Source organism: Serinus canaria, chromosome 11 (assembly GCF_022539315.1).
Source record: "Serinus canaria isolate serCan28SL12 chromosome 11, serCan2020, whole genome shotgun sequence".
NCBI classification, from domain to species: Eukaryota; Metazoa; Chordata; class Aves; order Passeriformes; family Fringillidae; genus Serinus; species Serinus canaria.
Window position 1 is genome coordinate 649,024 of NC_066325.1, and position 144,179 is coordinate 793,202.

General features: G+C 42.9%; 1 protein-coding gene across 3 annotated transcripts; it reads right to left on the reverse strand.

Annotated features, from left to right (window-relative positions):
* Positions 1 to 31,971: 31,971 nt before the first annotated feature.
* CDH11 (cadherin 11) lies at positions 31,972 to 114,105 on the reverse strand. Of its 3 annotated transcripts, XM_050978847.1 has the most exons (16): positions 113,984 to 114,105; positions 112,747 to 112,889; positions 73,396 to 73,517; positions 71,574 to 71,855; positions 53,008 to 53,148; positions 51,174 to 51,569; positions 48,939 to 49,233; positions 48,060 to 48,179; positions 47,492 to 47,659; positions 45,082 to 45,269; positions 43,355 to 43,608; positions 42,030 to 42,166; positions 41,708 to 41,829; positions 40,643 to 40,760; positions 34,600 to 34,851; positions 31,972 to 33,281 (listed from the first exon to the last, which is right to left on the reverse strand). In XM_050978847.1, the coding sequence occupies exons 6-16, from the start codon at positions 51,399 to 51,401 to the stop codon at positions 32,785 to 32,787; spliced, it is 2,379 nt and encodes a 792-aa protein (XP_050834804.1). In that variant the 5' UTR covers positions 51,402 to 51,569; positions 53,008 to 53,148; positions 71,574 to 71,855; positions 73,396 to 73,517; positions 112,747 to 112,889; positions 113,984 to 114,105; the 3' UTR covers positions 31,972 to 32,784. The 3 variants fall into 3 exon arrangements, with proteins under 3 accessions (XP_050834804.1, XP_050834803.1, XP_050834802.1); XM_050978846.1 differs by lacking the exon at positions 53,008 to 53,148; XM_050978845.1 differs by lacking the exons at positions 53,008 to 53,148; positions 71,574 to 71,855.
* Positions 114,106 to 144,179: the final 30,074 nt, after the last annotated feature.

Here is a 144,179-nt window from a genome sequence, read left to right on the forward strand (position 1 = left end):
TTGTAGGAAAATGTTCATCTTTGTCCTTGTAGATAACATATTCTGAACAATAAAAATCTAAAGTAAACTTTGTTCCTCTTTCCATCTCTGCCTTGTATTTGATTTTTTTCCTGTGGCTAATGAATTGTTGGCAACTTCAGATAAAACTCAGGGATTTTATCTCCTGGTTTTAACAATTGTGAGGATCATCTTGGAATCCTCTCACATGCTTATCATCACTTCTTAGAATACACTGACTTTTAAAAAAGCTGCTTTCAGCAGTTTTTCATGGCCTGAGCTGCTGTTCACCTTGAGCATTCAGATGCATAATATCTCTGATGAAAGAGAAGGTATTTTATTAAAACAATTCATTATGATCCAGTTTTCTGATCCAGCATTTTTGCGCACCTTTGGAGCCTTACATTTGACCAGAACAATTTATGCATTTAGAAAACTGAGGTGTAATTGAAAATTATAATGTGCAAAAGCAGTCATGATTAACATAATGTGGAGACAGGTAATAGGAATGGCAGACTCAGAAAAGAAAATAAAGTACTTCAAGGTTCTGAAGTTTTAAGTATCTCTATCCAAATATAAGCCATCCATAACACAGGGATTTGTGAGAATGCTGAGAACACTTACAAAATCATCTCCTCATTATCTTTCACTGAGAACACTGATAATTTCATTTGGATGTAGTCTTGCTCTGTTCTAGTGTCTTTCTTTTCTTATGCAGATGCATAGTTTTTAAACCATGTATTTTTGATATTTTATTTTAAAATTGCTTGTTCACTGCAAAGTAAAAACAATTGGTACTAGATTCAGAAGGGACCTTTTGAGACAAATTCTTTAAAAAGAGAACACATGCTCAGTTTTGAGTTTGAGTGTCTTAGGTACATTGCAGTTCCTCCTTTTCTGTAGCAAATTTAAGATTTCACTCTGGTTCAAGCAAAAGAAAAATTGATTATGGAGTAATTTATCAGGACTTAATTTCTTTTTTCTGTCAATAGCTGATGGAACAATAGGTATTGTATACTTCCCTTAAATGGAAAACTGTGATAGGAAAACAAATCTGTGGTTTGGATTGGGATTGGCTTTAGGAGAGACTAAAAAAAAATATGACTGGAATGAATCTCTGATGTTCGCCCATGAAAAAAGCTTTGTATAACAGTCTCAACCAATTTAAATATCAGTATAATGAATATTCATTTCCTGCTGCTTAAAAAAAAAGCATTAAAAAAAACCTGAAGAAGGTAAAGCCTACTAAGTGTTAACACCTCTCTCCTGAAATCCGTTATGCTGATTTACACTTAAGGCCTGAACAACAGAAATAATACATTTTTGTAAAGAAAAACAGTTTATACTTTAATTATCAAATCCCTTTGCAATTCCACAGTGACAGATTTTTCTGGGAATGAAACAGCATCAGGCTGGAAGAACATTGGTGCCATGAGGAAGGAATAGCTGTTTCATAAAGGTTTTCCAGCCCTAAGCATGAGATTCAAAATTGAAAAGTTAATATTTTGTTAGGAAAAAATCCCAAACTGATGGAAAAACATCTGCTCCATTTACAAACTAATGGAAAATATCAGTTCAATCAAAAGAAATAGTGAAATTAAAAGACAGGGAATTGCTGAGGAAATATAGTTGGTGGAAAATGATTATCAACTTTGAACATCTACGAGGATTGTGTAGGCATTCCTCTTCAATCACCAGAAACACAAGTAATGCTCCAGTACATGCAAACAGTGATTTTTAAAACACATCTCACCAAATTTAACAATAATTCATAGAAACCATCACAGCCTCAGTGTTACAGGACTTTTCCTCCTGGATTTTTCAGTAAATGGAAGACACAAACTCTATTTACAGGGGGAAAGAGCATGTTGTTCTTACTCAAGAAAATATCCTCATGTTCTCTAAACCTAAACAAAAAAGTAATAAAAATTTGTCTTCATATCTGCGACAACCACAAAGCCATGATATTTTTCTGACTATATTGGCCAAAATCACAGGGTTCTCTTCCAAACTTTGCAGAATTTGGGAAGTTTTGTGTGCATGCACAGTCTGGTTTTCATTACAGCAGAATACAGGATGGAAGAGAATTGCATTACCCTGAATTCAGCCACAACTCCCTAGACTTCATGGAACAGAGGCTGCAGAGCTGGAATACAAATATGAGCTGAGGAAAACCCAGTTAGAAATGGATCTGAGCATTAACCCCATGGTAGCTGTAATTAGATTGGAAGGCAGAGCTTGCAGCAGAGTTCAGGCTGCATTTAACCCCCCTGTCTTGTTTCAGACTGAAAGTGCCCAGGACTGTGCTCATCCACTGCTCTGAGCCCAACATTGCTCTAAGCTCCACCATGGGACCTCTCTGGAGAGAAGAACCCAGTTCCTGATTTAGGATGTAGGGTGAATATCAAAACTCTCAGCTAAAAGCCTTTATAGCTCGATGTTCTCAGTAAACATGTGGCCCTAAACCCACATCATCTTAATTCTCATTGGTTTAAGACTTGACTTGATTCAAGTCACTCATCAGTGACAAAACTGATGTTTGTGACTTAAAACCTGACCCTGGCTGCTTCAAAGCAGGACTTGAAAATCAGCTGCAGAGGTTATTGAACTCCCCTTAGTCTCACCTCTGATTAGGTTCTATAGGAAATAGAAACTACACAGAACCCCACAATTTCCTAATAGATGTAATTCAAGGCACATATCTGAATTTATGAATCCTGTAGTAAATAGCTAAATATTTTGAGAATGATAATATTATGTGTGAATATTTGAACCTGATGGGAAATTTTAGCTGGAATTTTCTCCTAAAATAATGTGACATCAGACATCCTATTCAGCCTTTGAATGTACTAGATAAGCATATTCATTACCATTTCTGATTCAAGAATTTGCTAAGTTAGCCATCTATTCTTTTATTTGTAAGACTTAATTAGATTTCAGTATTGATGTATGATTGACCACAAATCAGGAAGTCTCTGATTTGTGTTCATAGTCCCTTTTGGTCTTGGTTTTGAAAAATTGGTTGTAGTAGGAAATAGCAAAAAAAACCCCCAAAACACCAAAAAATGTAGGCACATGCTGACCACCTTGAAACACTGGAAAATGCTGAGATCTGTAGACCACAACATGACTTGATGGGCAGGAGCACTGTCAATATATGCAACCTGAATTAATATTTTAATAGAACTTATTTGCAGAGCTAGAAGAGGAGGATATAGGAGTTCTGTCCTTGTCACCTGCTGATGTGTGATCCTGTGGAAGTCCCTTCGTACCTTAGATTTCCCAACACCAGCCCAAGTCCTGCATTTCCTCTTGTTTCCATTTCCCTCTGTTCTGCCAGCTCTGGAGATCAGCTCCATTGTGGATCTCAACCAGACACAAAGAGGGGGATCTGACTCCTGATATTGGGCTCCCAGGGAGATGGGTCACAATTCTCTAGTCCCAGGCCCAGGCCCATAAAATGTGATGCTCATATTCCAGTTTTTAATGCCCTGCTGACTGTCTAACCATGGAACCTGACTGTGTTCTTGTTGTGGTGTGTGTCCAGTTCCCAATTGAGTTATCTTCCCTGTTTTGTATTGTTTTATGATGATTCCCCCCAGTTACACCCCTCTACCCAGTTCGATGGTTCAGTCCTGGTTCCCCCTTTCCCTTGAATGGTGTCATCCCTGTCTGGGCTCGCTGCCAAGCCCTTGTCTCCACCCCCGTTCCCCTGGCAACTGCCCCTTTCCCCTCCTCCAGAGCCCCGTTCATCTCCTGAAACCCCCCCATCCTTCCAGAAACTTCTCCCTTCCACAGGGGGTGATTGGGCAGGTGCCCTGAGCCCCTCCTTCGTTCGTGTACCACTTGTTGCCACTGGTGTCAGTCATGTTGAATTCCCCTCCTCAGTTTCCCCCTATTGGTTCTTGTACACCCCTTTATACACTGCTTCTCCCCCTTTTGTCTTGTCTTTTCCCGCTCGGTTGCAGTGGCATCTTTTCCCGCCTGGACGCGGTGGAGAAATGATACATTAAAACCACTGGGCTACACCGGGCGTGTCAAGACCCTCTTTTCTCTCGGCTTCTCCGCCTTGCCGCTTCTTTTCGATACTGTTGCTGCTGTCCTGCCGAGGAAGGCGCAGCCCGGACGTCCCTGACGGATCTGGGTAGTGCCCCCTTAGCTGCTAGCTGCTGCTGTGCTCCGAGCTAGCCCCGGCCGCCTCCCCCCCCCCGCTCGGACGGGAGGGAAGTGCTTTCGACACAGCAGCCGCGGCAGTTTGGCGCCCAGCGTGAGGCGAGAGAACCCCCTCGCCCAGCGGCAGGAGTCAGCAGCCTCGGGAAGAGTTTTGCCTCCTCTTCGTCATCTGCCGCTTGCTCCGTGGTCGTTAAACTCCCCTGCCTCGGGAGCAGACCCCGTTTTAGGGGTAGGGCTCCGGACAGGGATCCGATCGACACCTCCCCGCCCAGGAGCCGATCCGGGATTGAAGCCGCGGACTTCGGAGTTTTTTCCCCACTTTTCCGCTAGTAAGGGGTGAGTAACTCCAGCTTCCCAACTTCGAGAGTTGCCCCCCGCCTTATCTCCCGGTTTCACCCGGTCGAGTCGAGGTTTCGCCCTGGGCTCGGTGAGGTTGGGGCTAGCGGTTGGGGTTTTTTGTTAGCGTTTTTTTTTTTCGTTTCACTCCGAAGGTTCGTTTTTGCGGGGCAGAGATGGGTTGCAAACTCTCTGTCCCCCAGAAAAGAGTTTATTACCAAGTTGTGGGTACCCTTGAAGGTAGAAATGTTAAAATTGTTAAGCGGGAGTTAAAAGATTTAATCATATGGTTGTTCATTCAATTTCCAGAGATCTCCCCGGATTTAGTTAATGAAATAAAATTCTGGAATTCAGTTGGAGACAAATTAGCACAATTCGAATCTAAAGGGAGATCAAAAAACAAAAATTTAGTTTATTGGACCTTCCAAATCATTACAGCTCTTAGAGAAAAACAGAAATTGAAGGAACAACCACCCCCCCATTCATGTTCTCCCTACCCCCGTGTTCCAGACCCTTGTCCCACCCCTTCTCTCCCTGAGAATAGCAGAACCCTTAGGAGAGCAGCCCGCGAGAGCACCGCGCCGGCTTCCTACCACCCGCCGGGCTCTCCTCAGGGTTCCCTGACCCCCCGCCTCCAAAGTCCTGGCCAGACTTCGGAGAGCTCTCTCCAATCCCCCGATTCCTTTTCCCCCGAGTCCCCAGTTGTGCATCCCAAAGTTAGATTTGCAGTTTCAGAGGGCAGCACCCCCCAGACCTCTTCACAAAATGGCTCCCATGCAGCCCAAAATGGCGGCGACTGCATGGCTCTTCCCACCATCAGTTTTTCTTCTCCCCATAATCCTTTCCTTTTTCCTGCCAACCCTTTCTCCTCCCCTTCCCATTCCTATAACCCCGCCCCTAATTATGTTAATTCTTCTCCCAATCCCCCGCCTTCCTACACACCCCTTTCCCCTCCTCTTTCCCAAGCCCCGCCTTTTGAACACGCCCCTCAGGCGGAGCCAACTCCATCAGCTCCACCTCCTAGCTCCACCCTGGTTCCCACACCTGACCCCTCCCCTTGGCTTCCGGGTTCCCACGCTCCGCCTCCCAGTGCCAAAATCCATCAGGGGCCAGGGGAACCTTTCATTGTTTTTGCTGAGCATCTCCGCAGGGCAATCGACCATCAAGTCCAAGCGGAGAGCGCTCGACTCAGGATTCTAACAGAATTGGCTAATGCCAATACTAACGCTGTCTGCAAAGCAGTCATCCTCAGCCTTCCCGTTGATCCTCCTCCAACCATCCAATCAATTATCGAAGCTTGCCAGAAAAAGGCACCATCCCTCGCCAAGGAGGATCCAAAAACTCCACCTCCAAGCCGTCACGTGTCATTTGCAGAATCAACAAATTTCAACAGCGATGTGATGGCCGCCCAGCAGCAGCCGACGTCACCCAAAAGCAAGAGGCCCAGCCAAGGACACTGCCACCTGTGTGGCGACCCAGAACACTGGATGCCTGACTGCCCCTTGCGGAAACAGTTTTTCCAGTTCTGCAAGGAGCAGGCAGCATCCAAAGACAACCAACAAAAAAACTGAATTCCGAGCGCAGTTCCCTCCTGCACAAGGATAAAAATGAGACGGGAAGTTTTAACATCAGCCCCAAAAATCCAGGGAGGGGACCCCATTCCCACACCCTTACCCATTCCAACCCACCCAATAAGTTGTCATCACCGGACACCTTCACCAAATGAGACTTTGTCAATGATAACATCTGCTTTGTGTGCCTTCCCTTTCAAGTTGCACCTCACAGACACCCTCACCATCTCCGACCCTGAAACCTGGAAGCTTGAGGGGCCATTTGACCTGGTAACATGGGGTCGTGGATACGCACGCATGTCCACCCCCGCCGGGCTCAAATGGGTCCCCTCAAAGTGGGTAAAACCCTTTCTCCCAGGGAAGGCACGCAAACCAAGTGTCACCCCTCAGGTGACCCAGTCCGCCCTGAGGAGAAAACGCAAAGTTCATGTCGTGTCCTGTGTCCCCCAGGCTGAACCATCCACCCCAGAGCCCTCGGTTTTAACTTATTTTCTTCATTTGTTTCAGTTAGAACCCGATTTGACAGTTTAAGTTTTATTGCTAGGTTATTCTTATCATTTTTAACCTTTTGTGTGTCATTTTGAGTTTCTCAATGATTTATGAACTGCTCCTCTGTCTTCTGTCCACCGCCGCACCACAAGTGAACCACGTCTCCCTCCTTCCTGCTACGAGCTCTAACCAAAAGACTTTCTATTATGATGAGATGCAACCTCTTTCAATCTCACCCATTCCTCAATGGTTTGCAGTCTCCAGACCTACCAACGATGCCGGCGAACAAGCATCGACGAGCTCCGAAATCAGCTTTTAAAGACTCAATTTTAATTTTGTTTTTTCTAAAACAAAAAGAGTGAGATGTTGTGGTGTGTGTCCAGTTCCCAATTGAGTTATCTTCCCTGTTTTGTATTGTTTTGTGATGATTCCCCCGGTTACAACCCTCTACCCAGTTCGATGGTTCAGTCCTGGTTCCCCCTTTCCCTCGAATGGTGTCCTCCCTGTCTGGGCTCGCTGCCAAGCCCTTGTCTCCACCCCCGTTCCCCTGGCAACTGCCCCTTTCCCCTCCTCCAGAGCCCCGTTCATCTCCTGAAACCCCCCCATCCTTCCAGAAACTTCTCCCTTCCACAGGGGGTGATTGGGCAGGTGCCCCGAGCCCCTCCTTCGTTCGAGTATCACTTGTTGCCACTGGTGTCAGTCATGTTGAATTCCCCTCCTCAGTTTCCCCCTATTGGTTCTTGTACACCCCTTTATATACTGCTTCTCCCCCTTTTGTCTTGTCTTTTCCCGCCTAGTCGCAGTGGCGTCTTTTCCCGCCTGGACGCGGTGGAGAAATGATACATTAAAACCACTGGGCTACACCGGGCGTGTCAAGACCCTCTTTTCTCTCGGCTTCTCCGCCTTGCCGCTTCTTTTCGATACTGTTGCTGCTGTCCTGCCGAGGAAGGCGCAGCCCGGACGTCCCTGATGGATCTGGGTAGTGCCCCGCTCGGACGGGAGGGAAGTGCTTTCGACGCAGCAGCCGCGGCATGTTCTCGTGATGATAAATCTGGGGCTGCTCTCCTCGTTGTTATGTTTATCACGTTGTCTATCTGCCTATATTAAAACCAGACTTCCCTGGAGGAATGTTGATGTTAAAAAAAGAGCTCATCCAAACCAGGAATAGCTCAGATAATGCTCTCTTTACTTGTCCTGGTTAAAATGGTCCTACTATTTCACCTTCCTGGAAAGATGGGGATCTCTCAAGGAGCTGCTGCTGGTGCCTGATGGGCAGATCATTCTGTAGATAAGCAAGTGCTGGAAGGCTTCTTCCAAAACAATGTCCAAAAATGTCTAAAATGCTGGAAAAGGAGAGCTCCACTGACCAGGAATTAGACCCAGTAGGCCCTGCAGGGACATTGGGGATGGAGAACTCAGAACTGCAAAATGATTTCTTGGTTTTGCAGAAAGCCTGTTCAGATTTCTTTTATGGGAAGATCAAAGGCTGTAGAGGGAAATGCAATTTGATCCCCAGCACAAGGGAATGTGCTGCATTCAAAGCAGCCATGTTCTGGAGTGTGGGGGGGGGGGCTTAATTTATAATTAATAATTAATAATTAATAGCTCAGTTGTACATTGTCTTTTCAGAGGTCCCAGGTGCCACCAGACCTCAGTTCAGACACTGTTGTTTTGTTTCCTGAGTTTACTTTTTGAAGTTTAATCTCAGACCAAGAAAGGGGTGGACAAGAATACTGATGGTACCAATGGAAGCAATCAATTCATATGCTTGGTATTTTGGCTCTAAATTGATAATTGTAGGTGAAATCAGTCTTTTTGAAGAGCTGCCAGGAGCACTCATGTAGGGCACAGGCTTTATGCTGGCCTGCACAGAAGAAAATTTGTATTTTCAACAGTGTTTTCTTGTTTGATTTATGTAGATTGTTCAGCCAAATACTTTTTATTTTTAGCTGACATGAAAAGACTTTCTCAATACAGTGTGGTTTAGAAAAATCCATTCAGTCAGGAAAAAAGGTTGTTATGACCCATTAAGGAAACATTCCTTAACCCAGCAGTTTAATTTAAAAACATCTTGTTTCTTTAGTCTGTTAATCCTAAACAAGCCCTGAACATTTTTGAACTATGCAACTAATCCTGAGAATGCTCACCAATGCAAATTGTTGCTTAGAATGGGAATAAAAAATTATGCTGTCAGGTTTCATATCTGGGATAAAGAGGACTTCACATTTTAGATTATAGAAATGTCACTTATCTTCTGAGGGAATGAAACACACTTTAACCTTGCCCAAGTACTTCTTTGCTGTTATTAAGGTAAACAGGATGAATATTAGTAGGATAGTTTGGCCTGTTAAGGGTGGAAGGCAATATCTGTACCAAAATGCAGTTAAGGGCACTGAAACTGGCCTACTTGGCTGAAAATCCTAAAATGCATTAACCCCCAAATGACATAAGGAGCTGATGGGAGTTTTTAAAGGTATGAGGCTAAAACTTCCCCCAGCATGTTCGACACTTGCAGAGTTGAGGATGCCTGCTGATGGAATGGGGCAGGATTGATTTGCTAATGGATGTTCATCCATTTACATCTATGGATCTTCCAGCCACAGGGTAGCAGACATGGTGGGAACTTCCATTTGTTGTGGGAAGAGGAGGAGAGCATGAGATCACAGCCCTGGATAATATGGCCATAGTAAATCATTCATTATTGTGATGTATGTATAGTCCCTGCCTTGGGTTACCTCCAGCAATGTGAAACATGACAGTTTTTTTCTTCATTTCTAATGATTAAATAGACAAAAAGCTTAAGATAGCTACTGTTTTCTATTTCTCCTTTTTGGGATTTTATCTACCATTATTTTCAGCTTCCTGAGGGTGTTCTTTATTTAAAATGATGGAAGAATGGGGAAGGAATGAAGAAGGAAGGAAACAGCAGAGAATGGAGACAGAACTCTTTCTCCAGCCACTGTGTGAAGCTTCTGACATGCCTTGACATTGCTCCTCTCATACAGATTTAAAATATGTATTTCAAAACTTCCCCATGCCCCTAAGCCATAAATATTTAATTCTCAGTATTACCATCAATCAGCTTAGAGGATCTATGAAAGATCTTTGGTGGTAAAAGCTTCTTGTGCTGTTTGCTGCAGATCTCCAAAAGCACTCCAGTTACTCAGAGAGTTTCTGAGGAGCTGCTGGCACAGGGAGGGGTGTTGATTATTGGCTCCCTGGGACTCTCTGACACCTCTGCCTGGATCAGACAGATGAGAGACAGCCCAAGAGCAGAGCTTTGTGCCAGGCAGGCAAAGGTTGGCAGCGCACAGGAATTCCTGCAAGGAGCAGCAGAAAGGCAGCAGCTCCCTCTGGGGCAGGATAATGGGCTGCAAAGGGGAGCCAGAGAGTGAAGGAGCATTTTGTAGTACTCAGGCAAAAACAAGAAACAAGACAGATGATGTGAGAGGGTTAGAAAAAAAACAATAACAAGAATCCATAGAGAAATGAAGCTTAAAGTGTGTCAAGGTTTGGGGTTTTTTTATAAAGTATAGTTTATCATCCATAACAGAGGGCTCGTATCAGGAGGGTTTTGTTTATTTATTATTTTTGCTACCAAAATACACTATACTTTGGACAGTAGGTGAGGGTGGGGATTCTCCCCCTTTACTCTGCTATCCTGAGACTCCACCTGGGCTGGGGTGGTGCCACCTGGGAACAGTTCTGGTGAACATAGGAAGGACATGGAACTGTTGTAGAGAGTCCAGAGGAGGCCACAGAGGTGCTGAGGGGACTGGAGCACCTCCCCTGGGGAGCCAGGCTGGGAGAGTTGGGGCTGCTCAGCCTGGACAGGAGAAGGTTGTGTGGAGAGCTCACAGCTCCTTCCAGGGTCTGAAGGGCTGCAGGGAACCCAGAGAGGGACAATTCCTCAGGAACTGCAGTGCCAGAACATAGGGAATGGCTTCCAACTGAAAGAGGGGAAATTTAGGTCAGATGTTTGGAAGGAATTGTTCCCTGGCAGGGTGGGCAGGCCCTGGCACAGGATGCCCAGAGCAGCTGTGGCTGCTCCTGGATCTCTGGCAGTGCCCCAGGCCAGGTTGGACATTGGGGCTTGGAGCAGCCTGGGACAGTGGGAGGTGTCCCTGCCCCTGGCAGGGAGTGGAATGTGGTGAGCTTTAAGTCCCTTCCAACCCAACCCATGCTATGATTCTATAATTTGCCATTCTGATCAAAGCTCATTTCTCTACCGCAGCAGTGCCACCAATGCATCCAGTACATCTAACAGTCCAGTATTTAGTTAAAATAATGCTCACACTGCAGGGGTACAGGAGAATTCAGATAGGCTGGTTAGAGTAGCTTGTTCTGCAAATGTGAGCTATTTGTGATAATTGGCACAAAATATCTACTCTAACCAGGCAGTTTCCGTGTCCCAGGAACATTTCTTCCATGTAAAGCAGAACAGAGTGCAGGAATTTGCATTGCTCAGTCATCCATTTAGCCAAGTGCCATGCCATGTGAATAGTCCAGAAACACATGCTCCACAAAACTGAAAAATTGCATTTTAGAGTAACTTTATCTTTTTCTCAGCCTGTGCTTAGAATTCCTGGTACAGAGCAAGCAGGGGTTTTTTCAGTCAGTTTCCACTTGAAGTCATTGGAATACTTTTCTGGAGTAAAATGCCATCCCACAGGTTGCCTTCCTGACCAGGCAGGGAGCTTTGTTATTTACACATCTAACTATCTGTAAATGCCCTGTGTAGAAATAAATGTGGCTTTACTTTGCAAATGTCGTTTGCAAGGCAAGGCATGAGGCAGCCTTGGGAGAATTCTGTAAACAGGGGTTGATTCATAGAACCTGGGAGTCATTGGAGGGGAAAAAGAAATTTGCTTTAATGAGCTTTGACTTAGTATTCAAAGTAGGAAATTTTGACACATTTGAGAGTACTTTGCATTAGTGTGAATGAGCCAGGAGCACAAATCCTTGGAATGGGAATAATTTCAGATTGATCATAGGCTGACATCACTGCATGGGTTTTACTGCATCATTGTTAGTGGGAAAAGTTAGAGGTCCTTCAGGGCATGACAGTATAAAGTTGTGCTTGGCATGGAGTCTGGAGAGGGGAATACCTACAACATCTCCCAGATGTGGATGGGCAACACATGAAACTCAGGGTGCTTTCTTCCATAGGAGACTCTATTAACTGGTGGCCATGGAGGGAGAACTGCAGGAAAATGGCAAAAATTTCAGGGATATCTTGCTTGACATGGAGGTCACAAGTGAAAATCTCCTCCAAGAACTCAAGGAAAAATTATTTCTTTGGGTCAGGAAGAAGGGTTTAGAAAGGTCCTCAAGGAGTATTTATCGGAAGAGTTATTTGGAGTGACGTTTTGAGGCTACAAGGACACACCATCCACTTCTTACAAGTGTGTTATTCCTGAGAGGTCCCACACCACCCATGTGTGCAGTACTCATTTCCTAAATGACAGCAGTAAAACAAAAACTTGGGCAGCAACACAGTTTCATATGGAGTTGGTCTTTCTGGTGAGGATTAGTTACTTCTAATTGGAGACGAGGCAAACAAAAAAAAAAAAGTCTTTGCTGCCTGAAGAAGCAAAAATAAAACTATTGCATTTTTTTCACTGTTAGAAAATAATTTTTAACATTTTGGTGTCAAACTATGTCCAGAGGGTACAATGATCTTATTTGCTGCTGGGCATAAGTGGACACTAAAATTTGTGCCATGTTCACTTCTAAGAAGCAGCATTCTAATCCGAAAACACAAGATTTTGAAAAAGGCATTAAAGAGATATTTTTATTGGGCAAGTGGGAATTTTGGTGCCTAGAGATATTTTAAGAAATCCCACTAAATACTCTACAACAGTGAAGTAGCTTAAGAATGAAGGTTTGTAATTCCTCAAGGAAGAGAAGGCACCTCCTTCACCCCCAGGACTGTGAGATCTGAGCATGCCTTTCTCATGGACTTGGGCCTTTAATGTCAAGGTTGTTAGACCATGACATTAAAGAAAAAGAAAAGCAACTCTGTGAGGGGAATTTTGCTAGTCTAAAATTCTTAAAAGTACTGTCTCACTAGGGAAAAGGTTTGGAAATAAAAGGATAAGCTAATTATTTATAATTAGGTCAGACTGAGTAGGCTGATTGCCATAATTAACACAGCCTAATGACTGGCCAAGGGGATTGTACTTGGCTGTGCTGGGTGAAATCTGGTCAAATGGATCTCAATTGTGCTGTGCTGGTGTGAGAGCATCCCCAGCCCAGGCAGGCTGCGAGCAGGGAGTGTGTGGGTCAGGGAAATAGGTGTGGGTGACTGTGCTTGAGGGCCCAGCTGGGATGGTGGGTGCTCCCAGGAGGGCTGTGTGGGCTGGGACAGCACTTGGAGAGAGCGGCGAGGGGCTGGGTGAAGGTTTAGAGAGCTGTGCACCAAAGCAAACAGCAGCACCCGGGCTGGGTGAAGGCTTAGAGTGCTGTGCATCAAAGCAAACAGCAGCACCTGACTGAAGAGAGATCGCTGGAAACCAGAGGAGCGTTCTGTGGCTCAGGGAACCGCGGGCATGTCCCAGACTGAGCTAACCCAGGGTCAATACTGCGCAGAGAGGATGAGCCAGGAACATTCCCAGTCCCACAGCCACTTGCAGGGGAGGCCCAGAGAGCTCCGTGGGAGCCGTGCTGGTGGCTGTGTGTGACATCCTCCAGCACAGCCTTCCCTGCTGCAGGAGTGCTCCATTCCCTCAGCCCAGCTGTTTCAATCCTCTCCACAACAAGGAAAATGAATCTGAACAACAGCCAAGTGCATTCCAGAAATAATGGTTAATAAAGCAAAGAGAAAAGAAAACAACCAGAGTCTGAACAGCCTCCAGACCACTTTAGGAGAGTATCATACTCACCTTGGAAGACAGAGAGTGTGAGCAAAAACCCTGGTGTGGCCCCATGTATCTTTCCAAATCCAAAACTGACTCAGAACTCCAGGCTTCATCCAGGCCTTCACAAAGAGTGTCAATCATTGCTGGAAATGATACAAAATTTAAAAGCTTCTTAAGTAACTTCAGTCAGTTTTGCTCACCTTTGTGCAGTGGGAAGGGAATTGAGGTTTCTTTTCAGAGGACTGTTCCACCAGGCGAAGTCTGATGACTCGAACATCTCATGCAGCAAAAGATAACAACCATCAATGACCATCAGCTCAAACATTGCTGGCAAGGTTGAAAAAGAGAGAGAAGAATGGTCTGGGAAACAGAGAGAAGAAAAAAGACCTAATTGTCATCAGAAGATCCCTATGCAATAGGAAACCAAATGCTGAGAACTGCGCTACTTGGGACCAATGAACATTGAACCAATGAATTTCTATGGATTTTGACCGTATAAAATATTTGAAAAATCTGGTAAAAATCATGTGTCATGGAATGATTTTCTCTGCATAATGTGGGCTGTGTGTGGATGAAATTATTTCTGTTGCATGTCCTGGCCAGAACAACATCCTGGCCAGAATAAAGTAATGCCTAACACTAAAAATGTTTTGATTTACTAACTCTAAAAATGTTGGAGAATTTTTGTTTTTCCTGCAGTTTTGGTGACACCATCAGGCCTCATTGTAGCACAGGAAAACACTTACTCTGGTGCTTTGCTGACCAAGTAGAAGTTGCTTGAGAAGACATAAAAATGACTGGTATAAATAATTTCATACATAATAGTTGACAAGACAGAGACCTTCATGATGCCTTGAGTAGCTCAATAAAAAGATTATTTTCCATCTTTACTGACCTCAGGCCCAAGATCTCCAGGTCTTTCATAGGTATTTGGTAGGATGATGAAGGAAAATAAATAGTCCCAACTCCATTGCTCTGATCTGAGTAATGTTGGTGCCTCTCTGGTGCCCCTTTGGAAATGTGGTTGGATGTGGGGGTCTGTACTCAAAGTGGCTGTCTGAGGAAACAAAATGCTTAGAGGATCTGCAAGACCCACAGCTGTCAGCTGCACAACCAAAACACAGATTACTGGAGCTGTGTGACAAATACAGACTCTTGACATTGATGGCCATTTTCCCATCACATATTGCTTTCATCAAAGTATTCATGGCTCCCCAAAAAGACAAACACAATGCTTTACAAAAATCAAAGCATTTATTTTTGACAGATTTTAAATGTATCTCCCTGCTCCTATTTGCATAAGATTTCATTTGGAAGTTTATTTCAAATTCAGGTAAACTTTCCCTTTGAACTGTACAAAAGTACAGTTTCTGAAATACTGAAATACAAAATGAAGTGTTCAGTGCAGATCAAAATAAAGGCTTCAAATACATGCTTGTCCACCCCTCAAACTTTAAAATATTGTTCTTACAAACCTACCTTTTTTTTTTTTTAATTAATGAAAAGCAAGGCAAAAACTTAATCTGGAGGTGACATGGACAACCTCCTGATCAACTCAGCCAGAAACTCCCAGTGCCACAGCACTGTATGAGCATCTCTCACTAGAGTGACTGTTAAAAAGGACCTTGGAAATGCAAATTTTGGTAGCTTAGCACAGTTAGGTGCTCAGAGGGCAGTTTTCTCTCTTGCTTCTCTGATGGTCACTCTCCCCAGGCTACTCCCAGCGCCTCATTTGTCAAAATCCCAATTATCCAGTGTGTTAAACATTCCCATTTCTGCAGGACTGTGGGGTGCAGAGCTTTGTCATGACCCAGGACCCCAGGAACAATAATGCTGCACTGTCTTACAGCCACAGAGTGCTTTAGAGAGGGGTGTTGTACCCTGCAACCCCCAGATGATGACAGCCTGGAATTGGCCCTTGGAGGAGCCACGGTGGAACTGGGAACGCAGTGAATGAGAGCCATTGGAACTGGTGCTGGAAGGAAAGTGCTTGTAACCAAGAATGGTCATTATATATATATATAAAGCACGTCCACATTTTAAATTAATTATGACTTTTAGGCATGGTGTAATTACAGCACCAGTGGGAACCCATATGTCAGTATGCTTTCAAATGGAAAGGTTGTACCTACAAAATGAAGCCATATATTCCCATTAATTGAAGCAGTTGATTTCCAGTTACACAATATTAGTTTTAATGGTAGGATTCATAGAAACTCCACGATTTTTTTTTCTTTTTTCTATTACTCTGTGATATTAAGGTGGCATAATTTAAACTGAGCTGAGTGACACTGGTGCCAGCAGGGTTGTGAATAAAAGTGACTTTCAGGGTGCTTGTCTGTGAGGTGGCATCAGAATAACCTTGGAGGAATGGTCTGTCAGCACTGCCTGCACAGCCAGAGCAGAGAGGATTAGCAAGAGAAATTTTGATGAGGGTATTTACTACTAATGACTGCCTTCAAAATTGCCTTTTATCTACAGCTTTTCAAAGCATTTTCCATTCATTAAGCCTTATAAAACCTTTGTAAAATTGGTAGAAGATATAGAAATGCAGATATCTCTGTGCCAAAGCACACAGAAATACTTTGACAGAAAAGGGCAGTGGTACACACTGAACATTATTTAAAATAGGAATTGCACAGTGTTACAGTGATGGTATCGCTCTGTTAATTAGAGTTGGACCAGAACAGGGGAACAGTCCTGCTCTTATGAAAAATGATGCAGAGTGATCGTTAAATAGTCCTCAGGGCTTGTGTTTTGTGTAGTAGCAGTGAGACAGATGTATGTTATGCAGTGTTATAAAAAAAAAAAGTTAAGAATAAGAATGGCACCTGTTCTTTTATTGTGATGAAATCTGCTTCCCAAACTGCCATCCCCAAGAGATAAATGCAGTGAGTCAGACCTACTAAACTGCTGAGTTGAAAACACTAAGATTTAAAAAATGATAAATGTAGGGCTTTTTTTTTAAGAGCCCTTAGACTCAGTTTTCTTTTTCTCTGTAGCCCCGAAAGAAAGAAAGAAAGAAAGAAAGAAAGAAAGAAAGAAAGAAAGAAAGAAAGAAAGAAAGAAAGAAAGAAAGAAAGAAGAAGAAAGAAGAAAGAAAGAAAGAAAGAAAGAAAGAAAAAGCTGACGACAGATCCACAAAGATGTTCAGTCTGGTGGTGTTCAAGAGAGGCCAAGACCAATCATACAGCTGCTTCAGAATGTGAGGGCTGGGAAGAGAAACTGGCATTTGGAGACTCTGTTATGGCAGTCACGATCAACAAAGATTTAGATAGGTTTTTTGGTAAGCTCTGTTTTTTCCTTCCTTCCTTCCTTCCTTCCTTCCTTCCGTCCGTCCTTCCTTCCTTCCTGCTTCTTCCTCCTTCCTTCCTTCCTTCCTTCCTTCCTTCCTTCCTTCCTTCCTTCCTTCCTTCCTTCTTCCTGTCCTTCCTGTCCCTTCTCTCCGGCGCTTCCTTCTTCCTTCCGTCCTTGCTTCTTCCTTCCTTCCTTCCTTCCTTCCTTCCTTCTCTTCCGTCCTGCCTTCCTTCCTTCCTTCCTGTCTTCCGTCCTTGCTTCCTTCCTTCTTCCTTCCTTCCTTCCTTCCTTCCTTCCTTCCTTCCTTCCTTCCTTCCTTCGCTTCCGTCCTTCCTTCCTTCCTTCTTCTTCCTTCCTTCCTTCCTTCCTTCCTTCCTTCCTTCCTTCTTCTTCCTTCCTTCCTTCTTTCCTTCCTTCCTTCCTTCTTCCTTCGCTTCCTTCCTTCCGCCTTCCTTCCTGTCCTTCCTTCCGTCCTCCTTCCTTCCTTCCTTCCTCCTTCCTTCCTTCCTTCCTTCCTTCCTTCCTTCCTTCCTTCCTTCCTTCCTTCCTTCCGCCATTCCTTCTTCGCCACTTCCTTCGCCACTTCCTTCCGCCACTTTCCTTCCTTCCGCCACTTCCTCCGTCCCCACTTCCTTCCCTTCCGCCACTTCCTTCCTTCCTTCCGCCAGCTTCCTTCTTCCTTCCGCCCTTCCTTCCTTCCTCCACTTCCTTCCTTCCTTCCTTACTCCACTTCCATTCCGTCCTTCACTTCCTCTCCCCACTTTCCTTCTTCCTTCTTCTTCACTTCCGTTCCCCTCCTTCCTTCCTTCCTCCTTCCTTTCCTTCCTTCCTTCCCTTCCTTCCTTCCTTCCTTCCTTCCTTCCTTCTTCCCTGCCTTCCGTCCTCCTCTTCCTTCCTTCCTTCCGCCACTTCCTCCGTCCTTCCTTCCTCCGCCACTTCCTTCCTCCTTCCTTCTTCCCCTTCCTCCTTCCTTCCTCGCTGTCCTTCCTTCCTTCCTTCCTTCCGTCTTCCTTCCTTCTTCCTTCACTTCCCTTCCTTCCTTCCTTCCTTCCTTCCTTCCTTCCTTCCTTCCTTCCTTCCTCTTCTTCCTCTCCGCCACTTCCCTTCCTTCGCCGCACTGAGTGTTCTCCCGTCCCTTCTCGCCCTCTCCCCTCCGTGGGAAATGGGGGGGTTTCCGGCGCGGGCGGTCTCGTCGTGGTTTGTGTTGCCCGCTTTTTGTCCTTGAGGGTTCTCAAGTCCTGTGGGCTGTTATGTACGCGTCCTGTCCAGACGCCATTTACTTCCTGGGTCCTTCCTTCCTTCCTCCTTCGTTCCTTCCTTCCACTTCCGCTTCGGGCTCTCCGATTCTTGGCGCTTCCTCCTTCGGGAGGGGATGATCGCTTCCTAGTTCCTTCCTTCCTACCTGTCGCTTCCCTGTCCTTGCCGTTGCCTTCCGTTGCCTTCCTTCGCCTTCCTTCCTCCATCTTCCTTGCGGCTCCCCGTTTTTCGCTGAGCGGCGTTGCCGGTTCCTTCCGCCCTTCCTTCCGGCCTTCCGTCCTTCCGTCCTTCGTCCTTCCTTCCTTCCTTCCCTTCCTTCCGGCCTTCCTTCTTCTTCCTTCCTTCCTGTCCTTCCTTCCTTCACTTCCTTCCTGCCTCCTTCCTTCCTTTCCTTCCTTCCTTCCTTCCTTCCCTTCCTTCCTTCCTTCCTTCCTTCCGTCCTTCCCTAGTCCCTCCTGCCCTCCCTCCCCCCCTTCCTTCCTTTCCCTCCCTCCCTTTACTTCCTTCCCGCCCTCCCACCAATTCCACACTTTTCCCAGGGTTCAGTCTCCCTGTTGATGTTTCAATTCCTCCTTCCTTGGCGTACGCCCAAACCTCAGCAGGGGCTCGCGGAGCCACTGTTTAAGGGCTATCAATACCATTAGTCTATCCTATAAAAACACAAGCAGTTTAATAGTTGCACGTGCCAAAAGATACAGTAATCTGTTGGAAACCTGAAGTTCTGTGCACATGTGTCAGTGAGTCAATGTACAGTAAATAAAAAAAAAAAAGAAGAGCAAATTTTTTACTTGGAAATGACTTGTGGAAGGAGCCTCAGAGAATATCTGTATATTTTTAGAGGGAAAGACATACAGATAATGCACAGGATGACTTGCAGATTCAGCTCTGCCTGCTCCGAGGCCGCAGGAATTCTCTGCATCTCTGAGTGCCTGCTCCTCCCTGCAGGGCTTGGAAGACAGGGTAATAATGAAGGGCCATAATCACAGTGAGTAAAATGTTGCATCCAGCTTCGGTGGCTTCCAGGAAATTCTCTTATTTAGTTCATTTGCTTATTGCTTTACCATTTCTGCTCATTTAACCAGCCAGTGTGAAACTCAATTTACAAATCAATAAATAAATAAATTGATAAATATTCAGTGATGCAGAAGAAGGCTGGATAAGAGCTGGCACACTGAGACCTGAGGAGAAGGGTGCAAGAAGGCTCTTTGCAGCCCTACCCCATAGCTTTTCTAATGGTTGGTAGAGGGAACCTATAGAAATTTGCTTTTTGATTTTTGGACAGTGTGAAAATCCCCTGTAAACTTGTGTAAAGGCCTGACTGTGTCTATAATGGTTGTAATAAGATTGCTATTAAAAACCATGGAAGGGTTTTCTAGGTAAGTCAGTCTGTGAGCTTAGGAAGAAGTCAGACTTTTTTGTTTCTCAGGCCTGTAAAGCTGCATAATTATTAAGGAATCACATGGTGGGTGAGAAGTACCCTCATTCCTGAGTGCAGTTCAGTTTGGTCATCCTGATTAAAAAAATCCCATGCTGCAGTGTTAAACTACTATTAAATAGTATTTTTTTCTTTAAATATATATATATATATATATTACTATTAATAGTTATAACTATTATAGTTAAATAATAGCCTGGCCTTTGGCCACTGGAATTCACTGTAGGATTTTTTTCATCCATTTATTTCACAGCATTTTGGATTATTTTGATAAAAACCAAGCAACCAAGCAAATACAAAATTGCTTCGTTTCACAAGAAGATGGAAACTTTCAGAAAGGTTCATCGAGCACAGATCCTTGTACAGGGAGGATCTCGGGAAATGCTTTGGGAAAAAAGGACACCATATTTAGGGTCTTTTGAAGCCTCCACTAGGCATCAAAGAGCCTTGAAGTCTTTTAAATGCTTCTTTTATAAGCCATTAGCACCAAGCTCAGTTAAAGCACTCAGCTAATTTTTAATCAAATATATGAAAAAGCATAGAATAAGAATGTAGATTTCTTTTCTGAGGCTTGTTGGTTATCAGAGTAGTGCTGGAAAAAAGGCAGCTCCATTTTAGCGCTTAATGTGCCTTAATACTGCATGACCACAAACCATTAGGTTCTTCATCTCATAGGTGATTAATTTCCAGTGAACATATGTTAAGTGAATGAAGTCTATCCCCAGATTTCCTCCCCAAACAGTTCTCACCAGGCAATGTCAGTGTTTTGTATTTACTTACACAAAAATGAAAAAAAATCTCAAACCCCAGAGAGATGAAAAATCAGAATAATTTTTTTTAAAACAAAACTAGTTTTAGTCATTAGAGGGAAAACAAATATTTCCCAAAGCTCTGTGAAGAAATATGGTGATGATGAAGAAAAAAATATTGCAGCTAACTTAATGTGAACATGAAATGCATCATCACTGTTCCCTAACTTCTGAAACTGGGTAATGCAGGTTCATAAAATGACTATAACTTCTTAGGTAAAAACCCTATTTAATCTCCTTTCAAATAAGCAGAAATGCCATTATGTTCTCCTTTCCTACTTTAAACAGACAGCTCAGTGCTCAGGCTCCTCTGTGGGGGCTGATGCTGAGCCCAGGGAGGACAGGGGCAGGATTGGAAAATTGTTTGCCCAGACTCCTAAGAGAATTTGTCTGCCAAGTGCTAACAGGTCTTCACTGACCACATGTAAACTGAATTTTATTCCCTCCTCCCCACCCAGGCTTAGGCATCTTCTACAATTGGGATTGGTTTTCTTAGGGCAAGATCAGTGATGAATGGACGTGGTTATCCAGGATCCTGCCAACCCCCTGAGCAATGCTGATATTCCATCACAAAACTATTGCCAGGATTCTCTTCATCTTAGCTCTACCTTTTCCCTGAAACTTTTCACCTGCTTTAATTCTCCAAAACTTGGTGTTCTTTGAACAAAACCAGGGAAAAAATAGTCTAAGTTTATATTTGACAAATTGTAGATGTTTGTTTGTATGTGTGTCTGTTAAAGGCAGACCTTATTGTGAGGCTTTAGTGCTATCTCCAATATTGTGTAAGGACAGCCCAACAGGGTTTTCAAATTATGTCAGTGCAATTGTTTGAAAAATTATGTACAGCTGAATCTGTCTTTAAAATTCCCTATGTATTGTGTAAATTTTTAACAGATGGACCTAAATATCAGTGCTGAAGTCATCTATTTCACCTGTCTCATTAGAGAATTATATGTAAGAGCCATAAGAATGTAAGGGTTATATAAAATTGTATTCACTATTTATGTATTATTGTCTCCAACACATATGTCCTTTCCATATGGGATGTTCTCACTGTACAGAACATGGTTGCTTCCAAGTATAACTCAACAGAAGCACTCAACCTTTGATTTTAAAACTGTGATCATCCCCACTTCAACAGCCCACGTAGGAAGGAGATTCCAGATTGTGGGGGGGGGGGGGGGGGAAATGGCTGCCAATCTGAATGAGGAGGAACGTCGTCAGATGGCAGGGAAGTATTTGTACGAGTTGTATTAACAGAAGCACTGACCTTTACCCACTCCAAAACAAGCCAGATGGGCCTTGGATCACAACACCCATTTGTCGAGCAGAACTCCTGAATCATCTCAGGCAGTGTTCAAATACAGCCAGGAGAAGCCTGAACACAAAGATCTCCCCTAAAATACAGCCCTGATGCAGCGAAGGCACACCAGGTTTTGAGGTGAATGCTATTCAAACCTTCAAATCCTAGGCACTATTTTGTTGCATAAATTTTGGCCTATCCATTGTCTGGGATGGAAAACAGATGGGCTGCAGTTTAGCTTTACAGAAAGAATCCAAATTCAATTCTCTGGCTTGTTGTTAAGAGAGTTAATGCAAGTTGAGTAATATGCACTGGCAGCCCCTAAAACCCTCTGTGGTTTTCTTTCTCTTTTCCTTGGCAGGGTGAGGCCATTCTGCATTAAATTTGCATAAGGCCACCCTTCTCCCTCGAGTAACTCCAGTGGTTCATCTGACCATATTTCTGGTGGATAAGTGTCCTAAACTTCAGGAACTTTGCCCTTACAGACAATCCCCATGCTCTTTGCAGCTCCCGCAAGTGAACCAGAGGGACCTGCAGAAGTGAGCAATGGTTTAGCATTTACCCTGTTTATTCATTAAACTGATGAGGGTGATATTCTGCTCCTCTATGACAACGCTGATCTTTAACTGAAACAAATTAAACTTTCTTAAGGGAGAGAATACATCGAGTTGTGGATGTTTGTGGCAGGGATATTAATAGAGTCCTCAGGGTGGCAAACAGAACACATTTTAAATGGAATCTAAAAGAGACCACGGAAGAAAACACCATCTTTCAGGGCAAACAACAACAAAACACCCCAGACAAATTGAGCATGTAACCTTTGTTGTGAGTAGCGTTAGTAGAGCAAAAAAAGTACATTGGGTTTTGCTTGGAGAGTCCAGAGGAGAGGAAGAGCTCACGTGTCAGAAGTCAGAGCTAAGAAAACACCACAAACGTTGCAGTTTTCTGAGTTTAAGTGATTATGGGATTCAATCTGATAGACTAATTTTGAAGTTTCTGAGAGAGATGGAAACTCTTTGCCAGAAATATAACTCTGAATTTAGCCAATTAGAAACAAGAGCCTTCTTCCAGCTGGATACTGCTTCCTTGCCATTCCATTGTGGGCACAGAAGCTTTCCTGAAGGAAGGACTGGAAAGATTTATCCTGCTTTTGGTTTTCTGACCTGCCTGACTCTCTGCTCAGACAACAGTTATGTGCTGAGCCCATGGGGAGCCCTGGAGCACAAGAAGGTTGGGAAGGAACCCAGCAGAGAGAGGATGAAAGTTTTCAGGGGTCTGTCACTCTTAAAGATCAATGGGCTTGTGAGAGAAAGAGATTTTAAGAGCTGCAAGGTAACATTTGAAGTCAGCAGGGATCTGGATTCTTTCAAATGTTGCACTCTCAGCAGACATGCAGGGCCTGTCTATGGAGCTGGTCCCACTCACCAGGGTGTAGAGCAGCCCTTCCCTGTGGCACAGAAGCCAGCCTAGAACCCATGGCTGTGTGTCCCCTGGGCTGTGCTCTGGAGCTGAGTCTCCATCGTGGCCATGCAATCAAAGCTGTGGCTGAGGTGAGCATCAAGGCCTGAGTCCCTCTCACTCCCTCACACATACTCAGATTATCTTGTGTGCCTTGTTGTCTTTGATTTCTTGCCCCATAGGACATTGAGCCAATCAGACCAAAAGCACTTTGCCTGAATCTTTTCTTCTCCCGCTCTTCTCTGAAAGAGTTTTCACGACAAAGAGTAAAGCTCAGAGAGACCAGAATGGTTGAAGGTGAGCTGAGCTCCTCCTACTTCTCCTGCTGTCTGGTGTTTCCAGGCAGGCTCCCTTCCTTAGAAATGCTGCTATCCCTCTGTTTCCTGACTCTCCAAATGAAAAGATGTTTTTTTCTGGCTGCAAGGTGGTGGTTTTGGTGGTGTGGTCACAGCACATCATTCTCTTGGAAGATGCAGCTCTGCATTGGCTCACCTCCACTGCTGCCAGGGCAGCCCAGGGGTCCCATCCACTGGGAAGGGAGCCCTGCATCTCTCATCCATCAGTGGCTATTCCAGCTTGTGACTCCCAGGAATATTTCATTAATGCTGTCCTCAGAGTGTGCAGCCAGCACAAACTGGGAGCAGAGGATGATGACACCTACGGGTGTGAGGAAGGTCACAGGAAAGGAAATTGCCTGGGCTGGTGGAGACAGAGGATTCCAGCAACTGCCACAGCACCAACAAACAGAGCAGCCGGCTGCTCCTGGGTCTGGCTCACCTCAGAACGTGTGGTGGGAAGGGGCCATGTCTGCAGTGAATCGCTGGCATCTGGCTGCCTACATTGCATGGGATGGGTTGGTTTAGGCTCTGAGTTTTATAGGTGCACTGGGAGTCTAATGCTCTTTTACTAGCATGACTCCACGCTGACCTCCATGCTAAAAAAAGCAGGAACTTTCATTTCATCTCATAATCCACCAAGGGCAAATAAACAGACAGAAATTCTACTCTTTTTTTTCCCCAAACTCTCATTAAAACTGTGGTCTCTGTTATTACCATGCAGACATTTTGCACTATTTTTTTATTACAGTCAAGTACAGATGCCCTTTTTATTTTGAGGGAGAGTTAATAGCAAAGGGTTTCTTTGCTAAAGTTTCTGATTATCTGCTATGGCTGAGAGCAATAATCTCCTTGGAATATTCAGGATTATGCACAGTTTATAATTCTTTAAAGAGTTGTCAGTAAATAGCTTGTGAACACTGTGATCTCACTTGAAAAGCAGTCAGCAGACTTCTGAACTTCTGAAGTGCTTGTCCTCTTCTCCCTCACCCAGCCACTGGTCCAGGATCAGGAACCTGAGGGTGCTGATGCAAAAGGCACATAGTGGATTTAATTTATGAGATTTTACAATGAACCATTGGACCCAGAACAAGCCATGTCCCATGCCCATTATTTTTATGCTGCTGCAGCTGTTTGCCCTCTAGGATGGCTCTGTGCTCTGTAGGATGGCCCTGTTCTCTCTAGGATGGCTCTGTGCTCTGTAGGATATCTCTGTGGTCTGTAAGATGGCTCTGTGCTGTGTATAATGGCTCTGTGTCATCTAGGATGGCTCTGTAGGATATCCCTGTGTCATGTAGGATGGCCCTGTTCTCTGTAGGATGGCTCTGTGCTCTGTAGGATATCTCTGTACTCTGTAGGATATCCCTGTGCTCTGTAGGATATCTCTGTACTCTGTAGGATGGCTCTGTGCTCTGTAGGATCTCCCTGTGCTCTGTAGGATGGCTCTGTGCTCTGTAGGATATCTCTGTGCTCTGTAGGATGGCTCTGTGCTCTGTAGGATATCCCTGTGCTCTGTAGGATGGCTCTGTGCTCTGTAGGATGGCTCTGTGCTCTGTAGGATCTCCCTGTGCTCTGTAGGATGGCTCTGTGCTCTGTAGGATATCTCTGTACTCTGTAGGATGGCTCTGTGCTCTGTAGGATATGTCTGTGCTCTGTAGGATATCCCTGTGCTCTGTAGGATGGCTCTGTGCTCTGTAGGATATCCCTGTGCTCTGTAGGATAGCTCTGTGCTCTGTAGGATGGCTCTGTGCTCTGTAGGATATCCCTGTGCTCTGTAGGATATCCCTGTGCTCTGTAGGATGGCTCTGTGCTCTGTAGGATATCCCTGTGCTCTGTAGGATATCCCTGTGCTCTGTAGGATGGCTCTGTGCTCTGTAGGATGGCTCTGTGCTCTGTAGGATATCCCTGTGCTCTGTAGGATAGCTCTGTGTCTTGTGGGAGGGCGCTGGCCTTGCTGGTCTCACTTGGAGGCGGCATAGGAAAGGGGAGGCCAGGACAGCCAGAAAGCAAAAGAGACCCTGTTTTGATCTGTGTGCTGGAAGTGTGCAAGGCCAGGCTGGGCAAGGGCTCTGAGCCCTGGTCTAGCAAAATGTGTCCCTGGCCACAGCACGGGGTGGGAATGGGATCATTTGATACAGAGACTGGCCAGTCAAGGCTGACCTTGCTGGAGATCTATAGTGTCTCTCAATACAACAAATTTCTCCTGATTTTTTTCTTACTTTTTCAAAATATAGAAAAGTAGCTCCTATGTCTTTATAGTTTTTGTTTTTACTCTTACTACAGTTGTGTATTTTTACTTATGTGAGTGAAATAGTCAGCTCCCTTTGGGTGGGCATGGGAAAAAATTTGCCTTTCTGCCTATTCATAGTGGGGGACTTCGAAGTTATTGGAGGAATTTTCCTCATGAAAGGAATGGTTTGTGACACCAGGCACTCCAGAGTAGTCTGCAGCGCAGTGGCAGCCTGGGTGGACACACAGAGTGTCCATATTGCTTCATTTTATGATGTTTAAACACAATGTGACACAGCAACCTCCAGGAGTGTGGAAGCACTTGGATTCCAGCAGTGCTAGCTCATTACACTGACTGTCCTGAGTGCTACCATTTACTCACAGTAGTAAACAGTGTGCTGGAGCATGTACACAGGATCCAGGCTCTACAAAATTATATAATTATGAGAACTGAACCATCCTGAGAGACTGTGCTTTGCTGGAGCATTGTATTCAGCCACAGAAATGGTCAGTTCTTGGATGCCAGGAGACTTTCCAAGGTTTTTTACCCAGATAAAACCCTGATAGAAATTAAATACCTGAGATTAACTACGATTCATTGGTGAACAAAACTGCAGAACTTGGGGGCCATTCAGTACCTGAGCTCCTCTAAGACTCCTAGCAAGGGTAAAGGATGGCTGGCTGAAGACAGCTTTTGAAGAGTAGAATTCTGCTAAATCGGTGGACAAGATTTATCAAATTTCCAGACATTTCCCAGGGCTTCTGCTAGCCCCCACAAACAGCTAGTCTTTCATTCATTCTGTGCTAGAGACATATTACAGGAGAGCAAATCATGCTCTCTGGGGTTTTACACTTAAAGGCATCCAACTTTCCATTTCAGAAAGCAAAGAATGTAAACAACCGTTTTGTTTCTTTGTCTGGCCAATGTACAGCAGGTCTAGAATCAATAACAGAAAATGTTCCTGAAAGGCCCACCAGACCTCAAAGAGATAATGTGAATTGTCTATTAACAGTAAGCCATTATGAAACTTATTAAGTGAAGCCTTGGGACTGTCATAGAGCCTAAAGGTTGACATAAATTTTTCATACACATTGAACTTTGCTAAATGTGCTTGCATTTGATTAATGACTTTCTCCAGTGCACTAATAAGAAGAAGGAAAATGTGAGCTGGGGCTGCAGCAGGGAGAATGGGCTCCTACAAGGAAGGGCAGTGTTGGCCGCAGGAGAACAATGGGCCTTTCTAGAGATGCCCTGCCAAGCAGGAGGGAGTTTATTACTCCCTGAAAAACTGGTCCTTACCACCCAGAGAAAGGGCACTGAGCACAGCACGAAAGCCAATTTTGTAATTGTGGAAGTAAAATCATCATAGCTCCAAAACACTGGTGGAAAAATTCACCTCCCAGCCCCCTAAAGCACTCATATACAACAAAGAACAACCCAAAACCCCAACCTCAGCCTCTAAAGCCCTCATATATCACATAAAACAATACAGAAGAGCTTCATATTCAGCAAGAGAGAGAAGTGGTGTGTCTGCAAGTCCTGCTGGAAACTGCAGGAAATTTGCCTTGGCAGCCACCGCAGTGAGTCACCGACTCATGGAATGATTTAGGTTAGAAAAGAAGACAACAACAACAAAACAAAGCCTTCACTTGCAGCTAGGTCTGGACAACAGCATATGGATTTGTTCAGTTAAAATAAACATGTTTTTCCCTTGTTTGGAAGTAGAACAAAAAGGGAAAGCAATCAGCAACCTCAGTCCAAAGCAGTCACAAAGTCCAAGACTCTTTCACTAACCACCAAAAATGCAAGGCATGCCCTAAATTTCAATTGAAATTGAATTCTCAAAAAAACTAAAGGGTACACTTTTGGGATTATTTTTAACTTTCAAGTTTTAAAGTTGCTAAGGGCCAAACTTTTAAGCTTTTATTTTGTTTGATTTTAAAAGAGCACTCCTTTGAACTGTCTGCCAAACAGCCATAGCAAAGAGGACTCAAGATAAAGTCTTCTGCTAGCTTAAATAGCTGAGCAATCAGGTATTGTTCCTGATTTTACAAACATAAAAAGAAGAAGAAATGCAGAAAACAAGACATGAGCCTGGCTATTCCATCTTCTGGCAGCATGGGGTAGAAGACAATAATTGTTTCTCCATCACCATCAGCTATAAATTTGCCACTCCAGAGCAGTTTTCCAGCTATGGAATGCTTTACCCACAAACTTGGTTGGTGTACCAGCTGTTGCTCTTCTCTATGCAGTTATGAACTACTGCAAATGGACTAAACAAGTACAGAAAACAAAACGCGGGGCGGGGAGGGGGGAATATCAGGTTTTGAGTTTGACAGTTAAGAGAACTCACAAGGACTTTGAAAATCCCAGGTTCAATTCCCTTCCCCGGATAATATTTATTAATAAAACACAAACCAGCTTCACTGGGAAGTCTGAAAGACTCTTGAGAAAGACCTTTGCCTGACCTCAAAGGAGTTCTGAGAGTCATCACAGTCCAAGCAAGTTTTTCCCTCTTTCTCTCCTCCTTCTCTCTCTCTTTCTTGATTTCTTTCCATGGGGAAACATGAAGTGCTCTGTACCCTCTGCAGACCATCCCCCAGCCATGGATCAGGAGCTGTCCCTAATGTGCACATCCCCCCAGCAGGAGAAGGAGGTCTGGGGCATCAGCAGAGTCCCCTGTTCGTGCACACACATGAAGTTCCCTTGGCAAGGCTACTGCAGCTTCTGCCCCTTGCTCTGTGGGACAGGGCAGAACACCCACTGTGGATGTGGGATTTGCAGCTCATTAAGGGAGGGAGTACAGAGATCTAGAGCTGGTGGGTAGGCAAGGTCCAAGATGCAGAAATACAAGAAAAACATTTTTCAAATTGCTATGAATCCATGAACCAGAGTGGGCTAAAATTGTTCTATGGCTTGGGTAATTATAGCCAGTCCAGCTCAGTCAGGTTTGAAAGGGCCTTTCTTATCAAACACAGAGATCAGTGATAACAAATAATGGAAAACTTGAGCACTTGCATGCAGGGAATAGAACTGGGTCAAGATGGTTGATCTTAGGCTTAGGCTATAAGAGTGAAACAATAATAGAGCTCCAGAGACCTGCAGCTCACTCCCTGAAAAGCTCACTCAGTCCCTTTCCCAAGCCATTTCTTTTGCTTTTCTCTTTCTCATCTTTTTTCTTTTCTTTTTCTTTTCTTTTCTTTTCTTTTTCTTTTTCTTTTTCTTTTTCTTTTTCTTTTTCTTTGTCTTTGTCTTTTTCTTTTTCTGTTCTTTTCTTTTCTTTTCTTTTTCTTTTTCTTTTTTCTTTTTCTTTCTTTTCTTTCTTTTCCTTTTTCTTTTTCTTTCCCTTGATACAGAATGTGATTCTGATGCCAGTTAATCAGTTTTGGTTACAGTAGCTCAGTATTTAGAGCAAAGGCCAAAGTGAAAACTTGCACAAGTCCTACCTGGATTTTTGCTTACTGACCCTTTCATTACAAAAGTAATTCTGACAATGTAGTTGGACGGGGAAGACGTACAAGAATTCCACACTTTCGGTTCCCTAAGATTGTCCCTTTGTGAGCCTTATTTAAATTCTTACTCTTCTCTTTACCTTTGAGCTTACCAGCAGCAACACAGTAAACTTCAGAATTTTATTTTGCCAGTCAGTCAACAACATGGAGCCAACAGAACCTACAAGCTCTTTAAAAGGCTTTTCTTGTCTGAGTTGTAGCAGTCTTTGGGGCAGGATCTCCCCCGAGATCACAGAAATGCTGGTGGTGAGCTTGGAAACTTGTACCCTTGTACCCCTTAACATGGTATCTAAGACTGCTTGACATCCTGGCAGGAACACGGCGGAGGAGATCTAAGAACTCCCAAACAAACCCTCCCCTTCCCTATCAGCAAGTTGGGGGAGCTCCCTTAGCAACCAGCCCTCCTCTTGCTTCCCTAATTGCTTCTTGCCAGGAGGAGGAGTGGTGTTCCAAAGCACTGCAGAGACACGGTGGCACCTCAGCCTCCTGCTCTCCTGGTGACACCCAGCTTGACCAGGAGCTGAGCAGTTCTGTCAGCTGCAGCTCAGGATTCGCTCAGCTCACTACAGAATCCCTCTGTCAAGTCAGGTTGTCTGTTACTGATGGTGGTTGGAGGGGCATTGTTGTAGCCCCTCAAATGCTCCTCAAGCGAGACTTGCAAGAGGCAAAACTGGCCAAAGCACCACCTTCACTTGTCACCATCCCCTGCCTTACCTGGCTCAGCCGTGGTGGTCCTCCTTGTGGTTAGGGTTTTCTCCAGACCCACTGAGGTTGAAATTAACCTTTCACTTGTCTTCCATGGATGTGAGGCTCCGTCCTTGGGGAAAGCAGTGCGCTAAAGTAACTGGAGTGGGCGAATCCCTTCCCAGGTGCCTTGGATCTTTGGAAATGCTGCAACAGCCTAGGGTCCACAGCATTCCTGGGTGTGTTGGGACTAACCCAGAGCCACCATGCTTGGCTGGGTTTTACCAAGCTCAGATTAAAGACCCGAGGCTCCCGTGAGGGCCGCGGTGAAGTTCAAGGCACAGCAATGCCCTGTCCTGGTGCCAGACAAGGTGCTGCCATCAGTCTGGAGTGAAGAGAATTCCCAGCATTTCAGGGCTGGCCTTGGCTGAGATTAGCAAGCCTAACTTAAAAAAAGCACTATCATAATTGCATGTCCACTGGGAAGGGAAAAAATAATCAAATGAAAAAGGACAAAACCAGCAGGGAAAGAAAATTTATTTCCAAGCATCTACGGAGAGTGCTACAAACAATAGAGACTAAAACTCAAAGCATTTGAAACTATTAAAAAATGTAGTTGACAATGTCCTTTTTAAAAATTAAACATAAAAATGTAGAAAATGCAGTTATTAATTCTAAAACTTGCTCAAAAGTGAAATAAATCCAGATAGCATCAATGAGGATGGAGTCCTACAAATTACGTTTTTTTTTACTTTATTTCAATTTGTTAAATTTCAAAGTGATACTAATTTCTTTTCTCTTTTTTTAAATGTTTATTTAAATTTATAATGGAGAAATGTGCAAATCTAGCAAAATATTCTTTGGATTATAAACAGAGAAAAATCAACAACCAAAGAAATTTGAACCAAGTTAATAATAAGCTATAGAATTATATAGAATGCATACAGCTATAATAAAGTGAAATATTACAATAAACATTGTATAGCAAATCTGCTAATTTAGCAAACTCTGCCTTATAAAACATAGGGATATAATGGGACAAGTGAATATGTTAGGGATGTAGAGCTGAAACATCAGTCATCATTTTAAGGAGTTAAATTTTAATCTAACTACATATATGGGGGGGGGTCTTCAGAGAAGCAACACACCAACAAATCAGATTTCCTCTCAGATCAAGCAGTTTGGTACCTGACTGCAAATGAAGGACAGGGTCTGTAAAACAAATGTAGAAAAATTTAGATAATTTTTATTTATTGCCTCTTCCCATATTGCAGCTGCTGATCTCTGACCCTGAACAGCCAGCTATATTAAATTCAGCAGAGGTACAGCTGTACACAGATGCAGAAGATGTTGATGTGCAGAACATACCCCAGTCCCTTGCTTTTTCTGAACTAATACTTAAAAGAAAAAAAAAGTTAAAGATCCCTTTTTGGATTAAAAACATGCATTACAAAGAACAATTTTGAAAGCATTCTGTATTTCTGTCATCACAAATTAAAATGTCTCCCTATCTGCAGATGATGCTATTCTACTGGAAATTAGAAGAAAAAAGAAAACCTAAACAACCCCCCCCCCCAAAAAAAAAAACAAACCACAAAAAACCAAACCAAACCAAAACCAAAAAAAACCCCAAACATAAAACAAAAGAAAATTAGGAATTAAGTACCGGAATCTTAATTACTACTCAGGTAAGGTAATTCAGGTAGAACAGTCCTTCGGGAAGTCAAAGATAAACTGGGTCAGAGTTCAGTCTCTAGAACTTGCAGAAGCTCAGCACAGATACAGAAACTCACAAGGCTGGAGTAAAGTGTAAGCACAGAGTACTCCTGTCCACCCACAAAGTCACTCCTGAAGCCTTGGGAATCTCTAAGTTATAAGATAAATGCATATAACATGGGAAATATTGAAAAATATTACACTTAATTTAATCCAGAAAACACAGTAGGACTATATGATGATCCTTACTGTGTTCTGGGAGCAGCCACAAGCTCTTGATAGAGAGGGTACAAAATGTTCACCAGACGTTACATTTGTTTTAATCTAAAAAACATTTGTAAAATGTACTTGATTTTTAAATAATCACTTAACAAGGCAACAAACCAACTACAAACACATAATAAATAAGGCTATTAAAAGGTCACAATTGTAGTAAATTAGTCAGAACTATAAATGGGACATTAGAAACACTATGTTTTTCCTTATATGCTTAATAACCAGAACAAGAATTAAAAAAGAATCAGTTTATTTCAAAGTCTGCTTCTTATATTGAAGCACATATTAAAGCAACAGTACAATGTTCATAAAATATAAGTGTGATGCTGTAACATTTCTTACATGTCAGAATACTGATATTTGTATGTATACTAAAATAAGAATTTTAAAATTGTACAAATAGATACATTAAAAATGACATAGAAATAGGGCGCCTCCCACTGAACAAGACAGAGTTTTTATATCTGGCACATATTAGTTTAAGATGAAAGAATAAGCAAAAAGATTTACAAGAATCAGCAGTAACAAGTTTGATGCTCAAGAGACATAATAATTGTACATTGTACTGTACATACATCATATGGGTTTAAGCTGGCTGAATATTATATATTTCAAGTTTAAAAATGCACTACGATATAGAGTGTCCATAGTTTAAGGCGAAATTACAGCTCAGAACTGTTATCTTTTCTAATTTGTGGAAGCTTCTTTGAAATAAAAGATTTAGATGTTCATAACACATAAAAGATTTCCCTTATTTGTAGGTTTGCTTTTAGCATTTTCCTTCATTTAAATATTTCGCATTTCTTAAGTGGGTTTTTTCCTTCAGTGAAGCTGGCAGCCAACTTCCAGATTTGCCTTTTGTAGGAAAAGGTACTTCACAGTATTTACCACTTGCATGTTCTTTTTTATCAAAGGAATCCTCTCTGTCAAACTTAAATGTTTAAATGAGATTTTTCTTGATTTTTAAAAAAATACCTGCTTACATTTCCTCTGGATTCTTCAGAACTTCGGACACAGTTCTTAAGGCCAAATCTTAAACTTTATTGTTAAGAATCATCATCAAAAGTGTCTTTGGAGCCATACAAGTCTGCAAGTTTCTTAAATCGAGGTCCCCAGTTTTGTAGATAGTCGTAGTCCAAGTCAGAATCTGTTGTTGCTGACTCCAAGGAGCTGAGGGACCCAGCCACGGAGCCCCTGCCCTCGTAGCCATAGATCTGGATGGAGTCATAGGGAGGGGCAGTGGGGTCATTGTCAGCCTCCTGTATCCTGGTGTTGATGAAATCATCCACGTCCACGCTGTTGGGCGTGGGCCGCAGCCCCGGCCTGGGCAGGTACTGGTACTCGGGCTTGATGTCCTTGCGCGGGATGAAGCCGTTGATGCCGTCGGGGTTCTGCAGCGTGGCGATGTCAAACGCCTCCGTGTCCTCCTCGCCTCCGCCCTCGTCATCGTACGTGATGATGTTCTCCCGCACGTCTTCCTCCTCAAACACGATCAGGGGCTCTTTCTTCTGCCTCTTCAGGGTTACAAACAGCACCACAATGACTGCGGAAAACAAAACACGGGTTAGGCTGCACTGTCAAACAGCAGCGCCTTTGGAAGAAATTATTGCATCCCCGAGCCCTCGGCTTTTCTTCTGGATTGTTGCAAACTTCTGCATTTTTAGCGCTCCTTGCTAGCTAAAAGCAGAGATGTTTGTACACAGAACTAAACACACTGATCTGAGGCTTTCTCTCTGAGTTGCATGCTAGTGCTCTTACTAATTGCTCATTACTGCAACACTAATTCAAGGGAAGTGTTTATGGGGCCTCAAGTGCTGCAGAACACTGTGACACTGCCTTTGAGCAGCCCAAGAACATGAATACATACAACAAAACAAAGATGAATCTTTATCCTCTTCTGCATGCCCAAAGCTTAACTCTATTTCCAGTGTGTCATTTCCATTAAAATGAATTTTTTAAGCAACACCTCCAAAGACATATTTGTTTCACATTCTTACTTCAAATTTCTATAAAATAAAATAAATGAAAAAAGAAACACTACAAAATATTGCAGGGAAATAAGAAAATATTGTGTAATTTTTTTCAAAATCATCAGGAAACATTTTGCAGCACTTTCTTAAAAGCAGGTCTTCCAAGCCACTCATCTGGTTTCAACACAAGATGGGTTTGAGGGAAATAGCTGTCAGGGGCCATTAATCCTGGCTGACCTCAATAAGGAACTTCCCATCCAGGGAAGATCACAAAACTTGGAACTGTATGTCATGACCTCCTTTAAGTAGTGTCCCTGATTAGCTGGCTTTAGGCCACAGGAGGACATTCTCCGAGCACATCTCTACAAATTCCCTGGTGTTTGCTATTGAAGATATCACAGAAGCACAGAATGGTTTAGGATGGAAGAGAGCATAAAACTCACCCAGTGCCACCCTCTGCCATGGACACCTTCCACTGTCCCAGGCTGCTCCCAGCCCCAATGTCCAACCTGGCCTTGGACACTGCCAGGGATCCAGGGGCAGCCCCAGCTGCTCTGGGCACCCTGTGCCAGGGCCTGCCCACCCTGCCAGGGAACAATTCCTCATTCCCAATATCCCATCCAGCCCTGCCCTCTGGCACTGGGAGCCATTCCCTGGGTCCTGTCCCTCCAGCCTTTGGCAATTGTCTCTCTCCATCTTTCCTGCAGCTCCTTCAGGCCCTGCAAGGCCACACTGAGCTCACCCCAAAGCCTTTCACAACTGGGCAGATCAGCACTCCCTATAAAAATAAAAGCTAAAAAATTCAGATTCATTTCACCATCTTGGAGCTGAGGGCAGGATTACTTTTTTAACACAAGTCCAGAAGAGCAGCAAGGCAGGAGCATTTTTCACCTAGGAGAATGACGATGCAGGCCAGGATGGCGATGAGGGCGCCGGTGCTGAGCCCCGCGTTGAGGACGTAGGCCTCGGCGTTGCAGGAGAGCAGCGAGCCGCTGCCGTCGCAGCCGCACACACGGATGCTCAGCGTGTTGGTGCTGCTCAGCGGGGGCACGCCGCCGTCGCTGATGACGATGGGGAGGAGGTACAAATCCTGCTTCTGCCGACTGAACCCTTCCCGTCTGACCAGCACACTCGCTGTGTTATCTGGTTGAAAAAGAGAGAGGATCATTGCCAATTCTTCCACAGTCATCCTCTTAGCCAAAATTGAAAAGGAAATTATCTCACTGCCGAGGCTCTCAATTTTCTGGGGCTTTAGCGTCATTTCTGCAATAAACCAGTAAAAAGCGCCACCTTTGCAACGACCTAAGAGCAATTACAGGATTGTATTTAATTCATATAGCGCCACACTCAGTTTGAATTCTTTAATTAACACAAGCAATACAGGTAATCTCTGTCTGATAGCACCTTTTAGTATCTGTAACATTCTGAGAAATTCACAATATTTTTTCAACTACCCAAATGGCTGGACCTTCTTATTGCTGTCTGATCTGGTTTTAGTGTCTCTCCAGAATTAAAGCTTTCAATGGAGGGGTAAAACCCATATCTCCCTTATGTGTTCTTGGAGTCACATCCAAAAGTATGGTAGATGCTATCCCTAAATGGGCTCTGATGAGACTCCCACTGTAACAAAAGCCAATGTTTGCTGTGTATGAGCAAATTTGAGCCTTGTTTCAGTAAGAAATGCTGAAGCGTTTTATCAGAATCTGGTTTTCACCCAAACTTCCAAAGCCAGAATTCAGAGAGGTTGATCATACATGCACAGTATGTGTGGTCACATTTTGAATCATGTGGATGTAAGGAAGAGTTAAATCGCAGACTCAAAAATGCCCTGGGTTGGAAGGAACCCACAGGGATCCATAAGTCCAACTCCTGGCAGTTACTTTCTGTAACTGTATTCCCATTGTCCTCACGAGAGGTAACCTGCTATGGTACAGGACATTTTGGATGATCCTGCTTACTTCCTCTGGCTGGAGCCTTGGAAAGGGGACAGTGTGAGATGACACCCTGGGCTGAGGCAGCCTGTGCTTCATGCTCTCAGGGGAACACCAACAGGGGACCCTTATTGTGCTCCTCCTCTCTCTCTCAGCTCAGCCTAAACCAAATTTTATAACAGTTGTAAATATCCCAAAGTAAATATAAGTGAAGTAATCATATCCATGGTTTTCAGACCTTCAAAAGCCAGTTTATATTATTACATACAACCTTTCCTGGTTTGCTATGTTCTTTATTTTTCACTGTATAACAGAAAGTGGGGGGCGGGGGGGGAAGAGCAGTTCTTTTATCTGCTGAGGGGAGGCTGTTTACCTCCAAAGGTACCCACTTTACTGCTGCCTCGGGCTTCTGCAGATTAATCATTTTCCTGTTGAAGAGTCAGCATAAATCCCAGAATTTAATAATGCAAACCATAAAACCTCCCCAAATGATCTAATCACTGCTATTTCCATGGAAATCTGTGAATAAATTATACCTAAAGAGAAGTGTTCTTGCCTTGCATCAACTACCCTTGCAGGCAGTGCCCCTGGTGTAGGACAAGGTCTGAAACTGCCCCCAAATTTGGTCAATGTAAGGGATGAGGGGATTGCACTGCTTGATTCTCCCAGGAACTTCACCAGACAGGTTGAATATTTAAGGTAGGAGCTGTTTGTTACACAGCAAATGAATCCATGCCCCATATCTGCCCCTGTCCTGCCAGCCCACACCCCTGGTGCCCTGAATGGCCACCTGGGCTTGACACAACTGTTGCTTTTGGTCTCACAAAAACAACAACTAGGTAGAAAGGATCTTGTTAACTTCTCCTTTGCACAATGTCACATTTACTAAGGACAGAGACATTGATAAAGATCTGATTGTTTATTACTTGTGACTCTTGGAGGTGTCTTTTGTCTCCCTCAGAGTCCTCCTAATCTCCTGAATGTTTTCATGCACCATCTAAACTTTGAGACACAATTTTTTACAGGACCTTGATGATGCCAATGTCTGCATGACAAAAGCCTTATTTTAGGACTTTAATGGGCTTGTAACAATTCAGTACAAATAGGAATGCAACATCTAATATCTATTAACCTATCAGCTAACTTGAACTAATATATTGAGCCAGAATAAAATATTCCCCAGAGTCCTCTAAAATGCACTAAATAATTCATTTCCTCAATGGGAGAGCCAAGATCTGCTCCATTACATAAAAAATCACAAAAGGGGACAGATTATTCTTGTAGCAAAAAATATGAACACTAACAGGGGGCTGAGCTACAGCTGCCTCGAGGCTGCAAAGGCAATGTGTAAGGAATGACAATACCATATATTAGTATATATAGTCTTTGGGTATGCAGTTTTTTATCATATATTTAATTTTTCTTACCTTTTGTCAGCTGAAGTAGTATTTTTAATTTAAAATAGGAAAAGGATAGCAAATTATTTAGCTGTTATACAGACTGGCCTGGTCCACTGCAGTCACTTACACCAAACAAAACTGATTTGATACAATGGCTGATTTATCTGTTTTAATGGGAAGCGATTTTTGGTTTAACATAAATTTTTAAAAAGAAAAATCCAATCAACATGCCTGGCTAAAGTTTAAAAAGGGCTACAATACATCAAGCCTAAAAGGTCATTTTTTTAACTTTTACTGTTTATGCTCACTTCTCACATTTAGAAGAAATATCCATTACAAGAAAAAAACCCCTTTCTTACCTAGATAAAAGATAACATATAATCCTAGCTAATATTCTCATCCTTGCTTTTTTATTATTTTCAAGGCCCATGAGTAGAACTATAATCCTGGTAAAATGGCATTTTTTAAGCCAACAGAAGTTAAATGTCAATACCAGCTTAAAACTATTACTTAACACATATGGGAGTTACTTGACTGTCAGGCCTAATGAACACAATGGAAGTTAACACCAGAAAGAAAAGAACAGTCATCTCAAGGCCATTCCCAAAATATCACATTTTTCCAGCTATTATTGCCTTGGCTATCCAATATCCAAAGATGTTGCAAGTGAAGATTCCCTGTGCTCTCCATGAAATCTTCACAATTAGAAGCTAAAATTGCATTATTTCTTTGTGATACTTATACTGATCTCCCTGACCTTTGATTTTTGAATTTTTTTCTGGTGATCCTATTGATGATTTCCAATTTTTCCTATGTGCATGGGCAAATGTAGGTTAGTTTTTGGGGCTTGTTAAAACATAGGTTGTGTAAGGAGGATTCTAGATTACAGGAGCTGACTGCAGTGTGAACTTTATCACCTATATCAGGTGTGAGTGCTGATTCAGCCAGAAAATGAAACAATTTCAGGGGTCCAGCTGTCTGAAATCCTTACATTACCAGGAGTGGCATTCACTGTGGATAATCCATGGCAAAATCCTGCGACTTCATTGTGTGTTTCAAAATTTTCTTGTTGAAAAAGTGTGAAGCACATGTTTGAATTTAAAAATAGACTTCAGTCACTGACTTTCAGGGGCTCACAAGTTTAATTTCAGGCTCTGTAAAGCTCTATCTTGTGAATTTGGGACTGCAGCCGCTCCAGTAATGCCACACTGAGGGAGCCCAAGGAAAGGACATCTCTGCACAGGACCCAGCAGAGCTAAAAGCAGGAAATCCATTTACTCAAAATCTGCCTCTCTGCTGTGAAGTGCCACGAGCCTCTGCTGCTGTTTTGAAGGCCTGACTTCAGTGGGAGCGGAACTGAGCAGAGCCCAGGCAGCCAGTGCTGTTTGTTTATGAGATAATATAAGGAAACAGTGCAAAAGTAATTCTGTGTTTTATCCCAGCGTGGGCTTAGCCATTATCTCGTGTTTTCTATGGGAGATGGGCTCAGCTGAAGACTTGGTAACACAGTGGGCTACTAATAGGATGTAGAACATGATTATGCTTTTTTGGATTACTGCAATATGTGATTACTTTCAGGAGCTGGTAAAAAGAAACTCTATTAAATGATAATTATGAGACTGTATTCACTTTAAAGTTCTGTAATAGGCCCAAACACTGGAGTTTTCATTAACTGTTCTCCACAGTTAATAAAGCCATTTTTCTCTGAAAGTAGCAATTCCCTCTGAAAGCTGTGGCATGGCTTATAGAATACTCTGACTTATAACTGGAAAAACAACTCTGAATGACCATGGACATTATTTGACTTGCAAATGGTAACACACTTTCCCTAAGAAGTTTTTTTATATGGGAGCACACAGAATTTTAACTTTTTTACTTTGTTCTAATATAACTTACTTAAAAAAACCTCACAAGAATATCTAAATTAATAACCTATTTGCACTGAGGATTGAACAAAATGAGGGAAAGAAAGGGTGGAAATGAATGAATTTCCTCAGATTATTCATTTCCCAAAAAGAAAATTATATGGGAAGATTCAATCCCTTAATACTATTTCTTGAAATAAATTTTTCCATGATTGTCAGGTAGAAACCTTACAGTAAGCTGACACCGTAATTTCAACTAAAACACATTTTATCTGAGTTAATTTTGTCAGTAACAAATTTGCTGCATATGGAAATGAAGGATGAGTGGGATTGGCTGGAGTCAGGAACCATAATACCACTCAGAGTATCTCCACTCTCTGCTAGATTATAAAATCTATTTTCAGTTTGATGTGGTGACCATAAAATGTATTTCATATCAAAACTTGGCCTCTGGGTCTCAAGCAAAGAATACATGCTTATTTACTCCTTTCTAAAAATACACCCATGAATTTTTTAAAACTTGTGTTTTACTACTTTAAAGAGAATAAATATATGCCCGGCGCTGGCTCCTTTATGAATTGCTTATGTATGTACAAGTGTCAAGCACCAGGCAACAGTATTACTTTGATCAGTCAGGAATAACAGAGATTTTGTTTGAGAACTCTGATGATAATTACACTCTCTTCAGATGAAGAGAGAGAGATAAAGTGTGCCTCAACGGAGAAGTTTTTACTGAAATCATGTATCTGGAGTGTGTTGCCTTTTTTATTTCTGGCACTCTTGGATTCATTATTCAAGCCGGTTCAACCAAGTTTTACTTTTCAGAAAACAGTCAAGTTTCCTTCAAACATTAAAGCTTGCTAATCAAAACCAATTCCTTAGAAGCTGAAACAGTTTTTGCCCTGTGAAGGGAAATAAAAAATGAATGCTGAGTCAGAATATAATTGAATAAATTGAATAAATAGATATAATGGCCAAACCTGTCTTTTTTTTTTTTTTTAAAGTTTGCCCACTTCCTCTGGCTCCCTCAGCCTCTGGCAAGTTCAGGTCACTGATGTTATTATGTTCTGATCAATTGAATTTTGACACTCACCCAGGCCTGCTGATTGTTGCTTAGAAATTTCTTACATCTTGCCATCAATCTGAATGCAAAGCTCTACTTTATTTTGTGAATATGAAACTGGCAAAGGGATCAGGATATCCAGGTCCTGAGACAGCCAGCACAGGTAAGTTCCACAGCACAAATCCCTGTTTCATTTCCTGCACTGGGCAGTGATTTGATTCCATTGGGAATCTAGCCCACATCTCTTGTGATCCATAATTTACAAAAGCTGGCAGGCACAGTGGTGAACAAATACAAGCAGCCTAATAATTTATGCTGTCTCAGCTAATTTTAGATTTGTCTAATTCAAGAAGATCTGCCAATTCCATTTACTGAGTGTTTGGCAGTGTTTTTATCCTCTTCCTGGGAGATAAAATGGCAGTGGATTCTTCCTGTTGGGTATTATTATGTAATTTAAAATATGCATTCAAGAAAATTCAAGTGAGTTAACAAACATCCCACTTTCCCAAGAACATCCTTGCATCTCAGCAGTATGCTTTTCCTTCCTCCCCTAAATCCTGGAGAAAGACACTCTGCCTAAGTTAATGACAATGCTGTTGCATGACATTACATTGGCCATTAGTTCTACTTTGTCATTTCTTTGGATTCTGGTAGAGTGGGAATCTTCACACAAACCTCTGTTGTCTCTGAGTGTAAAATTTGGATTATGAATAATTTCAGGTGGTAAACTGAAGATAAATCTTGGTCCATTGGCCGAGTCATCCTTGTCATCAGCACTAATTGTAATAAATTGCTGCAAAAGAAAAGCACTCTGTAAACAAACAGCTCCTTCTCTGGGTACATCACATACAGGCAGCACTCTGAGATAGCCCTTGAGTAAGAATGTAAAATAGCAGAACCCCCCTCAAATTCAAATATAAGCAATTGGAAACACCAAGCTGACTCCAAACTACAACAGGCAATCATTAATTACTATTGCATTAACCACCCCAGAATGACAGCTGTAAAAGCACACACCTTCAACATTCTTATACACAAATATGTGTTAATGGTAACACAACAGATTAAATAAAATTCTGCAGAAAACTCAGCAGCTGAGAAGGTCTCTTTTAAGCTTGTATGCTGACTGCAAAGGCACAGATCATGTACAGAACTGTATTTCTCTATGATCCTAACCTCTCTTCCTCACAGATTGCCAGGAATAAATTGTTGGCTAGACTCTACAGGCACTGCAATGCGATCCTTCCCGTAAGACACTGACCGTTTCTGTAATATCCAAACCAGTCTCACAATTGGGAAAGCTGCCCCCAGCTCCACTGGCCCTGTGCTGGTGGGTACTCCCAGCCAACACCAGTCCCACTCCATGCACAAAGCACTGGATAACTGCTGATAACAGTTCAGAAATAAAGTGCCTTTCTGGGTGCTCAAGGCTTTCTGGTCAAAACCTCAAAACAAATGTTCATTTATTCCCTCTCATTGGAGCTGACAGGACAAACCTGGGCTAGTGCCTGAGAGAAGAGCTGTGTGTGCAGGGAGGTGGGGGAAACAAGGAAGGTGGTGGGCACAGGAAGGTGGGGCAGGGGAGGATGGTGGGCAGAAGAAGGTGGTGGCACAGGGAAGGTGGGGTGCACAGAGCAGTGGTGGGCACAGGGTGGTGGTGGGCAGAGGAAGGTGATGGGCAGAGGGAGGTGGTGAGAACAAGGAAGGTGCTGGGCACAGGAGGTGCTGGGCAGGCCATACCTGGTTGCTTCGGGCATTCTCACACACGAAGGCTTCGTAGGTAGCTGCAAACTTGGGAGCATTGTCATTGACGTCAACAACCTTGATTGCAACGGGAACTTTGGCCTCCTGGTGCTGTTTGTCTGTGGGAGAGGCAACACTGAGATGAGACAGAAGCAGGAAGACCCTTCAAAACAAACAAATTCCCAGCTGCACTCAAGGAAAGATCATATATATGCTGATGTAATTCTGCTGAGATTTCTTGCAGTTTTTCAAATTGAGACAACTGGAGGATTACAGGATTCATACCACTGGTTCTCAAACACCTCAGTGAAATACTCACGGACTTCAACTGCAAAGACAGAGATATTATGCCAAGCCATTTCTTCCCTATCCAAAGCCTTTATTGTCTTGATATTGCCATCTTCTGCATTAATAACAAAATATCTTTCAAGGTCGGTGTGACGATCAATTGAATATCTAAAGAAGATTGAAAGTCAGTAATTAGAGAAAAGAAGGACTTAGGATTTTCATGCATCCAGATTTGTTCTATATAATTATTATTTCTAAATAATTGTAAGTAGTACACCTATTGTTGTCCTCAACATCATTGTCAAAAGGACAATATGTGCTCTTTTAAAAGGAGAATCACCTGGTTGGTTTCTACATTTAGAAAAACAGTACATCAGAATGTTTGTAATAAGTGAAAATGCTGGTCTTTGAAGTCTCTATATCAAAGCTCTAATATATTCTTTATTTTCTCTTCTTATAAAACATGATAAAAATATCTACTGAGATATTTTTTCTCTTCTGTTTCATATTAATTTTGGTGATCTTTTAAGTCTTCCAATCTTTTGTTTACTTGGAATATTAATTGATCATACCGATTTATCAGCTATTATCCACTCTCTGCACATTTGTACAGCTTTATACAGCTTTGACTTTCATAACTTCACGTTGATATTCTTTGAAATGTTAAGTATACCCACAAAACAGGTTTTCATTATTTAAGTTACACTGAGAACATGACAAATAAAATTAAACTAATAGAAGGCTATTATAAGAATTCGTTACTATGAGGGTGGGCAGGCCCTGGCACAGGGTGCCCAGAGCAGCTGTGGCTGCTCCAAGCCCCAGTGTCCAAGGCCAGGTTGGACACTGGGGCTTGGAGCAGCCTGGGACAGTGGAAGGTGTCCCTGCCCGTGGCAGGAGGTGGGAATGGATGAACCTTAAGGTCCTTCCAGCCCAAACCATTCCATGAGTCTGTGATTCCAAGACGATCCAACATAACTGCAGAAAGTAGGGGTCTGTGTGGGCTTGTCTTTAATAATTAACACTTAACAATTACCCAGCCCAATCCCTAATCTGCATCGTAGACTTTGATATGTTGAGAAAAGTCCATGCTGTGATAACAGCACAAGATATTTGTGGAAAATTTAACATAGAATAGAGTCTACAAAGATGCCCTTAAGTATATTTGAATTAGACATAGCTATAGTATCATACAGGCTTTGAGAAACTGGAAGCTATTGGAACAGCCACAAAACCAATGCTGGATGGTTAGACTTTCAATATTCTGGGTGTCTGTAGATCTGTCACACTGTCTTCAGAACTTGCCTAGCAATTCCAGAAGCTAACACTAAGAAGGAAACAGGAAATCCAGCAAACCTTATAGCACTGTTGGCAGCATCCGGGTCTTTGGCATGTACTTTTCCAACCACAGTACCAGATGCTGCATTTTCCTGTACTTCAAAAATGTAACTTGGCTTCAAAAACACTGGTGGCTCATCAGCGTCTTCCACTGCTATTTTCACTGTCACCGTGTCCTTGAAGGGCCCGTTGCTGATGAATTTGGGGTCAATGTGGACATTGGCTGCCTCCACCTTCAGGCTGTAGGACTTTTTAGTTTCATAATCTAAGGTCTGTGAGAAACAAGAGGACAGTGCGTTCCAGAGTCAGGGAAACCAGGCTGTAAGAGCAGCAGGCAGTGCCCTAGTGTTCAATGACATCAAACAAAGGTGAGCGTCTGTCAGCGAGCTTGGACTGAAATGTGTGTATTTATAAACATAAAGACTCAAATGGAAGGAGCTACATTCTATGTATGGAGCAGCATGGGAAGGCACTCAAAATATCACCACAGAGTCTTGGTCTTGCTCTTTGCTTGCTGTACCACTAAGGAAATCATCTGTACTGGAAATATGAATTTTGTCTCCATCCAGCCTTCCAGGCAGCACAAAAGTGCAAGGGATGGGAAAGGGGCTCCCACAAGAGGCCTGGCTTTATCCGGGTTGGCAGGCATTCCACGTGGATGTTGTTTCAAGTGCTCCTGGGTCACCATGAGATAGCATAGTGATGAGTTAAATTATTTAGGCAGTGGCAAAAATAAGAAGATGGTTTGGAGTGCTTTCATTCCTGCAGTTCTTTCCCACCACAGAACTCATAACACTTTCCAAAGGGGAGGTGGAATAATGCCCCATGGGACAAGTCCTTTTGGGAGCCTGATCAAAGCCACAGCACCTCTGTACCTGCATTGGCATGAAGCGGCTGCAGGGTTGCACCTCAAAATGATCACACAGGTGCTAACCACAATTCACAAAGTATGTTAACATCAATGGAGTGGAGTGACAGCTCACCCACATTTCAAAACACACAAAAAATCCGCTCCCACCTCTAGACCAGAGACAGAAATCAAACCAGGGCAGTTTTGAGCAGAGGAGACCTCTGGGTCCCTTCCTGATGGTCTGCCCTAAAGGGCAGGGCAGGCTTGACCAGAAGTTGACCAGGCCTTCTCCTTTGAGTTCTGATTATCTTCAAGAGAGATAAATAGCTCAAAAATACAAAGGGCAAAATGATAATGCTTCCATAATAATAAGATTTATGTTCTGTAATTTGCAATTTAAAATTAATTTGATAACGCTTTCAAAGCTCCCACTGATGGGCTGTGTGTGAAATACCCTCTGCTGCTTTTCCCATAGCCTGTGACTCCTTCAGAACACTATTGTGGACAATGCACAGCTGAAGAATTCAAACTATAGGGCATGAGGCTTTTCAGACTGAACATAAAGCAACAGCGAATGTCTGCTACTTATCAGCACTAGGCAAAACTTCATTAACAATGAAGCTGATGGCATCGTATTTTACCGTGACTTTTTATTATGAATTCATTTAGTTTGTGCAATTAATCCACTGTACAGTATTTATGTAACTCTTCTTGGTTATTCTCTTCCATTCCAATTCAGCTAATGGGGAAATGGAATATTAAGAGTTAATCACACCTTGAGAAATTAATTAAGTGAAATTTGCATTTACTAATGCTTTAGCTTAGGTGGTAATCCATTATTACCAAATATTCTGTCAGCAACGAAAAACACTAGATAGCAGTAGGCATCACTCACCTTCTTAAGCTTCACAACCCCTTCCTGAGTTTCATAATCTGTGGTGATTTCAAACATGTCCATGCCATCTCCATCGATGATGCTGTAAGCCACCAAGCCATTCTCCCCAATGTCAGGATCTTTGGCCTTCACTCTCCCCACTTCCTCTCCTGGGACAGCTGCTTCCGACACCGACATCTGGTACACACCTGGGACAGGGAGAACAGGGAGAGCAGGCGTGTGCCCCGAGTGAGCAAGTGCTCCCCACTTGTGCTTTTACTCTTTGAACTTGGGAATTCCAATAAACACAGCAATCTTTGGCATTGTCACCCCCGGGAAGGAATGTTGTGTTGTGCTCTGTTCTGCTCTGGAGAGCTTTAAACAGCAAGTCAGCTGTGAAACCTTAGCCCATATGGATAACGTGTAGAACATGACCTCCTCCCTCTTGCCCTCTGCTCAGTGAGGGACTTAAAAGGACAACCAAGCACCCGGAATGCAGCAATTGTTGTGGCATCAAGGTTACCATCGATAGCAGAGATGTTATTACAAAAATGGAAGGAAAACTCTCACATGACTCATGGTAAAACCTTCACCTCTGTTTCTCATTTCTGCCCATTCATTCAAGAGCCATAGATCAGATACAGTGAACTGGATAAATCCTGTCTGCTGTGCTAGCTAAAGTATAAATCTGCTGATTTCTATGGCTTGAAATTGGAGTGTGAATGTAGAGCAACAATGATTATTAAAATTTCACACCATAGAGAGTATGTACCAATTTGTATGTGATTTCGTGTCAAACAAAAAATGGCTTTCCCATGGCAAGCTCCAATAGGAAAACCATCCCCAAACATCCCACAGTTGTTTCCCTGGGTAGCCAGGGACATCAGAGGAGAGCAACACTGTTCCTGGATAAATATCTCTCCAACAGTTGTCCTTTAGGCACTACTGATTCCAGAACTTTCCCATACACTTCCAGAGTTCAGATAATATAACCTGATCCTAAATAGATAAATCTATGTCAGCATTTTCTGCCACATCATCATCAGTAATAAATTGGGGAGGGAAAAAAAGGGATGAAGAAAAAAATAATCTAATTTATTCCCCTTTGTAATTGCTATTTTTGGTCCATGGGCACCCTAGGAACATTAGGACTCTTACACCAGGAAGGGACTTGGCTCATTACCCATAAAAAAACCTGCCACATGTCATTGAAATAGGTCATTAACTCCAGTCAAAAAGAACCAAAAATTTAAGCATATAAGTCATTAACAGTTTGAGTGATGAACATTAAAAACAAAAACAAAAAAACAAAACAAAACAAAAAAAGAATCCAAAAAAACCCCAAAAAACAAAAAAAAAAGAAAATAAGAATGAAAATATCAGTCATTTGGCTGTTTATACAGACAGCTAAACCCTGGTTTTGAGTTACAAAACCTTCCTAAAGCAGATTTAACCTGGGGGTGAATGATTAAGTAGAGGAACTGCTTTTGGGCATTTCTGATAATTTAACATTTTCTTACAAAACACTCAGTAAAGAGGCTTGAATTCATAGAAAAAATCCATAATTTGATGGAGTTAACAAAATATTGTATCCTGGTGTCCCAGGTTATGATGTGGAGGGAAAAGGCTTGTTTGTAAGGTACATAAAACCTGATTTTTTATGATTTAATCCTTTTCTTTTTGAAAGGTAAATGATGCTGACACAGATTCTGGAATTCAGCTCTTGCATGAGAAGCCAGGGAGCTGCAGCACTGGAAGAAGAGCTGTTAGAGGGATGGCCACAGCCAGGACACGTCAGGGTCAGAAGGGCTGCTCAGAGGAGAAACACGGGCTGAGACGGCTTGGAGTGAGTCTGCACTGCACTCAAAAACCCCAAACCCACACAGAGATGAGCTGCAGAACAGATGTGTGGGCCCATTAACGTACTTCCACCCAGCTGTGAAGGCTGAGTCTGGTAATGTCAGCCCTGATTAATTTTATATGTGAAAAGTAAATTGCTCAGGTATAAAAAAATTGCTGTATTTGACCTGCATTAATACACTTCAACAATTAAAACATGTTGCTAATGTGCTAAATTTAGTTTGTTTTGTCATGGTAAATATAAGACTTGAAGAATATATATATATATATATATATATATATATATGTCTCTCTGCTCATATAAGTTATACAGCATGGCCCGGTTGCTTCAAAAATGAAGTGTAGGGTCAGGAATCTTTGCAATTCAGTACTGGCCCTAAAAATGTATCACTTTGCAACACAAAGCAAATATTCCAGACACTAAAGTTCCATATGTTTCCAATTACAACTTCTTTATTCACATGTGGCGCAATAATCCATCTGTTCTTGCCTCTTCAAGCCTTGGGTGTGTCTGATGCTTCACAAACATGGGTCCTGGTAGGAGAGGGAGAAGGATTTTGTTGATACTCACTCTGTGGGAACTTTGGTGGGTTGTCATTGACATCTGTAAGCGTAATTGTCACTTTGGTTGTCCCTGAGAGGCCTCCCATGTGTCCTCCCATGTCCTTGGCCTGTATCACCACGTGGTACTCCTCCTTGGCTTCTCTGTCCATGTTGGGAAGGGCAGTTCGGATGATTCCTGCAGGCACGAAGGAAGGAGGCAAACACAGGTTTAATGAAAACCTGGCTGCTGCATTTGGAGTGCATTAAACACAGCAATATTTGCAGTGATGGTGGAGGTTCTGCTTTCCCTCAGCATTGCTGTGAGGAAAGCAGCCCTAATATTCCACGCAGAGGACAGGCCTGCAGAATTACAGCTGAGCACAGAAACAGCCTTTCAATCGTCACAGCATACAGAACACCCAGAAACAGCATCAAATTTCTGATGCAGAAGCTCCAGCAAATGCCAGGAGACCAACGTGCAGCAGAGCAGGAAGCTTTGCTCAGACACAGCAGCAGCTGAGCCAGGTCAGTACATTCAGTTCCCTTTGATGCACTCTGGTCATGAGGAGCCACTCAAAGAAACTGTTTAACAATACCTGTTTGAGCCTCCACCGAGAAGTAGGGCTGACCTTCAAGGATACTGTAAACCAGTTTGGCACTGTTCCCATAGGTAGGGTCATCAGCATCTGAAGCTGTTACCTGAATAACTGATGTACCTAAAAATGGAGAGCAAACACAGGAGGGAAAGTCAGAGGCAAACACGTCTGGAAGGACCATGCAGAGATGCTTTCAGTCACACAGCAGAGCTATTCTTAAATTTTTTTACTTCCATGTTTGGTAAATGAAAATCAAAATTACTTGACAATTTCTATATGACAAAATATACTTGTGTGATCCAAAAAGATCTGTCACAGGCTGTGATGTGGATTAATATTCTAACCAGTGAAGATATAAAGCCAGCAGTCACCCTGCACCGTTATGGTTTTTCCCCTCAGTAGTTTAAGCCTTATATTGCTTTTGTCATTAGACAGCCAAACAATAGAGTTTTCCTTTACATTTTTCTCAGTAAGTTTCAGACAAATCATTCCTGTAGAAATCTCTGAGACAGAATCAAGCTCAAACAGGAGATGAAAATGGAATATTTGGTGAGGCAGTAACTTCACAGCTTTATTGCACAGCTCTGCCAAAGGAATGATCTTTGTGTTTACCCCAGAGGATTCACACTCCATAAATTCCAGGGGACTCTTCTGCTCCTTCCTAGGAGGAAAAATAGTTCTATTCTAGGAATGTCTCCCAGTTAGGAGCTGTGCAGGGTTTGATTTGGGCAGCAGATTAAATCATATCAAGTGAATCAATGGCTGAACATGAAAGTAAATTTTACTTCCCCAAATCCTTGACAATAAGAATGAAATAAAGCCAAGATGTCCTGACAGTGCAGCACCTTCCACAAGGGCAGTGCCCTTCTAAGTACTCACCTACATTTGACCTCTCGGGCACATTGGCATGGTAGTTTTCATGGAGAAACTCGGGTGGGTTGTCATTTATATCTTGAACTTTGACAATGAATTCAGAAGGGGGTTCCAAAGGTCTGTTTGTGTTCCTGTCCACAGCCTGAGCTGTCAGGGTGTACTGAGCTCTCTCCTCCCGATCCAATGTCTTAGTTGCATGGATGTTCCCTGATTTGTCATCAATAACAAAAATGATTCCTGCTCCTTCACCTGAGAGAATGTATTTAATGTTTCCATCTCCAGAATCAATATCTGAATGAAGCTACAAAAGGAGAAACAGACATACCTTAACAAGGGAACACACATTTCCTGGATGTGCTTATAAAACAAAGAAATGAAGAATTGCTATAATTTCACAGTTTTCAACAACTGTGGCTTCCATCTGGCAATAATCCACACTCAGGGACATGCTGTGACCACAGGTACCCTGCATCCAGGGCAGTGCCAGCCCAAACATGCCTCCTGCCACATGCAGGGCTCTGCTAAACCCAAAATTTCAGATTTAAGGAAGGAAATACACAAAAAAGATGCTTATAGCAGGTTCTTTATTCTCATGAAGTTGGTAGGAAGAGTAATCTTTTTACAAAGATTTTGTACACTTCAGTGAACAATGTTCCACTAGGTTGCATGTAAAATGCTGTTAAATAACAAATGGCATGAGTTAAGTGATAAATGAATGAGTCCAGCTGCGCCCAGGTGTGCAAGAAGGCCAAGGGCACCCTGGCTTGTAGCAAGTACAATGGAGCCAGCAGAACCAGGGCAGTGACTGTCCCCTGCACTGGGGACGCTGCTAAGGCCACACTTCAGGGCTGTGTCCAGTTCTGGGCCTCCCCATTCAGGAAGGACATGGAGGGGCTGGGGGTGTCCAGAGCAGGGAATGGAGCTGGGGAAGGGGCTGGAGCCCCAGCAGGGGCTGAGGGAGCTGGGAAGGGGCTCAGCCTGGAGCAAAGGAGGCTCAGGGGGGCCCTTGTGGCTCTGCACAACTCCCTGCCAGGAGGGGAAAGCCGGGGGGTCGGGCTGTGCTCCAGGGGACAGGGACAGGAGCAGAGGGAACGGCCTCAGGCTGGGCCAGGGCAGGCTCAGGGTGGGCACCAGCAGGAATTTCCCCATGGAAAGGGGGCTCAGGCCTTGGAACTGCCCAGGGAGGTTTGGAGTGCCCATCCCTGGAGGTGTCCCAGGAAGGGCTGGAGGTGGCACTCAGTGCTCTGGGCTGGGGACAGGGTGGGCATCGGGCACAGCTGGGACTCCCTGGGCTGGGAGGGATTTTCCAGGCTAAATAATTCTGGGATTTTGTGTGATTCTGTGATTGCCAGCTAGTTTTTAATTACACCCTCTCTAATATAAAAGAGGCAACAAATGCTTACTAAACATTCTTAATTCCCAAACCAATGCACATTTCAGTTTGATGAATGAGGGAAACATTGAGCCAAATTACAGATTTATTGATTTTATATTGACAGCTACAAATTGCCCCATTTTAAACCAGAATACCCAGCATGGTATTTGCTGACATTGATCCTGTTTCTCCACTCCTTTTGAGCTGGGGTTAAATCAACACCATTCTGCTGCTCATTTAGAAACTGGCAAATATACTGGTTTATTTACCTGTCTATATTTTACTAGTGTTAGACAGTAGCAGAATAAAAACATGTCCAGGATGTGTGTACGTACACACGTGCACACAGATATTTACCTTCCTCTATACATGGCCCTCAATATATTTAATTTTACTGATAATTTGAAAATGAGAGGATAAAAAGATACCTATTTTACTGAGCTGCTGGGTTAGACATTCAATTTTTAATCGCTGTTTTGAAAGACTTGAGAATGATATTCTTGAGACATATTTTTGCTCAAGTTGTTGGTGTGGTTCTTGCTGTTTTGCTGTTTTGCTGAGTAACAGCTTGCATACTTCCATTCAAGGACTGCTGAGGTCAATGGAAATATTTGTATTGACTTAGGTAGTATTTTGCTTAGCATCTAAACTGAGCTACCAGAAAATGAAGAAGCAGCTTATACAGCACAAAGGCAACAGCAAAAAACCCTCCCCCCCAAAAAAACCAACCAACCACGCAAAAAAAAAGAAAAAAAAATCCAACCAAAAAATACCAAAAAAAAAAAAAAAAGAAAACCCACAAAACACCTCAAAAATAATAAAAATTAAGAATATTGATCAATGGCTGAAAAAGGAATTTTTCTTACCCTTCCTACCAGCACAGGATCTGGTCCCGTGTACTCCTCTATAACAAAGAACTGGTTCCACACCCAGCCTCTCTTGGAGCGGTGCAGGACTTGTCCCTCCTTGCCCCGGTCGCGGTGCCCGTGCAGCGAGGGCCGGGCGCGGCTGGGGCGCTCTGTGGCCAGCCCGTGGCTGTAGCACAGCACCCCCAGGCACAGCAGAGCGGCCTGCAAACAACGCTCCTCCTTCATTTTTGGTTAGTGTGTAGGCACAGGAGGATCCGAGATTCCACCCCTTCCACCTTGGAAGTCAGGAAGTCTGGGGCCACTGAGGAGTTTCAGACCAACCCTTGTGCGCATAGGATGCCACCATGTGATAGATGCATCACCTTAATGCTCTGCAGCTTCCCAACTCAGCTCCTGGAACAAGGGAAAATGGGAAAAATCGTCAATTTTTTGAGCATCTAGTAGGGTTTTTTATTTAGCAAAACAAAACTAGGACTTCCTTGGTAAATATCAAGATAAGAAGATTATCAATGCTGAGTAAGGAGCAGATTTGATCTTTTGCTACATGCAGCTGCCACCTTGCAGAATCTCCTGGCTGGCTGGTTTGGCCACTCAGTGGCTGGAAGCTGAAAGATAGATAGGGAATCATATTTCTGTGATATTTTCAAATAGATTTAGCCCAAGATGCAAGGTAACTGTAGAAATACCTAATTTAGACCTAATCCCTCTTTGAAACTTAGATATAAGCCTTTGATATAAGTTGTTAAGGTGGAGGTCCAGATATAAGGGAGATCCCAAGACTGATCAGGAATGCAATATTTCTCCACCACACCTGGCATGATCAACACACCCTTATGCTGAACATAACCACCCCTGTTTTTTTTCTGGGCAGGAGCAGGGGCTGGCAGACCTCCAAGGAACTCCAGTTTGGATTTAGACCCTAGAAGTACTGCTGAGGATCAAGGCACTGCCTGCACTGATTGCCAGTGTGATGCATTCAGACTTTTTTTGGTAAACATTGATTTAACTATTTATTTCTACTTTCCCTGGGTGTCAAATTACTAGGATTACATTGACCTCCTACTTTCTAACATGTCTTAAAACACTAGGTCAGATTTAATATTTGAGGGAGAAATTGCATTATATAGTGAAACCTGAACTAAGCAGCCCTCAATCACAAAGGGCACTTCCATTTATCCCTGGGGTTTCCAACATATTCTCCTTAAATCTTTACAAAGCAACAAATTTTACAAGGTCCCTAAAATATTTTGTTCCGTTTTTGGTGTGATTCACTTTACTCTTCTTCAAGATACTGATAAAAATCTTGACGTTATATTTATACAGGCAAATGTATAAATATGTACCACCATCAACTGTAAACAGAATGATTTTTAAATGTGAAGTAAGGAGATCTTAATGGCATTTTCAGCAGAGAAAATGTGAATATAGACAAAAGCTTGAAGTAAAGCACATTCTGTAACTCCAGCCACAGACAAACATCTCACTAGTCCCAAACCCACTCATTTGGGGCTCTTTCTAACATCCTAAGGAGTTATGTTCTCCTTCCACATTCCTTTTACAGTTACATAAAAATACACTGGCTGACAGGGTTCATGAATAAGGAATGAAATATATTGGTTTATTTCCTCAAAAAAGATCAGCTTTCTATTTTATTTCACTGAAAAACTGAAATTACAGCACCAAATTAGCTCCAGCATAATGAATAAAATGACATTCTCACACATAGATGAAAATATAGTCTGGCTTTCCCAAGCATACTTATTAAATAGATTTGGTATATCCATTTGGCTTTTTCCTATTGTTACACAATTACACATTACAGATTACTTACACCAGCATGGAAGACATAAAAAGGAAAACAATCCAAATGATTTTGCTCAGGAAAATGCTTCTATTTTGACACAATGTATGTGTGTGAAGTGTGGAGCATTAGGTCTATGGTTTCATGTCTCCATTTCACGTCTCCATGTTGCTGAGGGGTAAAAACAATGAAAGGCTTAAGTGGTGTGAAAACTGAGATTTCACCTAATTTGGATGCTTGTTTTGCACCCAGCTTTGCATAGGGATAGAAAAGGATGGGATTTGTGCTGTAGGGCTCACTCATGTGCAATAGTTTGAGGGGATTGGGTTCCTGGAATGTTATAAAGAACCTAGATACTTCAAATATAGAATAGGAAGATATTCCTGAACAGCTGTGCATTTCTAAACCTGCTGTGAAAAAAAAAAAAAAAGCAAACCCAAACCCAACCTAAAAGCTGTAAATAAACTTCATATGTTAATAGACTTGGGGTGCATTTGAAAATTAAACTCACAGACAGCCATTCATCATTAGCATCACAGAATGATGTCAGCTACAGAGATAAGTAAACAAATCCCCCCGCTCGTCCCCAACTCCTCAATACTGTTATGTAAACCAGTAAACACTTTTTAAAGCTGCTTAACCAGAACGGCAGAGCCGAGCTGATGCACACACTGCTTATTATCAGCTATTCAAGTGTGAAGTGCTGGAAACAAAATGTTAATCACAGATCCATGCTTATTTACTTACAAGGATTTAAAGCAAAAATTCTTTCTTTATCTTTTGTTTTATCCTCTACATGTACAGAGATGAAGCGATAAGGCTCCATGTCTTCAAGCTAAAGAAAACTATTCTCTCTCATCCACCACTTCAGAGAGTCCCAGAAACTCAGCATGGTTTGGGCTGGAATAGACCATAAAGCTAAATGCTTTGGGTGGGAAGAGACCTTAAAGCTCACCCACTGCCATCCCCTGCCATGGCAGGGACGCCTCCCACTGTCCCAGGCTGCTCCCAGCCCCAGTGTCCAACCTGGCCTTGGACACTGCCAGGGATCCAGGGGCAGCCCCAGCTGCTCTGGGCACCCTGTGCCAGGGCCTGCCCACCCTGCCAGGGAACAATTCCTCATTCCCAATATCCCACCCAGCCCTGCCCTCTGGCACTGGGAGCCATTCCCTGGGTCCTGTCCCTCCAGCCCTTGGCAATTGTCTGTCTCCATCTTTCCTGCAGCTCCTCCAGGCCCTGCAAGGCCACACTGAGCTCACCCCAAAGCTTCTCCAGTGCAGGTGAGCAATCCCAGCTGTGCCAGCCTTTCCTCCCAGCAGAGCTGCTCCATCTCTCTGCTCATCCTGGTGCCTCCTCTGGGCTCTCTGTAGCAGCTCCAGCTCCTTGCTGTGCTGGGCCCAGGGCTGGGGCAGCTCTGCAGGTGGGGTCTCACCAGAGGGGCAGAGGGGCAGAATCCCCTCCCCTGCTGCCCACGCTGGGCTCAGCCCAGGGCATGGGGGTTCTGGCTGGGCCAGGTCCTTCTTGGGCTAAAAACGAGTCCCTTGGGCTGTTTGGAGCAATTGCTTCTGCTTTGGTTATAAAGGCAAAGGGCTCTGTGCTAGCAGCAGTTCCAAGCTGCCTCTGTAGGCAGTGACTCCCAGGTCAGACAGGCTGCCAGGAAAGATGGAGTTGCAAGAACGTCCCTGGCCTCCTCATGCTCCTTCTCTCCTCCTGGAGTTCATGCTCTGCTCACTCACATCATGTTCACGCCAGCAGTAAAACCTCTGACTCCTGTCCTCAGAAAACCTAAAATAGCATAAATCAACAGTCTCCCACTGAAGGCTGTGAAATTACTTAAATTCAAACCAGCTACAGTCTGGATTTTCATAAGCAACTTGTATTCTGAAAGACAAGGTGCACAAGATGCTCTTAAGTTAAAGCTAAAATAAACATCATTAAAAAAATGAAGCAGTAGCTTTTACCAAAAAAACCCCCAAATTTCTTTTTTCCTTCCTTTATTTTCCAAACAATCCACTTAAAACATTTCAAACATTTCAATATTAATTCAGCTGCTGAAAGCCTACAGCTTCCTTCTACCTCAAGTAGAAAACAGCTAAACAATTCATAAAGTAATTCCTTTTTCTCTTGGGCAAAATACCTCATAATCCTGAGACTTTGGAATACAAATGTGAGGATGGCAATTGTTGCAGCTGCTGGGCTGCTGCTCCAGTGAGCATCAGAAAATTCTGTGCGCAGCACTTGGATTTACACATTGCACAGATTTGTCAGACTGATTTGCCATGAAAGGCTGTAGTCTTTTTTAAAAGTCACAAACTTTGAGGCCTTAGGGTATCTCTGCCCATAGGTTATAATCCTCAACAGCAGTAAAGCCAGTCTCAGTGGGTAGCTGACCAGTCTGCAACACTGCTGCTTTTGGCTGGGATAGAGTTAACCTTCCTCCTGGGAGCTGCTCCAGTGGTGTGCTTTGGATTTAGGAGAGTGATGCTGATAACACACTGAAGTTGGAGTTGGCGATGAGCTGTGCTCTACACTGAGTCAAGGACGCTTCAGCTTTCAGCAGGCTGCATGGGGGGCACTAAGAGCAGGGAGTGGACACAGCTGGGATAACTGACCCAGCCTGGCCAGAGGGATGTTCCAGACCATTCCACTGTGCTCAGCACATAAACTGGGGGAAGCTGGCCAGGTGTCTCTCAGGAGCTGGCTGCGCAGAAGTCTGTGAGTGGTGAGCAACTGCAGTGTGCACCACTTGTTCTGTATATTCAAATTATTTCCTTGCTGTTATCACTGTTTCCTTCCTTTTCTGTCCTAAAGTGTCTTTATCTCAACCCATGAGTGTTTTCACTTTTACTCTCCCAAATCTCTGCCCCATCCCTGGGGAGTAGCAGGGAGTGAGCAGTGCCTGTGAGGTGCTCAATTGCTGGCTGAGGTTAATTGAAAAACATCCTACATTATTGTTTAGAATTGCACAAGGTATCATTTTGAAATCCCAAATTTTCCTAACAAATCTGTAAAAAAAGCTGTTACCCACTTCCTTGACTGTAGTGGATCCCAAGTTTCATGGAAACATACAATATCCTGAGCGGGAAGGGACCCACAGGAATCATCCGGTCCAGCCCCTGGCCCTGCCCAGACCCCCCAACAATCCCCCCCAGGACGATGGATCCAGCCCCTGGCCCTGCCCAGACCCCCCAACATTCCCCCCAGGATGATGGATCCAGCCCCTGGCCCTGCCCAGACTCCCCAACAATCCCCCCCAGGATGATGGATCCAGCCCCTGGCCCTGCCCAGACCCCCCAAAAATCCCCCCAGGATGATGGATCCAGCCCCTGGCCCTGCCCAGACCCCCCAACAATCCCCCCAGGATGATGGATCCAGCCCCTGGCCCTGCCCAGACCCCCCAACAATCCCCCCAGGATGATGGATCCAGCCCCTGGCCCTGCCCAGACCCCCCAAAAATCCCCCCAGGATGATGGATCCAGCCCCTGGCCCTGCCCAGACCCCCCAACAATCCCCCCAGGATGATGGATCCAGCCCCTGGCCCTGCCCAGACCCCCCAACAATCCCCCCAGGATGATGGATCCAGCCCCTGGCCCTGCCCAGACCCCCCAACAATCCCCCCAGGATGATGGATCCAGCCCCTGGCCCTGCCCAGACCCCCCAACAATCCCCCCAGGATGATGGATCCAGCCCCTGGCCCTGCCCAGACCCCCCAACAATCCCCCCAGGATGATGGATCCAGCCCCTGGCCCTGCCCAGACCCCCCAACAATCCCCCCAGGATGATGGATCCAGCCCCTGGCCCTGCCCAGACCCCCCAACAATCCCCCCTGTCCATCCCTGGTGCCCAAAGGCTCCTGGAGCTCCGGCAGCCTCGGGGCCGTGCCCATTCCCTGGGGAGCCTGGGCAGTGCCCAGCAGCCTCTGGGGGAAGCAGAACCTTTCCCTGCTCTGCAGCCTGAGCCTGCCCTGGCCCAGCTCCAGCCACTCCTGGGTGCTGCCCCTGGCCCAGAGCAGAGCTCGGAGCTGCCCTTGGGAGGAGGTCTCAGACTGCTCTGGCTGAGCCAAGATGGACTGGTACTCAAAAGCAGGAATTCCATTAATACCTTTTAACTGTATACAGATGAATTTTGGTATTGAATAACACTGTTATCAGGGGTAAAGGGTGAACAAGAGTTAGTCAGCCACCACACAAGGTCTGATCTCATTAGCAATGCACGAGTGCAGTTAAATCCCTGAATATCATTGGACGCATACAGGAGAGAGAAATATTTTAAAAGTCTAGTCCACACTCTGAAAAACAACCTGCATGGGGAGGTGCATACCAAAATGTCTGCATGGAAATAAAATGTGTCCCTGAACAATTGTGAGAACAGGCCTGCTGGGCATTTCTAGCTGCACAGACAGCGTGGCTGTGCTGTGTGCTTGTAGTTAATGCAAACCTCACCAGTTTCAATTTTATCGTAAGAAAAGTCTGTTCTTTGACTGTTAGAAAATTACACCCATCAATATTCCTAATGGAAATATGCTGTTCATTTCAGAATTCAATCAAGAACACAACACCTGAAAAATAATATACCCATGTCCACGTGGAAACCATATTGCAAGTGGCCACTCTGCAAAGTCACTGTGCTCCACACAGCTTCACGCAGATCTGAATGACTGCTCCAAGATACCAACAGGGAAAAATGAAGAGGCAGCAGAGATGATTTCAATGACAAGAGCAGTGGCGGAAGTGAAGTCTAGCCAACTTTAAATTCTTTTCATTATTTTTATAGCAACAATAATCCCCAGCGTTCATTATGATTTCCTGTGTGCTATTAAATGACCATATGCCAAATTATAATAGACTAAACAATTTTTTCTGATTTGTCTAGGCCATAACTTCTGGATGATGCATTAAAATAGCAATTGTTCTCAGGAATACACTTGGCAGAAGGCAGCCAAGATCGCAGTGTTGCAATATAATAATGGATGATTATGTTCTGAAATGTTTTGCAAAAGTATCAAGTAAATATAGCAAACTCCCAGTCTAAATGAGATTTTAGCTGTAATTAGAATTAGCTGAAAAGATGAAGGATTTATTCTACCATAATTTTATCATCAGACAAGGAAATGAATAGCTTTTTAATGAGAGAATAAATATTGTATCATATTAGTTCTGGAGTTGAGAGTGCCTGAGTTTTGGGCAGAGAGGTGGAGGTGGGGCTCAGCTGGAGGAGCCCAGGGAGGCAGGGAGGTGCCTGCAGTGTCCAAGTGATCTTCCCAGCTGGGCAGGGACGCCTCCCCAAGGGATCCTGCACTGCAAAGCTCCCCAGAAGCTGGACAGATTCCTGCCTCCGGCTGGGGGGCTGTTCTGAGCAGACCCAGAGCTCCCCCAGCACGGTTTAACCTCAGTGCTCTGCAATGTGTCCCTTCCCTGGACCCTGCAATTCCCCTGGGCTCCTCGGAAAGGAGCAGCTCCCAGGGAAAGCAGGGGGGAGCACATCTCCAGATCCAAGAATCAGTCGAGTCACACTGCTTAATCTTTAGGGCCTATCACAAAGGTAACTTAGGGAGTTTTTCATAAAACACACGAGGTGAGGGATGTGGAAGAGTTCTGTGCACAAGGAGTTCTGTGCATCAGCGAGTGTGGGAGGAGCTCAGCCTGCCACAGATCTTTATCCTCCTGCACATTGCTCCATGCAAACCCTTGATGCTTACCAATTTTCAAGAAATTTGGTGCATACTAATAAGAAAAGATTTTTGAAGGATAAAAGTTATTGTTGCAGAAATCTATTCAGCCCTAACTAGTCTCCCACGTTTAACATTTAATTTGATTTTTTTTCTCCTTGACTGAATGTTGTTCTCTTCCTCGAGTAATTTCAAGAAAATAACATAATAAAGTAAATTGATAGCCTCTTCCTTATTGTTTGTGAAGCAAGAAAAACCACCAGGAATCAGTACCTTGCACATTTAACATAATTCTCTCCATTAATTTTTGATTTTAAGCTGTTCTGCATTATCAGACCAATCTTTGAATAGTTTTTAGCTTGGACTTCATGACAAACTTGTGCAAAAGAGGGCCTCTTATTTTATTTACACAAAATAACATTATGATATCAAGATCTGCTTTGCAAATTCAGTTGCATGACACATATGGCAAAGCCAGTTCTTCGTATAAACCCTTTAGTCCTGAAAATGGCTGAAATTTTAAATTCTAAGTATGCTAAATTTGGACAAGACTCAAATGAGTATTATTGTATTTTTCCACAGCAACTAGAAACCAGGCTGAATTTACTCTTAAGCAGAATTAAGGGAGGTGCATCACTGCTGTGTCAAAATTTGCAAGACCTCCTTTAAAAGGACAGCTGAACTGGGAGATGAGACAACATCAGCTTTCAGCTGTACCCCAGCAGTTTAGGGTTTCCTGTGCATTTCCAGACAGGAAATCATCCCACTGGGAAATGGAGTTTTGCTTCCTGAAATGAACCCCTTCTCCCAGGGCAGCACTGGGGCACAGCACCAGCACAGATCCCTCTCTCTCAGTGCCAGCACCATGGCCTCACTCATCACGTGTGAAATAGGAGAATGAAAGACTGAAGAACTCCCTCTGCATCAAACTGACTTCATGCCTGTGAGCAGCCGCAGAGTCTGGTCATGTGTATCTGTGTGTGCTGGGAATCATGCACCAGGAGCATGGAATGACAGGACAACTGATAGAGGGAAGATTTAGGGCAGATATTAGGAAAAAAATTGTTCCCTTGGAGGGTGGGCAGGCCCTGGCACAGGGTGCCTAGAGCAGCTGGGGCTGCCCCTGGATCCCTGGCAGTGCCCAAGGCCAGGTTGGACACTGGGGCTTGGAGCAGCCTGGGACAGTGGGAGGTGTCCCTGCCATGGCAGGGGATGGCACTGGGTGGGATTTAAGGTCCCTTCCAGCCAAACCATCCTGGAATTTTTTAATAAAAGCCAATGTGCACTGGTCTCATGTGAAATGTGTTTTTTTAGATGACAAGAGCTCTGATCTCTATACATTTCTGCTGTATATGTAGCTGGTAACTTTCATTTTTCCCAGTGTGTGATTCCGAAGCAGACCAGCAGCAGTAACTCCCTGTGAGCCCCTCTGCAGCTCTGCATCCCTCTTGCTGGAGTACATTCCAGGCCTCACTGGAGAGAACAGCAAAAACCCCTCAACTGAATGCAAATTAACAGAAAGTTTTCTGTGCCATTCACATAACATAATTAGTCTTATGAGACAGAAGTATTTAGTCCAGAAAAGGAAATTCTTCATATTTAAAGATACTTGGGGGAAAATATTCTCTTAGTTATTGCACTGAATAATGAGAAGCTGACATCCCCCAGTTCATGTTCTGTGTTTTGCATGGGAGGGCTTTACAGGTCAATGTAAAGGATTAGAATTTGAGGCTGCAGTTCTACAGAGATAAGTGTATATATAACTTTATACGTAACTTTATATTTGATGAGCAAACAGCTAAGATTCTAGAGGTATCCCACCACAGAGGAATTCTAGGTCATGGCAAGATTTGTATGTACTAAATACAGAAGTGAAATCGTTACAGAACTGGTGATTTGCATCTGGACAATAGAAGTCGCTTCAAAAATGCTAAGCAAGTTTTGTAGAATCCTATTCTGAGTTCTGTAGAATCCTATGAAAGGAAATCTTAATCCTTTGCATTTTTAAATTATGTTTTATAGCACTGTATTGGATTACTGAGATGTTTAAAGTCAATAATCCCCAGCTGCTCCTAAGAAGAGTTTTTTAAATGTAGCCACATTTTCCTGTAGCAGCATTGAGATTCAGCATTACAAAACCATAGACAAAGCCAGAAAATGATGGCTCTTTGAAAACAGAAGTCATTGTGCAGGGAAGAGGAAGAGAAATAACCCCCTAAACAGTGTGATGTGCTATCTGTCAGCATCCACCTCTGAATTCATCATGGAAGGAGGGCATTTTCCCCAAGCTTTGATTTAATTTGTGCTCGATGGGGAAGGGTGAGATTGCCTCTTGCTGTACCTCATATAAAGCAGGGGAAAGCAGGAAGACAACTTAGTACATTATGGAGTGAATGACACAGAAATAAGCCTGAGAGAGTGATATTAAAAGGCTTGGGAAATGAAAAATGGCTGTAAACAGAGTTTTACATTTACTTGCTGCCCTGGGGAGATCCACTTAAGATAAATGTGACAGAGGCTGTCTGGTTTAAAGCATAAAGTCTACAGAAACACAACCAGCATAAGAAAGGCAGTCTTATTAAAGAATATGGTGATTGATAGAGTCGTTTCAAGTAATGACTAATCTTTTGGTAGAGTTTATTTTAAATAGTAATTGTGTTTTGTGCTTCTCAGACACACCAGAATTCTCATAATTCTGTGGATGCTCCAAGGCCAGCGAGGCTGCAGCCAAGCCCATGCTAGTCTCAGTCATTTTGGTATCATGTAAGTGGCTATCAATGACAGCCTGAGGAGGACACAAATGACAACTTAAGTAAACTTACTTGCAACTACTAATGCTGTATTTACATGCTAAGCCCACCCTGAATATTTTTCCCCCTAAGAATTGATATGTATGCATATCTGAATAGCGTTTGTGCTGTGACTGATAATCTCTTTGGTTTGTGCCAGAAATGAGACAGAAAGTCAAGATTAAAGGGTAAAAACCTATCAAAACCTAATGATTGCAGGCAGGTCTATTGAGCTCTCAAACCAAGGCAGACAGAATGCCAGCCAGCAATCCATTTCTGCTCGGATCCATAACCTCTAGCTGAAAGGCTGGCAGCCCCCTCAGGAGCAGAAATCTAAATGCAGTCTGTGGTTTTGCACTTACAGCTTCATTTCCAGAGGCAGCTTCAGCAGTGCTGCCCAAAAGCCAGACTACTAAAGCATGCTGGGTGGTCTTTGTGTGGCCAGTGTGTTCCTCTACAAAACATTCTTCCCCTTTGAATTTAATCCTACTGGACTCCTCAATCCCCTTGTCCCCTTCAGTTTGGTCTCCCTCACGCAGGAAAGTTCCTGATGAAAGACTTCCCCTCCTTAGAGAGGTTCACATTACAGGCCCTGCAACATTTATCTTTCTAAAACTCGACAAGTTAGGGAATTACTGAGAGTTCCCTTTACAAATACATTTGCTAAAAAGAGAAAGGTGAGAGCTGAATTACCAATCAAAAGCCTTCTCCTTTCCTCAGCTTTCTTGGAGCTGCGGAAGGAAGAGCTCAGATCCTTTAGCCATGCCTGTGGAAGGTTCTTCTTTTGATAGCTTGCTTAACTATTCCAGTTTAGTGCAGATTTCTTCCATAAAGAGCATAAAAGCCACTTTGAGATTTCTGAATGAAAAATTGAATCAATAATTAATTTTTGCCTAGGCAGAGGTTGTGTGTGAGGAGACCAATTTTGGCTCAAAAGTATGAGATAACAACCTCAGAATATTCAAACGCATTCCCAAAGCAGCCTCAGTGCCACTAAGAAAGGAGACCATCACTGTTTAAATACCTAATGGGAGGCTACAGCTGGACAGACCAAATCTTCACATTTCGATTATTATTTGCAACCTATTAAATCACAAGATTATAATTAAAACAATGTTTGCATGAGTCTTTTCTGAGATGCCTGGCTGTAATTAGTCACCATAGAATATTTCCATGTAACCTAAAAAACCCCAAGAACACAAACACAAAGAAAACACCATCTTCATTACAACAATTTCCTTTTGGCTTCCTGATCTGCTCTGAGCACAAATCAGAGGAATTGTATGAATTTTTAGGGTTCACAGGCTCTAAGGACTAAGGCATAATTCCCAACTTTTTATTGCAAACCCAAAAATCCAGCAAGAGGTGCTAGGATGACGCAATGAGATGCTAAACATAAAACCAAAACACAAATAAATACAATAATAGCACAAAAAAGATAGACTGCTGTCAGCTTGCAATTAAAATTTGGATTTCAGTCAACTGATCCATTAAAAAAAAAGGCAAAGGATTCAGCATATTTTTCATAAGCATAAATCATTCTGAGTTAAACCTGTTCATCACAACTTTCTAACTGATCACATGAACAGTTAGAAACCCATCCCAGACCTAGCTTGGCACTATTTCTGACCTATAATTAATCATTAGATGATGGTGGCAAAACATTTCATTTCTGTTTTTGTGACAGAGCCAGCAGCAACAACAGATTTAAGGCAGTGCCTTGCTTTAGCTGGAATGATGTTTGGTGTCATTGTTACCATGCAGAAAAGGCAAATTTTAAATACATGAACTGATATTTTACAGAGTTTATTGTGGAAAATTGGCCAAAAATGGACATTTAAAAAATCAGATTAGTGATATTCATAGCTGAATCTATGAATCAACTTCATTAGATGTATTTTGGAAGTGCATTAGGGGTTTTGAGGCTATAAATACCTTTTGTCACTTTTACTCTGGTGCCAAGGGCAAGCCTTGGCCTTAAGAGTGCAATAACCAGGTCTGCTGGGATGTATCTGCAGGTCCTGGAACACAACCTCATTTCTGCCTCTTGCACCAGCAGTGCCCTCTTTAATCAGCAGGAGATTATCAAAGTACTGGAGTGAGAATGAACCAATGTCCAGTCAGGTAAACTTCACCTTCCACGTCAACAACAATTTTCTCATTAATGAAAATGCCTGAAGTGCCCTTAAAAATGAGTTTGGGGAAAAGAAAGAGGAAAACCTAACATTTGGTAGGACTGCTGGATCAAGAACAATTTAAATTTTTGATGAAATGACCTCAAAATGATGCAAGTAGAAGGAAAAAAAATACATTTATAGAAGTGAAATAAATTCAAAACTTATAATTTAAAAAATGCCATGCATGTACAAATATACGCATAAAAATACTAAAAGTTCCATTCACCAGAACAGGAATGGCAATTTTTTTCTCCACATTAAACATGCCTTTACATTCAGCATATTTTCTACCAAAATGTTCTTTTTAATATGTTGCCAGGGTGATATCACTATTTCAATCCAACCAATTTCCTTTGAAGTCTCCCATAACAGTAATTAAATAAATTGCTCTTGGAGTAATTATGTTGGCTTTTTTTCTTCCTGGAAAAGGAACTGTTAGTTTAAAGAGAGATGAGAGAGTCTGTCACCAAACATAATCTTTCTAGAAACATTGGTTTCTAGCAATAGCTTGCTACATTTATTGGAAGAAGGATGGAATACTTAAAAACTTTGGACCTTTTTAGCTTTTTTAAAGGAAATGTCAGCTTCCCAGCTGAAGTAAGCCCCGAGCTAAAACGACTGCTGACAGTCCTGGGAGTGCAGAGAGAAAGAAAATGGAAGTTGGGTCAATAGAAAGCTTTTTAATTCTATGTATTAAGCCCAAGAGGGCTGGTGGGAACTGGAAGGCCAAATTGCAGTATTAAAGCAAGTGGATGGTGAACAATAAGAAGAGGATGGAGAGCCCAGGACTGATGATCCAGAGGAGGGCACAAAATGGAACAGTCCCCAAATCCATCATGTTGGAGCCCTTGGAGACTGAGCTGCTGCAGCTGGGGAGGTTCTGTGTGGCCATCCCTCAGCTCCAGTGCCTCCCCTCTCTGCTCTGGGAACTCTGGAAGGCAAACGAGGCTTTCACAGCTCCACAGAGTTTCCAAATGTGTAACTTTGTGTTCTAGCTGTACTTTGGCTTTGGCTCCAAGTCAGGCTAAAATTGTTAGGTCTAGCATATTGGGCATCTCATGAGTTTTTGAGGGTTTTTTTCCAGAATAAGTTATTTTACCTTTGCTAGGGATTCCCTTTTATTTGTGGGGATTTGGCATTCATCTGATCAGCAGCACTGATTTCAGAACAAGCTTAGCTAACTCTCACCTTGTTCTCTGGCTTAGTCTGATACCTCAGACGTCATGGAATTTAAGTTCTGGTGCTTGCTAGTATTGTTCAAATTGCAAAGAACATGGGGATTTCCATTTAAAGATTTTCTTTTAATTCCTTGACTATGTTTTTCTTTATGTGTGATGCTGAAACACCCATCCTCCTTTTCCTTTAAATCCCTCTGGTATATGAGACAATGTTGCATAGGGATAACCCACATGGATCAGTATCTGAATTTCTTTATGGAGCCTTTACCATATCCCACCCAAGGACAGTGACCCAGTGCTTGTCTGCAAGCTAAACGTCTACTTTCTCACCACACTGAAGACCCAAAGACAGTGTTTTCAACTTAAAAACTCACAAGGGTGAGCAAAAGGACAGTAAGAAATAGCTTCCTGGAAATCCAGTGGTCAGAGGGAATAAAGCACCAGACAGGCACCAGCTGGAGAAACTGGATCTGGGGATTCATCCAAGAACAGGGAACATCTTTCTGAGCAGACAGACATATTTCTTGTTCCAATGGATGGCTGACAGGGTAAACATTGCTATAAAAAACTTAACATGATTTTTTTTTTTTTTTTAACTCTTCATGCAAATTTTGTGAACCCCTTCTGGCTTAAGCTTCAGCAAGTGAGCTTAGAATCAGACCCAAGGAATGGCAAATCCATATTATAAGCAGGAAGAATAATTACGAAGGTCACGCCCAGGCACTTGAATTATGTTTGTAAACACAGTTTGAACTAAACCCAGCCATGATACGTGACAGGAATGATGGTGTAACAATGAGATTGCCAATAGGAGTGTTCACTAAATGCTTATTTAATAATGGGGCTTCAATAAATAGTGTAAAACATAATTTTCCACATGCTAATGTGAACTTGTTAAAATTTCAGTGCTTTGTAAGCCCTTAGGGCAGTGTCACCGTTGCTTGTGACATGCTCAAGCTGGTGACATGCCCAAGCTAGGGTGAGCTGCCAGCACAGGCAGCAGGACCCAGCTGGATTCTTAGGCAGCATCAGTACCACTTCTGGCCTGCCCAGGCCTTGGGTTTGGTTAATTTATTTGGCTCTAAGAAGTTATCTAAGGACCAAAGGGCCATTGCCTGATTCGCTTGGGCTTATTGCTTCACTCAGAATGACTCTGTGCTGTAACACAGTGGGTTTATGTGCATGTTTGAAATGAAAGGGTAAAAATAATAATGCACTTGTCCATACACGGTGAACTACTTGTGTAGTCAGGAGACAGCACAGGAGGAGAGAGGAGATCTGAAAATTGGAGGATGGTGGGGCTGGAAACTGCTCTCCAGGGCTCAGCCATGGAATCACTGCATCCTGGGAGCTGCACAAAGCTCAGGGACAGCACAGGGAGCAGAGGGTGATGTTCAACACCCAGAAAATCACCTTTCACAGCAACACAAGCTGCCATGTGCCCTACAGAGCCCAGGGGAAAGTGCAGCCTGAGGAGCAGGTTTTCAAACTTAACAGTGACTCTGGAAAAATAACATGTTAGAAACAGAACAATGGCTCTGGGTCCAGGGAGAAGGATCCAACCCTGAGTTCTCTGGGATAAGGTCCTGCCCCCATCCTGTCTCAAGACCTCTGCCTGAGGCAGCTGATGGTTCCTCTCCATCAGGAAAAGGCAGGGACTGAGAGTCCTCTGCACCACTTTTAACGGTACATAACTTGTAAAAGAGCTCAGTGTGGCAGAACTGATAATTGTCTGGTTAGACTCTTTAGAATTTAGGCCAACAGAACATTCTTGGCTTCTAATTTCTGTTCTTTTGGGTTAGATGAGCTCAACAAGCTACAGCAGATTAAACTGGCAGAGACTTCAAGGACCCTGCACTGAGACCTGGATGTGACCCCACAACTGCTCAGAAGCAAAGCACTCAGCTGGACAAAGGGCAGTGAGCTGTGCAGAGGAACAGAGGGAACAGCACTGGGGAGCAGAGGGAACCTGGATAACCCTAACCCAACAGAGCCCCAGCCCCTTCTTGGGAGAGTGGTTTTGACAGCTGTTAAAAAGTCATTACCGTTCTGTTCTTCCCTGGGACGTATTCCCACTTAAACAATTAATTATCTCTGCATTTGTTAAATATAAAACAAATCAAATTACTACAAACCTACAAGGAGAAAAGTGGCCATGCCTTTTGTTGGACACACAACTCTGGTGTCATTCTGCTAAGGCTGGGAGCAGCAGAGGGGTGATAACCAGTGGGTCAGGGGCTTTACTGGGAGAGAGCACAGCACAGTCTTTGTTGAGCTGTCCTTGGGGTGAGCCTGTTCCTGGGATGGGGCTGTTCTCTCCTGGGCCTCACGCATGGCAGAGAGGGACAGGAGACACAGGTGGCCCCTTTGGGCTGATGAGCAGGACAGCAGAGCAGTGAAGGCTGCAGCTGGCTCCCAGCCTTGGGATGAACAGCTCATTAGTGAGTGCTAACTGTTTGTGTGAGCACGTTTCCTGGAATAAATAGGGAATATCTTCTACCCAGCGTGCTGCAAGTCACACATGCTGCCTGCAGTAAGTATGAGAACATCTCAGGAGGTCAAGGCAGAGCCTTTGGCTTGGTTGGTTATTTTGCTTCAGTGACACCCTGGTTCACAAAATACACCTGATGGCACGAACCCCAGCCAGGATGGCCAGGAGGCCTCTGACAGTGGCCAGGCTTTGCAGGTTATGTAATCTGCTTTTCTGTTTTGTGGGGAGAGATGGGAGAGCTGGAGGCTAAATGGCCAAGCTCTCCCGTAAAAGAAGGGCTAAAGCTGCAAAAGTACAGGGGGTCAGACCCCATGCCCATGAATACTCAGTATTTTAGGCTGTTGTTTCTCAAAGAAGATCGTGTTCATAAACAGAACCAGAAAATACCCTTCAGGGTCCGTCCTGCTTTTGATTCCAAATGTTATGTTGGCTCAGACTTCCCCTTTCCTGGCCTCTCCCATTATCCCATTGAATTCATTAGGAGACTGTGGCTACTGGCCAAAAGAAACGGGTAATGCATCCCAGAGCCCACATTCTTTGAAATATCTTCTGAGACAGGAATTTATGGCATCAATATAATGAAACTCGGATTACAGCATAAAAGTATGAGTCTGTCTGCTTGCCACACATACCAGAATTATACAGAAAATTTGAGCCATGGAACACCGAGGAAATTGGGGAAAATATGCACTCCCATCTAGAGGGAGGCTTTAGGACTTGGTTGCACCAAGTTAGAGAACAAGTTAAACCAAGTTTAAGAACAGCCTTGAGCAAGAGAGAAATCACACATGATGCTAGACAGGTAGCAGCAGCAGACCTGAAAGAACTGCTATGGAATCACAAACACTTTGGCTTTGGCACACTGAATTTAGCAAATTTAGCCTGGTCTACAGCAGTTACTACCTTAGATAAGAAAAAATAGAATCGAGTCCTGACTCCATTCTCATTTTGTCCCTCCTGCCCCGACCAGCCCTGGAGAGTTACTTTTTTCTTTAAGGTATCTGTTTCATGTGTTATATTCCATGCCATTCTCTTTGATGCTATGTTTGTTATTATATATTCAATGATTATCAAATGGGTGCTTTCTATCCCCAAAAATCCACATTATTCTCCTGCAGTGATTACTGCAGTATTGCTTTCATAGACCAGAAACTGGACAGCTTTTTTCTGTAAAGGAACAGAAGGAGAGACTTCACCTAAAAGCTTGGAACAAGCCTTCATTTATGAGACAAGGGAATCATTTTTATTTCACTAAATGAATTCAGTGGGCTGCCACAGGCCAGTCATAATCTGTTATTGTTTCCCTACAATCTTGTACTATTAATTTTTATTTTTAATGAACTGTCCAGTCTAGTTTAGCTGTGGAAGCTATGATGGAGCTGCAATAGAAATGGTTTATGTCATGCCTTTGTCAAAAAGCTTTCCCCTACAGCAGCAGAATGTAATTGAAAAGCCATTTTAAAATAAAAGTAACTGAGTGCTTGCAAATGCAGGCTGTCAGGAATGGAGAGGGACCTTTGCATTACATTAGATTTTACCAGTCATTACCTCTGTGTCTTTATTAGTGTTTATACAGATGAGGAAAGCCACAGAAACTGCATCTGCTGCATGGTTATAGCAGCAAGTGTTCCTGCAAGATATATTTTTAAGAAGTTTTTCTACAACAGTGACTAACAGTGTAATAATTGGCTGGGTTAAACACCTCAAAATAATTAAATACACTAAATTTTGATTTATTTTATGGTATACATAATATGTCAATTTTTGAGACAGCAAACTAACATCTGAGCAGAATTCAAATAGTTTTTATTGCATATGAAACCTTGAAAGACTGAGTGCACAGCAATCTTTTCATGTGTAATATCTATGAGAAAGGCACGAAGGAAACGAAAGGCTGTTTCGTTTTCTCTTGAGTTTATTTTTCTAGCCCTGGCTATGTGTATTTTTTTCTTGGAAACACTATAGTTTAAATTTTAAATATGCTATTATTCTCCTCCTCACCATCACTATTAAAACACAAAGTGATCAACTATGTGTATATATATATATATATATATATATATATATATATATATATATATACACACACACATATATATGTATATATATACACACAGAGGTACATGTAGATAGGTATACAGGTGTGTGTATATATACACACTGTATATTTATGTATTTATTGTTAAATCTGACAACAGTTTTATCCACAAAATTAAAGTTGTTTCAGAAATACTCCAGTATAGCTTTTAATTCCCACTTTTCACCTTTGAAGCAACTGTGGAACTGTTATCAGTTCATTTTATTGGAGCACAATTTCCAAGTAGTTGAGGTTATTTTGACCCAGAAATGACTGGAGTTTTGGGGAGTTTTTCAGTCAATGGATCAATCTTTTCATGCCCTTTCTCTGCTGGCCAATCTCGGTGCAGTGCAAATTCCTTAGGGAATCTCATCCTGTGGGGGGGGGGGGGGGAAATTTCAGGAGTTTCCCCATTCCTTAGCCCAGCCAGGCTGCTCCAGATTCTGCTCCAGAGCTCCACCCTGCAGCCCAGACATGGCCGGGATTCCCCAAAAGGCTGGAAAATGCAGGGATGAGTCTCTGATGACTCAGTTGTTTCAGGATTCAACCAGGAACAAACTTTTTGCCACAAAAAAAGCTGAATTTCAGCTCAGGTACATGTTCATTGTTTCCAAAACCAAATCACTCATTTCAGCAATCTTCTACATTGAAGATTCTTTCAAGGCAACATGAAAATAATTTTCTATTAAAAAGAAGATAGGAAAACCTGAAATGTCCATGTCAGTAAGTACTGAGACCATAAGAGACAGGACAGTGTCAATGTATTTCCCCACTTGATGTCTTTGAAACCTTTGTAATTTCTAACAAAGTAATCATTCTTCTTTGGTATCTGTTTGACCAGAATAGGTCTTAAAATTATCCTAACAAAGTTTCCAAAGCACAAGCAGGGTCTTGAAGAGAACCAAAAAGGCAGAAGTAATAAATTCAGACTCCATCTCATTGCACAGACTATGTGAAATGACACTTAGTCTTCTTAATAGTTCACTCTCAGGCATTTCTTTAAGAGCCACCTGGAGATTCCCTGTACTTTGGAGTGTCATCCTCCTAAAATCAAAGCTTTTGCCCTCACATGTGAGTCTACTTCATTTAGATTACTGATATCCATCCTAAAATTCATGTAGTGAGCTAATCCTGCAAGTACACTGGGTGTCTCTTCTGTGGGCTGACACTGAGAATTCAAAATATGGATTTTAAAAACCTACAGAAGTGGGTATTTGTAGAGAAGCAAAGAGAAGATGTGAGACAGGATAAAAGAGGCAGCTGGAGGGGGAACACTCTGCTCTGACTTGTCGGTTGGGCTCAACATGCAGAACAGGGATTCCAAGGGAAAATTAATTTTCTTTCCACGTGCCATCTGTGCAAAAACAAAACTATAGAGGAATTCCATTCCAAGATGTGCTCTGTGCATTGTGAACAGCCTGGTTTTCCAATTATGGTCTTTCTACATAAGAATGAAATATTACATATGAAAGAGGCAAAGTATGCATTATACAGCCCTAACTTATAGATTTAGGAAGTGAACTTCAGTTTCTCATCCCATTTGAGAAACTCATCACAGCCTCCCAGGATCTGAGAGGGCTGCAGGGAGAGAGAGGGGCTGGAGAGGGGCTCTGCACCAGGAGCTGCAGTGCCAGGGGCAAGGGCTTCACACTGCCAGAGGGGAAATTCAGTCAGGTATTGGGAATGAGGAATAGTTCCCTGGCAGGGTGGGCAGGCCCTGGCACAGGGTGCCCAGAGCAGCTGGGGCTGCCCCTTGTTCCCTGGCAGTGCCCCAGGCCAGGTTGGATACTGGGGCTTGGAGCAGCCTGGGACAGTGGGAGGTGTCCCTGCCATGGCAGGGGTGGCACTGGAGGGACTTTTAGGTCCCAGCCCAACCCATTCTGGGATTCCTTGATTTTATGATTCTATGAGAGTGTTCTTACATTGGGGTCCTGAGGATTCTTTATTCCTGTGGGATGCTTTACAGAATAATATAATCATAGGGAAGTGTAACTGTTGTGCTTATCCTCAATCTCTCTTGAAATTCAGTATAGAAAATCCAAGCAGCACAGGAAGAAAATGTCCAGTCAGGACATTCCCAGTTTCTGTAGCTCCTTGGTCACCTTCTGTAGTGACTGGGCCAAGGCTGTGTCACAACCCCAGCAGCTCAGCAGGGCCTTGCTGTCTGCCCCACTGCTCTTTTTTCCATGAACAATAGTTAAACATGAATATTTTACCTTTTCAACTCTTGTCCTTATCCAGATACTGTAACAGGAAATTTGCATTCCTGAATAGGCACAGCTGGAAGTAATTTAAGAAAGATTCTTCAAAGGAAGGGAAGAGAATTTAGGAAGCATATGGAGTCACAGGTTTACATGATAATCAACAAAAGCAGCTCTTGTTCCTCCTCTTTTGCAGGGAGACACTTCACACTCCAAGCAGAGGGAACATCCCACAGTCTCTCTGCAGGAAGCTTTCTTTCACAAATTATTTGCTTTAACTCTGAAATGCAAAGAAGTCTATGAAAAAAAAGACAACACTTTGTCAGATAAAACTTTGGTAGGGACCCAGTTAAAATTCACTTATCTCACACACTACTGAGAGTGATGGGCTGTTTTCCTTTAAGCTTATTCCTCATAGTCCTTTAGTTTCTAAATATTAAGTCTGTTTAGAAGTGGAACTGAGTCAAGAACAAGTGGAGTAGAAAGGGGCCTGAAATAAACCATGAACTAGATATTAGAAAATGCCAAAAGAGGCAAAACTGTGGTGAGAAAATTCATGTAACTGTGCATGGAGCAGAGACATGCAGAACTAATTTCAGATATTTTCTCTATGTCTTCTTGATACCCAGGAATGAATTTGAAACCTAGTCAGGGAGTCCTCAAACCAAGCCCTCTTTAGAATCGTTCCGTTGAGAAACTGGATTTGAGCAAGAGCTGAGCACTGCAAAATGTGGCTTTTGTGCTCAGACAGGACCCGAATCTGCCGTGCTGAACTCTGCCATTGCTCAGGAGTTGATTCAGCCCAGTGCTGCTGGTGTCATCCAGCCTGGCTGCTGCAGGCCCCTCCCCAAATCTGGGGACAGCACACACACACATCCCCTAAAGCTGCTCACAAGGATGTGGAAGTGTTGGTCCATTTGGCTGACAGAAATAAGATAATTGTCATTTAAGGAATTTTCACAGAAATTAAGCATCTGTCAAGCAGGACCTGAGTGAATTGAATGTAGAAAGTGTGAATGAGTCAGCAAGACAAAGAACTTTTATATCCTGGCACTGTACTTTTTATCCCACACGATTCAGGTGGGCTCATGCCTTTGGTTCTGTATAAATGGCAGTGTTTGGATATTTATTATCTGTTACACATAATCTGTTTCTGTGTTAAACTTAGAAACAATGGACATTCCTGTAAATGAGCAATTATCACCTCTGTGGAATTGCAGCAACAGCACAACTGAAAGTCACAGAGGATCTGAAAAATTCAAGGCATCAGAGCAGCAGATCCAACTACTTTTACATCTAGAGTTTCCCAGAGTTTTTTACTTCCACACTTTCCACCTTCTCTGAAGCCTAAGAGTCACCATGAAGTTACTTTCCTAACCCAATTTGAGCAGTTATCCTGAGCTCAACAGTATTGCACAAAATATCAGAGAAAGAGTCCAAACGAGGAATTTATCACTCACTAGAATAAGGAAAGAATGAACCTGTTTGACTGATCACTTCCAGCTGAAAACCTAAATATCAGAAAAATTCTTACATTTCTGTTCTTCAGTGCTCCACTGCTGTGAATTTTCAAGTGATACTTTGATGTTTAAAACAAGAAATTCAACAAAAGACATTCAAAACATGTCCCTTATCAAACTGTGCTGTACAGAGGTAGAAGGATGGTCTGTGCCTACAGCTGACAGCTATCAGGAGCTCTGGTTAAACTCTCTGAGGATCAGTGCCTGCAGAAATGTTCCCTGTACTGCACAAACATTGTAGACACTGCAGAAACAAGGTCTCAGCCATGGACCCCTGACATCCCTCAGGAGATCACAGGGCCGGATGCAGGACTTACCTTCACCCACAGGAAACCTGCTGCCAGTTGATGTAGCATATTCCACACATATGAAATGCCACTTCAGGAGCTGTGACACCTGTCAGCCCTCTGCTGCCACTCAGCCACTACTTCAGCTCTGGCTGCAAAGAAGGAAAAAGGACATTTGAAATCCAAACTATTGGTGGGGCCATAAAAAAAGGAAACTGAAGCCTGGCCTGTAAACTACCACAGCAGCCTAAAGAGAATCTAAAGAGAAGCAACCAAATACTACTTATAATTAATCAATAGCTTTTACCTAGAATCACAGAAGTCCAGGTTTGGAAAGGACCTTAAAGACAACCCAGTGCCACCCCTGCCATGGGCAGGGACACCTCCCACCATCCCAGCCCCGTCCAACCTGGGATATTTAAGACTGACTTTTGCTACAATGTTCCCATAACTAAAATGCTTGAGGCCTTATCAAAATTCTTTCACATCCCTTTTGTGTTATCTATGGAAAAAATCTGTTCTGGCAATGTTATCCAAGACAAGACATACTGTAGTGAAAAAAGGAACAGCTGCAGATGCCATTAAGCAGCAAGATGTGCTTTAAACATTTCTAAGTGCTCTAAAGGAATATTAGAAAATTAGTGGGTTTATCATTATGATGGAAAAGGGAGAAGATTATTTTAGGAAGTGGAACTGCCACTACAGTAGTAAAAATATCCATAAGAGAAAACAAAAAAACGAAACTAAACAAACCCCCCCCCCCAAAACAAAACAAAACAACCAAAAAAAGCCACAAACTCACAAAACCCCCAAACAAGTAAGAGGTGCCTCTGCCTGTAAGAAGTTCATCTACAGCCATTTCAGTGGTTACAATTCATTCATAAATGGGGCAGGAAGTTGAGTCAGTCTGGACAAAGGGAGCAGGAACAAAAAGAAACCTGCTGAATCATTTCTCATGACAAGTCTTGAATTTATATTGGTAAATTAAGGATGGTCACAATTTCCCAGAGCAGTCATCCTCACACTTCATCATTTCACACCTCATCATCCCAGGTGTTTCTGACAATGTCCCCACACAAGTAAAATATAGATAAAATATAATTAATGTGACTGAATGCAAAGGAAATACTCAGTGTGATCTGTTGATACCTGCTGGTGCAGACACTGCATTCCCGAGGTTCATTTGAGACCCTGACAGGCACTTAAAGAGCCCTAACTGAATTCTAGGACTAAGATCCATTCCAGCCAAGGAAACCAGATTCCCTAGTACCTCCAAATGTACTAACTGAAAATTACTCAAACTAATTATTTAATGATTAAAAAATAGCCTCTGTCATTTGGGCTGATAGATCCAAGTCAGTAATTTTCTGTAGTGTTTAATTGTTGATGATACCTCATCTGTATCAATCCTTCATTTTATACCCACTTTTCACCCCTGTTAAACCAATCGAGTTTTAGTTGCAAAACACCCAGTTCAGCAGCGCAGGTGGAATTTCAGAGTTCCCAGCACAAGTGTTGGAAAGGAAACAGGCATTGACTGGCTATTCTAAATTCAGTATTGCACAAAAATATTTGACTCTTGCTCAATCAAAGGAAGAAATAAAGCCATGTGGCTTCTGTGGCCCTTCAAGACTGCAAATACATGGAGTCCTTTTCAAAAATTTGGGATACACATGCCATAAAAGCACATTCCTAGACAGTGGATTCTGCTAAGGTTAAGCTCTGTGGAGTGATGATTTGTGTGATGACTGAGCCACTAATATAAAAGCACTTGGTTGGTAGAAGTACTCCCCACATTCATGCTATGAAGTACCTATGGCACTTTGAAATATATTCATTCTGCAAGGTTTTTTTTTTAATAAAGGACCCTTTTGAACTAATTCACAATTCATATGAATGATTGAAACTGAATAAACTCCCTCATTTTGAGAATTTGTTCCATATCTTTACAGAAAACAATATCTTTATGGATGACTTTGCAGCTCAAGACTCCTTTATGCCTGAGACATTTGAATTTGCTTGGATAAGGACTTCTCAAAATACCCTCTTAAATATCCCTACCATCCAAATTTTTAAGCTCCTTTGTCTTTAAAAGCGTCAGAGATTTGATAACAGACACTGTTAGTCCCCACCTGACCTGCAGCTCCATTAACTTCTCCCAATGCATCCACCTGGCCACCAGCAAAGGCTCCAATCATGGAACCACAGAGTGGGCTGGGCTGGCAGCATCTTAAAGAATAAAAGATAATAAATGGCAAATGACCATTTCAACTCAATTACAGCCCCTATTCTGCAGTCACACTGCATTTCAACAAATAGCAGGGGCTACAAACTGATACTTTTTGTTGCATTAACCATTATTAGAAGTAAATAAATCTTCATATTAACATCAAGCAAGGAGGAACTCCTCTAGAGGTCAATTTTCATTAAAAACATAGTTTGAGACTATTTCCATCCTTGTGACTGCAGACAGAACAGTTTAATTGAGTAATTGATATTTAGGTGTCAGATACCTATTTACTTCATATTACCATATCATTTATCAGATGCCTATTACTTACTGTGTAACATTTTTATTTTCCTATTTTCTCTGCAGCTGAACATGCCTTCAGGAGTTCTAATAACTTTATAATCCTTACAAAGGGCGAAAAGCCAAGGCCCCCCAACTGCCGTATTTACAGAAGGCTGTTTCAAAGTCCAATTACAATTACAAGAAAACTTAAAAAAAAAAAAAAAAAATCCATTAAACAGTTCCAGTGCTCCAAACAGATTTGCCGCAGCGGCTGTTTAAGGCACACGGCCTAACAAGGGGTTTTGGGGCGAAAGGAGCCGCGGCTTCAGGGATGCGCAGTGCCAGGCGGAGCGCTTCGGGAAGCGGCCGGGAGCGGGCAGGAGCCCGGCCCATTGTCCCCCTGGAAATTATTGCACAATGCCGGCGGGAGAGCGGCCCGGGCAGCAGCTGAATCCGGCATTGTCCTAGCACCACAAAAAGATTTGGGAGTCTGAAAAGCAGAGGAACGGAATCTCACAGCTTCTTAGAGTCCCCTCTGAAAGGGCCATTGTAACATCATCATAAATCCTGCGCTCCCCAGGCACTTGACAACTAAAGCAGTGGACAATAGAATTCTTGTGCTGGACAAAACACTCCTTGTCTGCCAAAGCGCTTATCTGCTTCATTTACAAATGTCTTTCATTGTCCCCAAATAATTCCCTATTAGAAAAACGATTAGAAACAGCACTAAATAAATATTCACAGCTTTGTGGGCCCTTTGGCAAAGTGAATGAACCGACAGGATCGAGGTGCACGCAAAAGATGAGATTTATGCATGGAAACCCAAAACAACCCCAAACCTCTGTTTATTTTCATTTTCCTTTTTCCTGATGCACTGCACACTCATTTGTCCTTCGAAAAAACACCCAGGTACATTACTGTTATTAAAAGAGATGAAAAATATTAGAAATCCACAAAGCTCTCAAATGGGAGAAAAATTGCATCCACTGTGCCCCTAAAATTAAATATTTCTGGAAGAGCAGTTCCAGAAATAAACTTGGGAGCATATCTGAGATTTTAATGAAATAGAGACAAACTGCTCACAATCATAAAAGGATTTAAACTGTGGATTTCTAACTACATATGTTTAGGTCCCACTTACAGGGAAATCCAAAAGCATCAGGGATGAGTTTCTGAAATGAAATGGTGACGGATTTGTGCGACTCTTTTCAAGCCCAATGAAAATTCTGGTAAATATCACAGAAATGACTGAAAGGGACTGAAATATTCCATAAATATGACACTTCAAAAAGCATTTCTAACACAGTCAGAACTCCATTGCCTCAGGTTTCCACATAAATGGTATTTGATTACAATTTGCTGGAGAAGTGCCTATGGAAACACAACTGACACCACACACAATGATTAAAGAAAAACCCTAATAATCTAAATTATTGCTCAAGCAAAGCATGCTGATCATATTCAAAGTGCCAGAGACATCTGCATGGCTAAATTAAAACCTGGAGAAGTCAAAACTTCTTGATTGAATTGCTGATCATAAACTACTTATTCAAATCCAGTACAGGAACAAGGTTTTTACACAGCCCAGGCCAATGGACTGAGTGACTCAAGGGCTTTTTCCCCCTGTGATTAATTATTACAAGCCTACAAAAAAATGCAAGTATTCATAACCTATGAAGCAGATTACTCATATTAAATATTCAGAATGTATGCAATAAACAACATCAATAATGGTAAAATTAAAAAAAAAAAGAAAAAGAAAGGAAGCTAATGTAATTTAAAATAAAAATGATGCAGGTTTGAGCTCACAGTCACAAAGGTTTAGGAATATGTGAGCTTTCCATGGTTCTATCATGAATTTGCAGTCTGGCCCTGCTACAAGTCGCTTAACCTTGGACTCATTGCTGAAAGTGAGCAAAGGCACACTATAAAACATTTCATCTCTGAAAAATGGACTAATCCATATAAAACTCAGAGTTCCCACATGCCAGCTGAGGATCTCTGCTGTTTGGGTGGAGAGCTTCCTCATTTCTTCTCTCGCTTCTCTCCTCACTGAATAATTCACTGTTCTAAAGATGTAGATATAAGTTCTGTCTTAAAATAAAGTTTACACTTGACATCCCTGATGCTGTTTTTGGTGTTTGCTGCTCCCTGCTATGCTCTGCCCAAACTCCCCTTTCTCCTTAAGCTGGATCATCTGTATAAATATAATTTGCATGAAATTATTATGATCATTTCTGCAATTTGCATTTCAGGAACACAGCTTCAACAAAATCTGCTTCCTGTCAGCTCTCTGAGTTTTATTCTAGGCCCTACTACATACCAGAGCACCACACCATATTTTTGTATAGAGCAATCTCTGTTTAGGTATGAAAAAATGGATCTGTGCTGGGGTTTAAGTCTCAGTGTACAACAGGGATTATTTAACCCTTCTGGAGAACTCACATCTGGGGGCCTTGACCAGGGTGATTTTCCTTGGCTGTGTAAAAATTGGTCCTGTGTTGGCCATTATCTTAGCAAGTAAATAAGCCCATGTTTGGAATCACCTTGCAGGAGAAACTGTTTTTCCCTCTGATTCCAGGCAGCTGAGCCAAGCAATGGGAATCCCACAGTCAGCAAGCAACAGAGCAGCCCAGGATAATTCAGATGGGAAGGGGCTCTGGAGGACACCTGGTCCAACTGCGCTGCTGAAAGCAGCTCCAAATTCAAAGTTCATTTAGGTTATTAAGGCTGTCACTTAATTAATGTCCACAGCTGACACCAGCAGCATAACCAAGGTCTCTGTGTGCACATGGACATGTAAGGGTTCCCATCTTGTGCTGAAAGATGGTCAGGTGTCAAGGATGGAACAAAGCAAAGGGCAACAACTGCAGCAGAAAGGACAGAAGAGCAATTTGGATGATCTGCCTTCCCCCCACACACCCCCAGTGACAGGTCTGTTGGCAGGCCAGAGTAAATACCTCTGATTTTAGAGCTGAGGTGTTTTCCCTGCCCTGTGCTCGCTGCTGAGCAGCAGAGACAGGAGCACGCACTGAGTCAGTTCTGCCAGCGAGGCAGGGCAGAGGCAATGCCTGTGCCACACACGGGGCTCAGGCCTGGAGGAGCTGTTCTGAACCCAAGAAGCCTGACATCAAATAAGGATCGAAAGCAGAATTTGACTCCAGTGTTGCACAGTGCTGTACCTTTGTCCAGCAGGAGAGCGCCTCTCCACTCGAGGGGGAAGCCTTTGCAGGCCACACGCGAGGACAAAACGCGAGAGCTGCAGAGAAGGTTTCACACAAACAAGGTTCTGTTCCAAGCAGGTTAACAGCCTGTTTCTCTTTCTTATGAACTATTCTGCCTTTAAACTCTGCCCAAACATTTCCCCGGTGCTCCCATCCCTTGTGCACCCACACTGCTGTGGCACAGGCACGGAGCCAGGAGAGCAGAGCAGCTCTGCCAGTCCCACCACCCCAACACCCAGCTGGGAGAGCTCAAACCAGGCAGAAAAGGAGCTCAGGAGCCGAGAGCTGTGTGCTCTCATGAGAGACAAAACCACATCTCGGTGCTTTGCAGGATGTGAACAGTCTGCAGACTAAAGCCCAAATCTCGCCCATCTGAGGCCAAATTACCCAGAAAAGGTTCACGTGGGCTCACAAGGAACAAATTAACCTCCCTCCAAAAGCCCTCTGCAAATCACATGAGTGCCCAGTCCTGTGCTCACCCATACAATATGACTTTATCAGCTTTTTCTTGCTTTTGGGTCACAAGGGCCTGGAGGCAAACGAGGGCCCTGGAGGGGGAAGTCTGTATTAATTATCCTCATGCTGCTGCAGCCCCGTCCTACCCAGGTACCAGGAATACAAGTGGATTGGGAGGCCTGCAGGCAGGTGTGTTCTGTCATTTTAAATATCATAAATCAAGCCCTCTGTTTCAATGTTTCCAACTTCCCTGAGCTTCCTCTAAAATCTAAATTTGGAAGCATTTTGGATCCACAGCAATCAGCTACAGATTTTTTGTGCATACACACTTATATAGATGTATATGCATGTAAATAAATATGAATTAAAAATTATACAAGTTTTTAATGCTTAAAGAAATATTTCTATGTACCACACTCTATATAATTCAAATTACCTACATGTGGGAAAAGCACTTCATTTGTACTCTAAAAGCTTGACTTTTTAATTTCGTTGTCTAGCAGATTATCTCAAACCTTTGCTCTTGAGCTGCTACCAGTAAAAGGCTCATATATATTCTCTCTTAGAAAAGCAAATTCTGCATGCAGAGCATACCAAATCAGTTCCTGCCAGTGCAGCAGGCACACAGAGCTGCTCTGAAACCTTCTGAGTCACACTGGAGCTCAGCTTCCACTGGCAGCAGATGTCAGACACCACAGACTGAGAGCTTGTCAGCACTGAAAGATTTTTATGGCAAATTTGCCCTCCAGTTTTGGGGTTTTTTTCTGGTTTGCGTCCTCCCCTTGCCATTTTCTTATTCTTTGGTGCTTTTCTTCCACTAAACATGAATGGCCAGATCCTTCCTCTAGAGCAAATCCATAGCAGAGGCTGTCTTCACTAGCATTTGGGGCTCTATTTATATTATCTTTCAGGAGGCTGTTCTCCATTTCTTTCCTCTGGCTTTCTTCTGCTCTCTTTTATCAATCTCTTCTAGTGACCTGAAAAGAAAACCTAAAAATTGAGAGCCACTGAAGTATATGCTGAATGCCCCCATTAGTCAAGCTGTAGGGGACACTCAGCACAGAAAATAAATTCAACTAACCTTTGGAAAAATCTTTATATAAATGTTCTACAAAATCATCCTGCTGGTTCCAGGTCCACTGGAGACACCCAAGGAAGAATAATTCTGGGACATCAGAGATACCATAAAGGAGAATAGCTCAGAGTCTGTCCAAGAGACTCAAGAGAGAGAATTCTTTGGTCTCAGGGACATTTTTTCCTACCTTCTTCCTTTTATTAATAAATAAAGAAAAGAGTTGTTCAAAGCCACCCCAGAGATCTGATGATTTTGAATTTCTGTGAGCTTCATTCAACTCACTGAATATCTCTGTCAGCCCAGGAAGATTCATTATTCATTCTGGGGACCCTATTGCCAACCCTGCAATGACTCTTCAAACATTTGTAAGGCTTTTAAAAAAGTTTCATTCAGTCTTATTTCTGGACCAAATCTATCCCTTAGCCTATTCCTATTCCATTCTCCTCCCAGACTCCCAGAGGTCACAGCTTGTCTAGATCAAGGGAGGGTGGCAGGAAGGGAAAATGGATTGTAAATTCATTTTAGGTCACCCAGAAGCCATTCTGTCTCTGTCCTTCCTCACTGGCTTTTCCTCATCTCCTTTTGTGTTTCCTCAAAGGACATTACACACTTGGCTTCTCAATCAAGGACAAGGCAATGTCAAGCACTTTAATTTGTCCATGAAGCAGTCTTTAAATGTGGACAAAAGAAAACCTAAAGAAGTGCAGACAGACAAGATAAACATTACTGATTCAAAAAGGAAAACAACCCCCAAATCCTCTTCAACTGGTAATTTCAGTTTTTAGGACTGAGCAATACTGGGCAACTGATATTTTGATACTGTAATTATATAACTTATTTGTGTATACATAATATATACAGACACATATATTTTTACGTATATTATATATATGTATACAATTTAAAGAAATATCCATTAAAATTAAGAAATATCCATTAAATTCATTAGATTTATATATCCATAATATCCACTAAGAAACATCCATTAAAAACAGAGCTAAATACTCAGTGAGTAAGAACTTGGGAGATGAGAAAGGACTAGGAGCATTTCTTGATGCCTGCTGTGCAGTTCCTACTCACAACTAATAGAGTTTTGCAGAATTTCAGCAATATTTATAGCAAGGATGACATGATTTTCCACCACCTATCATTTCAGGATATCACTCCAGAAATTACAATACACTAATATCTTTTATGGAGTTACTTTGTTATTTGCTAACCTGCCTTCCCATCTCTTCTTGGAGTTGTAACTTGAGCACATATCTGTATTTCAGCTGCAGGAGGTAATGACGTGTTCATAGCACCAAAGTTCACAGCCAAAATGAACCAGAATAGTTGACAATATTAATATTTAACATTTGTCTGCTCTTCATTATACTGCCCAAAGCTTTAATTTTCTGTGGTGTAATTACAAGAAGCTACAAGCAACTGCTTTAGGAGGTTTCTTCCAAACAATGGTTGTGAAGTGGAAATACACACAACCAAACAATAACAGAGCAAGTGCTCTGCATATTCCAGAGAAACTGCACAATTAGGGAGAAATCCCTGCTGGTATCTGTCAGTGATATTGCCTGGTGGAGATAGTCCTAGGTGCTGTAGGCAGTTCTTTAAATAACAATAAATGAGCTCCAGGGTACCACTGGCAATCATGTGGTAAATTTATATTTAACCAACAAGAGGATATATTTAGGAAAATAAAAGGATCATTAAAAAAAAACCCAAAAAACAACAAAACAAAAACGAAACAAAACCAACAGAAAACAACACGTACAAAGCAACAAACCCTCACTGGCCAAATGCTGACAACCTGTCTCCACTTTTTTACCAGATTTCAGAAGCACAGCTACTCCCTAAGTTTCAGTGGCTTTTTTTTTTTTTTTGGACTGAACAAGTAGTGCCCAGTGTTAACATCCCTAGAGAAAAAGGAAGACTGCATGGAAATAACCTCCCTGGGAGCTGGGAAGGGGCTCAGCCTGGAGCAAAGGAGGCTCAGGGGGGCCCTTGTGGCTCTGCACAACTCCCTGCCAGGAGGGGACAGCCGGGGGGTCGGGCTGTGCTCCCAGGAACAGGGACAGGAGCTGAGGGAACGGCCTCAGGCTGGGCCAGGGCAGGCTCAGGGTGGGCACAGCAGGAATTTCCCCATGGAAAGGGGGCTCAGGCCTTGGAACTGCCCAGGGAGGTTTGGAGTGCCCATCCCTGGAGGTGGCACCTGGAGGTGGCACTCAGGGCTCTGGGCTGGGGACAGGGTGGGCATCGGGCACAGCTGGGACTCCATGGGCTGGGAGGGATTTTCCAGGCTAAATAATTTTATGATTCCATGATTTTAATTACTAATAAAAGTCAAAGATAACTTTATAATAATGAAGGGAGTCACTTAACAAGCTCTGCAGAAATGTGACTCTCCTCAAAAGCACAGAAAAGCCTGTTTGCCAAAATCTTGTCTAAAATAGATAAGTGCACTAATTCTCACACAGCATTAACATTTTTACTTTTCAACTGAATTGGACAGGGGTGGAAGAATGTTCCAGGCCATAACTGAAGACTTCTGGGTGGCCTTGGGCAGCTTAGCTGGGAGTGTCTCCAGGGTGCACTGCTGGCAGATGTGAGCTCTTCCTGCCCGAGCTGCCGGCTGAGCTGAGGCTGCACCAACGTGCTCAGCATGGCACAGTGTGCCAAGGCACAGGGCACGGGGCTGCTGATAGAGCTGCTCATCCAGCCCTGGCACGGGGCTGGGCTGGGCTGAGGTGCCATTGCCAAGAGCAGGCTGTGTCAGCACGGGCTCTGCTCCTCGGCTCCAGGAGCTGGAGACAGCAATTCTCGCCTGGATCTGGAAGCAGCAGGAAGGGGAGAGAATTCACTCTCACAACCATTGCTGAGATGCTCTAAACCCAGAAGGAGATGGCCATATAATTATTTCTTCAAGGAGCCAACCTTTTTCCATATGTGTGCTGTGGAACTGAGCCAAACTGAGGCTGTCTGCACACTTAATGTTCAATTTGGTGAGATCTCCACTTGGAGAACATAAACACACACTCGTCTCTGTGCTATCAGCTTCGAGTTCCTGAGACTTATGAGTCCTTGACAGCTCAACATGGCTAAACAAACCTGTTATTTCATTTCCAGATAGTGTCAACCAGAGTTACAGGGAAATGAGCCCCCTAAGGAGTTTACCAGAGAGTGTGGACAACTCAGCTTCAACACCTTGCTGGTTCTCCAGTCACAGAAATGAAAATTACACTGCAGCCCTTTCTAACAGACAGCATTCTGCATGTTAAATTGTGGCTGAACACATCACCAAATTCATTTGAGAGTTTTCAAACGCCAATAATAAGCTTCCCCACTCCCTTTCAAAAAAAGAAATCTAGTTATTCATTCTGTCAATCTCATGCAAGATGTTCATTGTTTTTACATAATTGTTTTCTTATTACTGTAATGGCAGTGCGCAGAGAAAAAAAGAGCATGAGGAATAAACCACAGGAACTCCACTAAATGTTGGATTTTTCCTTTTATAGTTTGCATTTTATTCAAAGGCTGGGTTTATGTTCTTATCTTTCAGGGCACAGAAACTGCCCCAGCCACATTGGAGAAAACAAACCTCACCAGTCCCCCACATCAAGACAGTATAATTTTATGAGCAATTACATAGATTACCTTCCAAAATACTTTGTGAAGAAATATCTTTTGGTATTGAGAAACATCCACTGCTGTAACCCAAAAGGTCAAGGTTTCAGGGGCTAAAGCACTGCACATCCACAAATCCAGTACAATGGACTGAGACAAAAGTGACCAAAACTTGCAGCTTGTAGAGAGTAAGATCTGGTGTTTCATCAGAGAAAGAAATCTGGATGAGTACTCAAGGCACAGTCACTGCTCTTCCTTCTCTGTGTGATAATCCACAATTTCACCCAGCTGGCCTGGAGCAGCCTCTGAGACACAAAAACCTGCAGTGCTGGACTTATGGACACAGGTGTTCCCAAGTGCCTTAGGAACAGGGAGGAAAATGCACATTATCAGGGAGATGAAGCACAGGCAGCTGGAAGCTGAGCTGTGGACCTGGCTTTTACCCTTCTGGTTGCTTTGTGCCCTGGAGATTTCCAGGACTGAAGTTACTTCAGTACAACACAGGAATATTTCAATTAATTAAAATAATAATTGGAGGAAAGGACATTTACAGGGAAGAAGAAAAGTGATGCAAGGCATCAATGATTTTTTTGAGCACAAATTCTGTTGGAAGTCTAATGGCTTTGTACAATCAAATCATTTTGACTTGGAAAAACCTTGAGATTCTGTACATTTGAAGACCTTCCCCCATATCAGCAAACTCAAACCCTATAGTTAAGTAGTAATAAACTGACATTTGCAATGAAAGTTAAGTGCAACTATTCAGCACTGTTCAGCAAATGCAATTTCTTTTAATTGTCAAAACCAGAGCCAGCACTGGGTTAATGCTCTACAGAGAAAACCTTCCCAGCTACCCAAGCTCCTGTGTGTACAGAGCTGCCTGAAGATCCTTTGGGACGTTCCCAGCTCGGAGCCACCACATCTCACCCTCCCTGGATTTCCCCATCTGCCACTTTTAGGAACAACCTGTGGGCTCTCCCATGGCACAGCAGGGCGTGTACAGGACCCCAGGCATCCCAAACTCAGCTCTGAGCAGAACAGAGCAACTCACCAAACAGAGAGACAAGTTTAGCTGTCTTGAGGAATTAAAAAAAAAAAAATCCTTAAAAATGAAGCCAGCAATCTTGGAAGAGCCAGCAGGCTCCCATGTCAGCCATATGCCTTCATATGTCTGTTCTGGGGGAGTGTTACAGCTCCTGCTGTTCCATTCTTCACTTTTTAAAGGAAATGTTACAAGGCCACAAGGACTCACAAACATTTGTTGACATTTCTTCTGGGTCAGCCTTAGGAGGCCTGCAAGAATTTAAACATATGGCAGTATTTAGCTGCATGAGGGAATGGGTTGTTTCAGAGAAAAGCAGTATTTAGTTGCAAAACAGTTTAATCCACCATAAAGGTTTTAAATTTTTTGGCCCAAATCCAAACTTTTTCTCATTATAGTTTTTGCATTATATTTTTAAAGCAACAGCAGCTTACCCACTAAGCTGATATTGAGAAATACTGAGATACTTCACAATGTTTTCTACTGCCTTCCACACAAGTAATATCTTGATCTGGCATTGCAGATCAAACAGATTTGATATGTGTTTAGATTTAAAGAGGGGGAGAAAAGAATAGATAATTTGAGCACTGAAATAAAGGTTTTGCCCACACTTAAAGGACACTGAACCTTTGTATTTTGAACCACATGATAAAATTAGCTGGGTTTTCAGCATGTTTCAGTGGCAGTACATACGCATTTGCAAGGCAGAAAAATTAGATTTGCAAGGTTTTGTCTTGTTCTTCAGCTCTCATTGCTGTCAGTCAGCTGCTAGCAAAGGCACAGCAGCTCCCTGGCAGGCACTCGTTAGGTCTTGCTGGTAAGAGAAATACATTGCCCATCAGGAGCTGAGCTGAGGTTTGTCTCAAATAATGTAAAAAGGGCAGCACAATATGAAACTTCCTCAAAACCACACTGTGAGCATACCTGACCCAGCTGCAGGGCAGGGAAGGAGCAAGGCAAGGTGCAGCCTCTTTTTCCTTCACTGCTGGTTTCCTGCAACACGAAGCTCAAGGAGGGCAGGGTTAGAGCAGATATGAGAGAGAAATTCCTCCCTTCCTCCCTGTCAGGGTGGGCAGGCCCTGGCACAGGGTGCCCAGAGCAGCTGGGGCTGCCCCTGGATCCCTGGCAGTGCCCAAGGCCAGGTTGGACACTGGGGCTTGGAGCAGCCTGGGACAGTGGAAGGTGTCCCTGCCATGGCAGGGGTGGCACTGGGGGGGATTTATGATCCCAACACATTCTGGGATTCTGTGGTTGCAGCTCACAGCCAAAAGAGCTCCTGCCACTCTTTTCCCTTCCACAATCCTGTCTGTTAATTGTATAGCACAATATTTAAAATGAGCACTTTAAGCAGCTGAAAAGGAAGATCTTGCACAGGAAACAAGCATGCAAGAGCCACTCTCTGTTTATTTTTTTTTTTCCAAGCTGTAGAGCAGACAGGGTTTTTAAAATGAAGAGTGGATCCAGAAATTATGCTCTTATAAAATGTTCTGTTAATTAGCATCTACTCTAGCACATGAACCAGGAGGAGACAAATGCCTCTGGTTTTGAACAATATTTTGGAGCCTCAGAAGGAACCCAAGATTACTTTGCTGGAAACATTTATAAGAAAGTCATGTATGAATGACTGAGATGGATACAGAAATTTTACAGGAATTATGAGAGAACAGCAAAAATGTCTAATTTTACCAAGTAAATTGCACAAATAAATAAAACCTCTGGATGAGGAAGTTCAAAAGAGAGGCAGAATTTCCTTGGGGGTTCATCAGCTGGCAGCAGGCAGGGTCTAGGTGCATCACCTGTGCTGTCATGAAGGGGAGTTCCTTATAGGTCTTATTTTAACTCAATTATAGGCTGGAAAATCATCAAACATTCTGAAATTTAAATAAGTCAGAGGAAAAACTTCTGTCATTACAAATTTGTGTGCACATAAAAATGATGTCAATAAAACTTCAAGGGCAAGTTACTTCACCCAACTTTAATAGTCTCCACCAAACTATCACTCAACTTTGGTTAGAGGGGTCACTGTCCAAAATACTGGAGATTGTGCAGCCCTTAGGAAACAGAGCACATCCCATCTTCTAAAGCTTTGCAAAAAATAAAGTTTTTATAATCTTGCTAAAATTAGGTTGACATTTCCTGAAAGTTACCTGCTTACATTTAACCTTTATCCAAAATTACCTTTTATTCTAAACTCTTCAATAATAAAATGCATGAGGCATTAAGGGAAGGTAAAAGCTGAATTTCAGAATCCAGTTATCAGCAATGATCACAACCAGGAAAATGAAAGTTATTTACGAAAGTTCCAGTAACTTCAGAGGAAATAAAATCAAAAACTCACTGATTTTTGGTCACCACACAACAAATATTAAAAATTAGGAGAGATTTGTGCTTAAATGCCTAATTGGACAATGGTGAAAGGTCTTGACAACAGAAGATATTGAAGGGTATGAAGAATCTGGCGACCTTGATGGAAATAATTGGAAAGTATTAATTAAATGCTCACGTGATTAAGTAAATAAAAATTAGAAGGTGAAAACAGTCTAAGGCTGCAGTGCTTAATCTTGCAGCTGAATTCCAAGCTTAAGAATTTGTGAGCCAGGTAGATCAAAAGATGTATCAGCAACACAGGGAAAATAACAAAACAATTAATAAAAGGCACCTTATGACTCATTCATATGTCAGGAGAAAATGGCATCAGGGACCTGAAAGCATCAGATTGCAACAAATAAATAAGAGCTTAAAATAAGTTTCATGCATTAAAAAGCCCTCAGGAAGGCTTAGCTGAAAACTTTCTGATGCCTTAATGGCAAGGGGTGACAGCTTTAATCAAAAGCTGGAAATTGTTAGGAAATTTTTATAGTGAATTTTTTCTACAATGAATTTCTATAATTAATTTTTTCTAAATCCACATTTTCTCAACTTCATGAGAGAAGGCAAGACCCACAAGTTCGTTTTCATCTTTGGGTGAGTGAAACTGTAAGCATTTTAAATTCCCCGGTGTTATGGAAAAAAGGCTTGTTAGATTCTTGAGTCCATTGACATTTTTAAGTAGGAAAAAAAGAGATGGATTCATTTCTGGATCTGGAGACAACATAAACAAATGTAAAAATAACTGTGAGCATGGAACAGCGAGGCTGAGTAGGGGACCCTACAGGAGGGGCAGTTTCTGGTGGGATGCTGAGGGTTTTCTCAGAGTGGTGAAAATGATGGTGGTCCTGGTTGACCTTGATGATCTTGAAGGACGTTTCCAAACCTAATGATTCTGTGATTTTATGACCAAAAGCAGAACTGTGGATTTCACTGCTCTGCCTTACAGAGATGAGCAGCTGTGCCTTGGGCTCCTGGATACCACTTCAGCCATCAGCTGTGATGAGAACCTCACTCCAACCCCCTGAGAGCAAAGTTTGTCTCTATTTAGCTGCTTGCCCCACATAATCAATTCTTTTTCCACAGTACAAAAATGAAAGTAGTCTGATACACCCATGAGCCATTATAAAGGCTGTGGAAATATTGCCAAAGCACTATAAATATTCATTTCAGATTAAAACATTTTGATCAAATTCACACACTTTCAGGTCCTGTATCTGCAAATGCTTCCCTGAATCCAGATTATCAAGTGCATTTGCTGAAACAGGATATTTTGTGTAACTATTCACAGCAACCTTTCAATTGTCATTGCTAATATTCCTGCCAGGATCCAAACTCCAGAAATTACACATCCTTTTATAAACTGAAGGTTATCACACATCATTTCTACATCACATCAACCCAGCTCAAAACACACCAAACAGCCCACAAAATAACCCCCAAATAAACACAATTCCACCAACAATGTATGTCAGTGACCTTGTGCAAATAGTCAAGTGAGGTGAGAAAAGTTGATCACATACATGAGTCTTTACTGAGATTAACTAATTTTCAATTACTATGTTAGTATGAAATTATTGCCTGAAAATACTGCAAATGGAAAAGCAGGATGACCTTTACTAAATGAATTATTGTAATAAATTAAGTAATGCTATTAAAATAATCTAAAAAAAATTTGCTGTATGTTCTTAATTACACCAAATCAGCATAGTTTTCTTAGAGTCATAGAATCACTGAATTGTTTGGGTGGGAAGGAACCTTAAAGCCCACCCAGTGCCACCCCTGCCATGTCAGGGACACCTCCCACTGTCCCAGGCTGCTCCAAGCCCCAGTGTCCAGCCTGGCCTTGGACACTGCCAGGGATCCAGGGGCAGCCCCAGCTGCTCTGGGCACCCTGTGCCAGGGCCTGCCCACCCTGACAGGGAACAATTCCTCATTCCCAATATCCCATCCAGCCCTGCCCTCTGGCAGTGGGAGCCATTCCCTGGGTCCTGTCATATTCACCTGTTTAATTTTAACACATAAATTCTGAGGAAAGGAGAACACATGACCATGATTTTATGGCAAGGTAGGAGCTTCTGTTTGGATAAACCATAATAATCACAGTTAGAATTTCTCATTAGCTCCATCCAGTTGAACACCCAACAGTTCTGCTGTCAAATCCAAACTAATTGTATCCCAATTTACAGCAATCATTAGCTCCAATTAGCAAACATGATGGCTGTCTCAATGACAAACAGCACTGTGAGGTTTGGTAGCTCCCCCCACTTGGGCTGAAACACAGCTTTGGTCAAGACTACCTCCACTGATATGAAGCCTAATAAGATATCAGCTCTAGCATGACTTTTATTATTCAACAGTATAAATGGCTTTGCTGCACTGAAACAACAAACATCATGAGAGGCAACCAGGTGACTTCTGATTTATACTCAGATTTTGGGTCCACAAAATTAGGGAAAAGGAGACAAGCTGAGCACAAGTTTGGCTCATTAGAAGAATTATTAAGAGTTGAAGCCATGCTGGTGTATTATTCTGCACTCCTGGTAAGATGTGAGCAGAAGCTCAGGCTGCTATTGGAGCATCTCTGCAGTATTCAGCAAGCACTCCATCCTCCTTCATCACCATTTAGTACCTCTCCAGATAAACAGCACACAGCTAAAGAGTAGATTCTTCCCGTTCTTGGGAAGGAAGAACTGCAATTCGATAAATTGATGTTAATTTTTTTCTTGCCTTGCATTAAATACATTTTCAGTACCAGTTTCAGGTCAGATTTTTATCTGGAGGTTAAACACCCTGTAACTGCTCCCAGTTTAAGGAGGGCTCAGGAGGAACCAGCTCCAGCTGGAGGGAAGGCAGGATGGGGCTCACAGTGTCTTTAGGAAGGGCACAGCTTTTTCTGGATGGCCAAAATGCCATTGCCAGGAACTCAGTACAGCTCTGTGCCAAGGCATCACCTGCCTTTCATCCAAAACTCAGCAAGTTTTAAATGCCTTAAAATTTTCATGTTCTTTTCTTTTTCACATCCTTAAGTATCTTCTGTGCATCTGCACTGGTAACACTTTTGTGTTGGCCTAACTCACTTCCTAAGTCTTAAATCCCAAACCCAAAGAACAGGTTTTGCTTAATTCATGTGACTCTTGTATGTAGAGAAGGTGACACAACTATTAAAATCCAAAGCAGTCTATGAAATACAGAGCAGGAAAGAAAATGGAATATAAAACATTGAGTCAGAACCGTCTCCTGTATACAGAAAGTAGAAACCAAAACTGAAGCCCATTTTCATGAAATGTAACTTTTGGGGAAAGAAGAACAAACAAACAGAACAAAAAATCGTGGTAAAGACAATACTGCCAAAAGAGTATATATTACTGTATATACTATACAACAAAATATACAATATATTAGGATATGAATTATATGTTTATCTAGCACTTTTCTTAACCTACCAGCAAAGAAATGACCTGGTGCCAGCTGATCCTTGCCCTGTATTTGTACTCCATCCCCCCAGTATAAACTCACAGTTTCATTGCTTATAAACCAAAAATGCTGAAAGGGAAATAGCCCCACAAAGGCTCCCATGGAAAGGGATGCTCCTTACATTTGTATCTCCCATCTCTTGCATCTTTTTCCCCTTGCACATCTACCTTGGTGTCTAATCCCTGCTCAGCAGTTCAAGCCTGTCCTAACCCACAGCACCAGTCACAGCTCTGACCTAAAGAAAAGCCAGGCAGCTGAGTCTGAAGGAGCCTGGCAGATCCCTCAGCCATCAGCAATAATGAAGAGCTTCCTGCACAGCTGAGAGAGGCTCTAGGGCCACTGCTGGGAAATTTCTTGGTGGGTAAGAAGCCAGAGGGTGTAGCAGTATCCTCATGTAACTGCTGTGGGCAGACCCAGACACACACCGGGGAGAGAGGTTTGAGAACTTACTGTAGTTATTTTTGTCCTACCTCTCCATAAACAGTCCTGTTTTCAGACAAACACCACAGGCCTGGAGTAAGTACGTTCTGCACTTATGAGCTTACACAGAGGGCAATGGAAATGGGGCTTTGCACTGAGGATTGTCTCCACGGTGCATGAATGACACATTGTTCACCAGCAATTAGAGGCATTTCCAAGCTATGAAGTGCTTAACTTTGCTAATTTAATAATGATGGAGCTAGTGAGATACAGCTCCCGAAGGTTCTGAACTGAAGGACACTGCTGGTCACTGTTACATCCACAGGTTTTTAGGTTAGCATACAACTTTTATGTAAGAAAAGTCTTCACCTGTTTTAGATTTCTTAGATTGGAAACTCTTCCTGCCTTGACAGAAGGACCTAACTCCCTAAAGCCTCTAGATTTCAAAAACCATGTGCAAACCTATTCCAGGAGATGGGCACAGCCACCTGGGATGGTGTAAAGACATGAATGGCCTGGATAAAGGCCATAAAACAAGTCACTAAAGGAATCCACAGTGGTAGGAAAAGAACCCACATTTTTTTACTCAGATGTCTCTAGATTAGCAAATGTGACATTAACCATATAGTCTATCAATCTTTTCTGTCAGTTTTTACAAGACCTTAAATCCCTTGCACTGACACCTCTCTGTGTTGGTGATAACAGTGTTTCTTTAAAATTGTGACTCTAGAAATAATGTCTAAAAAATAGCAGAAACTTTAGAGATGTCTAAATTAGCAATGTCTGACTTTCTCTGGCTTCCTGAAAATTTGCGTTCAGCCTACATCAGAGCTGCCTCAGCCCATCCTGACAGTGTAAGACAAAAACCTGAGAAGTTTTTCATCTGGCAGAACCCAAGTCCTTTCTGCCATATGAGTTTTATCCATGAGCCGATAAAAGCATTTCTTTGCCAGCACACGCTGTGCTTAAAATAAGGAGTGTTGTTGATAGAGCTATCCTGGCAGAAATCTATCAGCAAACACTTTCTGCTGCAGAACAGGACCCAAAACATATCTCCTTCATGAGAATTTTTTTTCTTTTTTAAAGTTTGAACTCAAAAAAACTCCAGACTTGGAGCAGACGGTGTGGTGAAAGTACATTTCTTTAGGAGATAATGTCTTCATTTGAAGAAAATTCTGTTTCCAGCCACTGTCCTGAACTAAAACTAATTACAAATATAACGTTAAAACCAGGAATGGTCTCAGACCTCTGAAGTCCACCTCTATTCCACAGCTCCATGGGTCTGTGCTAGTGGATTTTCTCTGTTCCCATCCCTCTGAACAGAGCTACTACTGCTGTCACACCAAGCAAAGGCTCTCCCACCAACTGCACGCACATTTCCATGCTCTGTGTGCCTTCCAAGATACCCACATATTCTCCTACCGAGAAACAAGAGGCAGACAAAGAAATAAATTTGGCAAGTAGTGTCAACTGAGTCCAGCTGACGCCATGTGGGTGTCAGCAGTTCCTCTGAAGTTCAGTCTCATGTCTTACCCGAAGACAGATTTGCTGGTGCCTGAAAACTGTTACATGAGTCATTTACTAAGAATACTAAGGGATGGAATTAATTTTCTTCTGAATCAAAAATTCAAGGTTTTTTTCTTCCAGGAAATAAGTAGCTAAAATTACAGCAAGTCTGTCGCTTTATGATTTTTGTCTGTTTTAGCATCTGAGAAACCATTACTTCAAGGGAGTAAATGTCCTTTCTTTTCTGCATAAAGGATGCAACTATTGGATTTATGAGTGAAATAGATACCTGACAACATTATCCTAAAAGAACCTGGAGAAAGTAATAACAGTTCAAGAATAAGAAAAATAAATATTGCAATTCTATACCATAGTGTCTGATTAAAATTCTTGAAAGAAATTACTCAATGTTCTTTCTTTTGAAAACCTTAACAGTTCCTTGAGATATTATTGCAGAGTTTTATCTGAATTTTGTCTCATTCTGTGGTACTCTCACACCTCCTCAAGGAATATTTTACTACAGGAATAAAATTGTTACATTTCCTCTATTTAAAATGAAGAAACGAGTAATCAGAACTGAAACAGTCGTATTGAAGCAGTTGGAAAAGAACAAAATAAACACAGGGAACATCTTGTGAACTGATACACTCTGAGGAATTTTTACAAAGTTTTTTCTTAAACTGTAAGGACAAGACTATGGATTTCACTAGAGGTCCATTAATCCAATATACATGCCTTGGTTTGCCCAGGCCCTGTGGGAATTTAACAAACATACAATATTTAATTTGAAAGAGTACAATGGATATTTTATACAGAAAAAACACTGCAAATAGAATTTGCCTTCTCTGATCCAAAAGATGGCAAATAAATCTGAACAGGGTGATTATAAAAAACAAATTCCACTCTTTATTTTAATTTATCAGAATCTTTTAAGACAAGTTTTGGTATTCCTTCACTCAAAGGTCCCCATTCCAGCAGTGTTTCCTCCAGGTGACTTTACAAGGAACAACTGGCCCAGGGTGTTGTTTGGGGTGGGGCTCAGGACAACCTGGTTTGGAGGGGTCAGTGCAGGTTCAGGCAATGAAAGCTTCTGCAGCTGAGCTGGGGGGGCTGTGGCAGCTTCATTTGGATCATTCCTCAGGAGAAACTCCTCTGAGGAGCACTTGGGCTGGTGCCACCTGAGGGTTGTGGCAGCAGAAATCCAACACTCCTCACTCACTGCCTTGGGCAATCCACAGCCTCTTCAAAAGCCTGCTGACACTGTTTGGTTCTGAGGATTTAAACTGGCTGGTTTAGTGTTTTGCACAACATTTAGTACTCTCAAAATGTTGAAGTATGTAATCATGCTTGAAATAATTATAATTACAGTTAAAAAAAAATAAAGAGAGAAAAGAAATGCAAACCCAACAACAAAAAGAGGATCCCTGTAGATCCCTGTAGTAAGTGTGCTGGAAACCCTGAACTGAGCTTGGGAATCCACTGTATGTAGCACTGTGAAATCTCAGACCTGAGCCAGCTCAGCAGGAAGAATCTCATGGAGCTGAAGGAGATCAAGAATGTGAAAAGGCAATCCGTGGTATGAGGATACTGAAAAACGGGCAGTAGAGACATAGGATAAAAGATCCAGGCACTGAAAAGGTCAGAGATGAAGCAACACTGGGGTGAAAATTTATAAATAAGAATGAATTTTGTATCTGTCTTTCATCTGAGAAAGGGCATATGGAGCAAAGAGGATCCATGTTCTTCTTGCCTCAGTCTATTTTACATTTCAGCTCTTATGATGGAGCCCATAAAGAGCTTCCTGCAGGGTCAAACTTTACATGAAACAAAGGCTTTAGGTTCAACACCTCCATGAGCTCTGCCTTTGCCTGCATTGACCCTATTAACCATCCTCAAAAGTTCTGATGCTTTCCACACAAATATGTGCTGGGATTCCTTTGATATCCAAGAATATACAAAGTTTCTTATCATCCCCTATCCCAATGCTGTTACCTGCCCAAAATTCACTGAAAGCCTTTCAGAAAAGAGAAACAAGGAACTGCTATTAGTAATAGCCCTGCATGAATCATACATGGAGAGAAGGGTCCTTTTCCCCTCAAATCACAAGAAATTCTTGGGAAATTTCTGGAAGGAGCAGTGATGCACACGCTGTGCTCAGTGCCACAGAGCGGAGCCCAGAGATAATTACCCTGAGAGCACGGAGTCAGAGCGGTGTAAGAAAGGTGCCAAAATCCCAAATTAATAGCTGCTGGCTGCTTGTCAGCTGCGAGGGGAGCACAGCCCTGCACTGCTGATGGGCAGATGAGAACACACCTGAACAAGGCAGGATATTTATAAAATCTAATCAGGCAGGGGAAAAAATACAGCCATTGCCTCACATTGTAGCACTTATTTCAGGTACAAGACATCTCATTTTTCCTCTCAAGCTGGCAGTGTCATATTGCTGATCTTTCCCTGATTTAAAACTAAGTTTCCAAAAACCTATTAAATAGGTTTTAATATGTCTAAGCCCACTATTTCTTTTTTTTCTTGTTTTTTTTTTTTTTTTTTGTATAGTCCCTGGATTGAAACAGGATCAAGGAGAGAAAGAACCATTAGTGGAATATTTTGTCTATTTGCACCAGATCTATTTCCTTTGAAAGCTATCAATGCCAATATTTTTAAGAGTTTCAAAGTACCCCATAAATAATGGCACTTAAGGGGATTCTACTTTCACTTCTAGATTATCATGTAAATTATCAAAGAAATTGCCTCTATGCACTACTGAATTAAAAAAACCACCAGGAATTTCTAGACTTCGACTCAGGCAGGCAAAGAAGGACATTGAAAAGGTGCAGCTCCTGAAACACCATCACAGGTAAGCAGCATACACTTTTGAGTATAGGAAGCTCCAGATGTGCACTAGAAGATGGAAAACCTAAAGTGCCATAAGAATAGAGCTTGAGAAATCAAGCACAGATTCTGGAAGAGGAATATATTTGCAATGTAAAAGTCCTGGGTGATACTATTAAAAAAAAAAAAAAATCCCACTCCATGTTCCAAAAGAAGAATAGTACAAATTGAAAAACAACCCCAGTGAGTGACCCAAGCCTGCCTAAGTCTTGTCCAAACCACAACATCTGCGTCAAAGGTGAAGCAGCCCCTTGTTCTCCTGCCTGGGTGCCAAACTGTGCCCCAGGTTAGAAAGGAGGTGCAGTTGGTGTTTTAATTACCCTGATCTAGACACTGCTCTGATTGGATTAGCTATAGCCTTTTACACAAATAAAAGTGTTCCTGTTTAATTGTACATAACAGCATTTACAATAAATAGCTGCTATTTCAACTGATTCATATACAATTTTGTTTTAGTGGCTGCCCAAGTTCTGTAGCCATTTCAAGAGACAACTTGCTAAACTTGTAAAACATTTTAACTTTATCTGATTTGGCTTTCATCTCTCACACTGAGTTGCAAAACACATTTTTCTTGTTCACTAAGAGCGTCACAGACAGAGATTTGGGCTGCCGCCTGATCTACATGACAGCTGCTGTAGCCATGGACAAGAAAAACTGTATCTGAAATTGCAGGGAGCAGGCAGGGAGTGATAGCACCTGCAGCAGCCAGGAGCTGCTGAGCTGGGTTAAGATATATTGCCCTGAGTATTGCATTTTATTCTCATGGCAGTAGCAGGCTGAGTGAACTGCTCAGACTTCAGCAGCTCTGATTCCCCTAGGAAGAGGACAGAGCCAGTTCAGAGGTGCTGCTGCAGACTGAGATTACCCAAGCTGACCTGGCTGGTGTAATTCACTGTGTTAATACAAATACAGGGCTGCTCCTGGTTCCCCCAGCCTCCAGCTGCAGCTCCCCAGAGAAGGCATGTCCTTGGATGGGATGAACTGGCCCCTAATATATGCCCCTTCCCATATTTCAACTTTTCCCTGTTTTTCCTTGGCCTTTTAGGAACAGCAATTCTCACCTGGACAGGCTGGCTCCCTGCTGGTGGCCCGCAGGAGCTCTGGGGACATTCCTATTTTGGGTGTTTTTTCAGCTGGTGCTTAATCACCACCAAGATGTGCTGATGCTTGAGCAGATTGCAGAACCTGATGTGGTTCAAGAGAGATTTCAATTTGACAAGAATATTCTGCAAGGCTCCCAAGGTCAGCCTGGGGTGCCTGCAGCTGCCCACAATGGGTATGGGGGGTGGGGGGTATGTGTGTAAACAATTAATAAAACTGAACACATTCCCTCACCCCCACCCCTGAAGCTCATCCAGGAGCACTCTAAGGACGTGAATCCTGAGCACCCATCGTTTGTCTCTGAGAATAGGCTGGGCAAAGAGACACCCGAGACTGACTTGCCCTTTCTATGTGTCTCTCTCTGTAAACCTTGGGAGATCCTTTCAGATTTTTCAGCAGCATTTAATGGACGTGGAGAAATGGTAGGAAAATAAGTAAGCAAGTAAAAAGATGGAAAGTAGGCAAGAGAGGTCTTGCCAGAGAAGCTGGAGAGCAGAGATGGCATTTTCAAAGACTGTGCAGCACATACAGCAACTTCTGTGAAAAGCTGGGGAAAAAAGTGAGCACTGTTAGGGCTGGAGAGTGTTACAGCTTAATCACCTTAATAGGACCTTTTAGTGGTGAACCCAGTGCAAAACGAGCCCCCCCTATTCCTGGGATTTTCTTTCTCTCAAAGGCTAAGTGGCTTAACATTTGTCTTTTGCACCTCTCTTAACCAAATGAGCAACCCTCTCTCTAGGCATTATTCTTCAAACTTTGGTAATGTGAACTCAGAGTGCTCCCTCTCCTTTTCCTGTCTGCAGTTGTTGCATCCACAGTGACAAAACTCTGTTTAAAAGCCTTTTGGCAGACTTTGGGTGCCAACAGCCTTGTCAAAGTTTCACTCCAGTTTCAAGCAGAGATTGAAAGATTCATGATTCAAATGTCAGATTTGTGTCTGCTCCCCTCCTTACATAACTTGCAAACACAAGTCATCATGCATGTACTACACCCACAGCCCCTTTTCTCAGCTAAAATAATACAATGCACTTTGGGAGTTTTAAATTCTTCACCTCAGATGAGGGATTTAAGGATGTGTTAACAAAATTATCTGTATGAATATTTCCTAAAAGAGCTGAAACACTTGTCCATGTACTCTTACAAAGAGCATGGCTGTCAACATCTAAAGATGTTCTGCATTTCTGTCAGGAGCTTTGCTTTGATCAAAGGTAGATAAATCTTGTACTACCCGAATTTCTGTTCATGTTAGTACATAGAAGATGTTGTTTATACTGGTGGATTGTAAGATCGCTGGATAGAATAGAAATCAGTGTGAATTCCTACATTGTAGTCTGACTATCCTCAGGCAGCAAAAGGGAGAATGAAACTGTGCCACAACCAAAACTCACCAATGAATATCTAAATGAGAACTCTTATGCTCTGAGATGCTCCATGATGGGCCTGGGTATCTGAACCAAAGGATGCATTACATCCCTCATTTAGAAAATATTTTTAGCTCCTACATTTTTTTTTCCTCTAGGTACTAAATCTTCTATTAAAAAAATTAAATTGTGCTGAGCACTATATTTTCATAAAGCAAATGTTGGCCTTGGCAGACAATAGTCTGTGATGGAAGTTTTCATTTGCAGCGCCTTAATTGCTTAATGGCTTTTTAGTCCCTAACTCAGACCTGAAATTTTCATAGGAAGGAGTCTCTGTAGGAGTTGCCACTAAACAAACATAAAAGGCACCTTTCCATTCATCCTCTGAATATTCACCTTCACTCTACAGCAACAGCAACAATGGGTTTATATCAGCTTTCTCCCTAAATCAGGAAACAGTCCAGTTTTCAAGGATTTCCTGTAGCCCTTCTCATCTTTCAGTATGATATTTTATCCACTTTTTAATTTTTATAGGGATACTTATCCCCATTAAATATTCCAAGGGACTCAAAATCTTGTGTAATTGAATTACCAGGTTTATAGAAAATCACTTATAGGCAAAATTGCCAAGGTGGGTGTGGGGAAAGAAGGAACATTTCAGCAAGATGTGGCCCATTATGCAAATTTGTCACCACATGCCATACATAATGAATAAACCTTGTGCTCTTAACACTTTGATTATAGACTATACAGACAATGCAAATTAAAATTCCTGCTGCTCCATAAACGAAATGAGAGGAAATTATGTAAATTCTAACACATTAGATTGATTTGGTTGAAACAAAACCTGATCCACTTGATGTTTTAGGGGAAGAGCCACAATTACAATGATTGAGAAAGTGCAGCGTTAATGAAGTGTGTTATTGCTAATCAATTCCTCCTCCTCTGGTAGTGGCATGACCATGAGCTCTACCACTGCATCATCTACTGCCCATGGAGCCTCTGAGCCTGGGGCACACCCTGGGGCTGCCAGAAAGCCCTGCTGGCACCAGGAGCTCACAGGAACTCTGTGCCTGACACCCAGGAGGGGTGCGTGTTCTCAAACAGGATCATGGAATGGTTTAGGGTGGAAAGGATCCTAAAAATCACCCCCTGCCACAGGCAGGAACACCTTCCACAAGATCAGGTTGCTCCAAACCCTGTCCAACCTGGCCTGGAAAACTTTTTGGCAATCCTGCCTGGCTGTCTTGGATGCTACTGGAAATCCTAACCAAACAACTTCCCCCTGAGCAAAACAATCACCTTTCTATGGCTGTCTCCTCAGAAAATAAGGAGTAGGATTTTCACCTGGTAATAAACTGACCATGTTTAGTTCATGGAAATTAAAAGCAAGTCTTTCAGGCTTAAAAGTTCCCTGTCCAAATTAAAGAAACTGAAAAATGGGACCCAATGATTTTAAAAGTTTCAAACTAAACATTCTTCCAAGAACAGTCGCCTGGGTTTTGTTGTAGGAATTTGGAATGTCACTAGAATGGAGCTCAGTTGATTAAATTCTGTGATCTGCAGGGAGCTGATATGCACAGAGCTGATAGAGCTGTTCTACAGTTAATCAACAGATGAAGGTTGCACCTTTACACCAAGCAGAGGAACATCTCTTCAAGCATCCTCTCACAATTTACTACAAAATTCTCGGTAGAGCTCCTCACCAGCGAGCTGCAGAATACTGCATGGCTATCTTCATTATTCCCTGTGTTGAATAAAATAATTAAGCAGTTTAGTTATCATATTTTGCATTTTGCAGCCCTTCTGCTAAAATATTTCCATTGCATTTTTAAAGAAAAAAAAATTAACTTGCAGAAGCATCCACATCATTAGAAATTTGTGGCTCTTATCTCACAGGTAATATGAGCAGGTGGAATGAGCCACTGTTTTATTTTCTATTTAGAGAACTTTTATATAATTCTCAGAAACATTTGTCACATTAGTGACTACATTTGTTTCCTCTCTCTGCTGACTTGTCTCCCACTAATTTATTTTGGCTCTTGCTGAGCCATGAGGAAGCACAGAGACATCTCACTGCCTTCAGCAGCAGCTTCACCCACAGGACTGGTGCAGGTTGTGAATAAAACTCGTCCAAAAGCACATCCAAAACCAGGGCAGCACAGGCAAGGAGAGAGCTTTTATGCAGAAATGACGTAGCACATAAACACACCGCACACACACCGAGGCTGGCACTTACCAGAAGAAATTCTAGTATTTTATGTTTGCTCCATGAACAAGGAAACAGCAGGGGTCAGACCCCAGCTCCGAAAGAAAGCGCGGCAGACCGAGAAAAGAGAATGTTAAAGTGAAAAGAGAAGGGAAAGATACGAAGGAGCTCATCTCTCCGAGAAATAAAGAGACATTTAGTTGTGCGGGGGGAGGATGCATTCTGATGGCAACACACGCTTCTCTGCCGCGGCTGGCTTTAGAGATCCCGGCCCGTTCTGGCCGCAGGGACTGCGAGCGATCGCTGCCGCCGGGAGCGGCTCCGGGAGTCCCGGCCGGGCTCCGCTCCAGCCCGGATTTATCCCGGCTTGTGGCCGGCATCCCGCGGGAGCCGCCCCCGCTCAGGGCTGCCCGGGCTAATTGCGACGTGCTAATTAGAATCTCAAAGCGTGACGCGGTCAGAGAGCCACTCAGAGCTTGGCACAGAGAGACTTGCAACCCAAAATGCGAAACGTCGCCCAAAACTGAGGAACGGGGAAAACAACGGCGACCGAGGGGCTGCGCAGGAGCGGGAGCTGAGCATTTCAGCGTGGGACAGATGTTTTCTTACATAAAACAGACACAAAGAATCGCAGCGGTAAATATCTCACCCCACAGGAATCATCTTAATTTCCAGCTCACAAAGACCTTAGGAAACTGAGTCTCTCCACATTAGCTTTTACTTGAATTCTTTAACTTCCCACTGCTTTGTTTATAGGAACCGGCTCTCTTTGATGTTGGAACATTAGAAGGAGTGCAACAATAAATTTCCCATATTCTAATATCCAGGCATCCCGAGCTTGTTCAAGGACCCCTTGATTCATGAAGGCAAATAATTCAATTACCTGAGCTTTGATCAAGGAGTCGCTGCAGCCCCTTTTTGATGTCGATTGAGGCTGTTTGCAGCTCCACACAGATAATTGGCCCGCAAGGGGTTTAACCCTTTTGGCACCAGCAGCAGGCTGCAGGCAGCGTTCCACAGCATCGTTTGGGAATGCTGCTCCAGAAGGAGCACAGGAGGCAAGGCAGGTCCAGGAGGATCCCTGGACCAGACTGGATGGGAGGGTCAATGAAAGGCTGAACCTCTTTCTTCTAAACAAGCTGAAATTATTTCCCAGTCAAGTTGATCTGTCTTAAAAGCATTTTTTGGGAGTTGCTCTTTGGATGACATGGCACTGAGACATACAAATGCTGCTGAGAAGCAAAGGGGTTTGCCTTGGTAGTACAAGAGATTTCATCATGTCCATGCTTCCCAACAATTCCCCCCAAAAGAAATGGGAGTGGGCACAGACTCCTCCGGTCAGGCGAAAGAACACTCCTCAAAAAGGAAAATCAAGCAGATTTAAGCCTTCCCTCTCCTCAAATACAAGCACCTGGATGAATTAATCTCTGCCATGACCAAGTCAAAGCCCTGGTGGTACTGCCTGCAGAAAACCAGAAACTAGTCAATGCAGACACTGTGCTCTCAGCTGATTTGCCATTCTGAATATGATTACTGAGAGAATTCCTCCACATAAATGAGGAATTAGGCTCCCCTTCATTCATTCTAAGATTCTTTCGGGACATGAGGAGGTTACTAAAAGGACATAATTAGAAGGCATAATTAATATATAGCAATCTCTCACTCGGTTTCCTACACAGTTCCAACAAAACAGCCATGGATACATCCCTAATTTTAGCAGCAGTTGCATGGATGATGGAAATGACCTCACCAGACTACTGAGATGTGACAAAAACAGTTCTGCAACAGGACTTTTCTGGTCTTTCACGGCAGAAAGGCATCTGTCCTTCACAGCACAGCTGGGGAAAGGATCCCTGTCATGCAGAGTGACATCTCAATTCACAGGATACAGGCTGCAAAAAGCATAATGAGCATGCCTGCCTTCCCCTAGATAACAGGCAAAATATTTTGGGGCATGAGGATGTAGATGGAAATTCATGTATTTACTTTAGAATGCTTGATAAGTTCTTAAAAATTTGGGATGTTTCTGATTTGTTGGAAAATAAAACTTGGGGCATTCTGTAAAGCCTGGAGGGGAAATGTGTATAATGAATTAGTAAGAATGAGAAAAGGAGTCAATGTATGCACAATTTTATGCATTTTCCATAAAGCCAAAGGAGCTGCACATATAACTAACATGAGAAATAGGAAACCTTCTTCTTTGAGCCAATACTCCTGATGAGGCCAGTGAAAAGCCTTAAAGGAGGAGCTGCTGATCTCCAATCCAACAAGCAATTTGCATTCATTAGCTCAGAGTAATAAACTGCCCAATGCACTGATGGGTTAAATACAGTATGCTTTAAAGAACATGGAAACAGTTAAAACACAAGCTTCACTCTAGTTTATTTTGAATTATTTCATTTCTAGTAAAAATTGATGTGATTTCCAGATGGGAGATGCCTCTAGGCAAAAACACTCTTCTTCTCTCCTCCAGCAGGCAAAATGACTAGACATGATTAATTTAATTTACATTATTTTCTTAATAAAGTACAATGACCTTCTGTAAATTTTGGGCAGAAAAAAGTAATTAGAAGTTAAAAGTCCTGAGTTTTGGTAGCTCTCCTATAATGTACAACTTCCAAGAAATGACTTGCTGGTTACTTGTTTCTGAAGGGAAATACCACAAAGGCTGAGCTGTTCCTCAGACTGTTTGTGGGGATAGTTACAAGCAGGATTTCACAGCTCTGTGATCAAAATACAGAATTGCACCCAGTCCCTCAGTGATGGGGGACACTGCACAGTCTGGTAGGAGCCCTCAGGATGCCTGGAAGACAGAAATTCCAGGAGCACCCTCCCTGACCTGCAGCCCATCCTGAAAAAGCCAAGGTCAGGACAACAAGCAACTGCAAATCTTGGTCAATCTTGGTAGATCTGAGAGCTGGCACTTCCTCTGCAGAACTGGTTATTTTAGCCCAACTCATTTCAACTTGATTGGGTAATTAAACATGTGTCAGTGCAATTTCATCCATTTGATGGAGTATTGAGAGCATTCCTAACACTGGTAGGACCAAAACCTGGCTGAGCCCTGGGATGTACAACTCCATCTAAACTCAAACACAAACTCGGTGTAACCACCAAAACTCCCTGAAATGCCACATCAAGGGTGCTGCTCAATAATCCTAGTGTCAGTGAATAAATCCATGGACTCCAGCAGCACTTCTCTGCTTTCAATCAGGTTCACCAGTCTGAATTTAACCAGGAGGTGCAGACATCAGATAAACAGCTTAAACTCACCCACTCATAAAAATAAACTTAAAGGCTGCTAACCACAATAACAAAGTTCTGAGCATGTATTAACCAAGGTGGATATTCCCAGTGCCTTCCAAATGTACAAATCCACACTGAAGGGCACAATAAGGTGGAACTCAATGTCAAGTCCATGCCATGGGGAAAAAAAACCAGCAATTTGATTTTTGACTTTCGATTTTCCTCATGTGTTTTGACTGCTCCTTTAATAAAAGCCCAAGCCAGCAGCCATTTGGTAATTTGTGATGCTCCAGAATGACAGCTAATCACTGCAGCCTGGAGTGAATCCTTGTGCTACCTTTTCCAAGGAGTTCATCATGTCCTAGCTCCATGTGACAGCTGCGTACTGCACTTCTTTGGTGAGGCAGCAGGGCTGGTTCCCACTTCCTCTCTCAGAAGAGTGCTCGAGTATGTCTCAGATCACACTCTTGTGATCTTGTTTTCTTTGTCATGAAGTAAATAATTATTAAAGTCATTGAATGTACCAAGTCTTAAATTTAGCTCCTCCCAGCACTTTGATATCTACTGAGACAAATACACAGACAAATGAGCTTTTGCTGTTGGATCCAAAAAGTGAAATAATGTCAGCAGAAGGTCACTGGACATCAGCTCCAAGATCACAGTGAAGGGTGTGATTGTCCTGCAGGCTGGACGTGGAAGCCTTGCTAATTCAGGGAGTAGGAAGAGTCAGAGAGAAGGCAAATGTTGGATAAACCTGACCCAAGGAAGCTGAGAAGAATGTCTCCACTTTTGAACACAAAGGGAACTGGCTGAGTCAAGGAGAAATATGAAAATTAAAAAAGAAAGGTCAGAAGAGGCTGCTGTACCTGCTAAAGGTGAAGTTATAGCAGGGCAGAGCAAAGTTTGCATTGCAAAGTGGGAAAGCCCGGGGGTGAAATGTTCACTGAATATTAGATTTGGAACTGCACAGGGAGAGCAGGATCTGACAAACTGAGGGGCAAGGAATCTCATCCACACCTCAGCAAGGTGAGTGAACTCCAGCTGAAGGTGCAGGAACCTGAGAGACTCCAGGCCAGGGCATGCAGGTGACCCAATTAGCTGTGAATGCTCCAAATCAGCTTTGTTTGTCCAGGGCAGTGGACTGTGACCTGCAGCACTGCTTGGGAAGCGCTGGGCAAGGGATCTGCTAAAACCGGTGTCACTTACAGGGCTGTGGCCAAAGCACCGCAGAAACCTGGAGATCCCCAAGAGGATTTGTAACTCAGTACTTGAAACATGAACATCATGAATTTACGAGTATAATTTTTTCATATAAATATTACAAAATTCATAATTTTAAGGACAGAAAAAGCAATTATGACCTACAGGCTGTCTGACCTACAGCCACATGTATTGCTACCTAATCAGCCCTTTGTATGTAAATGACAAATTGTTTGCATGCAAATGCCACTGCCTGCTCTGTTTTCTTCTTGCTTTAGAAAGAGATATGCTATGGAAATTGCCACCGTGCTAAAAAGAATTGAAATGCATACTAATCAGCCATATTCTCCCAGCTATACCAGTTATAATTGGAACAGTAACAAATAAAAAGGCAACAATCAGCACTGGACAAAATTTTCTATTTGAATCAGAGCCCCAAGTAAAGTTATTATTCAGCTGCTTTTCAAAATTTTGGAACCTCTTACATCTGAAGAAATTTGGTTTGAAACTGTGAATGAACAGTGACTTTTCACTTTTCATGTGAAATATTGAAGATCTCTGGAATTTGAATTTCAATTGCAAGAAAAATATCCTGAAAGAGAATGGGAAGGAGCCATTATCATAAAAAAATGTCTGTTCTGTGTGTGCACTGGAAAAATGTTGGAGTGATTCTCAGTTCCACCAAGCTGCTGATCCCTGTGGCTCATGCAGTATGGAATGGGAGGGTTTGATCAGTGCTCTGGATGTGCTGAATTAACCTGGCAGCATTCAGCTGCTCAAATATTGCTCCTTTCTGGAAAACAGTTCACATCCATTCCTGCCTGAACAGGAAGTACCCTGAAAGCAAGAAATGCTCTAAAACCTTGTCTTGAATGATCTACCATGAGCTGAGTGATGCTGAGAAATCCTTAACTGCACCAGTGTGTGGTCAGTCTCTGAAGGGATCACTCCTCTGAGGAGGGTGAGATTGAATCCTAGAATTGAAACCAACATTTCAACTATTTTCTATTCTAATGAGAATAGAAAACTTAATTTCTAAATGCCATTCAAAGTCCTGTATTTGCCTCAGGACTCTATCAAATTAAATTGTGTCAAAAAATTAGGGATAAACTTTTTGAATGGCATTTTCATTGAGCAATATGAAAGTTGCAATTTTTACCTGTTGCTTCCATCAAAGTTTTCCAGTCACCACTATAAATGGTTCAAATGCCAGACAATTTTGCACAAGCTTTATTTTTTTTGTTTGCCTTACAATGTCTATACACACCAAAAAAATCCCAACAAACCAAACCAAAAAAAACCACCAAAACCAAAACCAAAAAAATCTTAGTTGATAAAAGATGAAAGGAGTAACAGAGTTATTCATTCAGCAGCCAAGATCAGTGAGATAATTACATCAAGAAGGGGCAGACCATTTAAATTTATTATTTAATGCTGACATATGCATGTATTAATAAAACAGTTAGCATTAATGGAAATAGGGTTTAGTCTCCTGATTCCAATAGAGCCATCATTTCTGCTTTCCACTGAACTAATGACTTAGCCTTGGCAGAATGATATGTATGCATGTAGTTAACTATTTAACTTAACCACTGAGACCAATTAATGTGTTTCTGAAGTTTGATTTTATTTAAAAGTATTTTTCAACAACCTCACTGGGATCAAAATTATGTTGAACCAGAGTTTATATGGCAGCAGTTTAACCTTAAGTGTGACTCTCTCCCTTGGAATATCTCTTGTAAAAGGAAGAGCACTCAAATGTGGGGCAGGAGAAGCAGCCCTTCAGTGGGATTTGGCTTTCCAGGCTAGCACAGACTGTGTGCTTAGGGGCTCACGTGGGAGGGCATGGGGCTGTGGGAGGGCACAGCTCTGATTCACTGCCTGTCTGGGTTTGGAGGACAGGATCCAGGGACAAACCTGACCCAGCCAGGCTGAGCTCCACCTGAGCTTGCTCCTAGGGCACAAAAACCTGCACCAGGTGCACCATACAAAGACAGAGAGTTAAACACTTGGTGCTGTGCAGCTCACAAACACAAAACTCTGTTTGCAAGGGTTTTGAATAAAATTGCTCCTGCTCATCTCTCCAGTGTTTCCCAGAATGGACTGGTGCCCTCACAGTATCACCCAGGGCTCATGGCAACAAGTGTCAGTCTGCACCAACACCATTTAATGAAACCCTAATTGCAATTACTGTCTAGGCAGGCATTTCCTGCAGCTGACATTCACATATCAAAGTTCTGTCCAGTTTTGTCTGCATTATCTTGCTCCATGATCCACAATTTCTGTTGATGTATCTATAATATGGCTATAGTCTACCTGTTGATGAACAATTAAACATCACTATAATAATGGATTATATTTGGAAACCTCTGGCTGCACTGTTCACCAATCACTCTGGAAAATTGTGGCTCCTTTTTTGCATTTGGTTACTTGGTCCTTTTAATCCATTTACATTGATTTCTACCACTCCAACTCTGCCTGCCATTGAATTCCAATTAAGAATTCTGATGAACTCTTGCTGATTCAGAAGGGAGAGGGCTCTCACTCACTGCCAAGCTTTGGAGGGAAAAAAACAGCCAACCACACACATAAAACCTTCTTAGAATTTGCTTAAGCCAGCACTTCAAAACCGAGGAGCTAAATTACGGCTGGTGTAGCCAGCGGAGCTCAGTGGGACGGGGATGCCTGGGAGCCACCGCACCACCCAAACCGTGAGGGAAGGAGCCCCGGTGCCTCTGGGGGCACAAAGAGCCTGAATGTCACCGTGTCCCCAGTGTCACCATGCCCCGGGCACTGCTCCCAGCACGGCTGAGCTCCGCACACCCGTCTCTGAATTCCTGCTGGCCAGGGAGGCTCCGCTGCTGCCTCCACTGGTGCTGTCCCTGTCCCTGCTGCTGTCCCTGTCCCTGCTGCTGTCCCTACCGTGTGGGATCTTCTGGGGAGGGCCTTGAGCAGCCCTGGCAGCTCGAAGTTTGCCTCCCAGCCTGAGCACACAGAGGATGGGCACTGACAGGACTCCTGCACAGGAAATGTGCCCTCATCTGCAGGAGCCACTGATTCTCTCACCAAGGGCTGTTTCTCCAAGATAATTCTTAATTAACAGTCCCTCTCAGTTGACAGAAAACTGTACAGCTGTCATGGCACTGCCTGGTTTTATTGTAGTCAAGAACTTGGATTAGGTGCATTAATGAACTTCTCTGGCTGCACCTAGTGGATGTTCTGCAATTTTGTAGAGTTCTGTACTGTTATTTATGGTATATCCCTCTTCCACAAAGCAATGTGGTTGGTCTGAGTCAAATCAAGGGTCCAGTTTGTAGGAACAGCCCAAAGGGGATGTCTAGAAGAACATCAGAAGAAGGCAGTTGGAATAAGCCTCTTTCCATGCCTGCAACCATTCCAAATCTATATGATCATATGTGTCCCTGCTGGTTAACATCCAGCATGGATGGGTTTTGGAGCAGCCTGGGACAGTGTAAGGTGTCCCTGCCTATGGCAGTGGGTGGAAAGAAATGAGCTTTAATGTCCCTTCCAACCCAAACCATTCTGTGATTCTGTGGGTAGTAACAACATCATTTGTATTCCAGGGTGCTGCAGGATATATGGACCAGTTTGCTTTTCTCAGTCCTTCAGCTGTAAGCTCCACTGACCTGGATGTGAACAGATAAAACTAGTCCAATTTGGCTTAATATGCCTTTTTTTCCCTCATATCAAGGATGTCTTTATAAGATCTCTCAAACCCGATAACATCTCTCAAAGACATTTTGTTTCGCTATATCATTTTTTCCACCTTTGAACTCTTGGCACGGAATGAACCGACCCTGCCTTTGAAAAGGGACGAGAGAGCAAAAACCCTCCCGAAGGGGCCCGCGCTCTCATTCCACGCCCAGCCTCCAGCTGTACTCAGCTTGTGTGCAGACAAGCCGCACTTCCAGCATCCCAAAACTCCTCCGCCAGAGCCAAGACGGTGCTGCAGCTGAGGCGGTCAGCGGCAGGAGGGCTGTAAAACCCCGGGGAGCGCGGGCGTAATCCCGCGGGACGCTCTCGTTGCGGAAACAGAACCGGGAACGGCCCCGGGAACACGCGCAGGGTCCATGCCCGCATGCCGCGGGATGCTCCCGTTGCGGGAGCAGAACCAGGAACAGAGCCGGCAGCACGCGGAGGGTCCATGCCCGCATCCCGCGGGATGCTCCCGGTGCGGGAGCAGACCCGGGAACAGAGCCGGGAGCACGCGGAGGGTCCCTGCCCGCATACCGCAGGTTGTTCCCGGTGCGGGAGCAGACCCGGGAACAGAGCCGAGAGCACGCGGAGGGCCCCTGCCCGCATCCCGCGGGATGCTCCCGGTGCGGGTACAGAGCCGGGAGCACGCGGAGGGTCCATGCCAGCATCCCGCGGGATGCTCCCGGTGCGGGTACAGAGCCGGGAGCACGCGGAGGGTCCCTGCCCGCATCCCGCGGGATGCTCCCGGTGCGGGTACAGAGCCGGGAGCACGCGGAGGGCCCCTGCCCGCATCCCGTGGGATGCTCCCGGAGCGGCGGCGGCGGCTCGGGAAGGCGCAGCACTGCCCCCTGCCGCCCGCCCGCCGCAGCGCGGAGCGGCCGCCCAGCCCCGCGCCCCGCGGAGCGGCCGGAGCGGTGCGGGCCCTCCTCCAGCGGGGTAACGCCCGACTCAGTCTGTTCTCAGCGTCAAAAACCGACACAGGGCAGCTACACTTTCTCCTAAAATACTATAAAAGGGTTGTACTCCATGGCCAGCGTGTATCAAAGCAGAGCGGTACAGCGCTCCTCGACCGGCAAGAGATAACGCATCTGACATACAGATACAGATGGCATAAAATGACCATAAAGTCCTCTCAGTTAACCCGGACAAAGCCCCCGACCCAATCTCCATTTAAATCAATGGCCACCATGTAATTTCTGTCCCCAAGCCTTGGATTGGCCCTAAAAAAGAAACAATGAAAGCTGAAATGCTATTAAAAACATTATAATGGTTGTGGCATAGGAAATTGTACAGAGATTTTAGCTTAAAATGCTGGTAGAAAAACTCAGATGCACACACAAAGTCCAGGAAGTATGTTGCTAAACTGTTTCAAATTAATTGATTCCAGATGAGACCTCTGCTTCTCACACACTGAAGATATTTTGCTAAACATCCAGCTCACAAAATGGCTTCAAAATTCAGTTAGGGGGGTCACCAAAAAGAAGATATGCCGATTTTAAGAGTGAGATGATTTGAAATTTTTATGGTGTCTAAGCTACAAATAGTAGCACAATTCCACAATTCTTTTGTGGAATTCTCATCACTCAAAGATTTGTTTGTCAAGTTATGCTGTTATGTTAGAGCAGTTGCAGAAAATAAGAATGCTAGTCTCAGTCTACTGTAACTCTGAACTTCACATATATTTCTTACACTAAATTAAATATGTCAGATGTTGTCAGAATAGTATATTAATTGAAGCTGAAATCACATTACACACTTTAAAGCATTTTATCAGATAAATCACAGAAATCACTCCAATCTTTGCAGTTTCCCCATATTTTTATGCATAAGAAAAATTAATTTAGCTACCCTATCTCTCAATCAACCATTTCTATACATATTTTCCTCTGAAACTGCTGCTGATAAATTGCAATGACTTATACCCTGGCGTGCCCTATTGTAGCAGCATTTCTGCCAATGAAGTAATCTAGTACCTACTGATTTCTTTGGACAGGCAACACTTACAATTGTAGTAAAGTTAAAGCTGATGTGGAGAAACCTATAAATAGCATTCTCTGTCCATTCTCTGATGTGCAAGGCTGAGGTGAAAAAAAAATCCTATTTCAGGGCCTAAGAACAAGAGCCTGCCAAAGTAAGATGTCCTTTAGGTAAAATTTTCCTAAAGGATTTCCAATTCTTTTACTGAATGTCTTATTCTTAGTTTTGTAACTTTATTTTGTTCTTCTGCAAGAGGCAGGAGAACTGCTTTTGAACTGCAGCCAGAAACTTCTGTTTTCTAGAGCACAGACTTTTCTAGACTCAGAAACCTGCTCCAAGAATGGCTGGTGTGTTGAGGCTCAGACCAGACCTCCTGCTCCCCATTTCCCCTGCTCTCCCTGCCCCTCTCCTGGCCACAGGAACCATGCAGCCCTGACAGGGATCTGCTGCTCCCTAGCAAACATCTGTAGTTCCCCTGCCATGAACAGGCACGCATCTCTGCTTACAAAGCCAGACCAAGGACTGAGCACAAGCATCAATTTGTGTTCCAAACCTCAGCGGACAGACCTGGCTGAGGCTGATGTCACGTTAATTATTGCAGGACTTCTACACTGAAAGGCAATTTATTCATTTGGATTCCTTAGCCAGTGTGGAAAAGGAGAACAAAATATGTACCTGGAGAATCACAGACTTTGGAAACACTGAGGGAGACGGAAGAGCAAGGGGGGGGGGAAGGAGACGGACATCCAGTAGCGCCTGAATGCGTGCTTCCCTGCCCCTGAGCCCGGCAATGTCTCTCTTATTCAACAGTTCCATCATTAAATAATTCAAAACATTGAATTTCTTAAGGGAGAGGCACGGAGACTGTGAAAACCTTATCGTATCACCATCACAAATCAACAGGAAAAAAGTCTTTTCTAGAGACTTGCTAGTAATTGGAACATGAAAAGAAATGAGCATTCTCCTCATAAAGGGCCAATTTCTGAATTAGTGACCTCATTTGCTAAAGAGGTTCCTTTGTCACAGATGTCTGGGTAGGTAAATACTGTGTTACACAGCCACTCAGTCCTTTGTAGCAGCGGTACAAAGAAGCTCTCCCTGCATATACTGCTTCTCTCCTCACCAAATGAATATTTAAAAAGTAGACAATAAAGGGGGACTTCTATAGGAGGTGAAGGCACTAGTATCATGATGTCAGACTGCTATATGTGCTCCCGAAGGGCTGCACAGGAAGCACTTTTATTCTGAACTTAATGGTATTTATGGGGACCCGCAGCCTGATCTATTTTACCTTCCTTGGGGATGTGCTTATGCATGCATCACCCAGGAGTCTAATGCTTTTTGGACTAGCCCGTGCTAGAGACAGATACCATTTTGGTACCTTGTGAATAGTAATGCGTTTGAAAGCCAGCAAAATAATTAAATAAATAAATAAAGGGGTGGGGGGGAGAGGGGGGAAAGACTATAAATCAAAGTCTTTGCCTTTTTCATTCTGGCTAGAATATCCTTCATTTTATGCACTCCTAATTCCTGCATATCCATTTCGTGCCTGAGAGCTACGGCGCAAGTAAAAGATTTTCAGTTTGGGGCTTTCGGCATCTGCTTCTCCGGAGGAACATTTTAAAACGGCCAAACGCTCGCCCTCCCCCTCCCCGCCCCCGAGCAAGAACTGAAGGGAGGAAAAAAAAAGAAATAAAGCAGCGTCTGCCAGAGCGTTTTCCTTCTCCCTCCGGAGAGCCGAGCGCGCCCCGGGGGCCCCTCGGCCGCCGCAGAGCCCGCACCGCGCCCGGCCCCGCTCCGCACACCTGCCCGGCCCCGCCAACTTCGGGGGGCCCGCGAGCATCCCCCCGTTCCTTTCCTTTGCTTTCCGAGCTGCCCACACGCTCAGCCCCCGCCGCTTCCCTGCCCTTCCCTGCGCGCTGCCTCCCCCGGCGGGGCTGCCCCGCTCCCTGCTCTGCCCCCGGGTTCCCCCGCTCACCTGCGGGGCTGGCCGCGTCCCTCGGCCGCCGGCGGAGCGGGGACACCGGGCAAGTCCCATTCACAAGTGGCCGCGGAGCGGGCTCGGCAGCATCTTCAGCCTATTACACTCCAGCGGCAGCGGCTGCTGAATGAGGCTCCGAGCTAGTGGCAGGAATTAGAAAGAGGGAGGGAGGGAGGGAGGGAAAAGGGGAGAGGGAGGGAGAGGGAGCAAGGGGAGTGAAGCAAGATTAGAGGAAGGGAAAAGCTGGAGGCTGTTGCTTCGTCTCGATTTTCCTGTCCCTTCCCCCAGCCCAGGGGGAGCGCAGCCCCCGGCCCTGCCCTCCCGCAGGGCCCTGCTCCTGCGCTCCGCTGCCGCCCGCGGGGACCGGCTCCGCTGCGGGGCCCGAATGAGCGGGGAAGGAGCCCAGGACAGCCCGTCCCTGCCCCCGCGCCCCGGCGGGAGCCGGTGTCCCCTCCCCACGGCTCGTTCCGCATCCCCTCGGTCACGCAGGCACCCACGGGCAAGGCTGCGGGGGGCCGGGGACCCCCCAGCCATGCCGCGGGCTGCTGTCCTGTCCCTGCGTGTCCCCTCGCTGTCGCCTCTCTGCAGGCTGCCCAGGGCCACCCCGCCGCGCCGCGGCTGCCGGAGCTCCGTGCGTGGGGACACAGACACGGGGCTCGGCTGGGCGATAGGGACAGTGCCAGCATTTTATACTCAATCCAGTCATGTTTCCTGTCAGGAGAAGACATTTGTCCAGGAATAAAAAAAGACCCGAAAAGAAAAAAAAAAAAAAAAAAAAAAAACCAAACCAAAAAAATCCCAAAAAAAATGTTCTTCAAGCATTTCTGCATGTGGAAAAATCTTGGTCTCTTACAGCTTACAGCCAGAGGCTGAAGCCAGGCCTGGATCTGGAGGGGGGACCCTTTCCCCCTCAACCAGGTCTGCCCCACGGCTGCCCCTCTCCCACTCTCCGTTCTCCTCACCTGAAGTGATTTCCAGGTGTGGCTGAGCTTGGTGAACGCAGGGAGCAGCACCCCGAGCCCATGCACCCATCCACCCCCAGCTCACAGTTCCCCCCACACCCACACAGGCACAGGTGAGCCTGCAAATCCTCTTTGATCCACCAGCATCCACCGTGCCAGCCTGTGAGCACTGCCTGTGCCATCCGTGTGGCTGTGGAGCAGGGCAAGGAAGGATGCAACACGTGGCTCCTCCAGAATAAGAGTTGCATTCACTGCTGGAATAACCCTGGTACCTCTTTGTGAAGACATTCTGCTCATTCTCAGGCAGCCCATTCCTCTGCTCATTCCCCAAGGTACTGCTCTGGGACAGCACCATCCGGCCCTGGAGAACAAGGCTTTTATATTCTGTGGTTAATTAGCTCTGCCAATAACTCCAGGCAAAAGGGGAAAAAAAAATTGGCACAAAAGCTGCCACTATGCAAACAAAGAATTTGGAAGGAGGGAAGCTGATGAACAATGCATCCTTAGGAAGCTGAGGGACACAGAACGTAGCACAGTGGAACACTAAGTCATAAAATTGTTTAGGTTAGAAAAGCCCTGTAAGATCATCAAGTCCAACTGCTCTCCCAGCACTGCCAAATCTACCACTAAACCCTGTCCCCAAGTGCCACATCCGCAAGTCTTTGAGAGCTTGAGTCACCACTTCCCTGGACAGCCCTTTCAGTGAAGAAATTTTCTCTAATAGCCAATCTAAACCTCCCTTCATGCAGCCTGAGGCCATTTTCCCTTGTCCTGTTTCTTGTTACTTGGGAGCAGAGTCTGCCCTTTACCTGGCTACGACCTCCTGTCAGGGAATTGTAGGGAGCTCTAAGGAGAGGGACCCTCCTTTTCTCCAGGCTAAATAACCCCAACCTGGCCCATGGCAACCTGGGCAAACAGCAAGAACCTTCTGCCTGCAGAGCTGGGGCTTGGAGAATTAAGGACACAGACTGCTTCAGAGCATGGTTGAGAGTTGCCATTTGAGCTCAGAAAGGCCCTGGGACAGGGCTGGGTGTGCCAGGAGCGGGGAGGATGGGACTGGAGCACAGACACAGTCCCATGCCTGGGACCTGGATGGCTGAACAGGGTGAGAAACAAGGACCCTGGTTGGGACAGCCCTGAGCAAACCCAGAAACACCCCAGAGACTGAGCTGAAAGCATGAGGTAACAGCACAGCAGAGTGATTAGTACTGAAGGGCTAAGGACTTTATTTTTGTAGGAATAGGGCTAATGTGGGACTAAGACGACACATTTTAAGACACGGTTTTGAGAGAGAATTAAAGGAGCAATAAAGGCCATCAAGAAATGAAACATGCAAAGGACTGTTTGAGAACATCTTTAGGGAGATGATGAGGAAGGAGTATGGTGCACATTAATTTGATAACAGTTTTGTCAATAAATTGGTTTTGGTCAGAAAATACAATTATGTCCCAAAACCGATTTTATAGAGCCAGTCCAAACATGCTGCCTTCAATGGACACCAGCCAATCTCCTGGTGCTGGTGAAAGAATTACCATTTGGTTTTGTCATGGGAACATGGCAGTACAAGTGAGCTTTGCCATAATTGACACCAAGCTGAGACCTGAGAGCTCTCAGAGGAGTTTTTCCCTTTTTCCCTTCTCTTGCTGATTCCAGCACCATGGCAGAGAGGATGACTTTTGTAATTCCCTTTTTTAAACTGCTGAGATCAGATTTTTTTGAATATAAAGGAAATGTGAAAGCAATTTCAATCTAATTAAGCATATACAATAGGTACCCATAATATTCTTTAGTCAAAGAGCATATTGATCTATAATGAAAGGTTTCATTAATTCCATTCAAGGACACACGTTAACAAATGAGTGCAGTAACATCTGATCTGGAGAGAGCCTTGTATCTTCCCTTCCTTCTGCATTGAAATCTCAGCATAAACTAATCAGATTCTACTATTATTTTTCTCATTTGTTCATCTTCCCATAGGATCTATGGATGGATGGTCCTTATCTGCAAAAAAAATTGAAGCAAAACTCTTGCTGGAATCTGTAATTGTACCTCTGGCTAAGTCCCAAGGCTGATTACCTGAATAACCACTGTGGAATTAATTTCACCTATCTTAAACCATTTTAAAATTGAATCTCTAACAGGCCATCTGTAGAAAAAGTCCAGTCAATGTCAATAAACAGTCCCTTGAACTGGGACTGGCCTTTAGCTGGATATGCTTCTCTGTATCCCAAAGACAACCTCCTCACTAAAATCCTACCTACAGCCATCTGCCAGCCAGAGGAGAAGAGGCAGGACCTTCTTTTCCTGTTGGACACAAAAAAGAAGAAGTGCTCAAACCAAAATCAGCCCATGATGCTGATAAATGGCGACATTTGCAACATTCCCTTCAGCCACTGCAGTTCCCATTCCAGAGCTCCAAACCACCATGCTGTCTTTCCAGGAGAGCATTGCACAGGGAATGACAGCAGATCACACAGAAGAGGCGTGGGCAGGGAGGAAGGGCAGCCTGGAGTGGCTGCAGAGCTGCCCCACGGATTTCTGCCAGTGTTTGTGAGTTCACAGCCTGCCCAGGCCACACCTTGGTGTTTCCAGCACGCACAGACAGGGAAAAGTGGATTTGCCACTCCCCATTTCTGCCTTTGGTGACTCCCCACCTCCACAGCCCTGGGCTGGTGGTCCCTCTATGAAGGGCACATTGAACCACGCTAAACTCAATGTCACATTCACTGCTGAGAAATCTTTCTAAATACAATTGTCAGCTCTCTTCACAAAATGTTAGATGCCCCCCAAAAACCAGACTGAGCTCTCCTGCTGCCAAGGAAGGCATGGGGAGCAGCAGGGGACCACACTGAGCCCTGCAGTTAGCATTTCCAGCTGCTTGAAACCTGGAGTCAGAATAAAATCAGTGTCAGACATAAATAAAGGAAGTTTATACATATTTTAAACAGTATTTGTTTTTGCATATCCATATATTTAGGTTAAGAACATCTGTGATAACAAATCTGTGAAACCGAAAAAAAAAAAAAGGTTTCTATTCTACTGTGGGTTTACGAATCTGAAGTTTGTTTTTTTTAATTATGCTTATTGCTGGGTAAATTAACCCATTTTTTTTGTTTGAAGATAAGTTGGCTGCTTTGTTTTCTAAGCATCTGAAGGGATACATGTACCCTGCTAATTGAATTATTGTTCTAGGAAATTGTAAGTGTATAAATAAGGGTAAGAAAGCTGCAAGTTTAAGTTGGACATTTGCCTTGGGGTGCATGGAAAAGCCTGAACTGTGAACTTCAGGAACTGAACTGCAAAAAGCCTTTAGCAACTCAAAAGAATGTATCAGTACCCCATTTACTCACCAGCTTGAGCACATTTGCACAGGGAATAGGAAAGGAGAAACTTCTTTCCATCTCTTTGACCCTGTTTTTTGCAGACCCCCCCCCCAGCCCTGTTTGGCTTTGCTATCACACGCTCTCGCCTCTCAGCTCCCTTTATCAGACCTGCAATTTCCTTCACTTTTCTTCTCACCTGGAAAATATTAGAGACTTAAGAGGCACATGAGTAGCATATTGCTATCTGCAGGAGCTGGGAGCACAGGAAGGAGCAGGAAAAGCAGAGGTCTGTAGGAAAGGACATTCCACAAAACCAGAGCAAAGATTTTTGTTCAAAATGCCCTTCAATTTCAGTGTCATTTTGCTAATGAATCAAAGCACGATTTGAATCCTATGTGGAAACATGAAAGGTGACCAGGATTGAAGGAGAGAAAAAACCTTGTTCTTAATAACGCCAAAAAAAGGAAAACTAATTAAAGCCACAATGCCAGCCCAGTGAGAAGACAAGTGTGGAAAAAGAGTATAACTAACAAAAGTGTTTTTCTTGTGGCGAGGAAGCAAGGCTTTTACACCATAAATAATGAACAGCTCAAAGCAGCTGCTACCTAAAGCCATTTCTTCCAATAACAAATGTCTTCCTTGTTTACTTGAAAAAGGTTAAAACAAAGGCAAAACCATTGAGGTTAAAACAAATATACACAAAACAAGTGATACAGAGTCTCCACAAAGTTAGCAATGCAAACATTTTCCAGGGGTTAGACTTGAAGCATTGAAACTGAAGGGAAAAGGAAATTTTGAAGTGGGAAGAGGATCACAGTAAAAACAAGCTGAACTATGGAAATAATACAATCATAGACAGAGGATTTGGGGATAGTTTTAAATTTCAGACGTGCACATGGAGCATCTTGCAAGGCTGCAGGCTACACTGATAAACTGTCAGCTGGAAACACCTATCCCAAGTGGAACAGCTATTCCATGGAGGTGAAAATCCCTCCTGTCAGCCAAACCCAGGCCTCCAGGCTCAGGCCACAGAACCAGCACCTTCCTGCCCACAGAAGACAACAGAATGGAGTCCAGTTTCATTGAGGCTGCAGTAGAAAACAGCTTATTTTTCTCCAGTGTTCAGAGACCTTATAAAGCTGGGTCTGTTTGTGTTAAGGCTTTGTTGGGAGAGCTCCCCTCATGGCTTTGTCTTATAAAATCTGAGGATGTTTGGCAATACATGGACACTGAAACATTGCTGTCACTGAGCTTTGAGATCATCTTGCCCTCATACAATCCTCTAAATCTTTGAACCCTATTTTATTCAGTTTTATGATGTGGTGACTGTTGTGAATGCAGCAGCATTCTGGCCACCATCCCATTTCCTCAGCTCTGCTGGGAGGCAGGACTGGGCTGGTCAGCTTTTCTGTCCTGAGGGTCTCTCAAGCCTGGGAGGTTTCCAGAAGCACTGGGACACTTTTGGTTGCCTTGAGTTACACACTTGACCCACGCAGAGATGAAGCCCCAGCTGGGTGATTTTGACCACATTGCAGTAGATTATCACAGAGAACATTTTTTGTAAGGACAGTAATTCAAAAATGCTCCATACCAAAGGGCCTGCTGACCAGTGTAGATTTACAACTGTGAACTATTTATAGCTTCAACCCAGTATCCAAAAATTACAGCACAAAGAATCCAAGGGGGAAAAAAAGGCTTGCACGGGTGAGTCAGACTGACCTCATAAACTTTTTAACGTATAAATGTCTTCTGCTGATAAGTTCTTTAGAAACGCAGATACTAAAATTAAATTTCTCATTTAGACAAGGCAGTATTTAGTTAGGAACTTGAGGCTCATTTATTTCTGATGCTGTGCATTAAAAGAAAGAAATGCATTTTTTTATGTGTATGAACACCCAATAAGGGACAGGCTGGGAATGAGAGGCTGGGGAGAAGCCATGAGAAGGGACCTGGGGGTCCTGATGGATGGCCAGGTGGATCTGAGTCAGCAATGGAGGAACCAAATGATCCTTGTGAGTCCCTTCCAACGCAGGATATTCCAAAATTCCATGGTTCTGTGATTCCAACCATGTGTAAGGCACTGCCTGCACAGGCTGCCAAGCAGGATAACACCTCTGAATATATTCCTCTAATGTAGTCAACTGATAGCTTATTAATTTATCTTGTTAGAAAACAAATTTTAAAAAAATCACTGCATCTTCCTAGAGAGCATGCACAGCTTGTACACACATCTGACAGTAAGACATAGCACAGCTAAATAGCTGCTAATAATCATGTCTTTTCATTCCAGGTCTGAATGACAGTTATTTGGTGCAAGATGTGCTGTACAATTAATGATTGACTATTTCTTCCAAAATCTAAGAAAAAATATATAATCTTCACAATGTTTCATTTTTGTCCATTTTCCTGTTTTGTCTGGAGAAATCATGTTTGATTTATTAGCATGTACTTCTGCTGGGAACATTCTTTCTGTGTGTATTGGGCACATCAACCATCAGTTTGTGAACAGCCCTGGCTGTGCTCGGGAAGATTTAAAGGAGAGTGCTGTCCCTGTAATCCCCTGCTCAGCCCTCTGTGCTGAGGGACACCAGGCAGTCACGCTTATCTAGCACAAAGATCTTTCTTCATTGAATGCCCACAGCTTGAGATAGTCAATCTCGCCCAGCGAGGCATCGAGGCATCCAGTATTTCAGATTGTTCCTGCTGATTTCTATCCATGTCCCCTCACTATTCCCGGCACCAGGAGCTGGGAGCTACTTATCTCTCCACACAAGGCCATAATCAAAGGCATTTTCATGTCTGTATATGAATAGCCATGATCCAAGAGACCAACCACTCTTGAGTTCAGTAAACAGCTATAAATTGTGCATAGACTAGCAAAATAATGGCAAAATTATGAAGTTTTATCCATAAATCATGTGCTGTCACTGCTTTCACATCTATCTGCTACTGGATAAAACATGGTGGCTTTAATGGAGTAAAAAAGTTATAAAAAGAAATGTGTTCGCTTCACTATTTAAAGTCCCCAAGATTATAATTCTTTATTATTGATTTTATCAGGAGATAAAAATATAACAGACTTTGGAGTTTGTCAGATGAGTCACAACTGAAAACATCAGATGATTCACACAATAATCAATCATAAAACAAGAAAACAATCTCAGTTATTAAACTTGTTAAAAAAATGAAATGGCACCTCTTTACTATAAATCTGCCACAGGATTTAAAATCTCATTGATCACACAGTGCAATCTTTTTAAAATCCTGTGTACAATGTGGTATCATTTTGCTTGAGCCCAGATAATTATTTGAAGAGTCTGCTGGGTTTTTTTTTCTATTTTCCAATAATATAAATGAAATATTGAATAGCATTTTTGGTTCCATGTACAAGCAAGTCAGGGGTCATAAATCCCACTCAGAGAAGAGATGCCTGAAAATAACAGGCAGGAAGCTCAGCCATCTATTTGCCTTTAATTCTCACCCAGATAGATCATCTAACAAGCTTCTGTGGAAAAACAGAAGCTTGGGCATCTATAGGAAATTATGAGAATGCCTTTCTGTTGCTTGGTCATTTCCTGATTTTGGTTATTTTTTCCTTATAAGTGGTGATATTTTTTAGTTTTAAGAAAAAAAATCAAAAAAAACAACCTACAAATCTTCTGGCAATTCCACAGAGGAGACGTGTTGCTGTTTGCTTTCCATTTTTCAAAATCAGGAGGTAGATTAACACAAATGCTTAATGCATCAAACAATGTCAGGGTTTTTTCCAAGTGAAATATTGTGGGTGCTAAGAAATCATGAAAAACATGCCCAAACTGTGCTGCCACCAGGAGACAAACACATTCCATCTGAGAATCCAATGTGCCCTTCCTCCTAATTTAATCAACAAAGGAAGCAAACCTACACATTTAAAAAAGAAACAAATGGGAATTTGCACATGGACTAGGCCTCCTCGGCCTCTCTTCAGGTTATACAACACAAAGCAACGCTTCACAGAAGCATTTCATACAATATAACACAGCTGAATGGCTCTTTCCTAGGAGTATTGGAGAAAATTACGTATGTTCTGGATCTGCAGAGCCCTTAATCCATGGAAAATGCTTTCATTTCCATAAGATCTACTTGGAGAAAGCCTCATCTTTCTCCATTTTCCACCGCCGCTGTGTAGGAATGTGCGAGGAGCCCTCACTAAACTGTTTAGCATCTAGATGAACTCATTTCCATGGAAAGCAGCACCTGCAATGCTCTCCCATGCAGAAACCTCCAAGAGGTTCTCTGTGGTTGCTTCAGCTTTAGGGATGTATTGATTACTGTGACTCTCCGTAGCTTTCCCAAGCATCTTGGAGAGGGGTGATCTCCTGCAGCTTTTCAGGATCCAGTGGATGTTCTCTGTCATTGCTGCCTGCTCAGTGCTCCACACCAGGCACTGAGACCTGTCCTAAAGGGACCCAGAAACTGACCCAATTTCAAGACCATACCCACAAGATGTTGAAATGAACCAGTGCCTACTTTCCTAAGCTTTTAAAAGTCAGTTATTTCAGTGTAGTCCCATCTGGACTTGTGCAATGAAGTCATGGACCTGGCAGCATGTCCTGGGCTGAGCCCAGCGTGGGCAGCAGGGGAGGGGATTCTGCCCCTCTGCCCCTCTGGTGAGACCCCACCTGCAGAGCTGCCCCAGCCCTGGGCCCAGCACAGCAAGGAGCTGGAGCTGCTGCAGAGAGCCCAGAGGAGGCACCAGGATGAGCAGAGGGATGGAGCAGCTCTGCTGGGAGGAAAGGCTGGCACAGCTGGGATTGTTCACTGCACAGGAGAAGCTTTGGGGTGAGCTCAGTGTGGCCTTGCAGGGCCTGAAAGAGCTGCAGGAAAGATGGAGAGAGACAATTGCCAAGGGCTGGAGGGACAGGACCCAGGGAATGGCTCCCAGTGCCAGAGGGCAGGGCTGGATGGGATATTGGGAATGAGGAATTGTTCCCTGTCAGGGTGGGCAGGCCCTGGCACAGGGTGCCCAGAGCAGCTGTGGCTGCCCCTGGATCCCTGGCAGTGCCCAAGGCCAGGTTGGACATTGGGGCTTGGAGCAGCCTGAGACAGTGGGAGGTGTCCCTGCCATGGCAGGGGTGGCACTGGGTGGGCTTTAAGGTCTCTTCCCACCCAAAGCATTTTACCACTCAATGATTTTTATGGTGTCATGATAAGGAACACAGAACTATACTATAGGCCTACATGTTTTCCTTTTTAGTTTGACAGTGCAGCTTGGCATTATTTTGAAGATCTAATTGGACTGCACTACTTGTGGTAGAACATAGTATTTGAAAGTTTGACTCAAGAATACCAGAAACAGAGAATTTAAATACAATATTTATAAATAACACCCCTTTTTCCCCAGGAGTTACACATATTTATACATTTAAAGCCTGGATCTAGTGACATTTTTGACTTTTCATTGTAATATTGAAATTAATAATGATGATGGTTACGATTGTCCAACAAAACCAAGGTTAGAAAAATATGCCTGAATGTTCGAACCTCCTGATCATGCAGTGAAAAGAGAGATTAATTTTCTTTCATTGCTGTGATTCATGTAATTAAATTAATACTGCCCCCATACCATTTCAATATCTGTTCTGTTGGAAAGGTAACTGAAAAAGACTCTATATGAGAATTGTAAAATAAAGAGGCAAAAGAAATGAGACAAAGAAATTAGATGTCCTGGGGTGACTCTGTGATGCATGTATCCCCATTTATCTGTTTAGCCCAGAAATAAGTTTTGCATCTTTAAGACTGGTTCTGAGAGCAAAGCAGGGGGAGGGAAGGCACACCCCACGAGCTGAGCTGTGGTTCTTCCTCTATGATCGTGGAGAAAACATGAAGAAAAAGATGGAAAATATACTGCTGCTCTGGCACGATGGGCGCGTGAATTGAAGGAAGGCAGGACTCAGAGAGGGAGTTCCACCTAAAGGAAAGCAGCTCCAGTTGCTCGTAGCCAAACTGCCAGGTATGATGATGATGATGACACGTCCAATCCCCTTGAAGGAACCTCCAAACACATCCTGGCACATCCACAAAAATATAAGGCCTTTGTTGACACTGGTGCACAGTGCATGCCAATCCCTTCAAGACATGAGGGGGCAGAACCTGTTTCTATTGCTGGTGTGACAGGGGGATCACAGCAATTGACTGTGTTGGAAGTTGAAGTGAGCCTGTCTGGATGAGTGGAAGAAACATCCTACTGTGACTGGCCCAGAGGCCCTGTGTGTTCTGGGCATAGACTTCCTCCGAAGTGGAAATTTCAAAGACCCAAAGGAACTCAGGTGGGCATTTGGAATAACTGCTGTGGAGACAGAGAACATTAAGCAGTTGAACACTTTGCCTGGACTATCAGAGAGCCCATCTGCAGTAGGTCCCCTGAAGGTGGAAGAGCAACAAGTGCCAATTGCAACCTTGACGGTGCACCGCCAGCAGTATTGGACGAATCGAGATGCTGTAATCCCCATCCATAAGATGATTCGAGAGCTGGAGAGCCAAGGGGTGGTCAGCAAGACCCACTCACCCTTCAACAGCCCCATCTGGCCTGTGTGTAAATCTGAAGGGGAATGGAGATTGACGGTGGACTACCATGCATTGAATGAAGTGACTCCACCGCTGAGCACTGCTGTGCCAGACATATTAGAGCTCCAGTACGAGCTGGAGTCCAAGGCAGCAAAGTGGTATGCCACTGTTGATATTGCCAGTGCTTCTCTCCATTCCTCTGGATGCAGAATACAGGTTTGCTCCCACCTGGAGGGGTGTGCAGTATACCTGGAACCGACTACACCAGGGGTAGAAGCACAGCCCCACCATCTGCCATGGACTGATCCAGACTGCACTGGAAAATGGTGAGGCTCCAGAACATCTGCAATACATTGATGACATCATTGTGTGGGGGAACACAGCAGTGGATAGTGTTTGAGAAAGGAGAGAGGATCATCCAGATTCTGCTGGAAGCCAGTTGCGCCATCAAGAAGAGCAAAGTCAAGGGACCTGCCCGAGAGATCCAGTTCCTGGTAATAAAGTGGCAAGATGGATAGCATCAGATTCCCACTGAGGTCATCAATAAAATAACATCAATGTCTCCACTGAAGACATTGTGTTCTTTCCAGCAAGAAGGAAACACAAGCTTTCCTAGGTGCCATAGGTTTTTGGAGAATGCACATTCCTGAGTACAGTCAGATTGTGAGCCCTCTTTACCTGGTCACCCACAAGAAGAACAATTTCCACTGGGGGCCTGAGCAGCAACAAGCCTTCACCCAGATCAAGCAGGAAATTACTCATGCAGTTGCCCTTGGCTCAGTCAGGACGGGACCAGAGGTGAAGAATGTGCTCTATTCTGCAGCCAGGAACCATGGCTTGTCCTGGAGCCTTTGGCAGAAGGTGCCTGGTGATACTTGAGGCCGACCACTGGGATTTTGGAGTCGGAGCTACAGAGGGTCTGAAGCCAACTACATGAAATTGGTGTTTCTGCCTGGTTTTGAACTGAAACCACCACATTAGAGAACATGATTCATTACTTATTGATGTCACAAGTCTTCAGGTCAAGCTCAAAAAAAGAAAACAAACCTTTGGCAGGTAAAGATGAAGAAACAAGAGCACAGGATTCAGAAACTTTCCCACTTGCTCCCTCAAGGAACTAAAACATAAGGAGGCCATGCCAGATTCTGTTCTTGTGCCATAAATCCAAAATAACACTATTGGCTTACTTAGATTTTACATTGACTTCAGGAGAGTTACTTTGAATTTACATCACTGTAGGATCAGGATCAAGCTGCGGAGAGGAAATTAAAAGGAGATTAAACATGATCTTAAACAGTGATTTCCCAGGAGATCCAAGGATTTTCAATTTGCAAGATTTTACAACTGTCTGAGAGTTGGATAAATTTCAAATGCAGTTGTTGATAAGAGCATTTGCAGCTGCCAAAAGAACCTGTTTTAAGGACTTGAAAGTTGGCAGAGGAGCTGAACATCCTGGGAGAGTGTAACAGAGCAAGGGAGGCTGTGAGGGAAGGGAGATCTGAGCGCATTTCTGGGTGCACAGGGGGGTTCCTAGATTAATTCTACTCAGTTATTGGATAGATTTATGCTCTGGTCACTTATTCAGTAAAAATTTGAGTCTAGGTTTAAAGCACAGATATCAGATTTTGATATCATTGAGCTGCCTGTCTTCTGTTCAAGACAGACTCGTGCTGAAAGAACTCAGAGAACTTTTAAATACTTTGGTCTGGGTTGTTTTGCTTTTTCCCAGGCCAAGACTAATATTCAGCATTTCCATGTCTGAGTGTTGATTTCAGCCTTGATGCCTCACCTAGCTTTACCTTCTTTCGTTAAACAGGATTTCTACTGAATTTAATGGAAAAATTAATTTTTGTCTGGAACTTGTGCCCTGGGGTCTCTTCAGGTGCAATTTCCAGGGAGCTCTCAGAGCATCAGAGAGAAGAGTGCAACAATCTGTAATTCTTGAAACAGAGGATGACTTTCATTTCACTCAAATTAATTTCTCATCTGCCATAAGAGGACACCATATCCATCTTCTCATACTTTAAAAGTCATAGGCTTGGTTGATAAATTTTCCTGAATAAATGAGAACCTCAAATAACTGATAAACAAAGAATGAAGCCTGGTTTGGTGCTGGTCTTTGGGTAAGAGATATAAGAAGAAATAATTGCTCCACTCTCAAACTAGGTGTGCAGTTCTGAGCATTGCATGTCCTGTAAATTTCCTTATGTACCCATGTAGAAACTGCCCAGAAATCAAGCCGAATTGATCTACAGAGGCTTTTTGAGCCCAACTGTAATGGTTCTGTACACCAAAGAATTGAATAAAACACACACAAAGCAGATATACAAAATTTTTGTGCCTTTAACCCTGGAAATCAACCACTGTAAAGCACCCTCTTCAGAGATGTGCTGTAGTAACTAAAGTATGCAGATTTTAAAGATACCAAGAGAATAATTTTAAATAATCTAAACTACATAACAGACATGATACATTAAACATGAAACATTATATAATGGGCTAATTTGAAGAAGTCCCTGAATCCTACTGGCCTTAAATTTGACTGAGGAAAATCCTTAAAGACAGCATTTTCTCTAATTTACAAGTGATTTTTTTACTGTTTTTATCATGCAACAGTGACCTAGTTCAAATTTTATACAATTATGTAGGGCTTTTTCTGGAATAAAATGGAACTGAAATAAACATACAAGTAAAATTGTTTAATTTTATTGCCCAGAGCAATTACAGCATGAAATCAGACAAAAAGGGGGCAGAGCCTGCTGTAAAAGATCAAAGAAAGTATTCAGATGCCAATAGAATATAATTCTCTAGAAACAAATCTGCCACTAGGAAATAGAAAAAGGAATTTTTCATTTGTTATAATAAAAATTCCAACAAGAGTATGGCAGGTACTGGAGCCTGTCCCACATGATATTCCTGAGTAATCCATTAAAAGTCATTATTTCTGCATTACTTCCAGTTGTGTCCACAGCCTCCATGCATTTCCCCTCCCTGTCCCAAATCCAGCAGCCCTCGTGGCACCCGGTGTCTCACCTCTCAAAGCATTCAGCTTGTCAGCTTTTCCAATTAAAAACCCAATTAACAACAGGGGTGTTTCTTTTCAGCACAAAATATTCAGTGCCTTTTGCAATTTGGTCCTGAATTTGCATGTGCTTTTCTCAGCCTCTGTTTAAACTGTTAATTTCCATAATGGATTTACTTGTTTTCTTTTTTGCTAGTCAAAATATTAATCTGAAATTTTAGCATAAAAATTATTGATAAATTGACATTAAATCCAGTGTGCAAATGGGATTGAGACAAATGGAAAAGGGAAACAATTTAGACAAGCCAAAGCAGTGTTTTAATAGATTTTAAACAAAATGTGTGAAAATGTTATTTATAAATGTAAATTAAAACAAAATGTCACCAAATTTCTCAGACCTAAGAGCACATTAGAACATTTAGTTCAACTGTAAATACATTTTCGTAGTTTCATTTCAAAGAGAAAAAAATTTTTAAATTGTTTAATTGAGTGACCAAAGTGGAAAAAACCAGTTCTCAGTTTAAATAAGGTTTATGGGAACACCTAGAAATGTTGGTAACAAGTAATATGATAATGACATGCACAGAAATATTCCACTGAACCTGTAAATTATGAAATTCACTGGTTTGATAAAAAAGTATTTCCATGACCTTTGCTCCCCAGGATCTTATGGATAGGTTCGCATGTTAATGTACCCAGTATAAATTCATTTTTATAATTTACGTAGTCCCAGAAATAAAAAAAGAACAGCCTATTTTTACCTATCTCTATACATATTAAACAACTAAAAGGCAATGAAATGTGAAAAGGCAGCAGCTAAAATGTGTAAAACCAAATCTTTATAAAGATATATCAAGACTGAGCACCAATGTCACCCTATTGATGGTGCAGATTACAAGGCATCTGAGGACTGATGAAGATGATAAAGTGAGGATCTATCAAAAGAAGTTCCATGTTCAAGATAACGAGGTCATCACTCCATTGTGCATTTTTGGGATGGAGTTAACAGAAAAACTCATTGAGGGTCAAAATGCTATATTGCAACCCAAGTTCTTGAAAGCAGCTCTTTGAGAACCTGTGCATCCAAATGGCAAAGAGACTGGGTTAGATAATCCATGCTTGTAAAATGCTATATTATAAGCAAAGTAGAGAAATGTGTAAAGTTAGAGGAAAATTTGAGTATTAAGTGTTGTTCCCAACTACACAGTATGGTTCTTCCACAGAAAACAAAACCACTGCATTGGTATGTAGTATCCACGAGCTGCACTCAATAAAAAAAGAATTGCTTCATTTGTTAAAAATAGAGCTTTCCCCAATGACAGAATTAGAAATTCCTTGGGCAAAACCCAGGACAGCCCTTAAATACAGGGGTGACCTGGGTGTGCTGATGGTGGCTGAGATCTGGGAAGGGACAACACCTCAGAGCATGGAAGAGAGACAGAAAGAGGGGAAGTATAGATGGAATATTTGTAAGGAATTTTTCCCTGGCAGGGTGGGCAGGCCCTGGCACAGGGTGCCCAGAGCAGCTGGGGCTGCCCCTGGATCCCTGGCAGTGCCCAAGGCCAGGCTGGACATTGGGGCTGGGAGAACCTGGGACAGGGGAAGGTGTCCCTGCCATGGCAGGGGTGGCACTGGGTGGGATTTAAGGTCCCTTTCAAACCCAAACCATTCTGTGGTTCTGTGACTCTATGAGTCACACATCTTTTTACTAAAGATGAAGACTTTTTGTCCAGAGGAATAAATTTTTCCAAAGTATTTATTGAAATATTTTGGAATATTAGCAGTGGTAAGAGGAAAGAAAACTTGCAAGTCTAATCAGATGCCTAGCCATTTTAATCTACAGAAGGATGATCGACATCAAGGAAAGAGAAGAATTACTAATTTAAATTAAATTACATCTAGTGAATCTACAGGCTTGCCAATGTATTAAAAACTTATGCACTGCCACATTAACAAACAAAATGCCATAACTCCATGAAACAAAAATGCTAAAAATTGGCCTTGAAAACAAGGCAGTTCTAATGAGACTTGTCATTCATGCCCTTCACACAAGGTGTGAGTCATCACATTTGTAAAACACTTTGAAAGTCTGAGATGAAATGTGCCAAAGCACCACCACGAGGATCCAGAGGGGTGTCATCATTGCCATGGGACGTGGTGGTTCAGCAAAGGGTACTTTCCACAGTAATTAATTTGGGATTTTAATCCTCAGTCAGTCCTGGGGGAAGCTGCTGCTGCCATCAGATCCAAACCTGTCTCCAGGGAGGGAAACTGTCAGGAATAAACCCTTCACTCCCAGCCCCAAGTCTGCTAAACAGAGAATTGGATCTGAATTAGAGCTTAGCAGGGTGCAGCATCAATTCAGCATCCAGCTCCGTGGGCAGCAGCTCCAGCTCTGGAGCTCCTCTCCTGCAGGACACTGGGCAGACAATTCCAGAGCTCCTCTCATCCAGGACAGTGGGCAAATCATCTGCCTCTTTTGAGTTCATGCAAATGCTGTTCCAAAGAATACTGATCAGAGAGTGGAAAAAAAAAACAAACAAAAAAAAGCAAAAAAAAAGCAAACGCATAATATGCAAAAGGGAAAGCTAATTTCTTTTTAATTTATTTTAACATCCCCCTGAATACAGCAATAGTTTAACTTCAGAGTTGCACTGAATACCTTCAAAATTTCTTCAGTATCAGCTGAGGATTAAGGATTTTTTGCCATTCTAGGCAGCAGCACAGGCTCACTTTGACGTCTGTGTCATTAAAATAACAGGGTTGTGCTGCTATTGAAGGAGAGATTGTGGCTCCATAAATCAACACCGACTCATCCCCTGTGACACAGCAGCAGGATTTCCACAGCCAGCATCTGCCCAGGCAGAGGAATCTGTGGGAAGTTTTGCAGGGGCCCCCACAAGCACAAGCTCTGCCTTTTGCCACTGCTGTTTCTGCTGATGAAATATTAATGATTCTTTGCAAGGTTCAGCTATGCCGTGCTGGTGATCTGTCGCTTTTACCCGCTTATCTGTAAGTAAGCAAATTACATCCATGGTTAAAAGGTTACATTTTTTACTTATCTTAAGCCACGATCTGACAGATGTTACTTTCTTTCCATAGGTGCTGTTTTTGGCAGCACACCTTAGAGGAATTGCCCTGAAATTATTTCCTGCTTTGGTTCATTAGAATATTCAACAAGGGAATAAATTTATAAATCATAATTAACTTCTCCTTTCTGTTTTGTTTCTTTCTTGAATTGCTCTGCATTTGTTTGTTACAGTTTTGGGGCAGAGAGAAAATATGTCTATAAAAGATTTTGGAAGTCTCCTGGAAAAAAAGTAACTTTTATTGATTGCTGCTGAAGGAATTTGTTCCTGCTTGGAGAGGATCAAGCTATCCTTGTTTTTCTCCAATTAAACCCAAACCAGTCTGCAAACTTCTGCAGCAGAACAGTCACATACGGGGTCTGGCCCAAATTACACCTCTGGCTGTTAATTCTGCTGTTAACTCACAGAACAGTTTTGAAGTTAACGGAGCTGTGCCAGTTTTCATGTGCAGAATATTCTGCCCATTATTTCTGACACCCCACAATTACAGAACAGCTCTGCCAGGTTCCTTGTTTTTATCCAGAAACAGTTTATTTAAATCAAGTGTATTGCATTGTACAATTCTTTAAAAAAGGCTTAAAACGCCAAGGGAGTAGAAAGAGTAGATCACTGTATTACTTACAATAGGGAGGTGGAAGAGCTTAATTTTGATGTAAATTCCTCTAAGGAATGATGGGTTCATTTTGCCTTGATAACATTCAAGGTGTCTGTAATTCTTTGTGGAAACAACATTTCAGATATACAGAGAAGCTTTCCATAAGAGTACACTGGAAACCAGCAGGTTTGTTATTTTTACTAGACTAGCTGAGTAGTTTGGGAGCAATTTCTTTTCCTTTTGCTTTTTTTTCTGATGGCTTGGGAAATAAGGATCAGCATTCTTGTGTCTCAGCAGAGGATGGTTTGGGAAATCAAAGGACACACGAGCCACGAACAAAGGGTGGGGGGCTGCTCTTCCTCCTGACCCTGCCTGGCCAGCAGAGCAAACTTGGCCAGAGCTCCTCATCATCCTGAGGGATGATCAGCACGGTGCTAATCCTGTCTGCTAAGGGTGATCACAGTGCTAAACCCCTCAGACAGAGGAAATCAAGGATTGTGCTCCTGGGATCATTCAGTTCCTCAGCTCCACACCCCAGACATGCACCTGTCTGCCACAGTCTGCCTCTGCAGGCCTGCTGAAGGGTCTGCGGACAGGAAAGCACAGGGCTGAAGCTTTCTAAACATGATTCCCAAAGACAATGCAAAATTGAAACACGCCTCAAGTCTGTCTACGCCCTGCCTCCCTCGAATGAGGGCAAATCAGCCTCCAGCCCTGCAGCACAAACCCTGCTCCCCTCCCAGGAGACCAGGACACAACACCTGGGACACACTCAATGGCTCAGGGTCAGAGGAGACCACACCAACACTGTTGGGAAGCTCTGCCAGAGGTGCCAACTGCTTGTAATTCCCATCCTTGTACCCAGGAAGCAGCAGTGGGTTCTTGGCTTGCAGACCAGCTCTCTATGGAAAGGCCACAGGGTTCACAGGGAAAATAATGGGATTTAGAGCACCATTGGCTCTCCCTGACTACTGATTTGGATCATTCCCTGGTTCAGAAAACAATTTCTCTTCCTGTGCTGCTGTTCTTCAAGTCACCACTTAACTAATTTGCATTTTTGCCCCTGGCAAAGAGAAATGTTCTGGTTCTTTCTATGTTAATCCTTTTCTGTCTCCAGTTCACAATGTGATTATAAAAATTCAGTGTATGTAAGTGTTGATCCTCCAAGAAAACTTCACCTGAAACATCGTCCAGGAGGCCAATATAAAAGAAAATAATATAAAGTGAAAGGAAAGGTAGAGGGGGAAGCAATAGCTGCTTCTGTTCAAAGCCCAGACTGCCTGAAAGAATCCAGTGTGAATATAACATTGAAGTGACCTACAGAAACCATAAACACTTGATGTTTGATTCACAAAAGAGAAGAAACCTAGGTAAGACATCAAATACCATAAAAAACAGCAGAGAATAATAGCTACAAGGAATGTACAAAGGTGAAAGAAGAGAGATATTACAAAAATCCTGAAACAAAAAGGTGCTAATTGCCATTAATCTTAAAAGTAGGCAATTTTCCAAGGCACTGTAACTAGCCCTCATCTTCCTGTTAGATGAAAGGATAATATTTCAGGTAGAACACTTCAAATACAAAGGAAAATCACCTGACTCAAACCGCAAGTAAGAAAAAAATTCCCCCAGAATATTCTGCATAAATTGCACCAAACTCACTGGATTTGTAAAAGCAAAACATGAGAGCCCAGTTCAGTATTTAATCATTGCAGCATCCTGTCAGTAATGACTTAGTGAGCAGGTTAACGTGATTATTTGTACCATTTAGCACAACTGTCTGGAGATACAGAAAATATTGTTTAAGGACTCCCAGAGCCTGTTCTGTTCTGGTTCACCAGACACTATCACTTTGAAACAGAAAAGTTTGCTTTTAAACTAGGAGTTTTATTTACTGTTAAATTAAACACATCAGAACACACTTTCTGCTTGATTATTAGGTATCATCCTCACTCAGCCAACAGAAATTTGCAGGAATATCTATTCCCAGCTGTTCACATTGCAGCCATGGAAATATGCAGCATGTAGAAGATTTGGAGCTCTTCCTCTACCTTTAGAGCCTGAATTGAGTGGCTGAAATTGCTCCTTTGTCTTAGAAAACACGGGCTAGAGTTCACTCTTGGTGGCTCATTGGAGAAGGTTTTGGGGGCCTGTGGAGCAGGAGTAACTCCACCCTACCAGGCTCTTCCCAGTGGTCACACACTCCAACCTCTTCTGGCAGGAGAACTGACTGGGCTTTCCCCCACAGATGCGCTGAACACAAGAGTATGTTTGGATAATGTTTGAAGTCAAGCATTCCAATAAGTTAAGTCCAGCAGAATTAATGATCTACATTAGTAAATCACACACTCATGTCTGTGCTGGTTTTCCCTGTGTGGACAATAAAGGTAATGGGGTGTGGAATGCAGAAATAAACACCAGATCATTCTAGCATTTTTTTTTCCCTGCCAGTGTTTCACAGGATTTTGGGATAAATTCTTACATAGCTATAACTCCTTTTGTTCTAACCTTTACTGAGCTCTCCATAGCACAAAAGGTGGGGATGCTGGGCTCTGTTTTGACTTTTCCACCTGATCTTCCTGCTTCAAGAATACTATAGGAACTGATCTATACTTTAAAATGTCAATCCCATTTCAGCTGAAATACTTATTTCAAACCAGATAAGCTTAAGTCACTTGTCCAGGGTTGGAGAATTCAATTTTTCCTCCATCCTTTTGGCCAGGCCATGCTGGGACCTGAATTACACACAGCCTGTGGAGCTGGAAAAGCTGTGTCATGGCCACTTTCCTCCTCTGAATTCTCTTGTATAAAAGGAAAAGGGCAAGAGTTATTGCACCGAAAAGGTCAAACAGATAATCTAATGGTTCCAGCCATCCTGAAATTCAAAACACTTTTATTTACTTGCTCTCTGAGCTCTATACACATGCACATCTTCATAAATGCCTGTGCTGCAGGAGGAATTTTCTTCATGTCGTCCATTACGTACATTTTTAATTGCTCTCCAATTGATTTTTTTTTTAATGGAGAAGAAAATGGATTGCAAAAGAGATCTATTAATTTTTTTAAAAAATATAAATACATACATTTTTTACATTATGTATATAATATAAATACATATTACACATGCTCCCTTATGATTTTATGGCTGATATTTTCAATATGAATATCCCAACAAAGGGGGTGAATGGTCTGGAGTAATCAGTCAGAGGCCATTCACACTGCAAAAGTGAATCCTGCTCAAAGGAAAGGTTTAGTTTATGTATTTTTATGAAAAATAACCCATTTTGACTTTTTTCCAATCAAAACCCACTTTATTTCTGGACAAAAGAATGCACCAGAATGCATTCAAGGTGACTTCTTAGAATTAATAAAACCAGGATTTATGTGCTGTCGACAGAAATCTCTAAGATGTGACTTGCCAAAATTACTTAATGTGGCATAAATACAAATGAAAGAAATCGAATCAACAAAACCCAGATAAAACCACCATACCAACAAATCGAATTTCTAAACATCCAGTGAAAATCTTTGTACAGAAGAAAAATGCATCAAACAATGCATGGATCCCTTCCACCCCAATTTTCATGGCTGGAAACCTGATAGAAAGGAGTAGGGAAAGGGCAACATTCCCACCATAAATATATGGAATAGATAATCACCAATACTATTTTTATGTAAAAAAAGTTTGTGCCGCCAGGATGTATTTGAGCCTTTTTGTAGCTCTCCACACGAGCACATGCTGAAAGAATGTCACTTTGAGGGTAATAAAAATGTGTTCTAGATTAGAATTCCACATAGTGAAGGAAGAATTCCAGTCAAAATAGAATGATTCTCATGTTACTTTCTTTGGTTCAAGAATCAGATACAGTTTCTCTCTTTTTTTTAACTTATGAATTTGAAAAGTGTTTCCTCTTTAGGATATAATCAGGAACATGTGTGAGAAAGATCTAAACTGATGATGCAAAGCACTGAAAGAAACAGATTTTCAGAGGCAGGATTCTGATTTGGTAATGTATGTACATAATTGCAACAAGGAAGGTGAAAGCATAAATTGCTACAGGCACCTGCACTCAATCCACTTTAAAAAACAAATAGAAGAGCTCTAAAATTCCATATTTAACCCCTAAAATGTTTAAGTTCCAATCCTGCAGGGAACAAAATATCTTTAAAATATGTCTAAGTAGCTAAACATTTCTTAATAACTCACTTAAAATACCCCAATGGAAACAAACAAAAACTCTCAACTGGATCTCTGATTCTCTAAAACACAGCTTAAGGATTTTACAACTCTTCCCCTTTAAAATTTAATTCGTCTGTTTTTCATCATTCACAGAGTTTATTGTTCTATCCAAAAGGCAATAACCAGAAATGGCCCAGAGCCTATTTGTGGTGAGGACAACACCCAAATTAGGTTGAATATTTTTTAGGAAGATTTGATTTTGCAAGTTTTCAAAGAGATCTCTGCTGAGAAATATGGATGTCAGACATAAATTATCCTCCATGTAGTACCTGGAATCTGAGTGGATCAGGTGAAATAACATCACTGGAATGAAGCACAGAAAAGAACTAAGTAGCTCAACTCATTTCTGTTTATCTCCACCTGCATCCCCTCTACAGAGCCACAGTTTGTGGCCAAATACCAATACTCAGGAGCTCTTTGAGGGAGCTGTGGTCAAGCACAAATACAAATTTCCTTCAAATTTTACTCCAAGTTCTTCCCTGCGACATAAAAATTCCCATCCTGGCCATTTTGCTCCTTTTATACATATATTAATTATCAGAGTTAATTATAATCCCCCTTATTCTCTTCATTCTTTTTGAGCAAACTTGGGGTTTGTAAACAAGTCAAGCAGAAGAGGTGAAAATATGGATACTGGGAAACTTGGATTTAACTAACTGCACTGAGAACAGGATTTTCCACCCTTCAATTTTAAGGGGATATTTATGAGATACAGCACAAAACCATAGTCATGCATTGGGTAAAGCTTAAAAAATAGTATTAAAAAAAAAGGCTTCAAAGCAGTTGGTATTAAACTAGCTGGTACTTTGGTTCTCTCCTTGGCCTAAATATTTCTGGCAATTTTCTGAGCATAGATAAGACTGTTCTGGTGCAACTGGAAGACAGTAAATCTGAGCTGGATTCTTCCAGCAGAAGATGTGCCCTTATAAGAGAAACTTGAAAAGTCATATAAAGACCAACCAGACTGAAAGAAGAACACAATTCCAAATGTAACAATACTGATTTAAAAACCAGCAATAGTTCTGTTAGAAACTGGCAGCATTCCCAATAATAATATTTAAACAAGCAAAGACAGAATACAATATGCACAGACATACTCCAACTATTTTTAACTGACACATTACTGTATACTTTCTGAGAAAAGTTCAATGAGATTTGTCAAATCACTCAAGGTCTGGCTATTCAAACCTCTCTGCACAGAACAATGGCCTTGTTTTGCAGAGCTGCCTTTCTGGGTTCCATCAAAATGTACTGAGGAGCTCCAGTCCCAGGAGGCACCTTGGTACCAACAGGAACATCACACACATTGTCCTGCACAGTTTCCTGTGACAAAAATGGGGTTCAGTTACTGATGTGACATTCTGATTTGCACACTGTGGACAAGCTGCTTCCTGCCTGCCCATCTTCAGATATTTGGCTCTTCAGGGAGACAATTCTGTTTTCCCTATGCAAAAAACCATCTCTGGTGACAATGCTCTGCTCCAGGATCTGTGAGTTTTCAGGGAAGCTGCTAAAGACTCAGAGCAGTGTGTCCCAACAAAAACTCCAGCAAAGCTCTCTGAGGTTTAACTCCTTAACACCCATGGCATAATTGGAAATTTTTAGGTTGACACAGATTTTTGAGGTCTGTCTGATACTTAAAGATGTGGAGTTATGGCTCCATCCCAGGCTTTTCAAAGGTTTCTTTATCAGCAAATGACCAAGTGGAAGCCATCAGTGTGTTATGGACTTGGTTCTGTTAGTTTTGGGAAAAGAGGGTGTTTGTTGTGGATGGGGAGGAGGTCCAGGATTTGGTGGGGGCAAATGGGCAAACCAGGGCAAAGTGTGATTGAACAAAGACACCAACCAATCATTCGACACCCTGAGGAAACGATTGGCCCAGAATGAATCCCATTAAGGGCCAATCAAAGCCCTGAAATTCCACCAATCAGGGCAAGGATCCAAATCCCACCAATCCTGGGCCAAAGGGTGTTATAAAGGGAGGGGTTTTGAGTTGGGCTGGGTTCTTTTCTGTTCTACGAGTAGAGAGAGCTGCTTGTGAGGGAGAGAACCCAGCGTGTTCTGTACACGTTGTCATTTTGAGCTGTTGTGAGGGGGTCCAAGCTTGTCTTGGACACTCTGTTCTTTCTGGTTTATTTTTTTAAGTAAACAAGAGCCTTTCTCATCCCTTTCTGAAATCTGGCCTCATTCGTTCATAACAAGTGCAGCCCCATGGATAAGATTAGATATTTTTTTAGGTTGCAAGCTAAAAGCTTGCTAATGCTTACAGGCATTCCTTGTCTAGGAATGTTTGTTAATTTGAACTCCCCTCCCTTGCTGGGTTTCTTTAATCTCCCAACCAGCTGTCTCCCATAAAAAGATATTTCTGTTTTTAGTTACAAATCTGTTTAGAGATAAAACTTGCTCATAATACACAACTGCATCCATGGTTGGTTTTTTTTTGTTTTTTTTTTTGCTGACAGTAAACCAACTCCAGATGAAAAATACTGAACTTTTTTTGGGGATCAGAACATGTTTCCTACGTGTTCAGAGCATGGTGCATGTGTAATAGATGCTCTCAGTTTTAGGGCTGGCATGACATTGTGAAAGAACTCATTGAAACAGCCATTTATGTCACCTTTTCAGATTTAGAGCTCATGAGATAGGATAAATTGAAGCTCTCTCAGACTGGCAATATTTTTACCTGCAGAACACCCAAATATATGAAATGGACTCAATGTAAGCGACTAAAAACCTCCTCCAAGCCCCACAGTTTTTGCTTTTCTAATAACAGCAAACCCAGGAAATCTCTTTTTTTTTCCAATTCTCTTAATTTCTAGATTTTGACTAAATAAATTGCACTTATTTCTTATTTGTATATTCACTACAGATACATCAATCCAGAGTTCAGCACTTCTGGGAACAGCTTTGAGCACAATTAAGGGCTGTGAGCAAGAACCTCTGGTTAAAGTACACACATTTAAGGGGCTTTTAAGCATTTTCACTAGAATGCAATAAGAATTCTTTAATTTACCCCTACCATATTCCTCTTAAAGCAACATCCATCTTCTGAATAATTCTGGTTTCCACTAAAATGATTGCCAGGTATTTTATTAGAGATAAATTGAAATACTTCTCCATGTAATTCAAGCTATGTGTAAAAGAGCAATAGAATTCTGGTGATGAATTTTAGTGCCGCAGAAAGTAACATTTCAGTGATACCCCAGCAACATTCTCAAAAATGCTTCTACCTATCACACCTCATACCTACAGGAAAACATCTACTCTCCCAAGCCTATCATTCTTTCACAGGTCATCTGCTAATTGAGGCTCTGGAAATTTAACTTGCAGTATTAGTTTAGGATTTAGCCATGAATATTTCTGTATATATAATATTTCAGTACATCTTAATAATTAAATTGTATTTCAAATGTATTTTCGTTAATATTTACTTTACTCCTGCTGCAGTTCAGCACACAATTCAGTAGAAAACTGATTAAAAATGTAGTTGCATGAAATATATGAAAATTAAATTCTGCTTGTCTCAAAATATCAAGATTTTATGGACAGTGTGCCAAAACTCTGTGTTATAGTGTACAGTATAAATATTTACAGTTGGGTTTATATATTAGCAGCTAAATGCTCTGGGATGTATTTGTTGTCCCAAGTGAATTCCCATCGCAGGACGCCCTGGAGTTGTCAGTCATTATTCCACAAAGTTATTTTATCTAGGCTGTCTTCCATGGGAGGCCTGTGTGGTTTAGATCCTGAGGTGATACATGCCTTATAAATACCCTGGGCTGATAAAGCTGACTGACAGGAGCTACAAGGAGGCAGAAAACTAAAGATGAAAAAATCCTTCCTTGCTCTTCACCTCAGCAATGTTTTCCAGGCACAGGAGCTGCCCTTGGCTGCTGCCAGGGCTGGTTCTTCACGGGTTCCATCACAGCTGGGGTTCCAGGGGTTTCCTTATGTGCAATGGGGACCCAGCTCTGAGGGACAGAGCTACGAATAAGGAACTTCAGCTCTGGAGGAGAGGAAAAATTACCTGAGGATAAGATCACAGAGTGGTTTGGGCTGGAGGGACCTTAAAGCCCCTCCAGTGCCATCCCTGCAATGGCAGGGACACCTCCCACTGTCCCAGGCTGCTCCAAGCCCCAATGTCCAGCCTGTCCTGGGGCACTGCCAGGGATCCAGGGGCAGCCCCAGCTGCTCTGGGCACCCTGTGCCAGGGCCTGCCCACCCTGCCAGGGAACAGTTCCTAATTCCCAATAGTCCAGCTAGCCTTGCCCTCAGTGTGAACCCATTCCCCCTTGTCCTGTCACTACAATTCCTGATGAGAAGTCCCTTTCCAGCTTCCTTCTGGAAAGTGCTCTCCATGCAATCTTCTCTTCTCCAGGCTGAGCAGCCCCAAATTTGGGAAACTGGAACCTTGGAAAGTTTGAGGTCTCCTCACAATCCGCCTTCACACAAACCATGGGATAACACTGGGATTGTCTTGGCTCCAAGAAGTCTTGAAAGCAACTGGAAGCTGATCTGGTAGTCAGTAACAACAATAGAAATCCCACTGGCTCCTTCCATCTCTCCAGTCCCTGTGCTCACACCTAAACAAAAGCAGAGCCTGTAACCCTCAGAGCTTCTTCATATCAAGATTTTACCCAGTGCAGAACAAATCCTCCCATGAAAAAACCAAACATTGGCAAAACAAAGATTTAACCAAAATTTATTTTAAAAGTAATAACAATAGTAAGCAGCAACATGGAACTCCTCAGTGTCCCATCTGTAAATTAATTAAAGAACTTGTTACACAGAGAATGAATATCACACCCAGGCCTGTGTGGCACAGCTGAAAAATGATCTGACAAACATAATGCCTCCAGAGGTATGAGCTGGCAGTTAAAGCAGACAGGTTAATACCCTTCCTACAGCCACAAGACACTCACTGCTCTCTTGTAACTGCTGGGCCTTGAGACTAAAAGCTTTAACCAATAAAAACCATTAAACCCAGGCAATAAAAAAATGTCAGCTACAACAGACCACATGACTCCGGATCAATACATGGTATTTCCTCTAGAAATCATGGCACAATGGTTTCAGCCTGAAAACAGTTAGAAATGCAGAGGGGGAAAAATAAAAAGGAAATTTAGTCAGATCAGTATTTAAAGAACCCAATCCAGAGGACAACAGGTCGAAGAGATTCATGGTGAAATCACTCCCAAAACATTAAAAATGAAACATGGAAAGCTGTGGGGTGGTATGGACATGGATATGGCTTTGTAGGGTCAGTAGACTCATGGATTCACCCACAGCTACACTTTGCTTTTAAATACATACATACATACATATATATTAAATAACAAACCACCAGATATTCGACAGAGCTTCTTCAATTTTTATCTAGCATGCAGCAGGAAGATAATCACTAATGAGAGCTGATACCATGTAATTCCTCCCTGGGATTCAGACACTGCACACACAGAATCACTAGGCCAGTACTAGGCAAAACCACTTTGCCATGAAGCAAAATTCCCCCAGGAACTGGGTGTTCTGGGTTCCTTGTGCTGTCAGCACAGAGCTTTCTCTGCATGTGAGCCCTTCCACACCTCTGCACAGCCCATCAGAAATGAGGATTTTTATCCCTCACCAGATTTCCATCACCATGGGGATTTGCATGTTTCCAACACATTATTTAACATATTCAGAAAGTATTGTTTATATTTATATACTCAGGTAATACTCTACAACAGAGAAAGGAGCTCAAGACAAAGGCCAAAGAACATCCAGAGAAGGTTAATTAAAGACTTATTTCTTTCCCGTTTTCTATCCAGCCCCATTCCCCCCTCACCCACGCCTATAATACATAACCAGTGATTTTAAACATTCAAAGCAAGCTGAGGGTGAACTTGTTCCACTTGTCCTGAGGCCCTTGCCAGACCTCAGGAGGGCTCTGGGAGCAGCTTCCCAGCTGTGCTGTGGCTCCTGCACACCCTGAGCAGCTCTGCAGCACGAGGATGAGCTGTGCTCACCCTCATTTCTGGGGCCTGGCAGAGATAAAGCCCAAGCTGAGTCCCCACACTGCAGCCCTGTGATTTTCCAGTGCCACCATCCTTCCTGTCCAGGTCACTGCTGCAGACATGGGCGTTACATCCACACAGGCAGGACATTTATCTTCCCAAACACTTGAGTCCAGCTAGGCAACACCATGCTTTGCTTCTTTATGACAAACAATAATAAAAAAATAATACTAAACCATGATGAAACCTTAATTCTTAACTGAATGACCCCTTTGACATCAAATTACTCTGATATTTCAATACCTTGTGCCTTAACAGGGCAGAAGTTTTATCTCTCTCATTGTTAAAGGACTTGAAAGTAAGATCAGCAATCAAAGTAATAGAAAAAGCAATAGAGAACGTAGATAAAGCTGAGCTGAATATCCTCAAACGTTTCTCAGCATGTTGGCTGTCACAAGATCAGGTACCTGGATAGTAAATTACTGGACTTTGATTTGTGTAACAGGTATTTTGTGTGGGGTGTCCAAATTAGTAGAAACAATCTGAAAATTCCCCACAGCTCCTGGTGCCCACGTTCTGTTTTTGAAATGTCATTGCAAGTTTACTTGGAATGGAGCTTTGAATACCAACTTAAATACATTTTCATGGGTCAATTTTTAAAGAATATTATTGTTTCTATTCTGAATTGTTTGACCTTCTTGTTCTGAAAATCAAAGTCATGCAAAGCCTTTTTTATATAAACTGAAATTAGGAAAATGTCACTTCTTACATTGGAAAGGGAGGTTCAGAGGCACACAAATACACATATACACGCTACATTTCAACTCCCAGCCAATTTTCTGTTCCAGTAAATAGAGAAAAAGGGAAGATTTATGGCAAGAATAGTTTCCATTTCTTTTTCTATTATTTGATTTTTTTTTCCCCAGTTATCCATGTATCAGAGAAAATATATTCAAGAAAAACAACCATAATAAAAAAAAAAAAAAGAAGGTGAAACTTTTTTGGGTATAGACACAAATCTTCTAGACCTCCTATCTGTTTTTTATTTTTCCTTTGTAGATAAAGAATGGTTGGAGGGGGCAGGGCACTCATTTTGGGCACACAGGAGAAAGTGAGGTGAGGAATTGCTCCTGCTGAGAGAAAGCATCAGGTCAGGAAGAGGAGAAGGCACGGGAGGAAAAATCCTCCTCCATGCCACCTGACCCCTCCTTGTGGAATCTGAAAGATTTTCTTCTTCCAAGGCTCCAAGTCAATAGATGCAAGAACATACTGACCAGATGACCTTAATGCCTTAATGAGGAATAAAACACTTGCACTGTTTTTCCTGTCACTAATACCACAAACCCTTCATGCTTTGGTGTCCTCTCCCTCCCTCTGGGACTGCCTATCTTGAAGTATAACTAAGGTCACCTTTATTAAAGACTGTTTCTACCTATTTCTAGTTGGAAAACCAGAATTCAGCCACTGCATTAAAAGCTCCCACTGCTGCTGTTTGTTCTGCTCCTATAGCCACAGACAGGTCAAACAGAATGACACAGACAGAGGGAGAGGGGTGCACTAGTATGTCCCAAAGCAGAGGTGAAGACAGGCAGGAACATCAGGATGGCACAGGTACCTCACAGTGCATGTGGCTCTATCATTAAACCAGACAAATGATTCACAACTATGGATTTAGGCTTCTTTTTAAACACTTATTGATTCATAAGGCAGAATGACTGGAAATTGTGCTGAACTAGGAAAGGCAGAAATCTTTGTGTTTTTTACCAAATGAGCTGCAATAGCTCCAGGAGCATTCCGTGAACCTGGGAGAGTCCCTGCAGATCACCCCAGGAATACAACCCCAAACTCACCATCCCAGAACTGCACACCCGGTGCTGGGCCTTGGGGAGGGAGGAGCAAATGGTACAGATGGAGAGGGAAAAAGTGTTTAGTGGTAGAGAAGAGAAGGTGGAGAAAGAAGAGTTCCTTCTTAGAAAGAGGTTTTTATTTCCATTGGCTTGATTCAAGGCCAAGGCTCAGGTATGAGAGTTCAAAAGCACTAAAAAGACTGTAAAATTAGGGGTGAGAAATACAGAAAATTCCAAACAAGTGCTGGTAAGACTTTTCTACCCTGAGCTTTCTCATATATTGTCAAAAAAAGTATTTATTGAAAGATGAAAAGGAGTTTTAAAATAGATATTTGAGACTATTTTTGTAGCCTGTGCCCATAAGCCCCTGTTCTCCAGTGAGTGCCAAGATTGAGGGCTCAGAGGGAGAGAAAAAAATGTGAACTAATAAATTCAGCTTTGCTTTTGTGAGTAAGGCACCCCCTCCCAACCTCATGCTGATAAAACCTTTCTGCCTCTCTCTCACATGTTCCCCCCTCCCTCAATTTTTATTTGAGTTTTTTCCCACCTCGTATGTAGCATATGCAGAATCCACGATGGTGCTGGGAATAAAGGTTTCATTAGCACTCATTTGGGATGCAGCAGAACTCCCTCCTGACTTCACAACATGGGAGTGAGGGAGCCATTCCAAATACCTTCTGCTGAAATATTTATAATGCAACCAGCACTCTCCCACTTCGCCTTTCACTCCCATCCACTCTCCACCCACACACGCTGCCTGCCCCATTGCAAACTCAATTTTCTCTGGTTCTTAAGACCTGAATAAACAGACCACAGCCATCTAAATGTGCATGAAGTCCCTGTGTCTTTGTGAAGATTAATATAATTTTAACTCCTCTGCTTTGTTGGAGTTTTGGTGATGGTTCAGGAGAAAATAACTAGAATGACTCTACTTAAAAAAAAATTGATAACCCCCATCTTTATTGAAATACCCTTTCAAATTATTGGGGCTTTGGCTTCTTTTTTTCCTCATAGAAATCCTGTTGAAAGCTCTTGCAAGAATTTAGTTAACATTTTCTCTTTAAATATCACACACATTCTGAGGAATCTGTATATTAGAAAAAGTTTCCCCTCCAAAAAAGCTGAAAAATGTAGCATTTTAGCAATATGCAATTGTGGGTCTTTACTTTGCTAGCTATGGAAATGAGAAGGAAATGTGTGTTTATTTTAGCTAATGGGTAAGTAAAACTCTCAGGATCATGTCTTTGAATGGATCTGTCATTTTAAAGTTAGGTACTATACATAGTCCCTAATGGTACTGGGGGAACTGTGCTGGTATGAAAAGCTATTAGTAAGAGGAGGAAACTTTTGGGTGGAATGCAGTGTTAATGAGAGCTCATTATGTTATTGCAAATTTTGACATAGTGCATGTTTTTCTCACAGCCCCAGCTTCCCCAAGTAAGGCAAGCCTTACTTCTCTAAAAAGGTAAAATAAAATCATCCTTCCTCTCTGCCTCCAAAAATAAAAGCAGAATAAAAGGATCCGTAATTTAGATCCCTATTACCTGAAGCTACCCTAATTACTCAGGATAAAGCAATTTATGACTTCTAAAAGATGTGAGTGGCAAAACAAAGAATATTTAATATCTGCCACCCTAAAGAGCAGCGAGGAATTGCCTTTCAGGGAAGATGGATCTGCCACTCCCCATCTCCAAGCCTCTGGCATGGCTTTGCCAACAGGAACCACGAGCCTCATTTGTTCAGTGTTTGCTTTGCAGCGTTACCTACTGCAGGAAACACGAGACCATTACTTCTTCTGATTTCCAAACTAACA

Excerpts from the sequence above, each read along its gene's own strand:
- CDH11 (XM_050978845.1), bottom strand. The coding sequence starts at position 51,401 with ATGAAGGAGGAGCGTTGTTTGCAGGCCGCTCTGCTGTGCCTGGGGGTG. Across the intron at positions 34,852-40,642 it reads TACACTCAGAGACAACAGAG|ATAACACAGCGAGTGTGCTG; the intron begins GTTTGTGTGAAG and ends TTTTTCAACCAG. Across the intron at positions 33,282-34,599 it reads CTGCATCGTCATTCTCCTAG|TCATTGTGGTGCTGTTTGTA; the intron begins GTGAAAAATGCT and ends TGTTTTCCGCAG.